Genomic DNA, 121,896 nt, shown 5'->3' with positions numbered 1-121,896 from the left:
CTGGGCCCCAGCTCCAGGGATCCACACCCCAGCACCCCAGGGTCACATCTTGCACCCCAACTCCAACACCCAGGATCCACATCCCACACTCCAGCCCCGGTGCCCGGGGTCCCTGTCCCCATTCCAGCCCCCACGCTGCCCCTGGTGCTGCTCTGGACCTGCTGGCTGTGCCAGGGCTGTGCCAGGGCCACGCCAGGCTGGGCCAGGTGGAAATGCTGTGGAATTTGCCGAGAGCTCACAAAAATACTTAGTGCTTTATTTCCACCTCAAAGCCAAGGCGCTGCGGGGGCAGCGCGTCACACGCATGCAGGGACACGGATGGAGCCCATGGATGGGGACACTGACGATGGACACGTGCAGCAGGACCCGCTGGAAGCCAGCTCGGCCCCAGCTCTGCCAGGGCCCCACAGCTCCCGTGGGAGAAGGCTCTGTCCAGCCCTGGGATGAGCACTGGGACATCCCAGGGGACTCTCGGTGGTGGCTGTGCTCAGGTGAAGAGCAGGGAGGGACCCACGCTGGTCCTTCCTGGCCAGGTGTGGGGTGGGATGAGCCCTGGCAAGTGCAGACCTCCCCAAAATCAAGACAGCTCCAGCTGTCCCTTCCAGCAGCTTGGGGACACTGTCAGCCCCCAGCTGCCATCTGGCCACGTCTCCCATGCCCTGGCAGCCAGAGCTGCTTGTTGGGAGCACTGCTGAACCCCAGCAGTTCCCAGCTCCAGCGCCAGGGCACAGGGGAATCCATGGGGACATTGGGGCAAAGACCTCCAGCACGAGCACACTCAGCCTTCTACCTCAAACTGGGTTGGAATGGGCACAGCATCCCTGGGGCAGCCTGTGCTGCTGGGGGAACTTCTGGGAAAGGCAGCAGTGAGACATGGATGCTCCCAGCACCTGCTCTGCCCTCTGTGCTCCCACCCTGCTCTGGGCAGTCCCTGCGTGGCCCAGCACCTTCCTGCTCCCCTCCTGGGAACTCAGGCACACATGGGCCCGGACCCTGCCCCAGCCCAGTGCCTGAAGCCAGCCCAAAAGGCCACCAACCCCTTTCTGAGGACGTGCCCCAAGACCTCCAGCCTGGAGGAGGAACCGTGAGACCCCCAGGCCAAAAAGGACAGGGCATGGCTGGACCCCGTGCCCTGACACGAGGAGCAGCATCCTGCTCTCCCTGGAGCATCCTCCAAAGGAACAGGCAGCAGGTTCCTCCTCTGTCCTGCCCTCCTGGAGCTGGCAGGGAGCCGGGGCAGGGGGTCCCCGGGAAGAGCCCGCAGCTCCCCTGGACGAGAGCTGCAGGTGCAGCAAGGGACAGACACTCCTGGGATCTCGGGATGATCCTCGCAGCAGCTCCACAGCAAACAGCCCGGCCCTGGCAGGAGGGCGAGAGGAGCCCCCAGCAGCAGGGCTGGCTAGAAGTGCTTGTCCTCCAGCAGCGAGCTCACCACCAGCTCCTTGTTGCCGAAGTCCCAGAAGGCAGTCATGTGGAAGGCCATGTTGGAGAGGACAACCAGGTACTCCAGGAAGGCGAAGACAGTGTACACTGGGGGAGGAAACACAGAGGTGTGGGTGCAGACCCACAGCTGCATCTGCCCTGCCAGCTGGGGGGGTCTCTGAGCCCCCTCTTTGGGCCAGCAGAGCAGGGGCTGGGGCTTGACCCCCACCAGGGAAGAAGCGTGGCTGGGCACCCAGAGCTTCCCTGGTCTGGGATTTGGAAGGCAAGGTGTCCCATTAGGAGGATTTCAAATATCAGGAATTTTTGGACATGAGAAGAAATTTTTTCATAGAAGGGGTGGTCAGACATTGGAAGAGGCTGCCCAGGAAGGTTTGGAGTCCCCATCCCTGGAGATGTCCAAGGAAGGACTGGACGTGGCACCCCGTGCTCTGGGTGGGGGACAAGGTGGGCATCAGGCACAGCTGGGACTTGCTGATCACAGGGATCTCTTCCAGCCTTAGCAATCCTGTGATTCACTGATCCCATGACCACCCAGCCCCTTCCCCACACGCCCCCCAGGCAGCCCCCTCACCTCCAGGGCCGCAGTACCAGTTGTGGTGGAAGTAAACGCACACGGCGAACGCGAACGTGATGAAAGTGAAGAAGAAGAGCAGCTGCTTCCACTTGTACGACTTGCGCTCCTGGAAGAGGCCAAGGGCTGGGTGATGCTGGAGTGGCCATCCCCATCCCATCCCCATCCCCCTCCCCCACCCCATCCCCATCCCATCCCCATCCCCATCCCCAGGAATGCCCTGGCCCCGCACAGCCCTGGGGGTCTGCACACCCTGGCTCCTCGTGCAGAGCCCCCCCAGGCCAGGCCCAGGGGTGGCTTTGGCAGGGCTGTGCCCAGGGGCACTTGGGGCTCACATCTACACAGGGATACAGGGAGTGAGGCAGCCACGGGGTCCCAGCAAGTATGGGGCCCCTGGTGCTGGAGTGCTTGAAGGACTCCTTGAGGACTGGCAAGGCTCTGCCAGAGGCAGATCCTCTGGCCCAGGTGGCTGCAGGTGGCCCCAGGGCACGGGGAATTCACGGGGTGCTGCACCCCGTCACCCACAACAGCAGCAGGGAGGAGGAAACCACATGAAGGGGCGGCAGGCGGGGCGGGTGCTGCGCTGGAGAGCTCGCCCAGCACGCCCTGGCACCGGAGGGGCCCCATCCTGCCCCCAGCACCACCTCTGACGGGCAGGAACAGAGCATGGCAATGCTGCCAGCAGCCCCACACCCCCTGCTCACGGCTTCTGTGCCCCAGAGCTCAGCCTTGTGACAACCCAGAGGCCAGGCCTGTCCCCTATATGGGCTCCCCCGACCCACTGCCAGCACCCCAAAGCTGGGGGCTGTGGGTGGAGCGACCCCCGGTCCCACTACAGCAGGAACCCCCTCCAGTTCCCTTCCTCTCTTTCTCCCATCACACTGAGGGTCATGGATAAGAATCCTACAGCCTGGGGGGCAGAGGAACCCCAAGCCATGTCTGGAAGCCCAAGGAGGGTGCAGGGGAGCCCTGGAGCATGGGGGCTGCAGGGGGGCTCAGCCCCACAGGAGCTGGGGATGCTGCAGGCTGTTACAGGTGGGAGGGGAATTTCCCCCTCGCCTGACGCTTCACGTGAGACAAAGATTCCATTCTGAGGGAGTGCTGAGAGTAAGGAAAATGTAAATTTCCCCATCACACTTTCCATTACCCCCGGAACGCGTGCCAGGGGCTCGGCCGGGGAGGAAAACCCAGAGGTTCCGGACGGAGTCAGGGCGCTCCCGCACGTGGGGACACGGCAGGGCTGCTCCTTGTGCCGGGCTGCCGGTCCCTGCCGCCCGCAGCAGCGCCTGGGAGCGGCACCGCCACCGGCAGAGCCCCGAGGCGGGCCCGGGGCTGACTTTCACACCGGAAAAGCGGCTGGGAACAGCCGTGCTGACACCGCGCTGTCACCTCGCTGTCACCGCGCTGCCACCGCGCCCCACGGCAGGCGCTGCGCTGAGCCCCGGCACGGCCCCGCCGGGACCCCCAGGCTGCAGCTCCCGGGAGCCCCGGGCACACAGCAGCTCGGCTCCTGCAGCTCCGACACCCTGCCCTGCTGCAGGAGCCACCCCCGGCTCACCACAGTGCTCCTGCCCCTCCGGGTGCCCTCCGAGCTCCCCCTCTCCCGCTCTGCGCCGAGGATTATCACACGGATAATTAATTAGGCGCTAATCCCTAATGCCAGGGCAGGGCTGGCTCAGCCCAGTGCCAGGGGATCACAGGGCCCCAGGAGGTGGCACATGGGGACATGGCAGGATGCTGAGCAGAGCTGGCCGGGAAGGTCCCTGCGGGAGCTCGGGCAGCACGGTGGGACAGCAGGAGCTGCTGGACAGAGCTGCCCATCCCCTCACTGCCCTGCTCAGGGCTCAGGCACTGCCCCTGCTTCCCACGGCCCCAGCTTTGTGCGGATCCCGCACCTGGGGACATCCCAGGGAGACAGATGGTGGCCAGAGGAGGGCACCAAGATTAGAGGGATGGAGCACCTCTGCTGTGAGGAAAGACTGGGAGAACTGGGATTGCTCAGCCTGGACAGGTCAGAGGACAGGACAGCCCCCAGGTCAGAGCCCTGGGGAGGAGCTGGCAGCTCCAAGCAGCCTGGCAAGAAGCCACCAAACTCTGGTGGCCTTCGAGGAACAAGAGGGATAAGAAAATCCCAAGGACAAGGTGCTCCAAGCTGAGCTGGCTGGAGCTGCCGGGCTGGCGGAGCTGCGGCTGCCAACTTCCTTTTGGCAAGACAGACCGGGGCACCCACGGCCCCTGCAAGCCCCCCCGGTGTCACACAGCCACCCAGCCCCCCCATGTGTGTCTGGCCCAGAAAACCACGGGGGAATTATATTTAGTGCCCAGCTGGCGGCCGGAGCTGAGGCACATTGCGGCACATGGAGGTGAGTCAGGAGCAGGGGGCCGGGCAATGGGGGAGCCGGAGCAGCAGGACACAGGGGACACGCTGCTCCCTGCCCATGGAAGGTACTGGGGGTCTCCTTCCCCCACCCAAGCCACAATCCTGTGAGCCACCAGCACGGAGCCACGGGAGCCTCCAGAGAGGAAGAAGGGCTGTGCCCACCCCTCAGCTCCTGATGGGGACAGCGATGACAGTGATCTTACAGCTTGCTCTGCAGGGACCTCCAGGCACTGGCTCTGCCCTCGAGCCATCATCCCTTCCTGGGGCACAAGTGGCACCTGTGGGCTGTGTGTCACACACCAGTCCCAGCTCCCCTCGGGGGTTTGTGGGTCCCTGCAGAGAGCCCAGAGCCAAAGGGCCCCACACAGAGCTCAGCTATTTATGGAGGGCTTGTCTGAGCCACCACCAGTGCTCCCAGGGGCTGTGAGGAGCTGAAACCACACGTGCTCACCAAGGTGCTTGTGGTCCCTGCTGCTGACACGGCCCTGCCATGGTGGGGACACAGCTGTCACCCTACTCCAGCTCCCAGGGCTCAGCTGGGCCCCGGGGACACAGGGGGCTGAGCCCCAGAGGCTCCTGTGCCTTTGTGCTGGCTGCAGCCCAGGCTGGGCTCAGCCCACGTGCCCTGTGGATGCCAGGGGAGTGGGATGTCATGGGATAGAGCCCAGGGGCCGGTGGCAGAGCAGGACCCAGCTCCACTGGCCACAGCATGACTGGAAGGGACCTCAGAGCCCACCCATCCCAGCCCTGCCATGGCAGGGCCACCTCCCACTGTCCCAGGAGCTCCCAATGTCCAGCCTGGCCTTGGGCACTGCCAGGGATCCAGGGGCAGCCCCAGCTGCTCTGGCAATTCCATCCCAGCCCCTGCCCACCCTGCCAGGAACAATTCCTGCCCAAGATCCCAAGATCCAGCCCTGCCCTCTGCCCCTGGCAGCCATTCCCTGGCTCCTGGCCCTGCAGCCCTTGGCCCCAGTCCCTCTCCAGCTCTCCTGGAGCCCCTTCAGGCCCTGCAAGGGGCTCTGAGCTCTCCCTGCAGCTTCTCCCCCACCTCTCCCAGCCTGGCTGCAGAGCTCCAGCCCTCAGAACATCTCCGTGGCTCCTGTGATGGGCCCGAGCCAGCCAGCCCGTGGCCACCACAGGCACACACTGGTGTCTGCCGAGGCCACCAGCCCCGGGCTGGGGGAAAATGTGTTTGCAAACAAGAAGTGAAACTGCTCTGCCTCACTGCCCAGCTCTGCGCCTCGGGGCTGGGGGGAAGGAGGGTTTTAGGGGTGAGCAGCCAGCTGGGAACAGCAGAGCTCAGGTGGGCACTGCCACGCCACAGCCAAGCACCAAGCACAGGGTGCAGTGATCACTCACAGCTGGAGGCTCCCAGGGTCCATTTCCCTTTTCCACAGAATCTTCCTCCTCTGCTTTGCCCCTTCCCCTCCTTTTCTCTCTCCTGCTTTCTCTTTTCTCCCCTCTTGCAGAGTTTTTTTTTTTTCCTTTCTCTCACCATCTGCCACCTCGTAACTGGAAACTGCCTGTACTTCCCCATTACAAACCAGTTCCTCCACACCTTCCTGCCCTCGCAGAAGAGCAGTTGCAACAGGAGCCCCGCCGGGGAAGAAGCTTCTGCAAGACCAATTCCTGTCCCTCCTACCCTGCCAGACCTGGGGAGCTTCACCCCCTCCAGCAGCGCTAAAAGCAGTGCCAGCCGTGGGGCTGGGAAGGCACTGCTCTCTCCTCCAGACAGACACAGCTTTCCAGCTCCCCACATGGACTTTGTCCTGGAGAGGGTCCCAGGTTTGGCCCCGAGAACCTGAATCCTGTGGGGAGCCTCTGCTGAGGAGGAGGGAAGGATGGAACACCGTGGGGCTGGAGCCATCCCTCACCTGTCCCCTCCTGCCATGTCAGCTCCAGGGCTGGGGACAGCAAAGTGAACCAAGGCCCCCACGAGGGACACAAACCGAGCCAGTCTCTGTCCCCAAGGTGCCACACGGAGGGATCAGCTGTGCCCTGGCCTAAAACAGCCCCAGGAGCGTGCCTGGGCACCTCTCTGGCACTGCCCAAGCCCTTGGATGTGGCAAGGACGTGGCCGTGGCACCTCCCGTGTCCCGCTGTCCCACCCTGCCGAGCCAAGAAAGTGTCACAGGAGCTGTGCCAAGCCTGCCAGGGGCCACCAGCCGTGAGCAGAGGGCTCGGAGCCTGAGGAACCCAGGCCGAGAGTGGGACAAGCCCCAGGAGACGCCGCTTGGCCCGCAGCACCCAGGGGAATGGTTGGCAGCTGGAGCCAAGGCGCAGCACCGGACACGGGGACCAAGGTCCCTTAGCCAAAGGTGACACCTGGTGGTGTGACAAGCACCGTGCCCTCCTCACCCCGACACAGCCGGCCTGGGAGCTGCGTCACTCCGCAGTGCCTTCCTCTTCCTCCTCCTCCTCCCGCAGCCGTCACCCTCGTGCCCTGGGCGACAGCTCCGTCCTGCGGCCCTGCACGGAGCTGGCACAGGGACACCGCACCCCCGGTGGCCTCAGGTCAGGGCTGGCCCTGGAGGGCTCCTGTCAGCTTTGGGGGGACTGCACACCCCCGAGGACAGCTCCCCTCCACCTGCAGGGCCGTTCCAGGATGGGAGGAGGAAGCGGGTGGTGGCATTGTGCCAGGTGCTGGCATGCTCAGCCAGGGTGTCACCATGTTCCCTGTCCTTCCCCCCAGGGATGTGCAGATTCCTCCAGTCCTCGGGCAGAGTCACAGAACCAATGAGGCTGGAAAATCCCTCTGAAATCACGGACTGCAACCGCTCCCCAGCAGTGCCAAGGCCACCAGGAACCCATGTCCCCAAGTGCCACATCCACGTGGCTGTGAACTCCATGTGACTCCACTCCTGCTGCCCTGGAGGGCTGCACAGCCCTGCCTGGGAAGGAATTTCCCCAATATCCACCCTGAGCCTCCCCTGGCCCAGCCTGAGGCCTGAGCTCTCCTCCTGTCCCTGTTCCCTGGCAGCAGAGCCCGACCCCCCCGGCTGTCCCCTCCTGCCAGGGACTTGTGCAGAGCCACAAGGGCCCCCTGAGCCTCCTTTGCTCCAGGCTCAGCCCCTTCAGCCCCTTCCCCAGCTCCATTCTCTTCCCTGGACGTGCTCCAGCTCCCAAAAGTCTCTCTTTGCCCTGAGGGGTCCAAAGCTGAGCCCAGGATTTGGGACACCTCAGCCCTGCCTGCTGCAAGGGACGTGAGGGACCAGCGGGTGACGTGGCAGGGGAGGAGATCTGGGGCCTTGGAGGGCTCACCCAGGGAAAAGACAAGCCAAACAATATCACAGAAATAAAGGAAGCTGTGGGAAAGCTGCCAAGGAATGGCTGCAAGCTCCTGCTATTCCCATATCACCAGAGAGAGCAGATCACTTCCCAGTGAGTGAAGAGAACCCCAGCACCTCCCCAGGTCCCTTTCCTAAGGAGTTTTAGAGCCAAACAACTGCTGGAAGCTTCTTTTCCTGGTCTCTGGAGTAAGGCAGCAGGGACAGGCTCAGTGAATTGGCGGAAGGGGAGGAGAAACAGCAGTGACAGAGCAGGAGCTGCCCTGGCACTGCAGAGCTGGGCCCCCCAGCACTCATCCTGCTGGGACACAGAGCCCAGGCACAGCACTTGCCCTGCAGCCCCGCTCACAATCCCTTGGGAGAGCTTTGTCCAGCCTCACCCGCCTCCCAGCCCTGGGACACAGGCACACACCTCCCAGGGGCTCTGCAAACCACCACCTTCCGGGGGCACAGCCCCAGCACCCCTCCCCACTGAACACCGGGAGCACGAGGGCTGCACGGGGATCAGCTGGGGAGAAGGATCCAAAGGGAAAGGACACAGAGATCCAGGGAGCCCACATCCACAGGGGAAGCCAAATGTGCAGGAGCCACATGGGCACAGAAGCACGTCCCACACAGCCCCAAACCTGGATGTCCTGTCCTGCCCATGGCTGTCAGTGCCCAGTCCAGGACACTCCTGGATGTCCTACCCTGTCCTGTCCATGGCTGTCAGTGCCCAGTCCAGGACACTCCTGGATGTCCTACCCTGTCCTGTCCATGGCTGTCAGTGCCCAGTCCAGGACACTCCTGGATGTCCTGTCCTGCCCATGGCTGTCAGTGCCCAGTCCAGGATACTCCTGCATGTCCTGTCCTGCCCATGTCTGTCAGTTCCCAGTCCAGGACACTCCTGGATGTCCTGCCCATGGCTGTCAGTGCCCAGTCCAGGACACTCCTGGATGTCCTGTCCTGCCCATGTCTGTCAGTTCCCAGTCCAGGATACTCCTGGATGTCCTGCCCATGGCTGTCAGTGCCCAGTCCAGGACACTCCTGGATGTCCTGCACACAGCCCAGGACTCACCACAAACCAGCACAGCACAGAAGCTGCATCCAGGCAATGGGGACAGGAGCCCCTGGATGGATCCTCCACCAGACCTGCTGCCCCCTGACCAGTCCCTGCACCCCCTGACCCTCCCCAGAAAAAAAGCCAGAGCCAGCCTGCTCCACAGAGTCATTCTGGAGCAAAGGGAGAACAACTCCTGCTTCCTGCTGCTCCTAGCCTGCAGGACCAGCAATTCCCAGCACAGGGAAGCCAACTTAGCTTAGAAACAGGCATGGAGAAGGGATGAGCAATCCCAATCCTCAGGGATGCCAACAGTGGTTTCCAATATGATCTCTCAATGAAAACATAACCAGATACTGGGAGGAAATCCATCCCTGGCAGGGTGGGCAGGCCCTGGCACAGGGTGCCCAGAGCAGCTGGGGCTGCCCCTGGATCCCTGGCAGTGCCCAAGGCCAGGCTGGACATTGGGAGCGCCTGGGACAGTGGGAGGTGTCCCTGCCATGGCTGGGGGGGCACTGGGTGGAATTTAAGGTCCATTCCAACCAAAATCGTTCTGTGATTTAATGATAAACCCAGAAAACAGGAAATTAAACGCTTCCTTCCCACTTTGCTTTGGTAAATAATGGATTTTGGTGACTTCTTCCATTTCACCTGCTGCTGTTGGCTCCTTTAGCACCTGTTATTTCACAAGCAAGGACAGTCAAAGCCCTTCAGTGCCAGCCCAGAGCCTCCTGCCAACTCCCAGCAGGGCCCCAGAGCCCCGTCCCAGTCCTGGCATAGCCCCCAGAGCTCCCTCCCAGCTCCCAGCAGAGAGAGAAGAAAGGAAAGTGTCTGTACCTCGGGACTTACTGTGTGTTTCTTAGTCATTCTCCAGAGAATGCAGGTGAGCAGCATGTGGCCCAGGGCCGACGTGATGAACACGATGAAGGCATTTTCATGGATTGCTGGATTGACAAACAACAGGTTTCCTGCTCAGCCCAGGACAGGAGCACAAGGGGAACGTGGGGCAGGATTTGGGAGGGCTTTGTGCTCTGCTGGGAGCCCCAACACCCCAGTGGAGCTGGAACTCCAGTGGGGTCTTTGCAGGAGACAGGCACAGCATGGCTCCACCTGCTCGTGCTGCCTCAGGGCCCCCTGGAAGGGGATGGAAGTGCCTGGAACACTTATCCCAAAGTGCCAGGAGGGTGTTTCTGCGCTCCGGGACCATCGCTTCACACAGCTGTAAACTCAGGGACCCTTGGGAGCAGCTCAGCATTGCCACTGCTGCTCTTGGGATGGGGAAACTGAGGCACGGGGAGGGGGGTGCAGGGTGAGCCAGTCCAAAATCCAGGAAAGTCATCTTCTGGCCCTCTGTATTACCTGCGTGCCCATTAGCAGTCAGCAGCTCATCTGCGGCGCTGAGGTTGCCTCATGCATACCTGGAGTAGCCCAGGTCCAGGATCAGGCTGGGAAAGCAGCTGGAGCAAGGCTAACAGAGCTGCTCCCGAGGCCCCAAACCCCACACAGCCCCTGCACCTTCAGGTGAGATTGCTCTGGAAAGCACTTCCCAGCCCCTTCCCCAGAAACTGAGCCTCAGGCTCAACTCCCAGCCACCTGAAGTGCAGGAATGACGGTCCCCATGTGCCCTCTGCCTGCCAGGGGAAGGGCAGCACGCGAGGAGAGAGGTACCAGCAGGTGGGAGAGGTCAGGCCGGGCCGTCCCGCAGGGCTGATTAACCTGAGCACGGCAGCTCAGGGCTGACACTTTCCCCACAGCCAGGGATTAGTCTGGGACGAGGATCCCAGGAAATGGGTCAGCCTCGGCTCCCGGGGCTCTCTGCCCGCTCACACCTCGGGCTCCCCTCCCAGGGCTCTGCACGGGGCCGGGCCGGGCTGGCCCAGGTAGCCAAACCTCAAAGCTGCACCTGCATTTCCAAGGGCAGGGGCTGGAGAAGTCCCCGGGGCAGGTCAGGCTGCAGACCCTGCCGTGAGGAAACACTGCCAGAGGCAGGGCAGGGACACCACACCATGGGGACAGGGAATGCTGCAGGAGACAAGGAGCTGGGCAGGGACAGGCCCCAGACCACAGACCTCCATCAGCAGGAGGTTCCTGTCCTGCCATCCCGGTCACTGGGCTCCACCACAGAACATCCTCACCCCAAAGGCTGGGGGAGACCCTGGGACTGTTCACAGCACCACAGCCCTGAATCCCAGAATGGTTTGTGTTGGGAGGGACCTTAAAAACCTTTTCATCCCAACCCCTGCATGGCAGGGACACCTCCCACTGTCCCAGCTGCTCCCAATGTCCAGCCTGGCCTTGGGCACTGCCAGGGATCCAGGGGCAGCCTCAGCTGCTCTGGCAATTCCATCCCAGCCCCTGCCCACCCTGCCAGGGAACAATTCCTGCCCCAGATCCCAAGATCCAGCCCTGCCCTCTGCCACTGGCAGCCATTCCCTGGCTCCTGGCACTCCATTCTTTGTTCAAAGTCCCTCTCCAGCCCACAGCTGGACACAATATCCATCATCACCTTCCTGCTGTGCAGGGAAAGCCAACACATTACTGTCCTGCTGGTACATTCCAGCATGGGGTTTGTTCCACTGCAACAGCACCACCTTGCTGGCTCCAGCATTTCAGTGCTCTCCAGTTAATCCCTGCTGCCTCCTCCAGATTTTAGGATGAAACAGCAGCTGGAATTCAGCACTGGCACTTTTGTTCTTTTGAGATGAGACCATGTGGGGGAAGAGAATTTCCCAGGCTGTTGTGGCCACGTTTTGGACACATGGATTTAACCTGAAACACTCCGATTCTGTGTCCAGGAATGATTAGAGGGCTGGAGCCTCTCTGCTCTGCAGCCAGGCTGGGAGAGCTGGGGGTGCTCAGCTGGAGAGGAGAAGCTGCAGGGAGAGCTCAGAGCCCCTTGCAGGGCCTGAAGGGGCTCCAGGAGAGCTGCAGAGGGACTGGGGCCAAGGGCTGCAGGGCCAGGAGCCAGGGAATGGCTGCCAGTGGCAGAGGGCAGGGCTGGATCTTGGGATCTGGGGCAGGAATTGTTCCCTGGCAGGGTGGGCAGGGGCTGGGATGGAATTGCCAGAGCAGCTGGGGCTGCCCCTGGATCCCTGGCAGTGCCCAAGGCCAGGCTGGACATTGGGGCTGGGAGCTGCACTCCACTGCAGGTGGGTTGTGAGGATTCTTCCCAGTCCAAACCTGTGTGGCATTCTGTGATTCTCTGACATTTTCCCCAGGAATTGCTGGGGAAGGTGTATGAAGGCAGCTGGAGCAGAGCCAGCTCAGAGCCCAGCCTGGCTGTGGGATGGAGGGGAAGCAGGACGACCTCAGGTAAAATCAAGCGCCACGGCCTGGTCCAGGCTCCGTCCCCAGCCTGAACCCAGGGCTTCAATCAAGTCTCAGCAACCAAGAACCGTGGGAAGAGCATGGCTATTTGCACATCATTCCTCTGTAACTACTGACTTTACTGCAATCTCTGGGGGGTTTTCACTGGCTTTTCTCTCCAGACTGCCTCATGGCAAAGCAGTGGCCCAAGGAAGGGCAGGGCAGGGCGGGGCGGGGCAGGGCGGGAGTGACACCTACCATAGTTTTCAGTGGAGGACACGTAGGTGAGGATGAGGAGGGCGAAGTTCTCGAGCAGGTTGAGCAGCAGGGTGACGTGGCACAGGCGCAGGTAGCGGGGGTGGGGGCAGTGGCAGCTCTGGTAGTGGTTCCAGTAGGCCACGGCCACGAGGACGCGCGGGGCCGAGTGCAGGCCGATGCACAGGCGCCACACGTAGCGCTGCGGCGTCTCGCCCCCGATGGCCGCGCTGATGGACGGCAGGTAGTTGGGCACCTGTGGGGACACGGGCTCGTGGGGACAGGCACCCGGCACAGCCTCGCAGCCAGCCTCTTCCAGACACTGAAACGGTCCTTCTTGAAATTCTAAAGGAGTTTATTCCTATTCCCAAAGCAAGGGAATGTATCACGGCAGTGCCCCTGGTCCATCCCACGGGGTCATGGACCCCACAGCTCTGCTGGGGCAGTCCTGGGGTGCTGGGGGCCCTGCCCAGATATCTGCTCAGGTTTCTTGCCTTTACACTCTTGATCGTCCACAGAATCCCAGAATGGTTTTGATTGGAAGGACCTTAAGGCCCAGGGACACCTCCCACTGTCCCAGGAGCTCCCAATGTCCAGCCTGGCCTTGGGCACTGCCAGGGATCCAGGGGCAGCCCCAGCTGCTCTGGCAATTCCATCCCAGCCCCTGCCCACCCTGCCAGGGAACAATTCCTGCCCCAGATCCCAAGATCCAGCCCTGCCCTCTGCCCCTGGCAGCCATTCCCCCTTTCCTGATACTCCAAGCCTTGCTGAATTCTCCTGCTGCTGTGAGATAACTCCTGCCCTCCATTCCCAGCTCCTGTCCTGAAAGCCCTGGGGAGGAGCCCAATCTCATCCCACATGGAGCTCCAGGCCCTCCCTCCCCAGACACCTGTGGCTCCTCTGAACCCCAGCAGACCTGGGGACAGCAGCTCTGGACCAACCCCTCCCCAGGACGATGCATTTCCCTTCAGCTTCCCCACCTCAATTCCTCACTGCAATAACCCCAGTGTGCCCAGTCCAGACACCAGCCTGACCAGTCTGTGCTGCCCTCAGTCCCAGCACAAAGCCAAAGCTGCTGCTGCTGCTGTCATTCCAGAAGCATCCCAAGGGCAATGAAACAATGCAGCTGGGTCTGCATTCTGTAACACTCGTGGGGGGAAAGCCCAAGAGAGGAGCCCAGAAGGACACAGGGGAGAGGAATCCAGAAGGAGGAACAGGAACCCAAGAGAAGGGAGCCCAGGAGGAGGGAGAGGAAACCCACAAGGACACAGGAGTTGTGTTACCCCCCAGGAATATGGGGTTTTCCCACAGGAGTCTCTCACCCCACAGTGGGTCGCAGTTGTCTCACGGAAGTTGAAGAGCAGAGACCAGATGACGCAGAAGAGGAACCCAAAGAGGGGGCAGAACACAGTCCCGAGGGCCAGCGTGGTGAAACGCAGCCGGAACAGGATCCCGTCCCGATCCAGCGGCAGCGGGACCTGCAGCATCCTGGAAACCTGGAAATAAACCAGCAGATGTCTGACTGGGGTGCTCTGTCCTGCTCCAGGAGGGTTACAGGGTGGGGATCAGCCACAGGCTGGGCTTGATGGCCCTTTCTGAAACTCAGTGATTCTGGGATTCTGTCCAGCCCCAAACAGCCCTGGGCAGGGACAGACACACAGCTCAGCCCCTCACATCCCCTGTGACCCCAAACACAGCTCAGCCCCTCACACCCCGTGTGACCCCAAACACAGCTCAGCCCCTCACACCCCCTGTGACCCCAAACACAGCTCAGCCCCTCACACCCCCTGTGACCCCAAACACAGACACAGCTCAGCCCCTCACACCCCCTGTGACCCCAAACACAGCTCAGCCCCTCACACCCCCTGTGACCCCAAACACAGCTCAGCCCCTCACACCCCATGTGACCCCAAACACAGCTCAGCCCCTCACACCCTGTGTGACCCCAAACACAGCTCAGCCCCTCACACCCCGTGTGACCCCAAACACAGCTCAGCCCCTCACATCCCCTGTGACCCCAAACACAGCTCAGCCCCTCACACCCTGTGTGACCCCAAACACAGCTCAGCCCCTCACACCCCGTGTGACCCCCATGGACACAGCTCAGCCCCTCACACCCCCTGTGACCCCATGGACACAGCTCAGCCCCTCACACCCCGTGTGACCCCATGGACACAGCTCAGCCCCTCACACCCTGTGTGACCCCAAACACAGCTCAGCCCCTCACACCACCTGTGACCCCAAACACAGACACAGCTCAGCCCCTCACACCCCCTGTGACCCCAAACACAGCTCAGCCCCTCACACCCCGTGTGACCCCAAACACAGACACAGCTCAGCCCCTCACACCCCGTGTGACCCCAAACACAGCTCAGCCCCTCACACCACCTGTGACCCCAAACACAGCTCAGCCCCTCACACCCCCTGTGACCCCATGGACACAGCTCAGCCCCTCACACCCCGTGTGACCCCAAACACAGCTCAGCCCCTCACACCCCGTATGACCCCAAACACAGCTCAGCCCCTCACACCCCCTGTGACCCCATGGACACAGCTCAGCCCCTCACACCACCTGTGACCCCAAACACAGCTCAGCCCCTCACACCCCCTGTGACCCCATGGACACAGCTCAGCCCCTCACACCCCCTGTGACCCCATGGACACAGCTCAGCCCCTCACACCCCGTGTGACCCCAAACACAGCTCAGCCCCTCACACCCCGTGTGACCCCATGGACACAGGATGGGCAGCAGGGACAGGCAGCCATAGGAAATGCCATTGTGGGGACACAGGAGCCTCGGGACTGACGGGCAGCAGGGAGCAGGGCCAGGGCTGGCTGTTCCCTGCAGCCCTCCAGAGGGATCTGGCAGGACGGGCACGTGAACCCTGTCCCGTGCGATCCGTCCAGACCTTTCCCTGCGCTCGGGGCAGCGCTGACACAGCCGGACCCCACTGTAGGTCCTGCCAGGAGCCGCAGCTCCTCTGGCACAGCCCGGCCCCACAACCCTGCCCCACAGCCCAGCCCCACAGCCACAGCCCTGCCCCACAGCCACAGCCCGGCCCCACAGCCACAGCCCTGTCCCACAGCCCTTCTCCACAGCCACAGCCCGGCCCCACAGCCCTGCCCCACAGCCACAGCCTTGCCCCACAGCCACAGCCCGGCCCCACAGCCCGGCCCCACAGCCACAGCCCTGCCCCACAGCCACAGCCCTGCCCCACAGCCCGACCCCACAGCCACAGCCTTGCCCCACAGCCCTTCCCCAAAGCCACAGCCCAGCCCCACAGCCACAGCCCAGCCCCACAGCCACAGCCCTGCCCCACAGCCACAGCCCTGCCCCACAGCCCGACCCCACAGCCACAGCCCTGCCCCACAGCCCTGCTCCACAGCCCGACCCCACAGCCACAGCCCGGCCCCACAGCCACAGCCCTGCCCCACAGCCTGGCCCCACAGCCACAGCCCTGCCCCACAGCCTGGCCCCACAGCCACAGCCTTGCCCCACAGCCACAGCCCGGCCCCACAGCCACAGCCCGGCCCCACAGCCACAGCCCTGCCCCACAGCCCGGCCCCACAGCCACAGCCCTGCCCCACAGCCACAGCCCAGCCCCACAGCCACAGCCCTGCCACACAGCCACAGCCCTGCCCCACAGCCCTGCCCCACAGCCACAGCCCGGCCCCACAGCCACAGCCCTGCCCCACAGCCCTTCCCCACAGCCCTGCCCCACAGCCCGGCCCCACAGCCACAGCCCTACCCCACAGCCACAGCCCAGCCCCACAGCCCTGCCCCACAGCCCTTCCCCACAGCCACAGCCCTGCCCCACATCCACAGCCCGGCCCCACAGCCCGGCCCCACAGCCACAGCCCTGCCCCACAGCCCTGCCCCACAGCCCGGCCCCACAGCCACAGCCCGGCCCCACAGCCCTGCCCCACAGCCACAGCCCTGCCCCACAGCCCTGCCCCACAGCCCTGCCCCACAGCCCGTGCTTGCCCCGCCGCACCCGGCCCTGCATGGGCAGCGCTGCCTGGAGCTGGGCCAGGGCAGGCTCAGGCTGGAGATCAGGGCAAGGCTCTTCTTTCCCCACAGGCTGCTGGCACTGCCCAGGCTTCCCAGGGAATGGGCACGGCCCCGAGGCTGCCAGAGCTCCAGGAGCATCCAGGGATGCCCAGGCTGGGCTTGTTGGGGGGTCTGGGCAGGGCAGGGGGGCACTGGGGGATCCCTGGGGTTCATTCCCTCAGGACAATCCATGACTCTGGCTGCAGGATCGGGGCAGCACAAGCCCCACACAACAGGAGAGCCGGGCTTTGCCAGGTCGGGACAGGGCCTGGCAGACACTCAGAACAGGGGTCCCGCAGCCCAGGGCTCCCTCAGCCCCAGGGGATCAGGCTGCGATGGATCCCCCCTCAGCAGCGCCCGGCTGCGGGACAAATCCGATTTATGGACAATCCCATACGATGGATTATGCCCATCTGGGCAGTGCCCCAGGGCAGCACGGCCACTCTGCCCTGCCAGCACCACACTGAGGGACCAAACCCCAGCGGAGGGACCGACCCCAATCACCGAGGGGCCACAGAAGGCCGGGCTCAGCCCCATGCAGGCTGCCGGGCACCGAGGCAGGGAATTACTTGAGGATAAAGAGGACAAGAAAGGGAAGCTCCAAAGGGCCGGGAGTGGGTGTGGAGGGGGATCCCCGGCCGGCCCAGGCTCCCCTCCCCGGGACTCGAGGAGCCCCCCAAGGGCTCCCCACGGTGTGGGATGGAGCCCCCCAAACCCTGTCCCTCCCTCGGGGGCTCGGCCACAGCCCCCTGTGCCGTGGGGACACCCCACAACAGGAGCCCCGCAGTCTCTGCCCTACCTCCCCCCAAACAGGACAAATAAAAGGAAAATATTTTGTATCAAGTGTTGAATGGCCCCGATCTGTCCTGCAGGAGAGGCTGCACCACCCCGAGACCTGCCCCGGGTACCCACACCCCCCTGAGACCCCCTCCCCGGGCACCCCTATTCCCCCTCCGCAGTGAGCGACCCCTCGGAGCTCCCCACATCCCCCAGAGACCCTCCCTGGGACCCCCTCCCCACAAACCGCCTGTTCCTCAGTGCCGCACTCCCGACAGTGCCGCACTCCGGACAGCCCCCTCACCGCTCAGCCCCCCTCGCGCTGCTCCATGGCCCGGCCCGGCAGCCCCACCACGCCTCCTCCGCCTTTTCCGCCTCCTCCTCTTCCTCCCTTTCTTCCGCCTCTTCCTCCTCCCGCCCCACAACCCCGCTGCGGCCCCTTTAAGGGGCGGGGCCCAGCTCCCGCGCGCCGGGACACACGATTGGTCCTCGCGGCAGAAGCCCCGCCCCCTCAAACGCCCCGGATGTCGGGGCGGCGCCGCGGCACTGGCCGTTCTGGACCCTTCCGCGGCGCCAAGCCCCGCCCCCTCCTCGGCCTGTCTGGCCAATGGGCGCTCCGTGCGCTGAGCCGCTAGCCCAATCAGCGTTGATCTGAGGGCGAGGGACGGGGGGCGCGGCCAATGGAAGGCGGAAGCAAGGCGAGAGGGGCGGGGCCGAGGCGGCGCGCGGGGGAGGCCGGGAGTGCGCGCGCGGGCTGTGACGCAGCTGCGGCCCCGTGAGGCGGCGGCGGCACCGCGGGCCCGACCCGGCCCGGCCGCTCCGAGCGGCGCTTCCCGGCACCTGCGGCGAGCACCGCGGCCTGCTAGGCCTGCCCTGCCCGCCACCTGCGGTAAGCACCGCGGCCTGGCCACCCTGCCCTGCTCGGCATGGCTGTGGCGCCGCCGCCGGGCCTTTTGTGCCGGGAGACCGGGTGATCCCGGGGTGGGGGGGTACGCGGGAGGCCCCGGGACGGAGGAAGGGCTGGAGGGAAGCGGAAGGCCGTGAGTGGGTGGGATTTCTCGGCAGCCCGGCTCTCTCCGGAGTATCTGCCCGTTTTGGGGAGTTTTTAGGCCTTTTTGGTTGTGCCGGTGTGGGTCCGGGTGGAGATTCCGGGTGTTTCCCACGGGGGATACGCGGCTCTGAATGCGGGTAACGGCCCGGCTGTCTCCGGGGCCGGGAGTTATTTATTGCCGTGTTAATCAGTTGGAGTTTAAAGTTATGTTGGTTACATGTGACTGAAAGTTATGTTGATGATGTAGGTTTCTTTGGGTGGTTTTAGGGGCATTTTGTGCTGTTCTTGTTAAACTTCAATTGGAGCCCTTTGGCGCGAAGGGTCCTTCCTCAGCGAGTGGGGAGAGCGATGTTTGTGTAAAACTCTCGAGTTTTGCTAATTCTGGTCCAGCTCTTGAGTTCGCACAATCCCAGGATCCAGGGGCTGGAAAAGCCCTCGCAGCCCAGGGAGTCCCAGCTGTGCCCGATGCCCACCTTGTCCCCAGCCCAGAGCCCTGAGTGCCACGTCCAGCCCTTCCTTGGGCACCTGCAGGGATGGGCACTGCAAAGCTCCCTGGGCAGCCCCTGCCAAGGCCTGAGCTCCCTTTCCATGGGCAAATTCCTGCTGCTGCCCAGCCTGAGCCTCCCCTGGCCCAGCCTGAGGCCTGAGCTCTCCTCCTGTCCCTGTTCCCTGGCAGCAGAGCCCGACCCCCCCGGCTGTCCCCTCCTGCCAGGGACTTGTGCAGAGCCACAAGGGCCCCCTGAGCCTCCTTTGCTCCAGGCTGAGCCCCTTTCCCAGCTCCCTCAGCCCCTCCTGGGGCTCCACACCCTTCCCAGCTCTCCTCCAGCCCCTCCAGGTTCCTCTTTCTCTGAGGAGTCAGAGCTGGACACAGCTCTCGAGGTTCAGGGAGGGAGGGGTGGGTGTGAAGTGCAGCAAAATGCATACTCTGGGAGGGGGCATCTTTCCATAACTTGTTTTTTCTCAGAAAATGATTTCTCAGGTTTCTTCTTAGGTAGAGTTTGATGTTTAGTGATCTCAGAGCAGTGACTTAGAAAAGAGGAACCATGGAAAATGAGGGTCTTGTGGATTTGCAGATAAAGCTGAAAGTCCCAACACTGGACAGCTGGAAAGCACAGGTGATTTTTATCTGGCCTGAAAGGGAGACTTGCACTGGGGCAAGGGGAGACTGCTGAAAATACTTTATAGGAGTGAAGAGGTGTGTTTGGGAGCAGGTCCTAGTGGAGAGGGAGCTGTGGGGGTCAGCCTGGAGAAACGGATGTGCAGGGTGCACCTTTCCACTCTTTGTAACTCCCTAACAGGAGGCTCAGGGTGGGCATCAGCAGGAATTTGCCCATGGAAAGGGAGCTCAGGCCTTGGCAGGGGCTGCCCAGGGAGCTTTGCAGTGCCCATCCCTGCAGGTGCCCAAGGAAGGGCTGGACGTGGCACTCAGGGCTCTGGGCTGGGGACAAGGTGGGCATCGGCCACAGCTGGGACTCCCTGGTCTGCGAGGGCTTTTCCAGCCCCAGGGATTCCATGGGAGATGGTGAGGAGGGCTCAGGGGGCTGTGTTACCCGGTGCCAGAGGAGCTCTCCCAGGAGTTCTCACAGTTTGGGGAACTCTGCGAGTTTGTCAGAACATTTTTTACCGGGATCATTTCACTGAAGTTCCTCTTCCTTCTTTGACTAATGAAGCCTGTAAGGATTTGCCTGTGGAAATGTGCAGACCCTTAACACTCCAGCATTGTGGTGTGTGTCTGTTGGAGTGGTTGGAGGTGACAGAAATTATCTTTTTTAGTTTTTCTGTCAGTGAAGTGTGGGATTGGGCTGATTTAGTCTCCAGCTGTTCAGGGATGATGGAAGGCTGTGGCTGCTCCCAGTCTGGATTTGGCTATTCCCAGAAAGTGCTGTTGGTGCTAGGGAAACAAACACTTGAGTTTCCAGGATGGGCAGATGGATGTGGAGATTTCCCTGCAGGAGGCTGTGCTGGGCAGTGCCCAGTCCCTCTGTGCTTGCCTTGGCTGGGAGGAGGTGAAGGGAGCTGCCAAACCTGGGCACAGGGGATGGGCAGCTTTGGCTTTAACTGGAATTGTTGGCTTTGGGAATTTTCGTGGTGTGGGCTGTTCTTGGATTGCTCATGTTCTTAGTTCTGCAGTGCTGTGTGTGGAGTACCTGGGAATGTGGGGGAATTCCTTCATTTCCTGCTGAATATGGAAGAGGTGGGGCAATACTAGCATTTTTTTTGTTACTAGGACATTGTTTTAGTAATGCATATTATTTTCTGATTAGTATTGTCATTTTCTTCTGGCTAATATGTTTTTTCTTGGATGATTACACCTGTTATTTTTGGTTAACATAGCATTTTGGGGGATAATACTGACTTTTTTAACATCAGTGTTTTTTGCCTAATATGGCTTTTTTGGGTTAATATGGCATTTTGGTTTTTTAGTTCTAGTTTGGTTGTTTTGTTTGTTTTTTTTTGTTATAGTACTGCCATTTGGGGGATAATGTAAACTTTTCTGGGGGGAGTACTGGCTTTTTTTGTTAATCTGACACGGTTTTGGCTAATCTGTAATTTTCAGTGGTGAAGCTGTAGGAAAACACCCCACAACTCCCTGATAGTGCACCTGAGGAGCTGTGGGGATTGTGCTGGGCTTGTTGACAAACTGAGAGGGTTGGAGCAGAGTTTGTACCTGTTTGTGCTTGGGGAGGAGGTTGAGCAGAGGCAGCAGGGAATGTGCTGTAATTAAACCATGGGGGTTGGAAGGGGAATTGGGCCCAGCAGAACTCCCTGGAACAGCAGCTGCTGGGAAGTGCAGAAGTGGCGAGCAGAGGAAGAGTGGATTCCTGTAATCCCTGTGCCGTGCATTCCCCTCTGTCCTGTCTGAAGCAGTTGGCAAAGAGGGTGGAACAGGAAAAGCAGTCCTGGAAACCCCCAGGATTGCTGTGGGACGCAGGCTGAGATGGGCAGGAACTCCAGCCATAATTAAGGGTGACAATTTTCGGGACAGTGATGTTTAGTGACAGCTCCTCAGCTGTGGTGTCACTGCAGTGTTGGTGCCCTTGGCCCCCCGGGGTTCTGGCAGGGTTTGGAATCACACAGTGCCATGGGGCTGGTGCATTCTGGTGGGATTGCTGCCCTCGGCAGTGAGGGACATGGAAAATCAGCTTTCAATAAAACACCAATTCTGCTTTCCAGGTCTAGGAAGGAAACCTGATATATCCCGAAAATGTTTAACAAATCCTTTGGAACTCCATTCGGAGGCAGCACCGGCTTTGGCACAACTTCAACTTTTGGGCAAAGTAAGTAAAATATCTAAGGTGGTTTTGAATGAGGTGCCTGTTCCTGGGTGCAGCTCAGGGAATCCCATGGAGATGGTTGATCCCTCATGGGATGGAATTGGGGAGCTGCTGGGTGCTCCAGCTGGCTTGGGTGAGGTTCAGGAGCCTGAGGCTTCACCCCGAACCAAGCTTAAAGTTTGGGCAGACAACCAGGATTCCATGTCTGCTGTGGAAACTTCCTCTGTAGGAATGCAATGCTTAGGGAAGGTGGTGTCTCTGGGGTTTTCTGGGGCTGGAAGAGATCAGTGCTGGGTTTGTTGGGAAGGCTTGGGAGGAAGAGCTGTGTGTTTGAGGGGTGTTTGTGGAGCTGCAGCCTGAGGGGGCTCTCTGGGCTCTGCTTGCAGATGCCGGCTTTGGTACGAGCAGCGGAGGAGCCTTCGGGACGTCGGCCTTTGGCTCCAACAACACCACGGGCAGCCTCTTTGGGAGCACGCAGACAAAGCCAGGTACTGCCCTGGGGACAGAGGGAAAACCACCAAACCAAACCAGGCAATCCCCAACAAAAAATAACCAAATGCCCTCCCAAGCCCAGAGCAAGAACCTGTCCAAGCCCCCAAGCACAGGAGGTTGTGAAGGATTAACAGCCTGTTTCTGTCTGCAGGAGGGTTGTTTGGCTCAACCACATTCAACCAGCCAGCCACCTCCTCCACCAGCACTGGCTTCGGGTTTGGAACGTCCACTGGAACGTCAAACAGCCTCTTTGGAACCACCAGCACTGGTGGAAGCCTCTTCTCATCCCAGAATAATGCCTTTGCACAGAACAAACCAGCTGGTTTTGGAAGTGAGTGGGACAGCCCCTCTGCTGTTGGGTGGGAGAGCAGTGGGAGTGTACGTGGGGGCTGGGACAGGGGTCAGGGTGGGCCCAGGGGGTTTCTCCTGAGGGATACAGTGACACCCCTGTGCCCACAGAGCCGGGGGGAGCCCACATGCTCCTGAATCTGTTGCTGTGATGCCAGCCCTAAATTTTAAATTAAATTGCCAAAGGTGGTTGGCTGGAGTTTTTTATCCTGAAATCTCTTTTAGTACTGTTTGATTTTAGGTTTTTATTCTGTGACAGAGCAGTTACAGTTGGTTTTGTCTGTGGCAGGAAGAGACAGGGAGTGCTGTTAAACTCTTCTGTAATTGCATGAGGCAAAAACAACTGTTTGCAGCACCTTCTGAAAAGAGAAAATGAGCCTCACTGATTCTCTTTATTATAAAATGATTGTATTAATTTCTTCCTGCTTGTCAGTAGTAGAAGGAAACTGACTGCTGTGGTTTGTCTGGTGTTTCTGAGTTAGGGACACTTCTGCAGCAGAGAACTGCGCTAGCAGCACCATCAGCTTCCAGCTTTGCTGTCAAATTATTTTTCCCAACTGTTTTTCCCATTTTCAAACCAGTTTCTAATTTGAATCAAGCATTAGGCTTTAAGTTTTATATTTTGGGTTTGTTTTAATACTGATGTTGCGATGTTTTTATGCTTTATTCAGACTTTGGTACGAGCACCAGCAGTGGAGGGCTCTTTGGGACCACCAACACCACTTCCAACCCCTTTGGGAGCACATCTGGCTCTCTCTTTGGCCCAACCAGCTTTACTGCTGCTCCAACTGGCACCACTATTAAATTTAATGTAAGTTCTGCTTTTTCTTCTTAATCACTGTGGGAAGTATTCAGTTTTGCATTCTTTGGTGTGATGTCTTGGTCACTGAAATGAAAACAGAAGATGAAGTGCAAGTGTTGTGAAATTATTTGGAAAGATCCCTTCTCAACACTGTAGAGTTTGAGGCTTGCTGGGTTTAGAGCTGTGCTAATGCTGAAGGAGTACAGGAGCTCCTAAAGCTGAGCCTTCCCTGGAAGTGCTGTGGAGCTCAAGGTGATCCTGGGCAAATGCTGGCATCAGTAAGGGTTGGAGACATGTAGGGATGGGTCAGAATGAGCACAGCTCTCCTGAGGCAGGCTGGCTTTGGGAATGGGACCTGGAAGGAGAGCAGTGGTGTCCTGCTTCCTCTGGACGAGTCCCCTTTAAGACAGGATTCAGTAACTGCTGTGAAGTTGTGTGGCAGTTGGACCTGGAGGGTGGCCCAGCAGAGAGGCTTTGAGGAACTGGGCTAACTGGGGCCTGCTGGAAGAGGGACTCCTTTCCCCAAAAACTTGTTCAGGCAGCTCTCATCCCTCTTCATTTCCTGACTGAGCTCTGATGTAAGACTGAGGCTTTGGGGGTAGAGCAGTGGTGCTGCCTGGGCTCTTGCAGTGCTGCTGATTTGTACTTCCATATCACTGTTAAAAAAAGTGAAATCTGTGCAGAGCTCCAGGATTTGTGCCAGAAGCTGAGGTAAACTGCTTTTAAAGTGAAACCAAAAGCAGAATTGCTGGGAGTTGTTTTGAGTGTTCCTGGGGCAAATTCCACTGTTGATCATCATTGAACACACCTGGGTGAGGCCTCAGCTGTACAGACAATGATGGAATTATAAAACCGTTAAATCACACAAGGTTTGGGTTGGAAGGGGCCTCAGAGCCCACCCAGTGCCCCCCAGCCATGGCAGGGACACCTCCCACTGTCCCAGCTGCTCCCAATGTCCAGCCTGGCCTTGGGCACTGCCAGGGATCCAGGGGCAGCCCCAGCTGCTCTGGCAATTCCATCCCAGCCCCTGCCCACCCTGCCAGGGAACAATTCCTGCCCAAGATCCCAAGATCCAGCCCTGCCCTCTGCCCCTGGCAGCCATTCCCTGGCTCCTGGCCCTGCAGCCCTTGGCAATTGTCTCTCTCCAGCTTTCCTGGGGCTCCTTCAGGCCCTGCAAGGGGCTCTGAGCTCTCCCTGCAGCTTCTCCTGTCCAGGTGAGCACCCCCAGCTCTCCCAGCCTGGCTCCAGAGGGCTCCATCCCTGGAGCAGCTCTGTGGTTCCTCTGGACGTGTTCCTAGAGCTCCACATCCTCCTGCTCTTGGGCCCCAGGGCTGGAGGCTCTGCAGGTGGGGTCTTACCGAGCAGAGCATCACCCAGAGCCTCAGCTCTGTGCTTAGGTGTAGGATTTTCCAGGATCTGCAGGGAGTTGTGGCTGTGTTCCCCCAAGTCTGTCTGGATTTTAACCTGGCCCTTCCTCCCTTCCTGGCAGCCCCCGACCGGCACCGACACCATGGTGAAATCCGGCGTCAGCACCAACATCAACACCAAGCACCAGTGCATCACTGCCATGAAGGAGTACGAGAGCAAGTCCCTGGAGGTCAGTGCAGGGGCACACAGCCGTAGCCTGGGCCTTTCTGGGCCACACTTACTGTCTGTGCTCATTAATGGAAATATATTAATGACCTCCAAGATCTGCATCACACACGAGGGGTGTTGTAAAGTAAAGCACTTGATGCAACGCCACCTTAATTGCAGTTGGGTTTAAATGTTAATGCAGGTCTGGATGAGCTGAAATTCCATCTTGTCACAAGGACATGAGATCCTGTTGGGAACAGCCCTGCTCTGCTGAGGAAACAGCAGGATCTCAGAGCTCAGTTGTTTATTATAAACTAGTGTTCCCAAGCATTTAACCTGAGGCCTTCCCATTTGGGGTGGTTTGTTTGACCCTTCAAAACAGATGGCTTATAAAAAGATCTGGAAAAGCTCTGGGAAGTCAGATTGAAGTCCCAACATAGATCTAAGTTCAGGTTTGGTATCCTTGTTTTTAAAAATGTGGATATTGCAGCTTTTCTTGAGCCTTCACCTTGGTGCAGATTGGGTGCTGTGTGAGTGTAGTAAGGACACTTGCCTGCCCTTGTCCTGTGTAAAAAGAGCTGGATTTTCCTCTAGGAACTCCGCTTGGAAGACTACCAGGCAAATAGGAAAGGGCCCACGAATCCTGTCGGAGCAGGGGCAACTGCTGGCTTGTTTGGCTCTTCCACTGCCACCTCCAGCACAGCCACAGGACTTTTTGGCTCTTCCACTACCAATACAGGCTTTTCCTATGGACAGAATAAAACTGCTTTTGGAACCAGTAAGTACTGCTGGCCCTGGCCTTCCTGTGAGTGCATGTGCAAATATTCTGTTAAACCATTTAAAATTCTGTGATGCAAAACGTTGGAACACTGCTGTGAGCTCAGAGTTGTGCTGGTTGTATTGCCAACATTCACTGGTGGAGCTCCTTGACACAGGAATCTGTTTTCTTACTTTTGCTTGGGAAAATTCAATCAACAATTGGATTTTTATTAGGTTTTAGTGCTAACTGAAACAAAAATAGATCATAAAATCCCTGAATGATTTAGGTTAGAAGCGACCTTGAAGCTCACCCAGTTTCACCCCTGCCATGGCAGGGACACCTCCCACTGTCCCAGGAGCTCCCAATGTCCAGCCTGGCCTTGGGCACTGCCAGGGATCCAGGGGCAGCCCCAGCTGCTCTGGGCACCTGTGCCAGGGCCTGCCCATCCTCATGGGGAGGGGTTTTTTCCTAATAATGGATATTTGGGTTGGGAGGGACCTCAAATCCCACCCATTCCCAGCCCTGCCATGACAGGGACACCTCCCACTGTTCCAGGAGCAAATTTGTGGAATTTGACTGTAAACAGATCCAAATCCCCCAGGCTGTAGGAATGGAAGTGGTTGTTGGATGAGCAGAGGTGGGACCCAGGGAGCATCTGGAGCTGGGCCAGGGCAGGCTCAGGCTGGAGATCAGGGCAAGGCTCTTCTTTCCCCACAGGCTGCTGGCACTGCCCAGGCTCCCCAGGGAATGGGCACGGCCCCGAGGCTGCCAGAGCTCCAGGAGCATCCAGGGATGCCCAAGCTGGGCTTGTTGGGGGGTCTGGGCAGGGCAGGGGGGCACTGGGGGATCCCTGGGGGCTCATTCCCACTGAGGACATTCTGTGTCCTTTTTTCCTGTGTGAATGTGGGATCTGCTGGCTCTGGTCTCTAACTCCCGTTGGTGTCCCAGGTACGACCGGCTTTGGCACCGGCACCACCGGGGGGCTCTTTGGGCAGCAGTCGCAGACCACGAGTCTGTTCAACAAACCCTTCGGCCAGGCCACCACCACGCAGAACACCGGCTTCTCCTTCGGGGGCACCAGCACCCTGGGCCAGCCCAACACCAACACCATGGTAAGGGGGCTGGGAACGGGGCCTGCAGGATTGGGATGTTCCTCAGACTCCACTGCAGTGTGGTAAAAGCAGGATGCTGAGCTCTGAGGGCTGCCCTGGAGTGAGGAGCCTCCTGGCAGTCAGCTTTGTTCCTGGCAAACAGCAACAGTCAGCTGTTCACAAATCGTGTTCCCACTCACCTCCTCAAGCAGCTGCTCTCTAGCAGCTCCCGTGCTTCTGATCATTCTCACACAGATAATGTCATTCCCTGATGAGCCTTCTATGGGAATTAGTGTCCTGGGCTTTCTGGTGACAAATGAGCAGCATTTGTGGGCTTTTGTGACTGTAGTTGTAACTTGTGTAACTAGAGGCTTTGGCTCCAGATATCCCAAGTTCTTTGTGAATTTGTTGACTTGTCCCAGAAAACCCTGTGAAATGTTTCTTTTCCATCTCCCTTGCTCAAAGTGATGAGGAGATTGCAATATCCTTTAAATTGTGGAGCATAAGTTTTTTTGGCTTTTTTTAATTTCTTTTTAGTAACTGATTTCTTGGAGGGGAACTAAAGCTTCTGGAATGCTCTTCAGCCCTCCTCTTCCCCCAGCACGAGGGCAAATGTAGCGTTGTTTTATTGCCTGATTTTGTGTGTTGGATCTGTTGTCAGTGCTGGACTTGGAAAAGCCTGGGAGCGTTACCTTAACCTGGTTCCTGTTTGTAGGGTCTCTTTGGGGTCACCCAGCCCTCACAGCCTGGAGGCCTTTTTGGGACAGCTGCCAATACAAATGCTGGGACTGGATTTGGAACGGGAACTGGCCTTTTTGGACAAGCCAACACAGGATTTGGGGTTGGTGGTTCGGTATGTCTGTGCCTTTGTGATAAAGAGAGAAAGCCAAGCAGAGCCCTGTTCTGGGGTGCTGAGCTTCACAGAAGTTGTGTTAGCTTAGGAATTACCATGTCTGAGAAAGGTCAGGTGGTTTGCTGTAAACTGGAGGATAAACAGGTGTAGGAGAATCATTTTTTTAACGAGTGATGTGTGGAGTGATGAAAGCAGCAGGAGATACTGAGGTTTGCAGTGCCTGGGGGTGCCTCAGCATAGGGTTGGAAATACAGGTTGTAAGTTGTGATGGACCAAAACCAACCTTGATTTTTTGATACTCAGTCATTTTGGATGTGGTGGAGCAAAAATCACAGGATCACTGAGACTGGAAAAATCCCTTAAGCCCCTTGAGTCTGACCCTAACAGCTGCTTTTGGGGGGTCTTGCAGGTGGCTTGGGATAACCCCTACTCATGGAAGGGAGGGCAGGGGGGCTCAGCTGTGCTTGGCTTTAGTTCTGTTTCCTTGTCTGCAGCCAAACACGATACAATTCCTGTGCTGTCGGCATCCCAGGTTCCCAAATTGCTGTTCTTTTCCTTTCAGACCCTGTTTGGGAACAAGCCTGCTGGATTTGGAACCACCACGACCAGCGCTCCCTCGTTCGGTACCACCACAGGCGGGGGCCTCTTTGGTAACAAACCTGCTCCGAGTTTGAACCCCTACAAACCCTTGCAGTTTGGGGACAGGGAAAGAAAGTGGGGTTTCAATCATTGAAGGTGTCCTGTGTGTACCACACACTGCAGAGAGCACGTGCTAAGTACTGTAGTGTTGGAATTGTCAGGTGAGCGACGGCCCTGCCACAGGGACATGTGCTGGGCTGTGCCTTTGCCCTTGGTGGGCTCCCTGACTCGGGAAGTAGATGGTCAAGTGCCACTCTTTTGGTGAGCCCTTAAGGGAATTTTCAGCCTGTGATGGCCAGGAGAGCCCCTGGGATCCAGGGAAGCATTGGGAAGGGCATTCCCAGCAGGGAGGGGAGGGGATCCTGCCCCTCTGCTCAGCTCCAGGGAGGCTCATCCAGAGTGTCCTGTTCAGTTCTGGGCTCCACAGTTCAAGGAACACCAGGAGCTACTGGAGAGGGTCCAGGGAAGGCCACAGGGATGATTTAGGGTCTGGAGCACCTCTGGTGAGGAGAGACCGGGAGCTGGGCCTGGCCAGTCTGGAGAAGGGAAGGCTGAGAGGGGATCCATCAATCCATGGGGAAAACCCCTGGATCCGTGCGGGAAACCCGTGCAGGGAGCTTGGCTGGGTCATCTCACAGGTCCCTTCTAACTCCAACCATTTTGTAATTCTGTGGTTGAAAACTCCTGAAATGAAAGATTCAGGGAGCAGAGGGGTTTGTTAGGAGGCTGTGAACACCCTGTGATGGTACAGCAGCACTGGGAGAATGGGGGTGATCCCTGGGCTCGGGCAGGTGTCAGGAGATCCTGCACTGCAGTGAAGGTGAAAGCAATCAGCTCCAGTTTAGCTGGTGGCTCTTGTGGTCCTTGGTGGTGTGAAGGACCAGAGTCCTGAGGAGCTGGTGGTGTGTTCTTGGCAGCCTCTGATGTGAGAGCTGATGTTGGGTGAGTGTGTGACTGAGCAGGAGCAATGTGTAGGGATGGCTGAAGGGAGTGGCTGCTGCTTTCGTGGGACTCCAGAATCTCTTCTGCCTTTTTAATTCCGTATTTCAGAGAACAAAACTGTCTCTGCGAGTGAGGAGGAGGGGGTTGGATCCTGCCACCCCTTTCCTGCAGTGCTGTTTTGGGTTGGTTATTTAGAGGCAGTGCCTTTAGCCTGCTGTGCCAGCCTGCCAGGACAGACAGGGCAGAACTCGAGGGAACTGGGTGATCTTTTGGGTCCTTCCCAAGTCAAGCTCTCAGTGCTCTGAAGCAGGGCAGCACCTTCCCAACCAGGGTTTGACTGTGGTGAGCAGTCCTGGGCAAGCCTCCCAGGGGTGTGAAAGCTGTGTTCAAGTTCTTGTTGTGCTGGTCAGGATCTCCACGGCCCCACCAGTGTGTTGGCACTGTTTGGTCACACAGCCTTTGCAGTGTGTGATTTTGGTTTGCCTGAAGCAGTTTATAGGAGGAATGGAGCTGGATCCCAAGGGGTTTGGTGCAAACCTACAGTTTTTCAGTTTAATCCTGGCTTTGTGTACTGATCAAGCATGGGATGGGGTCAGCATCTGCAGTAGAATTGAGCTCATGACAGATTTGGGGTGGCCTTGCTGCAGCTGTGCCCTTGAACTGTGCAGCTCTGAGTTCTCACCTGCTCTGTGGTGAGGGTCAGAGAAATGAGTGTGTGGTATAAACAGGATGAAATGAGGTTTGTTCCCTCCAGGCACTCAAAAAACACCACCACTTTTTACTCTATTGCCAGATATAGCAGCATCATGTCAGCTCTGCCTTTCAGGGAAACTTTGAAGTTTGTAACAAACTGAAAAGCTTAAGAAGGCAGACCAGCATTTTCTGTGCTGCTTTAATGCTGTATTTATAACTAAATGTGTTTATTACCAGTGAAGTCCCTCCTTGCTGATTGTCAGTTTAATCTGCTGCTGGAAAGAGTGAGAAGTTTGATTTTGACTGTGGCAGGGCTCTTCAACCCTGTGATGCTTATTTATTTAAATACATGGTTTTAATTTCATCTCTAATGAGCTGCTTGTTCTGTTGTTGAAGGTTTTGGTGCCAACACTGCTGGAAACAGCTTGTTTGGAAATAAGCCTGCGACTGGGACTCTGGGCACTGGACTTGGAACAGGCTTTGGAACAGGTAAGCAGTTTCCCAGCTCATTCCTGGGCAGCTTCAGCCCTCAGGCTGCAGTGCTGGTCCAGCCTGGCTATGGCCTGTAACCGAGTTAGGAAAGGCTGGGCATGTTTTAGCTTCAAGGCAGCTCCAAGGGGAGCTTCTTAGCACAGTGCCAAGTGACCTGGTGGAAACTGGGCAGCACTGGTTACACTGGTGGGACTGGTGAGGTCCTCTGTGCTCAGAGCCTCTGCTCTGATCACAAGGCTGGAGTGTCTGCAGCATCCGTGGGCACAGAGAGCATTTTCTGCAGTTTGATAAGGAATTGATTGTTTGTTGTGCTCGTAAACTTGTCACAGTCCTGTGGTAAGTGACAGTCACCTCTCGTGTCACAGCTCTGGGGGCAGGACAGACGTCCCTGTTTGGAAACACCCAGCCAAAGCTGGGGGGAACGCTGGGAACGGGAGCATTTGGAGCCCCAGGATTCAACACATCCACGGCCACCCTGGGCTTCGGGGCCCCTCAGCCTGCTGTAGGTGAGTGTCCATCACCCTGCTGCCTGAACACAGGAGCACAGCCCTCCCAAAGCGTTTGGAAGGACAGAACATCTCCTTGAGGCCACTCCTGTTCTCAGTTGCAGGGCAGACCGTGTTTATCATCCTTTTTTTGCTAGTTATGTATATATTTCTGAAGGAATTCCAAATTGCTTTCCTCATCCAATAATTGCACCTATTTTTGAGTTTTGTCTTCAAGATTAGTAGCATTTCCCATCACTGGATTTGGGGCACCAAGAATAGATGTGCACAAAAAAAGTAAGGGAAGTGCAGTGTTGGCTTTTTCAGTATTTCCGGATAGGAGAGGCTTAGAGGGCCTTTATTAACAGCAATGCTGTGCCATTGGGATAAAAATAAGACCCAGTTGTCTCCAGCTCTCCTCCTGACTTCCTGCAGACCCTGAGAGTAAGCTGTTGTTCTGAGAGTGGTTTCGTTGCTCTTCAGGAAGGCCCACATCCACCCTGGTTTTGTTGGAATTAGAATTAAGCTGCTTTTGGTGGCTTGAATGTTTCATGGGGTGAAGTCTTAGAGCATTTTAACAGGAATTAAAACGAAATGCTTTAAGACAGAGAGACAAGATTTAAAATTCATTGGAGGGGACTCTAGACCTGTATGGTCGTAGTAGCAGTAATATCAAAATTCTGCATGAAATCTTTTCCCTGCACACCCTTTCAGAAGCCAGCTGGATTAGCTGAATATTCTGGCAGGCCAGGCTCTTTCCCCTGCTCTGTAGCTCTCTGTGCCTTCAGCTTTTCATCCATGAGAGCTCAGTGAATAAGGTTGCACACTCTGAAGGAGATCCTCAGAGAGCTGCTGTGTTTCTGCCTGCCCTGGTTTTGCCCCCAAAGCTCAAAGACTAAAATGCTGCTCCTTTTGTAGCTCTGACAGACCCCAACGCCTCTGCAGCCCAGCAAGCTGTCCTCCAGCAGCACCTCAACAGCCTGGCCTACTCACCCTTTGGAGACTCCCCCCTCTTCAGAAACCCCATGTCAGACCCCAAGAAGAAGGAAGAGGTAAGTGCACTGACCTCACCTTATGGGTGGCAGTTGGAATTGCTTTGGGCACAGTGAGCAGCCAGCTAAGTTGCCCTCTGTGCTCTCCCAGTGGTGCAGTGGCTTTTTACCCTCCAGGACACAAAGGGCTTGATTTTATTCCAGTGGAAAGTTCCCTGCCCATGGCAGGGGGGTTGGAAGTGCATGTTCTTTAACTTTCTGTACTTTCCAACCCAAACTATTCCATGATTTCCTGCTTTTGCCTGCATCACAACCTTGGCTCTGGAGCTCCTGTGCTCGCTGCTGCTGATTGGGAATAAAGATGGATTGTTATTAATGATTGGGATAATTGTAGTGCTCTGCTTAGGACATCTCTGAGAGTCTCTGATAAGCCTTTCCCTGTGGCTTTGTTCAAAGGATGATAGAACAAACATTTCCCAGGTTTTTGAGGTGTTGTGGGAGGTTCTGGGTGGCTGCTGCCCCCAGGCAGATTGTGAGGGCTGGAGCTGAGTCCTTGCTGGCAGCTGGAGCCCAGGGTGCCCGTGGGTCCAGGCTGGTGGCTGGGGCTGTGCACGGAGCCCTCCAGCCTGGCTGCAATTACTGCTTCCCCTTTACTTTATCACCCCCTTGCCTTTCAGGGCCCTGGGCTGGAGCACCCAAGAGCTCTGTCCCTGACCCTGAGATTCCCATCTTTGTGTTGCAGAGGCTGAAGCCAACCAACCCAGCAGCCCAGAAGGCCTTGACAACCCCCACCCACTACAAGCTGACCCCACGCCCTGCCACCAGAGTGCGGCCCAAGGCCCTGCAGTCAGCGGGCTCGGCCAAGTCCCAGCTCTTTGATGGGCTGGATGACGACGAGCCCTCCCTGGCCAATGGAGCCTTCATGCCAAAGTGAGCTTCTCTTTTGTCTCTGTGTGAGAATCTTCTACAAACTCCTGTCTGTTACCCTAAATTTCATGATTTTGTGCCCTGGTTCAGATTGGAGGAACAATAACAAGTTGTCTGTAAGACTTCACTAGAACTGTTTGCTGTAGAAGAGGTAAAAAGGTTCAGCTTAAACTGTTTAAGAGTAAAGCTGTAAAATGAGGTCAGCCCATGATGGGAGCAAAGCTCCTATGAAGTAATTTAGGAATTCTTACAAGGAAAGTTTGCACAGGGTAATACTACCTGCTCCTGAATGTGTCATCAGGTTTGCTCATGCCCCTAGTATGGAGGCTGATTTCTGGTGGTTTTATCCCAGCTCTGGCTCTATTTCAGATCCACAGATGTTTCTGTGGGAAATATATTATGGTTCTGCCTGAGTGAAGCTTTGGGTTCAGGTTTTAGGTACATGAGCAGCAATGAAATAGAAAAAGGGTTTTGAAAGGTTTGGAGTTGAGTGAAAACAAAGAACAAAAGACTGAAGTGACCCTGCTGTAAAATGAACCTGCACCTGTGGGCCAGACCTTATGTGCTTCTGGAAAAGCTGATCTGGGAAACAGAGCACTGGGCTTTGAGCCTTTCACTGGCTTGTGCTTTTCACACCTCTGTATGAACCAGAGCCTTGAATGGAATTCCTAAACAAATGTTAGGATCTCTTATGGGAGACTTGATATGTCCTGGGTGTGGGAACAGGTCTTGGAGCCAGTTCCTGGTCCCTGGAGCACAAAATGTGCATTTATGCAGTGGACAGATCCAAACTTCCCTTCCTTGGTGTGCTGTGTTTCCAGGAAGAGCATCAAGAAGCTGGTTCTGAAGAACCTCAGCAGCAGCAACCTGTTCTCTCCCGTGAGCCGGGAGAACGAGGACCTGGCGTCGCCGTCGGAGTACCCGGAGAATGGGGACAGGTGAGCGAGTCACCCTGCAGGGCTTGGTCCTCAGAAATGCAAACTGGTTCTGCCTGTCCCTGAATTACTGCTCTACAGCAGCCTCCTCTTTCCAGGGATGTTGCTTCACTGAAAAGGAATGTTCACTGAAAGCAATTGACCTGCTGGGAGAGGCATTTCCTCCCGGACTGACCAGCCGTGTGTTCTTCCTGTGTGGGCACTGCCAGTCACCCCATCCAAAATCTGGGTCACGGAGCAGGGACTTGTGTTCTGCATGAGTCTCTCCTCCTCCCCTGTAGCAAGGAACCAGGATATTCCTTGAGGGAAGTGCTGAACTACTCTGAGGGGAGAAGAACCTCTCCAGAGCAGTCCTCAGTGATGTGGGAATTGCAAGGGAGCTCCACTGATCCTCATATCTCATATTTCTAATTTCTGTATATGTATTTTGTACAGATTACAATGCGGATCCTCTAAGGCTGCATCTTCCTCCCAAAAGCCAGAATTCCTATCTCCTCTGAAAAACCTGTGGCCACATTGCAGTTGAACTCTGATTTTTGCCTTGGTTTTCTTTTAATCAGAGTCTGGAAGAAACCTCCTGCCCAGCTCATTACTGATTTTATTGGAAGTTACTAAAATAAGAGCTGCTGTGGGAGTGGGGCCACCCTGGCCCTGTGGGCAGAGGGCTGGGAGCTGTGGGGTTACAGCCCCTTTCGAGGTTTCTCTCCAGCCTGAGCTCCCTCTTGCACTCAGCTCTGCTCAGGGCACGTGCCTTAGTCGTCCCCAGCACCATGGGGACTGTCCCAGCCTCACCACTGTCCTTGCTGTAGTGGGAGCCTCAGTGTCACAGGTGGTCAAGCAGGAGCAGAGGGAAGGGGAATCATCACTGACACTGCAGTTTGTGTGCTCCTGTTTGGTCTTTGTGTGGGAAGAACAGAATTTGAATGGTGGAATCACAGAGTCTCCTGAGCAGGGAGGGACCCACGGGGCTCATCCAAGTGCAGCTCCTGGCCCCACACAGGAATGTTGGTGTGAGTCCCTTGGAGCTAAATAATTCCCATTATCCTTCCTGTGCCCAGGTTCTTCCTGTCGGTGCCTCCCGAGGAGAACCACAGGCAGGACGGGGAGCGGGAGGAGGAGGAGGAGGCCCACGAGGTGACCAGGTTTTACACCAATCCCATCGCCAAGCCCATTCCCCAGAGCCTGGAGGGCAGCGGGCACAAGCCCCCCGCGGGCGTGGACGACACCATCGTGGCGCTCAACATGCGCGCGGCGCTGCGCAACGGGCTGGAGGGCAGCAGCGAGGACGCCTCCTTCCAGGAGGATTCCCTGCAGGATGAGCGGGACGAGGAGGCCGAGGCCGTGCACCAGCTGCATCCTGCAGGTGAGGCTGCTGAGGGCAGCGTTTCTCGCAGTGTTTTCTGCTCTTTGACACCCTCAGCTTCTGCTTTTTTCCCTCCTCCTTCCACCAGAATACAAATCTCGGTTTTCTTACCTAGTGTAAAAATTTTATCTGCTGAGTCAATGAGCATTTAAATTTTATCCCCCAGTTTTATATCAGACGTGTTGGAGTTTTTTAAACTGGAGAAGGTAAAGGGAAAAGGTTTGTTAATCCTTCCAGGTAATACTTACGTGGCATGTAATGAAACTGGCAGGTGATGTGTGCAAAAGAAACGTCTCTAGACATTTTGTAGATGCAAAATGCTTTTGGATCAGGAAGATGATTAGACAAATTAATAGAAGATGATGAATTGGAGCCTGTTAAATGTAGAAGCTGCAGCTTGATCAGCAGTGCCTGAGGCCCCAGGCTACTAAAGCTGGGAAAGTGTTTCCTTCAAGTGTTGATGCATTTGCAATTTTTCTTATCCCTGCACACCTCCTTCCCTGCCTGTTTGCACACCTGCTGCTCTCTGGGAGGTGCCTGGGCTGGCACAACCTGCAGAGCACTTGGTTTAATGTGCTCTGGAGGCTGTGGAACAAAGGTGTTCTGCTGTCTGCTGGCTTTGGGTACCCTGATTCTCAGTTCCTCTGAGGCTTCCAGCTGTTCAGGCTGGCAAAACAAACGGGATGGCAGTCTGGGAATGCTGGTACTTTGCTGCCAGCCCTGTTCTCAGGGAACGTTGTGTTGCAGGGATTGTTCTGACACGAGCTGGCTACTACACCATCCCATCCCTGGAGGAGCTGGCCCGGCTGACCAACGACAGGAACGAATGTATCGTGACAGACTTCACCATCGGCCGCAAGGGTGAGACCCCCTGGCCTTCACCCTGCACCTTACAGCTGCAGAGCCTGAGCTCCAGCCCCCCACACTACTGTAACCAGTGCCCTGGCTGTGGCAGCAGCTTACATCAGAGTTTTGTAGGATTTTAAGATAAAATAAATCCCAGTATCACACACTGGTTTGGTTTGGGAGAGGCATTATAGCTCATCTCTCTCCATGGGCAGGGACACCTCCCACCATCCCAGGGTGCTCCAAACCCTATCCAGCCTGGCACTGGATATTTCCAGGGATCCAGGGGCAGCCCCAGCTGCTCTGGGGCTTCCTCACCCTGCCAGGGAACAATTCCTGCCCAAGATCCCAAGATCCAGCCCTGCCTTCTGCCCCTGGCAGCCATTCCCTGGCTCCTGGCCCTGCAGCCCTTGGCCCCAGTCCCTCTCCAGCTCTCCTGGAGCCCCTTCAGGCCCTGCAAGGGGCTCTGGGCTCTCCAGCTGAGCACCCCCAGCTCTCCCAGCCTTTTGATACCGGTGTCAAAGCTGATAATGCTCTTCCAGAGTTTTCTCAGGGGGAAGGGTATCTCTGTGCTTGGGAGACGGGGCTGGGTGGGGGCAGGAGGAGCACAGCAGGAATGTCAGCTCTCTGGCACACAACTTTCACAGACAATTTGATTGTGATCTTTTGGGTTGTTTTGCAGGTTATGGATCAATATATTTCGAAGGAGAAGTAAATCTAACAAACTTAAACCTGGATGAGATTGTACATATCCGGAGAAAAGAAGTTATTGTTTACCCTGATGACGAAAGAAAGCCTCCCGTTGGGGAAGGGCTAAATAGGTAAGTGCTAGATCAGGATGGTTTTTCAAACCCTGACAGCCTGCTGTGTTTGCAGGCTGCAGCCAAATCCAAACAGTGCATTCAGTTTGCAGCGCTAGCGAGTTACCTGCAGGTTTCTGTGCCACAAATTGGCTTTAAAAGGTGTTTCCCTGCCCAGAGCTGCGCTCTGCTCCCCTGCCCAGTTCCTCAGCCCTTGTCTGTGAGGCTGCTGGTGCCTTTTGCAGGCGGGCAGAGGTGACGCTGGACGGGGTGTGGCCCACGGACAAGACGTCGCGCTGCCTGATCAAGAGCCCCGAGCGCCTGGCGGAGATGGGCTACGAGGGCCGGCTGGAGGCTGTGTCCCGCAAGCAGGGCGCCCGCTTCAAGGAGTACCGCCCCGAGACCGGCTCCTGGGTCTTCAAGGTGAGCCCATCGCCTGCCCCAGCCTGCAGGCTCCTGGCAGTTTGTAATTGGGGTCAGCTGCTGGCTTTGGACAGCTGTCTCAAGGACTGTCCTCACCAAAGCAGCTCCTCGTTCCTGGGAGGGTTCGAGGTCGGGTTGGATGGGGCTTGCAGCAACCTGGACTAATGGACAGTGCCCCTGCCCATGGAATGAATGAGCTTTAAGGCCCCTCCCAGTCTGCAGTTCTGTGGTGAAACCTGTGGCCCTAGAGCAGGTAGTTTTGGTCTGTAGAGAGGCTGAATTTGTCGTGGGTGTCCCAAGAGTTGTGTGTTAGGATACCTGGATAGGGCACAGTTACATCTGCCCAGGATTCAGACCTTCCAGGAATTTCACTTCCAAGCTGTGACATGTTTGTCTTTCTCCTTGACGCAGGTAGCACACTTTTCCAAGTATGGCTTGCAAGATTCAGATGAGGAAGAGGAAGATCACCCTTCAAAAGTGGACACCAAGAAGTTAAAGACCACACCTGTGCCACCCCCAGGGCAGCTGCTGCCCCAGCAGATGGCCCTGAACGGCAAACCAGCGCCCCTGGCTCAGGTAGAAGGAGAACAGTGACTGAGGAGGGTTGATGACATGGAATTTGGAGAATAGCTGGTGCCTGGGCAGTGGGTGGTTGGAGTAACGTGCAAGCTGGAGAGTGAAGCCTTACAGAAACTCTGCTGAGCTCTGGCTGAGTGGCTGCGTGTTGTTTTCCTTTGAGACACTTGACATTTCAGCCTGAGGATGGGACGGGAAGGCTTTCAACCCTTGTTTCTTGTTTGAATTCTAGTCTGAGTTTGGCAGATTTGCACCTCTTCTGGAAGAACCCTTGTTTTTGTGACTATTAAATGCACGCCCGTAATGCCAACGCCGTGTGCTGCCTGCCTGGACAGTGATGCTGTGCACTCAGTTGCCTTTACCACCATTAGTGTGCAAGACTGTCTGCTTTCTCTTTTAAGAATGTGCTCTATTTTTATTAAAATAATACTTTTTGTTAAGGCTGGCTATATGCTGGCTTTGTAAACATATTTGTGTTGGATGTGACTGCTTTAAACCTTTGCAAAACATCCTCAGTGCTGGGCCCATCTTACACAGGAATGTTTGATCCACAGGCAATGTTTGATCCAATTCACTGGGAATACCAGGAGCCCAGGTGGGCAAGAGGCCAAATGCCTCTGTGCTGAGCACCATGGACACCTCCAGGGCTGGCTCCAGTTGTGGTTCCTGCAGGAGAGCCCTGGAGGGGCTGGAGCGTGTCCAGGGCAGGGAACGGAGCTGGGAAGGGGCTGGAGCCCCAGGAGGGGCTGAGGGAGCTGGGAAAGGGGCTGAGCCTGGAGCAAAGGAGGCTCAGGGGGCCCTTGTGGCTCTGCACAAGTCCCTGTGGACTTGTGGAGGGTGGAGCAGGAAGTTGTGCCAGGGGAGGTTTAGGTTGGATATTGGAAAAGGGCTTCCTGAAAAGGCCTGTCCTGCCCTGGCACAGGTTGCCCAAGGCAGTGGTGAAGTCACTTCCCTGGAGGGGCTCCACAGCCCTGTGGATGTGGCACTTGGGCAGTAGTCAGTGGTGGCCCTGGCAGTGCTGGGGAGTGATTGGATTTGGGCTCAGAGGCTTTTCCAGCCCCAGTTGTTCTGTGTGTCTAACAGAACCTTTCCCTGGTGTCCAGGACAGTCTCTGCTGTTTGTGTGGCAGCACAGCAGAGCTCTCCAGGCAGGTGAGAGAGTCTGAGGACCCTGATCCCTGTACAGCAATCCCAGAAGCACCATCTGCTCCCTGGGGAGAGCATCCTGCTGCTGGGGCAGCCTGGGGGCTCCAGCTCTGCTGGCTTCTGCATGGAGAACCCCAGAGCAGTGGCCAGCTGCTGCTGCTCCTGCTCTCCTGGCTCCTCTGCTAATTAACACCCGCTCATCCATCCCTCTGCTGGAGCAGATCCTTAATTGCATTTTGAGCTGCCCAGCAGCATCACTTCAGCTCCCTCCCTGCTTCATGTTCAGACTGGGGGGACCAGAGCTGAGCCTGTAAACACTCAGGAACACTGGGAACATCTCTGGTGTTTGCAAACATTCTTGCACAATCCAGTGTACTTAGCAAAAACCCCTCCAGGTTCATTAACCTTCCTGACTCGCATAACATTAACTTAGGTTTTGATTTCTGAAATTAGGAAAAACATCAGTTAGTTTCCCCAAACCCTCAGAAGCATTGTGGCATCACTTAAAACTTTCCAAACTCATGGTGTAGAACACATCTGGTAATAATGTTATTTGGGCTGTAAGAAGCATTTGGTATCTAGACTTGGTTTTTGTTTTGTCTTCTCTCACTAAGTTAAATATTAATGAATTTATTAATGTTGCAAGGGAGCCTGCTGCATTAAAGCCCAATGAAGGGAGCAGTGAAACTTGTGTTTGTAACCATATTTTGACTTGTAAATCTGTTCCACATGCGGGGCCAGGCTCAGATTCTGTGTCTGCCACTCAGTTCTGTCCTCATGGAGCCCTCAGGTGATTTTACCTCAGCTGAGAACCTTGCCCCCCATCCTGGCTGGTTCTACAGAGCCAAGCACAGCCTTGTCAATGTGCTCCTTAATTGTGAGCAGGATTCCCAGACACTCCCTGCCTGGGTTTCCTCACTCCCATTTTTGCATCACTTCAGTGGTTGGTACTGGGGTCTGTCTGGGGAGCTGGAAGCGTGAGGCTTTCACAGGACACAGAGCTGAGCCATGGGATGGTTAAACTGGAACCAAACCAGTACAGGGGAGCTCAGGTCCCACAGAGTGAGCTGGGCAAAAGTGCAGCCCATGTGAGCACTTAGCCATGCAATCATTCAAGGGTTTGGCTTGGAAGATCCAACCAAATGGTTTGGGTTGGGAGGGACCTTAAAAACCTTTTCATCCCAACTCCTGCATGGCAGGGACACCTCCCACTGTCCCAGCTGCTCCCAATGTCCAGCCTGGCCTTGGGCACTGCCAGGGATCCAGGGGCAGCCCCAGCTGTGCCAGGGCCTGCCCACCCTCACAGGAACCACGTGAAATGCAGATCTTTGTGGAATGTAGAGTCTGTGATTGGGGTTGGGGCCACCTGGGATGGATCTGGGGGGAGGGAAGGGAGGCAGGACACACAGAGCTCTCCCTTGGCTGAGCACCTGAGAACTGGAAAGCTGAAGAACAGTTTCCTAAACTGCATGGCAGAGCTGGGAAAACTCCAGGAGGGCACCGCTACTCCGGGACTGCTCCTTCCCTGGCGTGGCCCAGCCTGAAGGTTCTGTGTGTCCACCCTGCCCTTAGTGTGGAAGCTTGGCAGAGCCAGGAGCTGCCGGAGCCGCGGCTGTCCTGGCCACGCCGTGCTCCCTGGGTGTGACCTGGCCTCTGTATCCGCAGCCCCCGGAGCTGGAGCAGCTGGGCAGGGTGGTGGAGCTGGACAGTGACATGGCAGACATCACCCAGGAGCCAGCCCACGAGCCCTTGGCAGAGGACGCCCTGGAGGAGCAGGAGGCGGTGCCGGCGTCCACGCACATCGCATCCACGCAGGGCATCAACCCCTATGTGCTGCAGGTCAGTGTCCTGCCCTCCTCTCCTGCAGGGGCTCGGGAGCCGACTGCAGCGCTCCTCAGGAGCTGTTGGCCTGCCCAGGGGTATTTACACACCGGCTTGTAATGATCAGTGCACCCCATGGAGCGGGACTGAGCTCACACAGCACATCTCTGTTCTGGGGAGAGCCTCACACGTGGAGAGCTCGGTGCTGACATGAAACACCTCAGAGCCAGAGCTCAGTGTTCAGAACTCTGGCACTGGGGTCAGCTGAACTGACACCAGAGCAGCTGCCTTGGGCCCCTTCTGCCTTGGTAGAGAAAAAACAAGTTTTAGGGTAACTGTTCTTGATTTGGGGCTTGGTGTTGATGCTTTTATTTCACAGAAGATTTGGGTTGGGAAGGACCTGGAAGCCCACCCATTCCCTCTCCTGCATGGCAGGGACACCTCCCACTGTCCCAGGCTGTTCCCAGCCCCAGTGTCCAGCCTGGCCAATATCCCATCCAGCCCTGCCCTCTGGCAGTGGGAAGCCATTCCCTTTGTCCTGTCCTTCCAGCCCTTGGGAATTTTTGTGGAGGGAGAACCCTGAACACATCTGGGCTTCTACCTGTAATAACAAATAGCCCAGAAGTTATTCCTTAAGCTGACAAACAGCAGACAGAGCCGAGATCTAAGAAATCAGGATTATTGTGGGATGTCACCGCCATCCCCAACAAGTCCTGTGCACTGGTTTAAGCAGTAGCTGCAAAACCTCATCCATCAGCTGTGCCTGCACTGTTCCTTGGAATGTTTGCAGCCTGGCTGTGTTGTTTGGGCATGTGCTGCATGTAGGAGTTTTTTTGGGTGGGAAGAGCTATTTTGATGAGCTTAGTGAGCTGCTGCTGTGGGAGGGATTGCTGATGTTCTGGCTTGGCTTCCCACATCCTCAGATCATGAAAGCTTCCTTGCTTGCTGATGATGACGACCTGGATTTGATCCTGGATTATCCTGGGAAGCAGCCTGTCAAGATGGACACTTCCCAAGAGATCTGCTCCCCCAGGCTTCCCATTTCAAAATCACAAGGACAGAAAAGACACACAGGTATGCTGAGAAACCACAGATTGTGTAAAGAAAGGTGAATTTTAACATGAACAGACAAAATCTTGGGGTCTGCAGCAGTTCCTTCCTCCTCTGTTTGTTCCCTGCTCCAGCACGAGTCCCGCCCTGAGGGCTGCAGGTGCTCCAGTGCCTGGAGCATCTCCTCACCTCCTCCTCTGATGCTTGCACTCTTCTGTTCACTTACAGTTTTTTTCTTTTTGGTTTTCTTTTCTGCTTGTGTGGGATTTCCCCCTTTAAGATCTTCCAGGGGCACCAACTTTGCAGCTTGGTTTGGAGGCGGCCTGTGGTGGGTGTGCTGTGGGCAGCAGCTCTGCCCTGCACAGGGCAGCCCCTACCAGATTCCCCCAGTGCCCAAACCTTGCCCCTTACACCCATGTACCCAGTACGTGGTGCTTTCCCTAGGGATACTGAGGAGCACCTCTGGGAACAGGCAGCAGGGTGCTCCCTGATTGAGGAAACCCCTGAATTCAGATGTGTTAATCGCTTCAAAGCCCAGGTGATTGACAGGGGTGTGAGGTGTGTGAGCCCTGTGTCACACCCCCCTGGTGTTCCTTTGGGAATGGCCCCGTTTGGGGTGGGGCTGTGCCCTTCCCATTGCTGGCAACACCCTTGGAGGGTCAGTGGGACTCAGCACTGCACACAGTCACACTTAGCTCCACGTTCCCATCACACCCTCCACACGTTTGCTCCGGCACTTCTGGGAATTCCTGAAATCCCTTTCCAAGGCCAGAAATGTCCACTGAAACGTTCTCCCTGCTTCTCCCCGTCAGTTGCTGGGCTGCTGCAGTCCAAGTTTGCCAGTGTCCTTTCCCAAGCACCGAGTGCTGCTGTGGCAGATGCCAAGGGCCCGAGGACTTTGGGCAGTCCCCCCTGTGCTGCCCTGTGGTCGTCCCCGCTGGCCTCGGCGTTCTCGGTGCCCGCGGCGGTGCCCGAGGTGCAGGTGAAGACGGTCGGGGCCCGCCGGCAGCGCGGGCTCGTCCCCCTGGAGAGATCCATCACCTATGGAAAAGGGAAGCTCCTGATGGACATGGGACTGTTCATGGGCCGCTCGTTCCGTGTCGGTTGGGGGCCCAACTGGACTCTGGTCAATTGTGGAGATCAGCTGAGTGGCTCGAGTGAAGCGGAGGATCCGCAGCTGGAGCCCGTGGAATATGGATTCCTGCCGACTCCCGTTGCTCCCAAATCGTGAGTAGTGCTTTCCTTCGGGATGGATGTGACGTGCTCACTCTTCCTGGCTGACAGGGTCCTGCTTGCAGGTCCCTGTTCCTTCTGACACGCAGGAGTGGTGCGAGATGGTGTTAGCCATGGAGGTGTCCTTCATGGCCTTTCTCCACAGAAATACCTCTGTCAAATCCTGGGATAGCATAGTAAGAGAATTTTGTTGCTTTTTTTAACCAAACAAATAGCACTGTCACCCAGCACAAGGTTAAAGAGAAAGTTCAGAGCTGCTGTCCAGAAAGCTTCCAGTTTCTTGGTTCTCCCTGAGGAAGTTCTTGTTCAGCTTCTCAATTCCCAGACACCTTCATACTGCCTGTGCTTCCAGCAGCACATGGGCCTTTAGGGTGATGTCCATACCCGAACTTGACTGGACTACAGCAACTCCCACCATTGGAGTGCTCCAGAAAGCTTGTCTGGGTGTTCTCCAGCATGTGGGAAGTGCTGAGGAATGAGCTGGGCTGCAGGTGTGCTTGCTGCCTCTGGAGAGCTCAGTGGGTCACGGCTGATTCAACAAACCACAGAAGATTTGGGGACTTAAAGGCCACCTTGTTCCAACCCACTGCTGTGGCCAGGGACACCTTCCACTACCCCAGGTTGTTCAGCATCCCAAAGCTGGTTCCAAATCCCAGACTCTGACCAGGATCTTCGTGCCTTGGGTCGTGTTTTACTGACATGTTAATTCTGACAAGCTGCAGGGTGATCTGCTCCACTTGCATGGAGAACATGCAGAACATTTGCTACCTATTCTGTTTCCTCTTTTCCTCCAGACTCACAGAATCCCCTTTCAAAGTTCATGTGGAAAAGTTGAGCTTGGAACAGTGGAAGATGGACAGAGACAAGGAGCTGTATCTCACTCCTCTGGAGATCAAGCTGAAGCACAGCACTGTCCATATGGATGAGCCCTGTCCTCTCCTGGCCCCCAACCCCGGAGTCTCAGCTATCCATGACTATGCTGACTGGGCCAGGAAAGCATCTGAGGATCCCGCTGTGGCAGAGAGTGAGTGTAGAATGATCCTTTAAACAGAATGCTTGGGATTGGAAAAGCCCTCCCAGCTCATGGAGTCCAACCTGTGACTGATCTCCACCTTGTCCCCAGCCCAGAGCCCTGAGTGCCACGTCCAGCCCTTCCTTGGGCACCTGCAGGGATGGGCACTGCAAAGCTCCCTGGGCAGCCCCTGCCAAGCACAGTGGGGATAGAGGACCCTCCAGGGTGGGATAGAGGACCCTCCAGGGTGGGATAGAGGACCCTCCAGGGTGGGGATGGTGGGCCCTGGAGAGTTATCCTGACACAAGCCCCTCTGAGTTGTGTGTTTCCACTCCCGATGCTGGGTGTGTGTCCCCACAGCTGTTGTGAAGCACTGGTGCTTGGCCTGGACATTGTGTGAGGCCATTTGGGGCAACCTGAAGGAGCTGGAGGCCAGCCTGGAGGAGCCCAGTGAGTACGTGCTGGCGCTGGAGCGCCGCAGGGCGTTCTCACGGTGGCTGTCGGAGACGGCGGCCGGGCGCATCGAGGAGGAGGTGTCCCTGTCCCGGCACGGCAGCCACGTCGAGGCCGTGTTCAGCTGCCTCACGGGGAAGAGGATCGGCGAGGCCTGCAGGCTGGCACAGCAGGCAGGTGAGCACCCCAGGCTGCTGGCACTGCCCAGGCTCCCCAGGGAATGGGCACAGCCCCGAGGCTGCCAGAGCTCCAGGAGCATCCAGGGATGCCCAGGCTGGGCTTGTTGGGGGGTCTGGGCAGGGCAGGGGGGCACTGGGGGATCCCTGGGGGTCCCTCCAGCTCAGGACATTCTGGGATTCTGTAAGGTTCCTAAATCACAGCTTTTGTGTAGAGGAGAAAGGACATGCACAAAGAGTTTAAACTTAGGAGAGCTCACAGTCACTGGCTGCTGTGCATGTAGAACGTTCCCTTGCCAGTAACCACAAAATCATGGAATGGGCTGGGTTCGAAGGGACTTTGATGCCCGTCCAGTCCCAACCTGTGACATGGGCAGGGGCTCCTTCCACTATCCCACGTTTCTTCATGCCCTGTCCAGCCTGGCCTTGAAGATTGGAGGGGGCTGCTGCTGGCTTCCCCGGTCCCCTTCACTGCCCCTGTCAGCTACACCTGGTCAGGAAGTGCTGCTGGAGTGCATTTGGAACCGGGAGTTCTTATAGTCACTCCCTGGAATTTTTAATGAAGGATCTTTTTAACTGAGTTTCTGTTCAGGCGCTTCATATTTGGGTTAAAACGTGTGTTTTCAGAGCCTTATGGCAGGTTTTATCCCTGTCTGTTATGCCAGGTGTTTATGGAGTGCTTTATTTCATAAGAAATATTGGAGTTGTGGCCTCCCCATTCCTGGAAGTGTTCCATGCCCCAGAGGATGGGGCTTGGAGTAACTGATGGAGTGGAAGGTGTTGCTGCTCATGGTAGGGCTGGAATGGGATGAGCTTTAGGATCCCTCCGAGCCCAGAGCCTCGCAGGCTGTACGCTGCACAGCCCCATGGCAGCTCCCAGCGTGTCCCCACAGGTGACCACCGTCTGGCACTGCTGCTGGCACAGCTGGCCGGGAGCCAGCCCGTGCGGGACCTGCTGACCCTGCAGCTGGTGGACTGGCACCGCCTGCACAGCGACCGCTTCATCCAGGAGGAGCGGCTGCGCCTGTTCGCGCTGCTGGCGGGGAAGCCGGTAAGGACGGGCTGGGGGCTGCACCCTGACCCTGCCTGCAGCACAGCCAGCACCTGTGCTGAGCTCGGGCTGTGCTCCAGCTGTGCCTGCACACCCAGCACCTGTGCTGAGCTCGGGCTGTGCTCCAGCTGTGCCTGCACACCCAGCACCTGTGCTGAGCTCGGGCTGTGCTCCAGCTGTGCCTGCACACCCAGCACCTGTGCTGAGCTCAGCCTGTGCTCCAGGTGTGGCAGCACACCCAGCACCTGTGCTGAGCTCGGGCTGTGCTCCAGGTGTGGCAGCACACCCAGCACCTGTGCTGAGTTCAGGCTGTGCTCCAGCTGTGCCTGCACACCCAGCACCTGTGCTGAGCTCAGCCTGTGCTCCAGCTGTGCCTGCACACCCAGCACCTGTGCTGAGCTCGGGCTGTGCTCCAGGTGTGCCTGCACACCCAGCACCTGTGCTGAGCTCGGGCTGTGCTCCAGCTGTGCCTGCACACCCAGCACCTGTGCTGAGCTCAGCCTGTGCTCCAGCTGTGCCTGCACACCCAGCACCTGTGCTGAGCTCAGCCTGTGCTCCAGCTGTGCCTGCACACCCAGCACCTGTGCTGAGCTCGGGCTGTGCTCCAGCTGTGCCTGCACACCCAGCACCTGTGCTGAGCTCAGCCTGTGCTCCAGCTGTGCCTGCACACCCAGCACCTGTGCTGAGCTCGGGCTGTGCTCCAGCTGTGCCTGCACACCCAGCACCTGTGCTGAGCTCGGGCTGTGCTCCAGCTGTGCCTGCACACCCAGCACCTGTGCTGAGCTCGGGCTGTGCTCCAGCTGTGCCTGCACACCCAGCACCTGTGCTGAGTTCAGCCTGTGCTCCAGGTGTGGCAGCTCTCCGAGAGGATCACCGTCAATGTGTGCTCGCTGCTGGACTGGAAGCGCTGCGTGGCCGTGCACCTGTGGTACCTGCTGCCCCCCACGGCCTCCATCTCCAGGGCTCTGGCCATGTACGAGTCGGCCTTTCAGGTGGGTCCCTGCCTCCTGCCAGTCTGAGCCTGCACCGAGGCTCCTGGGAGCAACTGGGAATCCCTGAATGTGGGGTTGAGTATAGGATGAGGGGGAATGGCTTCCCAGTGCCAGAGGGCAGGGTTGGGTGGGATACTGGGAGGGAATTCCTCCCTATGAGGATGGGCAGCCCTGGCACAGGGTGCCCAGAGCAGCTGGGGCTGCCCCTGGATCCCTGGAAGCGTCCCAAACCAGGATAGACATGGAGGCAGTGGGAGGTGTCCCTGCCATGGCAGGGCTGGCACTGGATGATCTTTAGGGTCCTTTCCAACCTAAATCATTCTGGGATTGATTCTATAGAATCATAAATTCTGTGGAGAAAATAGAGAATCTCCATTTATGGAGGGTTTCCAGGTTTTGTCCAGACAGCTGGACAAAACTAGGAAGAGGGACAGGGCCCAGCAGCAGGAAAGCCCTTCTGAGCCAGGCAGCCTGTTTTCCAACTGGGGTCATTAATCCTCAGCAGCCCATGGTGCCCTACACCCCATGTGTGCCCCCCAGGTACTGTCCCACACCCCCTGTGTGTGCCCCCAGGCACTGTCCCACACCCCCTGTGTGTGCCCCCCCAGGCACTGTCCCACACCCCCTGTGCCCCCCAGGCACTGTCCCACACCCTGTGTGTGCCCCCCAGGCACTGTCCCACACCCCCTGTGCCCCCCAGGCACTGTCCCACACCCTGTGTGTGCCCCCCAGGCACTGTCCCACACCCTGTGTGTGCCCCCCAGGCACTGTCCCACACCCTGTGTGTGCCCCCCAGGCACTGTCCCACCCCCCTGTGTGTGCCCCCCAGGCACTGTCCCACACCCCATGTGTGCCCCCAGCCACTGTCCCACCCCCCTGTGCCCCCCAGGCACTGTCCCACCCCCTGTGGTTCCATGCATTATGCAGAGCCGTGTGTGTTGCTGCAGAGCTCTCAGCTCTGTGTGCAGCAGGACAAAGGGTTCTGCTGAAAAACGTGTTTAATCATTTAACTAAAGGCAGCTCAGCCCTCCATCCTCAAGGCAGCCTGAGCACAGCAGCAGGCCTGGGAACCCGTCAGTGATGTTTGCTCTGGTGCTCAGTGTGCAGTGCTGAGCACTGCAATAGCCAGCTGCAGTGGGAGTTCTCAGTTAATTGTTCTGGCTGACTCTGTGCTCGGTGCTGCTTTAAGAGCTCAGTGTGAGACATGAACCTGCCCAGGCATTTTGGTTTTTCATGTTGGTCCACAGTTCTGGGGAGGTTCCAACTGCAGGCTGCACCTTCTTTGGAGCAGAAAGATTCTCCTGAGCCTGCTGAGCTGTGGAATTCAGTTTTATTCAGAATATTATGTTTAAACTCACTGTTAAAACTCTCCCTAGAACACCTCAGAATATGAAAAATACGCCTGCTGTCCTCTGCCTCCTTACCTGGAAGATTCGGGGTGTGTCATTGAAGAAGATGACAATGGAGGAAGGCCCCTGAGAGATGTCTGCTTCCATTTGTTAAAGCTCTACAGTGACAGGTAGGTGGGCAGAGAGTTCAGTGAGTATTTGGGAAAGTCATGATCAATCAGTGACTCCCTGAGTTCACCAAGCAGGGCTGTGAAATCAGCCTGAACCGCTTAGAGCAGCCTGCAGCCAGCCCCACGTGGAGCCCTGAGAGAAGCTGGGGTCACACCTGGGATGCTAGAGATGGGGAGCCTCAAGCTTTGGAGCACATTCATGGAATGTAGAACTAGTGGGGTTTAGGTGTTTTCTGTGTGTGAGGAGTGCAGGAGGGCTCCTGTGTAGCTGCTTGTTTTGAAGGCGGTGAGAAATCTGCAGGGAAGAAAAGGAGTGACAGTCTGGGTGCAGACTCATAAGAATTTTAGCAGTAAATACTGCTATTGCTAAAAAAGGAAACCAACCCCCCACACCAATGTAAATCACACAGAGGCTGAAGGGAGGGGATGGGGTTTGATTCTGTGGGCACAATCAGCTCTTCCAGTACCAGTTGTCCTCTGCAGGTCCTATGAGCTTGACCAGCTTCTGGATCCCAGGAGTGTCACCTCTGACCCGCTGGATTTCCGCCTCAGCTGGCACCTGTGGGAGGTGCTGCGGGCACTGAACTACTGCCACCTGTCCCAGCAGAGCTGGGGGGTGCTGAACAGCAGCTATGCTGCCCAGCTGGAGAGCGAGGGGCTGTGGGAATGGGCCGTGTTCGTCATGCTGCACGAGCCTGACACGCCGTGAGTCACCCTGTGCGACTGTTCTGGGCTGTCAGTGACCCTGTGGGACTGTTCTGGGTCTGGAGAGACCCTGTGGGACTGTTCTGGGTCTGGAGTCACCCTGTGGGACTGTTCTGGGTCTGGAGTCACCCTGAGGGACTGTTCTGGGCCTGGAGTCACCCTGTGGGACTGTTCTGGGCTGTCAGTGACCCTGTGGGACTGTTCTGGGCCTGGAGTCACCCTGTGGGGCTGTTCCCTGTGGGGCTGTTCCCTGTGGGGCTGTTCCCTGTGGGGCTGTTCCCTGTGGGGCTGTTCCCTGTGGGGCTGTTCCCTGTGGGGCTGTTCCCTGTGGGGCTGTTCCCTGTGGGGCTGTTCTCTGTGGGGCTGTTCTGGGCCGTGGAGTAGCGTGGGGTTCAGGGTCAGTTCTGAAGCGCTGTGGTTGTGGTGTGCCCCAGAGGGCTGTTTTGGGAGGAGATGGCGGGCAGGTTGTGCTGGGAGGGTTTGAGGCTGTGTGTTTGCAGTGGTGCTCCCTGTGGGGAGGAGCAGAGCCCGTGGGGTGACAGGCTGTCCCCTGTCCCCAGCACGCGGGAGAAGGCCGTGCGGGAGCTGCTGAGCCGGCACTGCGCCCTCGCCGACACCCCCGAGTCCTGGGCCAAGGAATCCTTCCTGACACAGCGGCTCTGCGTGCCCCCGCGCTGGATTCACGAGGCCAAGGCGGTCCGGGCCAGGATGGAGGGTGACAGGCACAAAGAGGCCCTTTTCCTGTTCAAGGCTGGGCACTGGAACCAGTGCCACAAGCTGGTTGTCAGGCACTTGGCCTCAGGTGGGTCTCAGCACACAAAGGCAGGAGCAGGAGCAGGAGCGGGATCCCAGGGCTGGAGCCCTCTGGAGCCAGGCTGGGAGAGCTGGGGGTGCTCAGCTGGGGAGGAGAAGCTGCAGGGAGAGCTCAGAGCCCCTTGCAGGGCCTGAAGGGGCTCCAGGAGAGCTGGAGAGGGATTGGGGACAAGTGGAAGGGGGTGGGACTGGATGATATTTAAGGTCCCAACCCAATCCCGTGAGTGACTCCGTGGTTCCATGCCGTGGGGTGGCCCCTGAAGGGGTCAGGCTGGGTTTGGAGCAGCAGAGGTGGCACAGAGGGCCTGGCAGGTCCAAACCAGCTCCCTTGGATAGCTTTTCCTGGGCAGACAGGGAAGCAGGGCGGTGCTTCCACCTTCCTGGAGCACAGGGGCCTCTGGGAACAAGGGCAGCAGTGGCCTTCCTGTTCCCTGCTGTGTGGGAGACGGGATGGCCTCTCGCTGAGGGCTCTTCTCTGCAGATGCAATTATCAACGAGAACTACAAGTACCTGAAGGGATTCCTGGAAGACCTGGCGCCCCCGGAGCGCAGCGCGCTCATCCAGGACTGGGAGCTGGCAGGGCTGGTGTACCTGGACTACATCCGTGTGAACGAGATGCTGGACAGGATTCAGCAGGTTCGGGCAGCCGCCGTCCCTGGGGCTCACACGGAGCCTGCACTGAAGCTGTTAGTGACTGCTGAGGGGCAGCTGCTGCTTCTGACACAGCATGGGCCGTCTCTAGAGCCAGACTTTGCTGTCTGTGTCACAGCGAGGGGCGGGCTGTGCCCTGCAGATGTGCTCTGAGGGTGACAGTGACAAGTGGAAGGGGCGGGACAAGCCCAGCAGTCTCCGTGTCTGTTCCCCCACGTTCCTGTCCGGGCTTCCCCCTTCCCTGCTCTGGGGTTAATTCAGGCAGGTTTTGGTGTGGTGTCACCTGCTGGGTGAGTTTGGCTCTGGCTGTGCTGCCATGGAGCTGACTCCTGTTTGCTTCCAGCTGGATGTGTCCACCTACGAGCTGGAGCGGTTACACACCAAAGTGACGTCCCTGTGCAACAGGATAGAGCAGCTGCAGTGCCACAACGCCAGGGACCGCCTGGCTCAGTCAGGTACGTGCCACCCCTGCCCCAGTGCCACACCTGGCTGACAGCTGGGCTGCAGCTCTGCCCCAAACTCACAGAATCACTTAGGATGGACAAGATTGAGTCCAACCATTCCCCAGCACTGCCAAGGCCACCACTAACCCGTGTCCCCAAGTGTCACATCCACACACAGCTGTGAAATCCCTCCAGGGACGGGCACTCCACCACCTCCCTGGGCAGCTCTGCCAGGGCTGCACAGCCCAGTCTGGGAAGGAATTTCCCCAATGTCCACCCTGAGCCTCCCCTGGCCCAGCCTGAGGCCTGAGCTCTCCTCCTGTCCCTGTTCCCTGGCAGCAGAGCCCGACCCCCCCGGCTGTCCCCTCCTGCCAGGGACTTGTGCAGAGCCACAAGGGCCCCCTGAGCCTCCTTTGCTCCAGGCTCAGCCCCTTCCCCAGCTCCCTCAGCCCCTCCTGGGGCTCCACACCCTTCCCAGCTCTGTTCCCTGCCGTGGACACGCTCCAGTAGATTCACTCTGGATATGCAGAGCACGTTCAGCAGTCTGACTCCCCAGCTGGGAGCTGAGGAGAGTGAGAAGGTCCTCCCTGGGCCTCCTTCTCTCCAGGCTGAGCCTCCTCAAGCCTTTGGGGCAAGAAATTTTCCCCAATATCCAACCTAAGTCTCCCCTGGCCCAGCCTGAGGCTGTTTCCTCTCCCGCTGTGGCCGCTCTGCGTGTGCTGAGGGAGGGAGGGGGAGGACGGTGCGGTCGGGGTTGGCTCCCCAGCGGTGCGAGCGGCGCTTTGCTCTGGCCGCTCCGGCAGCAGCGGGCTCAGAGCTGTCCCCGCTCTTGCAGACATGGCGAAGCGCGTGGCCAACGTGCTGCGGGCGGTGCTGAGCCTGCAGCAGGGCCCCGAGCCGGGCCCCGAGCCGGCCGAGCCGCGCGTGCCCCTGCGCCTGCTGGCCCCGCACATCGGCCGCCTGCCCATGCCCGAGGACTACGCGCTGGAGGAGCTGCGCGGCCTCACCCAGGCCTACCTGCGCGAGCTGGCCCTGGCCGCGCACTGAGCGCCTGCCTGCATGAGGAGTAGCGAAAGGTTTTTATCAAAAATATAAATAAATGCTCTAGATTATTTTCCTGTCTTTTTGAAAACAATAAATAAAATGTTTATAGTACTCGCGCGGGTTCCTTTGCTTTTTGAGGTGGGGTTTGGGTTTGGAGGTGCCCTTTGCTGCGCCACCCCGGGGCGGTTGGGCTGGCTGGGGGAAAGGACAGCCCAGGAATGTGTGATACAATCCCCCCTTGGCCTCAGTGGCGAGCAGGGCAGGCTCCTTCAGAAGCTGGGGAGCAAAAGTCACTGGGGAACCCAGATAAACCACACTGTGGCCTTTTGGTACCGAAAGGGGGTCGTGTAAAAGCTGGACAGGGACTCTGCACAAGGGCCTGGAGGGACAGGACAAAGGGAAACATTTTCCCCCTGCCAGAGAGCAGGGCTGGATGGGATCTGGGGCAGGAATTGTTCCCTGGCAGGGTGGGCAGGGGCTGGGATGGAATTGCCAGAGCAGCTGGGGCTGCCCCTGGATCCCTGGCAGTGCCCAAGGCCAGGCTGGACATTGGGAGGTCTCTGCTGCGGTGGGAGCTGTCGCTGTCGCTGGCCGCGGTGGCACGTTCAGGTGACACTGGCGGTGTGCAGGGCCCGGGTCACTGCGGCTTCGCCTCCTTCCATTACTGTAATTGGGCCTGAGCGGCCCCGGCCCGCGCGGGACGGGCTGGGATGAATAATTCACCAGCTGGAAACAAAACCTCCGGCCTCAAAACCGCTCGGCATCTGCCGCCGGGGCTCGGCGTGGGAAGGGTGCCAGGAGCGCCGGGGGAGAGGAGCCGGCGGGTTCCCCGAGCTGGAGCTGCGGGATGCTCCGGGAGCCGCTGCCCCTCGCTGCCCCTCGCTGCCCCTCGCTGCCCCGTGTCCCTCAGCCTCCCGGGATGTTCTTCTCACCCCACGGGCACCACCTGCCCCCTCCCTTGCCTTGCTCCTTCCTAAGAGCGGAGAGCAGGATGTCCCTCGCTGTGCACGGGGGTCTCCTGCACCAGCCGCCCCCGGCCCCTGCACCGCTGTCCCTGGGACATGAGTGATGTCCCTGTGCCGTGTGTGCTGTCCCCATGCCGAGGGTGATGTCCCTGTGCCGTGTGTGCTGTCCCCATGCCGAGGGTGATGTCCCCATGCCGTGGGTGCTGTCCCCATGCCGTGTGTGCTGTCCCCATGCCGTGTGTGATGTCCCCATGCCGAGGGTGCTGTCCCCATGCCGAGGGTGATGTCCCCATGCCGTGTGTGCTGTCCCCATGCCGAGGGTGGTGTCCCCATGCCGTGTGCGGTGTCCCCATGCCGTGGGTGATGTCCCCATGTCGTGTGCGGTGTCCCCATGCCGTGGGTGATGTCCCCATGTCGTGTGCGGTGTCCCCATGCCGTGTGTGCTGTCCCCATGCCGAGGGTGATGTCCCCATGCCGTGTGTGCTGTCCCCATGCCGTGGGTGATGTCCCCATGCCGTGGGTGATGTCCCCATGCCGTGGGTGATGTCCCCATGCCGTGGGTGATGTCCCCATGCCGTGTGCGGTGTCCCCATGCCGTGTGCGGTGTCCCCATGCCGTGGGTGATGTCCCCATGCCGTGTGCGGTGTCCCCATGCCGAGGGTGATGTCCCCATGCCGTGTGTGATGTCCCCATGCCGTGGGTGATGTCCCCATGCCGTGTGCGGTGTCCCCATGCCGTTTGTGATGTCCCCATGCCGTGTGCGGTGTCCCCATGCCGAGGGTGATGTCCCCATGCCGAGGGTGATGTCCCCATGCCGTGGGTGATGTCCCCATGCCGTGTGCGGTGTCCCCATGCCGAGGGTGGTGTCCCCATGCCGTGTGCAGTGTCCCCATGCCGTGGGTGATGTCCCCATGCCGTGTGCGGTGTCCCCGGGCTGCGACAGGTGCTGGGCAGTCCCCGGCACCGCGTGGCTGCCGCCGGTGCCTCCCAAAAACCCCATCCCGAAAGGGGCTCGGCCGCACCCGGAGCCCACCCCGGCCCCTGGCACCTCCCAGCCTCGGGGGTCGCCCCCGCGCCCCCTCCCCGCGGGCCTGGGGACCGAGCCCCCCCGCCCTGTCCCCGCCTGACGTCACCGGCCCCGCCGCGTCCCGGAGCTGCTGCGGGATGGAGCCCGGAGCTCGGCTGTGCCTCTCGCTCTGCCTCGCCGCCGTCCTCCCGGCCCCGGGTGAGCAGCGGGGCTCCCCGGAGCGCCTTTCCCCCGGGAACGCCGAGCCGGGGGGCTCGGGATGCCGCAGGGGTCCCGCCGTGCTCTCCTGTCCCTCCAGCTGCCGGAGGGTCCCGGGGATCCCCCGGGAGGGTCCGGCCGCACCCCGGCCCCTCCAAGCCCCCGCTCCGGGTGTCCCCAGGCTGCCGGGGAGCGCAGGGCAGGCTCGCCTACAAACTGCTCCACGACCTCTTCGCCAACTACTCCAGCGCCCTGCGCCCCGTGGAGGACACGGAGCGGGCGCTGAACGTCACCCTCCAGGTCACCTTGTCGCAGATCATCGACATGGTGAGAGCCCGGCCCCGCTCGGGCCCGAAACCTGCCCGGATCACCCCCAGAGCGGCGCTGCTGCCCTCGAGTCAGCTCTGAGCACTTTCAGACAGCCCGGGCCCCCCTCCCAGAACCAGCAGGACCCCCTGGAATCCGGCTGAGCTCGGAGAGGCCTCCGGGCTGGGGGCCGGGGGGCCTGGGGGTGGCAGCGGGGTCCGTGCCCCCACGGCCACCCTCTCCCCGCGGCAGGACGAGAGGAACCAGGTCCTCACCTCCTACCTGTGGGTCCGCCAGACCTGGCTGGACGCCCACCTCACCTGGGACAAGGACGGGTACGGCGGCATCGACAGCATCCGCATCCCCAGCAGCTACGTCTGGCGGCCTGACATCATCCTGTACAACAAGTGGGTCGTGCTCGGCCCCGGGCCCGGCTGGGGCTGGGGGCTGCAGGGGCGCCGCGGCCTCGGGGTGGGGGCAGGGGGGTCCCGGAGCGGGAGATGCGGGGAGACGGGGCCGGGGGGTGCTGGCAGCAGCGGCCGTGCCCGGGACTGACCCCCAGCACCGAGGGGACAGCCAGGGCCCGAGCGGCGCGGGGAGGGGATGCGGCCCCACGGCCACCGCTCCCTGCCCAGCGCCGATGAGCACTTCGGTGGCTCCATGGAGACCAACGTGGTGCTGCGCTCCGACGGCCGCATCGTGTGGGACTCGCCCGCCATCACCAAGAGCTCCTGCAAGGTGGACGTGTCCTACTTCCCCTTCGACGGGCAGCGGTGCCGCCTCACCTTCGGCTCCTGGACCCACAACGGGAACCAGATCGACCTCCGCAACCAGCTGGACACCGGGGACCTGAGGGACTTCGTGGAGAACGTGGAGTGGGAGGTGCTGGGCATGCCGGCCACGAGGAACGTCATCACCTACGGCTGCTGCTCCGAGCCCTACCCCGATGTCACCTACACCCTGCTCCTGCGCCGCCGCGCCTCCTTCTACATCTTCAACCTGCTCCTGCCCTGCATCCTGGTCTCCTTCCTGGCGCCCCTGGGCTTCTACCTGCCGGCCGACTCGGGGGAGAAGGTGTCGCTGGGGGTGACGGTGCTGCTGGCCCTCACCGTGTTCCAGCTGCTGGTGGCCGAGAGCATGCCCCCCTCGGAGAGCGTCCCGCTCATCGGTGAGCCCGCCGGTGCCGGGGCCAGGGCTGGGGCAGGGGGGCGAGCGGGACCCCCGCGGGCTGCGGGACCCCCGCGGCCCCTGCCAGTGCCCGCTGCCCCCGCAGGGAAGTACTACATCGCCACCATGACCATGATCACGGCCTCCACCGCGCTCACCATCTTCATCATGAACGTGCACCACTGCGGGCCGGGGGCCCGGGCCGTGCCCCCCTGGGCGCGCCGCCTCATCCTGCACCACATGGCCCGGCTCTGCTGCGTCTACGAGGTGGGCGAGAGCTGCAAGGGCCCCCAGCGGGCACCGGGCGGGCGGGCGAGTGTGGGGGACGCCGGGGGACCGGGGGAAAGCCCCGGGGAACCGGGGGAGGGGCAGGCGGGCACGGAGGTGCGGGGCTGCCCCTGGGACCACTGCCTGTGCCACCACGACGCCCTGCTGAGGAACGTCGGCTACATCGCCGGCTGCTTTCGGCGCCAGCGCGCCAACCAGCGCCGCAGCGGAGAGTGGAAGAAGGTGGCCAAGGTGATGGACCGCTTCTTCATGTGGGTCTTCTTCCTCATGGTCTTCCTCATGAGCGTGCTGGTCCTGGGCAACGCTGCCTGACGGCTCTGCGGAGCCAGCAGTGCGGCCCCCAGGGTCAGGGGTGGCTGCGGGCGCCTCGCGGGGGTGACACGAATGGCCCCGGTCCCCCCAAAGCTGCAGCGCTGAGCGGTCCCAGCCCCCGTCCCACGTCCCCCTGTGGCATCCCGCTCCTGAGAAATGCATCAAATGAAATAAAGCCTGGAACGTGTGTCCTGCCCCTGCTGCCTGGGACAAGGGTGCTGGCCGGGGTGAGGGCGGCCTGGAGGGATGGAGGGATCAGGTCCTGAGCTGAGCTCCTGACAGATGGGAGATCCCCGAGGGGAGCGGTGGAGGCTTCCCACGGGAAGGAGTGCAGGGCCCGGCAGGAGCTCTGGAGCTGCTGCCCACCCTGGCCAGGGCAGGTTGGTGCCATGGTCCTTCCATCAGTGCCCAGCCTGTGGCAGCCACTGTCCGGTGGCCTGGCCCTGCGGGGAACCCTGCCCTGCCCCACCCTGCCCCGCCCGGCCCTGCCCCACCCTGCCCCATCCTGCCCCGCCCGGGAGGGGAGGGAGGGATGATGATGATAAACTCTCCAGGACTGGTGGCTGTTCTGATGGGGGGAGGCTGTGCTGGGCACAGCGACCATCTGAGCAGGAGCTCTGGATTCTCAGGGAAGCAAGGAGGGAGGCAGCAGAAATGGAGAGGGTCTGCCTTTGGAAGAAGGGGCAGCAAAGCAGGAGGTGACAAGGATGTCCCGGGGTCCTGCAGGGGGAAAACGAGAAGGGCCAAAGCCCCACTGGAACTTAATGTGGCTGCTGCTGTGAAGGACAGTAACACTTATTTCACAAATAAAACCTTAGCTTTGCTTTGCTTGGGCTTTTCTTTTTTTTCTCTTTTTCTTTTTTTTTTGTTTTTTTTTTTTTTGTTTTTTTCATTGCTGAGAGGAAACATTGAGACAGAGGATGAGCAAAAGTCTGAGCTACGAAGGGATGAGGCCTGGCGAGCGTGGCTCTGGGAGAGTCAGGTCCTGCCTGAGGTGCCGCTGCCTTCCAGGCCAGGGCTGCAGCCGGGCCGGGCCAGCCCCGGCGCTCAGCACCCAAAGGTTTCTCTGTGGCGGCTCCTGCAGCACCAGCACCAGCGGCAGCTCAGCGCCGGCGGCTGCACCAGGCTGCCAGGAATCCCCCGAGCCGGGCACGGAGCTTGCCCAGGGCCCTGCCCGGCTCCCGGCCCCGCGCCCGGCCCACGGGCAGCGGCTGCGGCCGCCGGGCCGGGGGCAGCACCGGGCCCCACCACGGCTCAGCGCTCGGCATGCTGAGCACCAGCCCCAGAGAGCTGCTGCTGCTGCTGCTGCCGCTGCCCTCCGGGCCCGCGGCCACCAGCACGTCCCTGGGGATGAACCAGGCCATGGCCGGGCAGCTGCTGCCCTGCTCCGGCTCCGGGGAGCTGCCGAGGCCCGACGAGGCCTCCGGGCCTTTGTCCTCTTGGGCCGCGCTCTCGGCCGAGCTCGCCCTGGGCCGCCCCTCTCCAGCCCGAGGGGACTCTCTGCCCCCCAGCAGCCCCGGCTCCATGGGCACGGAGCTCTGGGCCGCCCCGCAGCCCCTCGGCATCCTCGGCCGCTGGGCTAGCTGTGCCTCCAGCTCCTCGCGCTGCTCCTCAAAGAGCGCCCGGGAGTCCCGGCAGCTCCGGATGAACCTTGGGAAACGGCTCCTGGAGCTGATGGAACTGCCTGGGGAGCTGCCATGGGGCTGCAGCTCCATGTCTGCTGATCTCCGTGCCCTGTCCACATCGCTCTGCCCCTCCAGCCGGCCTCTCGCTGCACTTGGGTGCTTTGAGTTCTGACGGATCCTCTGCAAGAAGCACGGATGGTTGAGACAAGAGCAGCTCCCCAGAACGCTCTGCTTTGTCCTGTCACGCATGCCACACCAACACACCCCAAAGCCACCCTTGCCCAGCCCAGCCCACACAGCAGATCAAAGGCCACCTACCCACAGACGCTTGTCCCGTAGCGTGACAGTGACCAGGATGAGCTGCAGCACCACCATCGTCATTGCCAGCAGCTCTCCCACGGTGAAGATGCTGAGGATGCCCATGGCACTGTCTGTAGCACTCCAGGTCACCAGCACAGGCCGGGGAAGAGGCTCCCCAGAGACATGTGGGGCCCCAGTGAGAGGCCCCAACCCTGCTGGGGTGGCAGAGGCTCTGGTGACACCAGCCTGTGGTGTCACGGCAGAGACCCCTTTGTGACGCTGTGGGGCAGCGAGAGCCCCCCGTGTGACATCACAGGACCTGCAGAGCCCCCCCGTGTGACATCACAGGACCTGCAGAGCCCCCTGTGTGACATCACAGGACCTGCAGAGCCCCCCGTGTGACATCACAGGACATGCAGAGCCCCCCGTGTGACATCACAGGACCTGCAGAGCCCCCTGTGTGACATCTCAGGACCTGCAGAGCCCCCCATGTGACATCTCAGGACCTGCAGAGCCCCCCGTGTGACATCACAGGACCTGCAGAGCCCCCCCATGTGACATCACAGGACCTGCAGAGCCCCCCGTGTGACATCACAGGACCTGCAGAGCCCCCCCATGTGACATCACAGGACCTGCAGAGCCCCCCGTGCGACATCCGAGAGTCACTTGACAGAGGGGACATGCCTTTGGACGTGCCCATGTGCCAGGCTGTGAAAATGGGGCCGTGGGGCCCCCAGGAGCACCCAGGCGGGCGCTGGGCAGCTGCAGCCCCATGGCAGCTCCCCAGGCAGTTCCATCAGCTCCAGGAGCCGTTTCCCAAGGTTCATCCGGAGCTGCCGGGACTCCCGGGCGCTCTTTGAGGAGCAGCGCGAGGAGCTGGAGGCACAGCTAGCCCAGCGGCCGAGGATGCCGAGGGGCTGCGGGGCGGCCCAGAGCTCCGTGCCCGTGGAGCCGGGGCTGCTGGGGGGCAGAGAGTCCCCTCGGGCTGGAGAGGGGCGGCCCAGGGCGAGCTCGGGCCCAAGAGGACAAAGGGGCAGCGGCACCTCAGGCAGGACCTGACTCTCCCAGAGCCACGCTCGCCAGGCCTCATCCCTTCGTAGCTCAGACTTTTGCTCATCCTTTGTCTCAATGTTTCCTCTCAGCAATGAAAAAAACAAAAAAAAAACAAAAAAAAAGAAAAAGAGAAAAAAAGAAAAGCCAAAGCAAAGCAAAGCTAAGGTTTTATTTGTGAAATAAGTGTTACTGTCCTTCACAGCAGCAGCCACATTAAGTTCCAGTGGGGCTTTGGCCCTTCTCGTTTTCCCCCTGCAGGACCCCAGGACATCCTTGTCACCTCCTGCTTTGCTGCCCCTTCTTCCAAAGGCAGACCCTCTCCATTTCTGCTGCCTCCCTCCTTGCTTCCCTGAGAATCCAGAGCTCCTGCTCAGATGGTCGCTGTGCCCAGCACAGCCTCCCCCATCACATCGCTTCTACCTTTTTCTTGTTTGGATTTCTTTTTTTATTGTACTTTTATTGTAATTTTTTTCTATTATCTCACAAGTTTGTTTCCCAGAGTCCTGCTCCCAGGGCAGCGAGGGCTCTCCCTTGGGCTCCTGGGTGTCACAAAGGGATTTCTGAGTGCCCCGTGCTGTCACAAAGAGGGTTCTGGCTGCCCCGTGATGTCACCCAGGGGACTCTGCCAGACTGCCAGGCTGTAAAAGGGGTGCCCCAGGAGCAGACAGTGCCGGGCACAGCAATCTGGCAGTGTCTCTTGGCAGACAGCAGCCTCAGCCTCCCACCAGGGTGGGGCTGGATTTCCATCACTGGGGCCCTGCAGGTCTCTGGGGAGCCTCTTCTCCGGCCTGTGCTGGTGACCTGGAGCTCCAGGGATGGTTCCATGGGGTGCCCCAAGAGCTTCACCCAAGGTTCACGGGAACGTGCCCGGGCCTCCCCCCGGAGCGGCGCCAGGAGCGGCGCAGGATGCCGAGGGGCTGCAGGGCGGCCCAGCCTGAGGTGCCCGTGGAGCTGGGGCTGCTGGGGGGCAGAGAGTCCCTGCGGGCCCCTGCAGAGGGGTGGCCTCGGGCGGCCCTGGGCAGCGCGGCCCAAGGGGACAAAGCCAAGGCCAAGAGACGAGGCAGCCGCTGCTCGCTGGAGCTGGAGCGGGGCAGCAGCGGCGCGGCCGTGGGCTGGTTCATGCCCCCAGCAGAAGCGCAGAGCTCTGGCCCCGTGGCACCGAGGAGCAGCAGCTGCTCGCTGGAGCTGGAGCTGGAGCTGGAGCTGGAGCTGGGCAGGACCGTCACCCCTGGCCGGGCCAGGCCATCCCTGTCGCTGCCCAGGCCCCAGCAGCCGCTGCCCCAGGCCGGGGAGAGCGGCAGGGAGGCAGGATGTGGCTTCCTGGAGCTCTGCTCCTCCCTGAGGGACATGGTGGTGGGCTGGTGGACACGACACGTCCAGCGCCGCCGCAGCCGCCACGTCCGCTTCGCCAGCCCTCTGGTGACGGTGAGGTACATTGACTAGAGGGGCTGCGGATGCTCCCCTCCCACAGCCTTGATAGCCATTCCTGGTTAATAAATTATCAAAACACTTTGTGAGGTTCTTACTTGTATCCTTTCAATTCTGCCCCGCCCATCGCGACAGGGACGTGGGAAGTTGTTCCTACCCAGGCAGGGGGATCGGAATGAGGCGAGCTTTGGGGTCCCTGCCAACCCCGAGCACTCTGTGATCACACAGCGATGCCACGCTGCTTGTGCTGGGACCTGTGTCACACCTTTCCCGGGGGGTGGGAGTTGGTCACACCTGACCCTCCCCAGGGGAACTGTGCCACCATCCATGGCTGCAGCTCTTGGTGTGGAGAGGGTCCTGTGCCGGTTTCTGCACGGCACACCCAGCACCTCAGCGCTGTGCCAGCCCCGTGTCTCTGCTGGCCGTGGCTCTCTGGATGTCACTGCAGCTGAGCAGGGACACGTTCCCAGCAAAGCCCAGCTCTCCTCACCTCCCACTGAATGCAAGAGCTTCAAGGTGATGAAGAAGAGCAGGCTGGTGATGTCCTGTGCTGTGCCAGGCAGGAGAACCCAAGGTTCTGTGCGTGCCAGGCCAGCAGGGCAGTTTCTCAGTGTTCTCTGACAGCAAGAAACTGCCAGCTGCCAGCTGGAGCTGCTGATCCCCGGGCAGGAGAGGGACTGGGGCCCAGACTGGCCACAGAACCACAGAACTGTCTGACTTGGGAAGGACCTTTTAAATCCCACCCATTCCCAGCCCAGCCATGGCAGGGACACCTCCCACTGTCCCAGGAGCTCCCAATGTCCAGCCTGGCCTTGGGCACTGCCAGGGATCCAGGGGCAGCCCCAGCTGCTCTGGCAATTCCATCCCAGCCCCTGCCCGGGAACAATTCCTGCCCAAGATCCCAAGATCCAGCCCTGCTCTCTGGCATTCCCCCTTGTCCCATCTCTCCATCCCTTACCCAAAGTCTGCATCTCTCTTGCAGACCCCTTCAAAATGCCACCTGTAGCAGGTCCATGAAGCTGAGCCAGTGCACAGGTGAGGTAGAGGCTGAATTTCCCACCTCATCAACTTTTCCTCTTTATTCTTTTTCTAGCACACCGAGCACCCCCTCAGGCAGCCTCTGAGTCAAGTCCTCAATAAACACAGCTGATAACCAGCCACATCCTCCAATCAACAACCTGTTTGGCTTCTGGGGAAGCCGACTGCCACCTTATCTTGTCAACCCAGAAGCCCTGGAAGGGCAGGAGCAGCTCAGGTGTTGCATTTCCTCTTAAAGCCAGGAGCGTCAGTTACCAGGAGCACGGGCACAGGCAGCTGCCAAACCGTGGGAAGGAAACGTAAACCTCTTCTGGGCCTCATAGTGCTGTGAATTCTGTGAGCTGAAATGTTAGGAATTTGGAGGATTAGCAGTAATAATCAGCAGGCCCCTCAAACTTTGTCACAGCTGGCTTAAAATGCAGGGGGTGGTGTGGAATTCTCCGAGCGTGTCCGGCAGGAGAGCCGGCCCTGTGGTGCTGAGGGGGAAGGACAGGGACCACAGGGACTGTGCAGCCACCCCGGGCTCTGTGCGGTGTCCCGGGACTGTGCATCCACCCCGGGCTCCGTGCGGTGTCCCGGGACTGTGCAGCCACCCCGGGCTCCGTGCGGTGTCCCGGGACAGGGGGAGCACCCCGGGCTCTGTGCGGTGTCCCGGGACAGGGGAGCACCCCGGGCTCCGTGCGGTGTCCCGGGACAGGGGAGCACCCCGGGCTCTGTGCGGTGTCCCGGGACAGGGGAGCACCCCGGGCTCTGTGCGGTGTCCCGGGACAGGGGAGCACCCCGGGCTTTGGGAAGCCGCAGAAACGGGAAGCGCTGCGGACACGGCAGGGAAGGGCGGAGAGCAGCGAGGAACCGGCCCCGGCAGAGTTCCCGGTGCTATGGGCAGAACCGGCCCCGGCAGAGTTCCCGGTGCTGCGGGCAGAACCGGCCCCGGCAGAGTTCCCGGTGCTGCGGGAGGGACCGGCCCCGGCAGAGTTCCCGGTGCTGCGGGCAGAACCGGCCCCGGCAGAGTTCCCGGTGCTATGGGCGGAACCGGCCCCGGCAGAGTTCCCGGTGCTATGGGAGGAACCGGCCCCGGCAGAGTTCCCGGTGCTGCGGGAGGGATTTGTCTTTATCTAAACGGAGCAGATGCGGCAGCGGAGCTGGGCCCGCTGGGCCCGCCACAGGTTGTGCTTTGCCAAAAACTCCCTCCTGCACACCCCGGTACCGGGAGCAGCGACAGACGAACGTCCCCGATGCCGGTTCTGTCCCGTCTATCTGTCCCGGTTCTGTCCCGGTTCTGTCCCGGTTCTATCCCGGTTTTGTCCCGGTTCAGTCCCGGTTCTATCACGGTTCTGTCCCTGTCCCGGTTCTGTCCTGGTCCCGGTTCTGTCCCGGTTCTGTCCCGGTTCTGTCCCGCTCCCGACTCCCCTGCAGTTCCGCTCGGCACCGCCGGGGGGCGCTGGTGGCGCGGCCGCAGCGGGGCCGGGGCCGTTGGGACCGCGCCCCCCCCCCGTGTCCCGGAGTGTGTCCCCAACGTCCCCAGATGTCCCCAAACGACCCCAAACGACCCCAAACGTCCCCAAACGTCCCCAAACGTCCCCAAAGCTCCCTTGACCTCCCCGAAGCTCCCGGCCCCGGAGCAGCGCTCGCTGTGTGCATCGGGCACATCGGGGTTTCACAGCGCCACGTCCAGCCCTTCCTTGGGCACCTGCAGGGATGGGCACTGCAAAGCTCCCTGGGCAGCCCCTGCCAAGGCCTGAGCTCCCTTTCCATGGGCAAATTCCTGCTGCTGCCCACCCTGAGCCTCCCCTGGCCCAGCCTGAGGCCTGAGCTCTCCTCCTGTCCCTGTTCCCTGGCAGCAGAGCCTGACCCCCCCGGCTGTCCCCTCCTGCCAGGGACTTGTGCAGAGCCACAAGGGCCCCCTGAGCCTCCTTTGCTCCAGGCTCAGCCCCTTTCCCAGCTCCCTCAGCCCCTCCTGGGGCTCCAGCCCCTTCCCAGCTCCGTTCCCTGCCCTGGACATGCTCCAGCCCCTCAATGTTCTTGTCGTGAGGGCCCAGAACTGGATATTGTGGAAGGTGGGAGTTACTCCGTCTCCAGCTGTGTGGGATGTGTCACATCTGGCTGAGTGGTATCTGCAGGACCTGCCAGCTCCAGGGCAGCTCCTGTCAGTGTCCCACTGCCCATCCTCCCTGGCAGCACCCCAATGTAGCACAGCCCTGCCCAGGTTTTCCTCTCCAAGGCGTTTGGGCAGCTCTGTGTCCTGGTGCTGCTCCCAGGACTGGATCTCTCCTGTGTGCTAGCTTCACCTCATTCCCGGGGAAACCATCCCAGAGCTGAGAGCTGCCCAGTGCAGGCACTGCCTGCTGCTCAGGATGTCCCTGCAGCGTCCCTGCCACTGAACCCCACAGCGCTGATCCTCTGCTGCAGGTCTGGGCATGGTGGGGAATCCAGGGAAGGGAATCCTGGCTGTCAGGGGATGGGACCCTGTCCCTGCAGTCCCAGGGACACCTGGCACGGGCAGGAGCCTCTGGCTGAGCCCCAGCTCAGCGTGGCCTTGGGAATGTGTGCCTGGGGCCAGATCCAGGTGCTGTTCCAAGAGCTGCCCACAGAAGCTGCTCCTCATTCCCTCTGGGGAGGGATGCTCCGTGGCACTCCTCCCTTTGGAATCTGTGCTTTTCCCACGAAGTCTGGGACTTCCCCTGCTTTTGCCTGGGTGTCACACGGTGGATTTTGGGCTCTGCCCCATTGTCAAGGTCACCTGAATTCCCTCCTGCTCCAGGCTGAGAGCAGCCCTTGGCTGGCTCCTGGGCCCAGGTTTGTCCCCTCACTGAAGCTGTGCGCTCTGGCCAGGGATTCTCCTGGAGCCCTGACTTGGAGCTGGAAGATCTCTGACTTTTTCCCTTGCCTTTTGTCTCTGTGTGTTTGATGCTTCTTAATTTATGGCAGCAAAGCCTAACGGAGATCCTTAACTCTGCAGCCGCAATGCAGCAGGAAAACAAGGAGCTCTCCCCCACTCCCAGGCCCTTTCCCATCTATTTTCCTATTTTAAAAATTGCAGTTTTTTATGCATCACTCCATGGTCCTCCCAACTTTCTGTAGACACTTAGAAATATCAGCTGGCAAATACAGGAAGGTGCTCCCAGACCTCCCTGTCTGCACAGAACTCATTTGTGTTCCATAAAAAATGAGGCTGTTATGCTGGGGGAAGATAGGAAGATCCTGGAGATAGACTCCCTGGAGTCCTTGCATTGCCCAGGATTTTTTTTTCCCCATAAGCATTGAAGTCAAACTCAGTAAAAGCAGAAAATAGTGCTGAGCAGCTCTTTGGGTTTAGCATTCACTGGGCAGCTCCCTCTGCCCTGCAGACCTCGTCCCCACGCACAGCAGCACCTGGAGGTTGGAGATGTGGAGCTGCTCGTTCATTTCAGCCCAGGCTCAGACACCTGGCAGGAATTAAGTGCTGGAAGGTTTGGAATGGCTTTGAGGAGGCTGAGGGAGAGCTGGGGGCAGGGGGCTGCTCCTGGGCTCGGGGGGATATCCCTGCAAACCTGGCTGCCAGGAAAGGTGTGAATCGCTTCAGAGATGGCCAAGGGCTCCCCCAGGGCCCCCCAGAGTTGGGGTGCAGTGGTCTGAGGAGGTGGAGGAGAGCCCCTTGCTGGGTCCCTGCTCACCCAAAGCTGTGCTGCAGCGAGGGGATGGGGGAATTGCCGGGTTTGAATCCAGGGCCTGCAGAAAACAGGACAGGATGGAACCTGGAGACACCAACCCAAGCCTTGTGTGACTCTGATTTACTGGGTGAGTCACAGGGGAGCACGACCTGGGGGAAAACCAGCCCTGATCTGGCAGGGGGTTGGTAAGCACAGACACATAACACACAGAGGGTGCTCAGGGTTAGTCAGGCTGAGAGCTAATTATAACATTAATATCATTAGGAAAAAAGAGCCAAAGTCCCTAGGGAAAATTGCTGGCTGCAGGGGGAGGGCTCAAGTAAAATAACCCAACCAAAGGTACTGTGGAAATAATGAAATACTTAAAAATTGACATAGACCAAAGCAAATACTCTGATTAAGGGCTGGAAGAGGTGGAACTACTGCAGAGGAAGGGGGGTCTGGGTCTGGGTGAGTGTTGTGGTTGAGAGGTTGGGCATCCCAGCATCAGCAGCATGGGCAGAAGCAGCTTTAGACCCTTTGGGGACAGCGTGACAGCGGCTGTGGCCTTTGGCTTTGGAGCAGCTCCCATCTCTCTTGGTGCTCAAACTGGAGGAGAAGGAGCTGGCACCAGGTCTGGGAACTGGGAAGTGCCAGTGCTGCACCAGCGCTGGGTAACGGGGGGTCCCTCACCGTGGTGACAGTGCCAGGGCCATCGGTGCCCACCGGCGTGGCCACACAGCCAGGCTGTGGTGCCAAACAAACCCCAAAGTCGGGGCATTTGGGAAAAGTGCCGGTCTAGAGGTGCTTGGGTTTGCCCCTGGCAGCACAGGGAGGCTCTCAAGCCCCGATCAGAACCCCCAGTTTAGGGAGTTTGTCCCTTGGCTTTGTGCTCCAGCTCCAAGTGCTGCAGCCTCAGCCCCTGAAACATCAAAATGGAAAAGAAGCAGAGGTTGTGCCCTCTGGCTGGATCCTCCTGGAGAGCTCTGCCACCACCAGGGATGTTCATGTGAAGAGGTTTTCCCTGGCCCAGAGGTCTCTTGTCCTCTGCTGTCTGGTTCATGCTGGGTTTGACAGCGTCTCCCAGTTTGGGTGCCAGGCTCAGGTGCTTTTCCCACTCTGTCACCTCCACCAAATTGTGGTTTTCCCCTACAATCCTCGTGGTTTCCCCCAGGGTGTCGGTTTCTGCTCCCACCACAGCTCTGAGCAGGCTGGGCAGCCCTGCGTTCCCATTCCCAGCATGTGGCACCTGCAGGGAATGGCTCCTGACTGCCACTCGAATCTGAATTCCTGCCAGCTCGCTCTGGGTTTCCATGGAAGCTGAGGCTGCTCCCGCAGCTGGGTGTGGAGCACACGGGATCCCCGAGAGCCTCAGCAGCCGGGCAGCTGGGAAAGCACAGCATGGAGCATTGATCCAGGTGTGCCTCCCGCCGTGGGGTCCCTGTGATCATCACCAGAGGGTGGGAGACTCCAAAGGCTCCGTCACACAGGCAGGGCCCCTGGGGCTCATCCTGGCCAGAGCTGTGAACAGCCGGGAGCAAAGCGAGTCAAACAGCGCCAGAAAGCTCCTGGACACCGGTCCCGACTGTTTCCACACAGGGAGTGTCCCTGAGCCAGTCCCAGCTGGGCACAGGGACCTGCACAGGTGAGCCACAGCCCCAACCCCACCTGACTGAAGGCCAAGAGAGCTCAGTGGGTCCCCTGAGGCTGGGAGAGGTGGGGGTGCTCAGCTGGAGAGGAGAAGCTGCAGGGAGAGCTCAGAGCCCCTTGCAGGGCCTGAAGGGGCTCCAGGAGAGCTGGAGAGGGACTGGGGCCAAGGGCTGCAGGGCCAGGAGCCAGGGAATGGCTGCCAGGGGCAGAGGGCAGGGCTGGATCTTGGGATCTGGGGCAGGAATTGTTCCCTGGCAGGGTGGGCAGGGGCTGGGATGGAATTGCCAGAGCAGCTGGGGCTGCCCCTGGATCCCTGGCAGTGCCCAAGGCCAGGCTGGACATTGGGAGCTCCTGGGACAGTGGGAGGTGTCCCTGCCGTGGCTGGGGTGTGGGATGGGATGAGATTTAGGGTCTGTCCAACCCAAACCCTGCTGTGATTCCATGATTCTGGCTCGGGTCAGAGCAGGTCAGTCCCACGCTCAGGGCTGTTCCCAGGGCAGTGTCAGAGCTGTCCTCGGGCAGGTCCTGCTTGTGAAGCCCAGCCTGAAGCCCCTGTGCCAGTGCCCGTCGGGCGCTGAAGGCGCTGCCCATGCCCCGGGAGCGGGGACACGGTGGCAGTCCGGGGTGGTGACAGGGGTGGCAGGGGAGTGGCACAGGGAGACAGGGGATGGCAGTACGGGGAGGTGACGGGGAGGTGACAGGGAGGTGGTGGCACTGCAGCGAGGTGGCAGTGCTGCCTGCTGGCCGGGAGGGGCCCCCTGAGAGCCACACTTGGTGCCATCCCCGCTGTCACCGCCGCGCTCCCAGGACAGCCTGGCCCGGCCGCTGCTCGCCCTCGGCACAGGGAAGAGGTTGGGAGAGGCAGCGATTTATCGTGTTCCTTCACAGAGAGCCTGGCAGCGCGAGCGTCTTCATCATCATCTTCATCATCATTGTCATCATCATTATCATTGTCATCACCATCATCATCATCATCGTCATCATTGTCATCGTCATCATCATCATCATCACCATCATCATATCATTATCATCATCATCATCATTGTCATCGTCATCATCTTCATCATCATTGTCATCATCATCATTGTCATCATCTTCATCATCATTGTCATCATCATCATCATTGTCATCATCATTATCATTGTCATCACCATCATCATCATCGTCATTGTCATCATCATCGTGATCATTATCATCATCGTGATCATTATCATCATTGTCATCATTATCACCATCATCATCACCATCATCACCATCACCATCGTCATCATTGTGATCATTGTCATCATCGTCATCATCATATCATCATCATCACCATCATCATCGTCATTGTCATCATCATCATCATCACCATCATTGTCATCGTCATCATCATCATCATCACCATCAGCAGCAGCAGCAGCGGGGCAGGGTGACCTCCTGGTTCTGTGGTCTCCCATCAGCAGAGTGACACCACGGAGCTCATCCGGACCAAACCGAGCTCAGCAGGACCGAACCGAGCTCAGCAGGGCCGAACCGAGCTCAGCCGAACCGAACCGAGCTCAGCAGGACCAAACCGAGCTCAGCAGGACCGAACCGAGCTCAGCAGGACCGAACCGAGCTCAGCCGAACCGAGCTCAGCAGGGCCGAACCGAGCTCAGCAGGACCGAACCGAGCTCAGCAGGACCGAACCGAGCTTAGCCAGACAGAACCGAGCTCAGCAGGACCGAACCGAGCTCAGCAGGACCGAACCGAGCTCAGCAGGACCGAACCGAGCTCGGCCGGACCGAACCGAGCTCAGCAGGGCCGAACCGAGCTCAGCCGAACCGAACCGAGCTCAGCAGGACCAAACCGAGCTCAGCAGGACCAAACCGAGCTCAGCAGGACCGAACCGAGCTCAGCAGGACCGAACCGAGCTCAGCCGAACCGAACCGAGCTCAGCCTAACCGAACCAAGCTCAGCAGGACCGAACCGAGCTCAGCAGGACCGAACCGAGCTCAGCCGGACCGAACCGAGCTCAGCCGAACCGAACGGAGCCCAGCCGAACCGAACCGAGCTCAGCCTAACCGAACCGAGCCCAGCCGAACCGAACCGAGCTCAGCAGGACCGAACCGAGCCCAGCCGAACCGAACCGAGCTCAGCAGGGCCGAACCGAGCTCAGCCCGCCCCAGGGTCCCGCTGTCCCGGATCCTCCCTGGCCCCCCGGGATCCGCGGTGTCCCCCCGGTCCCTGTGACTCACCTCCCGCCCCGGGCTGTCCAACAGCTCCAACTCCAAAGCGATTGAAGTTTGTTTATTGTGGTTTTTCCATCAGGATCCCTCCAGGGAGAGTCCAATTAGCGCTAACGAGCGGGCTGGTAATTACAGCTCCGGCCCCGGGAGCGCTGAGTGCTGCTCGCTGCGGCCCCCCCGCCGCTGCCCAGGGGCCAATTAACGCGGCCAATTAGCGCCTTTGTCACCGGCGATGCTCCCTGGGGACTTTCCATCAGCGCCTGTGCCGGTGGCGCTGGGGGGACGCTCCCCGAGCCCGCGGATCACGGCAGGGAGCCGCTCCCCGAGCCCAAACCTCGCCGGTAATGAGCTCCTCCCCACCCCCACGGGGCTCGGGGACACCTCTGTCCCCTGTCCCCTCTCCAGAGGAGCCGGCTTGGGGTGTTTGTGCCTCGCTGTCCCTCGGTGCCCATGCCGGGCTGGCCCTGGGCACCCCAGCCCCTCCTGCTGCCCGAGGTTGCTCCATCCCTGAGCATCCCTGCGGGTCCCTGCGGATCCCTGAGCATCCCTGCGGGTCCCTGCGGATCCCTGAGCATCCCTGCGGATCCCTGAGCATCCCCGAGCATCCCTGAGCATCCCTGAGCATTCCCGAGCATCCCCGAGCATCCCTGAGCATCCCTGCGGATCCCTGAGCATCCCTGCGGATCCCTGAGCATCCCTGCGGATCCCTGAGCATCCCTGAGCATCCCTGAGCATCCCTGAGCATCCCTGCGGATCCCTGAGCATCCCTGAGCATCCCTGAGCATCCCTGCGGATCCCTGCGGATCCCTGAGCATCCCTGCGGATCCCTGAGCATCCCTGAGCATCCCTGCGGATCCCTGCGGATCCCTGAGCATCCCTGAGCATCCCTGAGCATCCCTGCGGATCCCTGCGGATCCCTGAGCATCCCTGCGGATCCCTGAGCATCCCTGAGCATCCCTGAGCATCCCTGCGGATCCCTGAGCATCCCTGCAGATCCCTGAGCATCCCTGAGCATCCCTGAGCATCCCTGAGCATCCCTGCGCATCCCTGCGGATCCCTGAGCATCCCTGCGGATCCCTGAGCATCCCCAGGCCCGCGGGGCTGCTCCTGCTGCCGAGAGCTGGAGCCAAGCAGAAGCTCTCCTGTAAAAGTCAAAGTCACCCTCCCCGAGCCCAGCCCAGGGCTGAGGCAGTTTCAGGGGCTGAAAATGCCGGGGTGAAATGGAGAAGCTGTGCCAGCGGCAGCTGCAGACCCCAGCAGCAGAGCTGGAGTTTGGGTGGTACCAAACAGGACCTTTGTGCTGCAGGTCCCAGAAGGTCCAGGCAGGAGGACGGGGGGAGCCGGGCTCTGTGCCCAGCCTGGGCCCCAGGCAGCCAGAGCTGGACTTGCTGAAGCCCTGGAATTTGTCCCTGCTCACCCAGCTCCTCCCTCCATCCACAGCTGGCTCTGTGTGGTCACTGTGCTCGAGGGGTTTGTCCCAGCGCTGCCCGGGGAGCTGCAGCCAAACCAGAGTCCCCAGCCAAGGAGCTGCGAGCAGCTGGGACAGTGGGAGGTGTCCCTGCCCATGGCAGGGTGGCTCTGGATGAGCTTTAAGGTCCCTTCCAGCCCAAACCTTCTGTGACTCCATGATCTTGAGGTGCCGTGGTGGTTCAGGGATGCTGACACTGCAAAGGCTCGGCAACTCTGCCCCCAGCTGTGGAGGGAGCAGAGACCCTTCCGTGCATGGCTGGGACTGGGGTCACTTTTGGGGACACCACTGTCCCCACCCCACCCCTGCAGGGACCCCGTGTCCCCCCACCCATCCCAACAGCCAGCGGGCACCCACCCTGCCCCAGCACCCACCCTGCCCCAGCACCTGCAGGGGTGAGCTCTGCTTTGAACACTTCACCCAAAGGAGATTCAAAACGAGCAAGTGAGCCCTGGCTCAGAGAATTGTCCTGAGACACAGCTGGAACTGTCCTGGGGCACAGCTGGAATCATCCCGAGGCACAGCTGGAATTGTCCTGGGACACAGCTGGAACTGTCCTGAGACACAGCTGGAACTATCCTGGGGCACAGCTGGAACTGTCCTGGGGCACAGCTAGAACTGTCCTGGGGCACAGCTGGAACTGTCCTGGGGCACAGCTGGAACTGTCCTGAGGCACAGCTGGAATCATCCTGAGGCACAGCTGGAACTGTCCTGGGGCACAGCTGGAACTATCCTGAGACACAGCTGGAACTGTCCTGAGGCACAGCTGGAACTGTCCTGAGGCACAGCTGGAATCATCCCGAGGCACAGCTGGAATTCCATGATTTCCAGGTGGTATCTTGGAAGGGAGCAGTGCACTGGCCAAAGGAGCAGTTGCCCAGACCCACCCGTGCTGGCCCGTTGGTTCCCTGTGATTCGGCTGTTGCCGTGTCAGGTCCAGGTTCCCTTTCTGGAGAGAGAGCTGGGGGACAGCTCACTGCGCTCAGCTTCACACCTGTTCTGGGATGGGAGAAATCTTCCGTCTCTCTGAATCTGAGCCACCTTCAGCAGCTTGTGAGCTCCTGGCTCCTGCCCCAGCAGTTTGCAGATTCCTTCCTGGCTCTGCTTCACCTTTATGCCATAAACGAGGGGGTTGAGCATGGGAGGGACCCTCAGACGGGAATTGTCCCCCAGCACTCGACGTGAGGTGCCAGGCTGGGTGTGAACACCTGCAGGTACACGGAGAGGAGCCCGCCTCGGTAAAGACCAGGATGACGAGAACGTGGGAGCGGCAGGTGCCGAGGGCCGTGAGCGCTGTGGGCCGGCAGCCTCAGCACAGCGCAGAGGATCCCGCCGTGGGAGGAGGTGATGAGGGCACAGTCGCTCCCCTCGAGCGGCGCGGCCCTGCTGGGGCTGTAGTGGTGGCTGTAGCGTCGGTGCAGGCCAGCCCCAGCACGGCCGTGTGCTCCCAGCAGCAGTGAGGGATCAGCAGAGAGGGATCAGCAGAGAGGGATCAGCAGAGAGGGAGAGGGATCAGCAGAGAGGGATCAGCAGAGAGGGATCAGCAGAGAGGGAGAGGGATCAGCAGAGAGGGATCAGCAGAGAGGGATCACCCTGCTGAGGGGGCACACCAGGGGGATCGTGATGCCAGCTCCCCTGGCCAGGGACACCAATCCTGCCCCCACGGCCCTCGGGCAGCTCAGGATGGAGCCGGACCACAGCGGGTGGCAGGTGGCCACGTAGTGGCCCAAGGACGTGGCCAGGAGCAGCCCTGAGTCCACTGAGGTGAATGTGTGGGTGAAGAACATCCAGATGAAGCAGGCCTCGAGGCCAATCTCCCTCAAATCCAACCAGAACAGGCCCAGCATCTTGGGAGCGACGGCAGTGGAGAGGATGAGGTCAATGATGGCCAGCATGGCAATGAAACAGAACATGGGCTCGTGCAGGCTTCTGGCCAGCAGCACGGCCAGGAGCACCAGGAGGTTTCCCAGCATGGCCATGATGTAGCTGATGCAGAATGGGATGGAAATCCACCTGTGGAAAGCTTCCAGGTGGGGGATGCCCGTCAGGAGGAAAGACGGAGTGTTGGTGTTGGGTGGGCTGGGGGCTGACATGGCACAGATGTCCTTGTCCCCTGCTGCAGCTCCCTGTAACAGTGGCAGGAAGGTTGGGATTTGGGCTACCATCGGTGTGACCACAGTGCCCATGGCATCAGGGAACTTTGTTCTGTTTCTTTGGGGAGAAGTTTTCAGAACCTCTTACTTGCAGTCAGGCTCTGAACTGGTACTGTCATCAGCACATCCCAGAGGACTCAGAATCATGGAATATCCTGAGTGGGAATGAACCCCCAGGGATCCCCCAGTGCCCCCCTGCCCTGCCCAGACCCCCCAACAAGCCCAGCCTGGGCATCCCTGGATGCTCCTGGAGCTCTGGCAGCCTCGGGGCCGTGCCCATTCCCTGGGGAGCCTGGGCAGTGCCAGCAGCCTGTGGGGAAAGAGGAGCCTTGCCCTAAAAGCCAACCTAAATCCCTGCTGGGCCAGCTGCAGCCGCTCCCTGCTGCTGTCCCTGTGGCAGGAGCAGAGCCCGGAGCTGTCCCTGCGCTGCCCCTCGGGAGGATGTTGAGGACTCCCGTGAGGTTTCCCCTCAGACTCCTCTCCTCCAGCCTTTGCCCTGTCCATGCCCATCTACAGGCTGGCACCACCGTGTCCTGCCCTGCTGTGGCTTCCTGCCACTGTTGCCACTCTCAGTGGGCAGAAATGTGGCATAATCCCAGAATCCCAGAATTCTTTTGGTTGGTAAACACCTTTAAGACATCAGGTCCAACCTTAACCCAGAAGTGCTGAGGCCACCGAGGACCTCTGGCTCTTTGGCCCCTGCCCAACCTTCAGAAACATTTCTGTGGTGTGTCTCCTGCTCAGAGGGAGGGCTGGGCACGTCCAGGTCACACAGGCTCATCCTGATCTTCCTTTGGGCCGTGCAGAAGCTGCGCTGAAACCAGGCTGAGACCAAGTGCAGGCAGAGCTCCCTTCTGTGGCCCGACCCCGAGGGACACGGGCACCCCTGGCAGGGCTGCCTGGGAGTCCCAGTCATGGGGAGCCCAGTTAAAGTGGTTCTGCTCCTGCTGCACACTCACCCACCTGTGGGACTGAAGGGCAAACTGTGCCGAGCAGGTCCTGTCAAACCTCCCACAGTTACACCAAATTTACAGGATTTACTGAATGATGCTTGCCTGGAAGAAATTGGGCTGTCCAGGTTTGTGGGTCTGGAAGAAATGGCACTGTCCAGGCTGGGGGGCACACAGAGCTGGAGGAGAATGTCCATCCACTGACCAGCACACAACTCTGATCCCCCTCAGGGTTATAACCTCTGCTTGTCCTCCTCTTGAACACCATCTGTCTGCTCCTCCTGGCCTCCTCCTGCCTTCTCTTGGCCAGAGAACCCTTCTGGCAGAGCCCTTGAGAAACTAAAAGATAGAAAATGAACACAAACTAAAGGCCCAGAGCACTGCAGTTTCTCATCTCCACTCACCAGTTCCAGTGTCTCCCTTACTGAGGCTTTTCTGCACATTGCCAAGATTCTGTGACCCGTAAGAGCTGGGAGCTGTTGAAAAGTCAGATAAAAGCAGACAAAGGCTTCTGTCCTCTGCATGGAGGAGGAAGGTCCCGGCCTCCGTGAGAGAAAGAAAATCAGAGAACTTTATTTCTTAATGTCATTTATTTGACTGGCAGCCTTGAACCATGTCAAACACCCTCTGCTAAAATATGAAACAAACACAGCAGCTGGCTTGGATCATTTACAGACAGGAGAAACATCTCCAGGGGTCTTTGGTGGGCTCTGCCCAACTTGCAGGAGCCCCAGCAGGGTGGGCACTGCCTGGGATGTTCCCTGGGGAGAAGGGACACTGATGTGATCAGCTGCACTTGCCACCCTGAGCCAGAGCCCAGCACAAAGCCCAGGAACTCAACAGGTGATTTGCTCAGTAAGGAATGAAAGGATTGAAATCAAATTGAATTCCAGCAGGCAATGCTGGCTGCAGGAAACAGCTGCTGCCAAAGAAACCCGGTTCCGTTTTGTGCCGAGGGAAAGGTTTTGTCAGCGGGGTGCGAGCCACAGAGGCACCTGAGAGAGAGCTGCCTCTGCCCCGCTGCTCTCAGGGAGGAGCTGCCGCAGGGACACTCCTGGCAAGTACCAGATGATTCACAGACCTCGAAATGAAGCTGTCAGAACCATCATAAAATCACAGAACCTACCGGTTTGTGTTGGGAGGGACCCCAGAGCCCACCCATTCCCAGCCCTGCCATGGCAGGGACACCTCCCACTGTCCCAGGAGCTCCCAATGTCCAGCCTGGCCTTGGGCACTGCCAGGGATCCAGGGGCAGCCCCAGCTGCTCTGGGCACTCTGTTCTTCCCAACAGCCAGCCAGGATTCCAGGGCCCTGCCTGCCTCCTTCCCCTCTCCCCAGTCCCCCCTGGAGCCCCCCGTGACATGACCCAGCCCATTTCAGCAAACCCTGGTGCTGGGAGCCCCCAGCTCCACACCTCCCCATCCCAACACCCGCTCTGCTGTCAAGGCAGTAAGAACATTTCCCATGGCTGAAAATACAGTTTGTGTGAAAATCCAGAAATGCATATTCAGCTAATTATGGATTAATTGTACAATCAGGAACAAGTCAACTCCTTTGCAGCAGTTTCTGGGTTTAGTTAAAAGGTTTGATGTTTCTTGTTTACTTTTTTAAACCCCAGTCCAATTTTTACCTAAAAAAACACTTAGAGAGTCAGAACTCCACGGTGTTTGAATGGCAGTTTGGTTTGATAAGAAAGTATGAAAAACTACTTTTAGAAGAGATTTCCAGCTGCTGCTTTTTTTCCTGGCTCTGTCCCACTGTGCAGGCTCCAGGCTGGATGCTGAAATCCCCCCAGCCCTGGCCTGGGGCTGTGCCCGAGCTGCCACCAGCACCCACCTGGCTCCCTCCATGCTCAGCTCCACCCTGGGGACGGCCACACCAGAAAGAAACGACTCCTGTGCTCCAGGGCTGAGCATAAATCACCCTGGGAAACGCCAGTGGGAGTATCTGAGATGGGGATTCCCAAAGGCACGAGTCCTCTCCAGGCTCCTCCGTAACAACCTCAGCAGGGCCAGAGGGGAGCAGCCTGAATCCCTCATCATCTCATCATCTCATCTCATATCTCATCATCTCATCTCATATCTCATCATCTCATCTCATATCTCATCATCTCATATCTCATCATCTCATCTCATCTCACCTCTTCTCATCTCATCTATGAGTGGCATGTGCTAGGAGATCATGGAATGACCGGGCTGGTTTGAAAGGACCTTAACGCCCATCTCATTCCACCCTTGCCATGGGCAGGGACATCTCCTCAGCCCAGGCTGCTCCAAGCCCTGTCCAGCCTGGCCTTGATGGCCCAGCCAGACAGGAATGTGCCACACAAGTTGCCTCCAGCAGAACTAAAAGCCCTCTCTTGTGTTTGCCTGGAGAATGCCGGAGCAGTTTCATTCACAGTTCTCTGCTGGCTCTCAGCACCAAGACCGTGCCATGGAATGGGATATCCGTGCCCCCACCAGGGTCTCTCTCCCACGCCCCAGGCAGTGTAAACCCAAAATGTGCAAATTCAGCGTAGAAAAATGTGCAAATTTAGTGCAGCAGAAACATTCTGCCAAGTGGTTTCTGAGATGTCAGGGAAGGTGCTGCAGAAAGGCACAAACACCACAAAGACAGGAAAAATATGTGTGAGGTGAAGAATGACAGATTCAAAGCAGTTTTGAAACAGGAAGCAATCCACTGAGTTTTAACTTTAATGTAGAAGTGAAGACTTAGGGAAGGAGTTTTGGGTGGGGTTTGTGGCAGCTGTGGTGGTGTTTGTGGTGTTGGGCTGTGTCAGGAACCCTCAGATCACCCTCATGGCTGTGGCACAAACAGTGATTTTAGGGCGGAATTCATAGGATGGTTTGGGCTGGAGAGACCCCAAATCCCACCCATTCCCAGCCCTGCCATGGCAGGGACACTTCCCACTGTCCCAGGAGCTTCCAGTGTCCAGCCTGGCCTTGGGCACTGCCCTGGATCCAGGGGCAGCCCCAGCTGGGCAGGGTTGTTGCATCGTGGAAGCTCTTGGACATCACCAGGCTGCTCCAAGCCACCCAGAAGAGGTCAGAGGGATGAACTGTGATGCACCCAGCTCTTGCACTTCCATGATTTTGGGGGTGACCTGTGGAGCTCTGCCCCAGATGTGTCTGGACACCCCATGTCTGATGATTTCCTTCGGGATCCTCGCATTAATCACGGTCATTAGGTTTGGAAAAACCCTCCCAGGCCATCAGACCCAGCCATTCCCCCAGCACTGCCATCCCACCACTAACACATGTCCCCACACGCCACATCCACACACTGCTTGGACCTCCAGGAATGGTAATTCCAGCACTTCCCTGGGCAGCCTGTGCCAGTGCCGGAGCACCCGGTGGATGCAGCCTCAGCCCTCCACTCCTCTTCCCCCCTCACAGCCAGCTGGGTGTCTTCCACCCGTGGTGATTCTGTGACTCTGCAGGGACAGAGGGCTTTGGAGGGCTCAGTTTTGAGTGTGCTCAGTTTCCACCAACACCCAGAAACCTGGAAAAGCTGGTTGGGGCTCAGCCACAATCCATGATCTTCTCAGTCCTTTAGGCAAGAGTGGCCCAGAGAGGAGAACCACTGGGATAGCCCAGGGGGGCTAAAGAAGACAAGACAGAAGAAATCTCTCCATCTGGATCAGGATCATTGGCACAGGTGTGCCTGGAGCCCTGAAATTATCACAGGGCTGTTCCTGGCACTGGGAACATCTCCAAACTCAAAGGTGGCTTCTTGCTGCTCCTACACCTGGAGAGGAGGAAGCGGAAGAAGGCCTGAAGTGTGCTCTTGCTCCCAGTCCCAAATACCCTGGTTATGGAGCAGGGGTTCATTAAAGCTCATTAAAGTTCATTAAAGTCCTCCCGGCCCCTGCTCACCTCCCGCACTCCCTGGGCTGCCGTGGCAGAGACGAACGCGCCTGGAGAGCCACGGGCCCCTGCAGCAGGCACAAACCCTGCTGGGGAGGAGCACTTGGAGCAGGGCCCGGCCGAGCTGCCGGCCCCTGGCGCTGTGCACCGGGGGCTTGAGCACGGCGGGCAGGGCCAGGTACGGGTCCAGGTCGGCCAGCAGGACCCGCGTGCCCGCGGCCACGGCGCCGGGGAACCGCTGGCAGTAGATGGACACGATCCCGGGGACGTAGAACAGCAGCACCACGCAGAGGTGGCACCCACAGGCGCTCAGGGCCTTCCAGCCGGGCTCCTTCCCCAGGACAGCTCTCAGGGTCACCCCGTAGGACACGGCAATGAAAGCCAGGTCCGTCCCCGCTATCAGGGAGGACCAGGCCACGCTGCAGGGGCCGCTGGGCCCGGGCCCGGTGCAGGCCAGGCTGGCCACGGCCGGGTGCTCGCAGTACGAGTGGGGCACCAGGCGGGAGCCGCAGCAGGGCAGGGACGTCACCAGCGCCATCAGGGGCACCGTGCACAGGAGAGCCCTCAGAACGATGGCCAGGCCCAGCCGGGCAATGGCTCGGCCGGTCGGGATGCAGCGGTACCGGAGAGGGTGGCAGACGGCAAGGTAGCGGTCAAAGGCCATGGCCAGGAGCACTCCCGACTCCTCGGCTGTGGTGGAGTGCACCAGGAACATCTGCACAAAGCAGGCCACGGAGCCCATCTCGGCAGAGCCCAGCCAGAGGACGCTCAGCATCCTGGGGATGACAGACGTGACCATGGCCACGTCGATGACGGCCAGCATGCCCAGGAAGCAATGGCTGGGGCCTGCAGGGCCTTGTCCAGCCCCAGGACCAGCAAAACCGCCCCGTTTCCTACCATGGCGAGGACGTAGGCGGAGCAGAAAAGGATGCCCAGGCAGGTGGAGAAAGCTTCCAGGCCAGGGACACCCAGCAGGATGAAGGAGGAGGAGCTCCTGTTGAAGGGATCAGAAGCCATTCAGGAGAATCTGCATTTGTGTTTAAATATATACACCAGGTTTTGAGTCCTGAGGTACCAGGGGGATAAGATGGGGACTCTGCACCAGTGCAAGAGCCAGATCAGGAATCCACATTATTATTAGGATTATTATTAGCATATCACCCCTTCTTCGTGGAAAGGGAGCTCAGGCCTTGGCAGGGGCTGCCCAGGGAGCTTTGCAGTGCCCATCCCTGCAGGTGCCCAAGGAAGGGCTGGACGTGGCACTCAGGGCTCTGGGCTGGGGACAAGGTGGGCATCGGGCACAGCTGGGACTCCCTGGGCTGCCAGGGCTTTTCCAGCCCCTGGATCCTGGGGTTCTGTGAGCACCAGCTAGGGGGAATGGATCAGAAATGCAGAATAAATGGGGTTGTTGTGGCTGGGAAGTTCCTATGAGGGGAAGAAGCTGATGTTTCAGGTTGTGCCACCAGGAATAACCAAGGGACTTTCAGTCTGTTGCTTGTGAAGGGTTTATTCCTTTGTTGGTTGCTTGCCAGGGCTCAGCTGACATCCTGAAATGAGCTGCAAGAGGAGAGAACAAGGACAGCAAGGTCAGCTTCCAGCCCTGGCTTCCCCCAATGGGCCCAACACAGGAAATTCCTCCAAATTTGTAGAGCAAAACAGTGCTCTGGGACATTAAATGTGATTGTGAAATTCCCTTTTGCTGCTCTGTCTTCCTTCTGTCATCCACCCATGATAGAAGCCCACAGAGGCAGGCAGGAAGAGGAAAATACCAATTTCTGTGGGTTTATTCAGATGGGAGAAGCTTGAAGGTAACACAGAGACTCCAGAGAACTGTCCTGGAGGGACAAGAGTCGTCTGAGTGTGGTGGGCAGGATCTACACCTTGATTTGTGCTGAAAATGTTTCTGCTGCTTCTCCCCAGAGAGCAGCAATGGCCAGGCAGTGCTGACACACCAGGCAGTGCTGACACACCAGGCAGTGCTGACACACCAGGCAGTGCTGACACACCAGGTCCTGCTGACACACCAGGCAGTGCTGACACACCAGGCAATGCTGACACACCAGGCAGTGCTGACACACCAGGCAGTGCTGACACACCAGGCAGGGCTGACACACCAGGCAGGGCTGACACACCAGGATGTGCTGACACACCAGGCAGGGCTGACACACCAGGCATTGCTGACACACCAGGCTGTGCTGACACACCAGGCAGTGCTGACACACCAGGTCCTGCTGACACACCAGGTCCTGCTGACACACCAGGCAGTGCTGACACACCAGGCTGTGCTGACACACCAGGCATTGCTGACACACCAGGTCCTGCTGACACACCAGGCAGTGCTGACACACCAGGCTGTGCTGACACACCAGGTCCTGCTGACACACCAGGCAGTGCTGACACACCAGGTCCTGCTGACACACCAGGCAGTGCTGACACACCAGGTCCTGCTGACACACCAGGCAGGGCTGACACACCAGGGTCACCTGGGGGATCACCCACCAGGAGCTTTCCAGTACAGAGCAAGCTGTCCCTGACTCACACAGCCTTAGCCCAAACACCTGGCAGTTCTCTTCTCTCCCCTCCCATCCCGGGCTGGCTCCTGGCTGCTGCTTCCATCCCTCCCCTCCACAGTCACAAACCCAAGGTTGAGCACATTTATTTTTCATCAGTATAAAAACCTGAGGTGGGAGAAGGAGACCCAGAGCACCTGGAGGATGAGCTCAGCAGGACTCTGCTCTCCCACACTTCGGTGCAGCTGGGAACCACGCTGTGTTCTGGGCTCTGTCTGAGCCCCAGCTTGGGACATCAGCTGTGCCTTTGCACATCAGCACCTGCTGCCCAGAGGATTCCTGCTGTGAGAGCTGATGCTCCTGCTCACGCTCTGAGGCTTTCCCCGGCCTGGAGCCCTGAATGAAACAGCGCAGTGGGGCTGTTCCTGCTGGATCCCAAACCCAAATCACCTTGCTGGAGCCCCTCTCTGGGTGGGCACCCCACCCACGGGGTCCCTGTCCCTGTGTTAGGAAGGAAAACCAGACTGTGTCCCCTCCAGCCCCCGGGAAAGGCAGGAAGAGCTGAGACTTGTCCTGTTCCACAGGGAAGGCAGGTACAGAAGGGTTAAAGCAGGCTGCTGGCACTTTGGGAATGGGATGCAGTTTTCTCAGGCACTTGGATCCTCTGCTTTAGCCAAAATACCAAAGGGCCAGAGCTCACTGCCCCGGCTTTCCAGGCATTTGGCTTCCTTGACCCCAGAACAGTTTCATCTCTCCTCTGAGTCACTTTGAGTCCTGCCCACGACACAAACCAGGAGGTTTTTCAGCCTGGCTCCAGGCAGGAACACAAACCAGGAGGTTTTTCAGCCTGGCTCCAGGCAGGGACACAAACCAGGAGGTTTTTCAGCCTGGCTCAGTCACCATTGTTGGCCACATGGGGCTGAACACTGCAAAGCCAATATTGTGCCAGCGCTGCCCAGATGATGGTGTTGATGATGGTTTATTGCTCAGAGGATTCTGTTTCCAGCCTGGCAGCTGTGACCCCGCAGCTGGCACGAGCCACTCCAGCAGGAAACATGTCTCGTGCGGGAATTGTTTGTTTGGAAAGGGCAAACATGTCTGAGATCCTGTAATCCTGAGCCTGGGGAAAAACAGCTCCTCCCTCTCTGAGGTACTTGATCCTCTGGCCAGCAATTTCTTCATCCTGGGTAATAAAGTCCTCCAGGTTATTAAATAATGCTGCTCAGCCAGGCTCAGCTTTACTGAGCCCTTCTGGTTCACAATGCTGCTTCAGCCTTATTTCCTTATTGCAGAATTCCAGATTGGTTTGGGTTGGGAAGGGCCTCAGAGCCCACCCATTCCCCCCCAGCCATGGCAGGGACACCTCCCACTGTCCCAGCTGCTCCCAATGTCCAGCCTGGCCTTGGGCACTGCCAGGGATCCAGGGGCAGCCCCAGCTGCTCTGGCAATTCCATCCCAGCCCCTGCCCACCCTGCCAGGGAACAATTCCTGCCCCAGATCCCATCTAAACTGACTCTGCCTCAGGGAGGGTCACACACACACAGAGGTGTCCAGGATCAGGTCCCAGCCCACGAGAAGCATCCCACCTGGAGCTGCTGTCCCTTCAGGCTCAGGGGCACCTTCTGGCTGTCCACAGCTCCCTGGCAGGAGGGTGCAGCCAGGTGGCTTCGGGCTCTCCCACTGCTGTAACTCCAAACTTACCCCAGGTCACCGTCCCAGCGATTTTATCTTGCTACAAGCCTGCATCTCACCAGAGCTCAGCACTTTCCCAACTGCCCATTCTCTTCCAGGCACCTTTGCCATCCCCAGGCGTGCACGAGGGATGGACAGGAGCAGGGAACTGCAGGTCAGCCCAGGAGACAGGAGTGGCAGATGTCACCCTGCGTGTCTGCAGCTTGTCTGAGCTGTGTTTAACCAAGGAAGAGCCAGGTAATTGGCACTGCTGTAATTAACTAAATGAGACAGCCAATGGTGGCTGCAGGTGTGTGACTGTGACCACAAAGCTCACTAAATCTGGGGTGTCTGGAGGTGATGAAGCAGCTCAGTAACTCCATCAGAGCCAAAGCCCACGTGGATGTATTGGCACTGCTGCCTGGCAGCTTTTCTGGGAGGATCCTTTCACATTCCACCTTGGCTTGGCTAAACCTTGAACTCAGCTCAGAGCACCCACTGCACTTATAAACCCTGCCCCAACACCAGCTTAAAGTAGAAAATACATACCCAGGTTGGTGTGACCTGATCCTGTCTGCACCTACAGCACCTGCAGGTCCTGCTCCTCTGCCACGAGCAACGCCTCAGCCTGCAAAAAGACCTGCATGGAAATGTTCAGGTGCCTTAAGGAAGCTCTCCCTAATCACTGCTGGGACTCCAGGGACTGAATCATCACGGGGGAGATGGGAATGCTGCTGGGAATAGCCGGGAACTGAAATGATAAACAAATGCACTAATTCCACTGAGTGGGTGATGTCTGTCCCAGCACCAGGATGCCAAACAGATCCTGGGTCCATGCAGGGGGAACATTTTAAACCTGGGAGGACTTGGAGCTACTGGAGAGAGCCCAGAGGAGCCACGGAGCTGCTCCAGGAGAGCTGCAGAGGGACTGGGGCCAAGGGCTGCAGGGCCAGGAGCCAGGGAATGGCTGCCAGGGGCAGAGGGCAGGGCTGGATCTTGGGATCTTGGGCAGGAATTGTTCCCTGGCAGGGTGGGCAGGGGCTGGGATGGAATTGCCAGAGCAGCTGGGGCTGCCCCTGGATCCCTGGCAGTGCCCAAGGCCAGGCTGGACATTGGGAGCTCCTGGGACAGTGGGAGGTGTCCCTGCCATGGCAGGGCTGGGAATGGGTGGGATTTGAGGTTCCAAACTATTTTGTGATTCCATGATAAAACCAGGACAAAAGCAAACGGCCTCAGGCTGGGCCAGGGCAGGCTCAGGGTGGGCAGCAGCAGGAATTTGCCCATGGAAAGGGAGCTCAGGCCTTGGCAGGGGCTGCCCAGGGAGCTTTGCAGTGCCCATCCCTGCAGGTGCCCAAGGAAGGGCTGGACGTGGCACTCAGGGCTCTGGGCTGGGGACAAGGTGGGCATCGGGCACAGCTGGGACTCCCTGGGCTGCGAGGGCTTTTCCAGCCCCTGGGATCCTGGGATTCTGAGGGAGACCAGCTCCCAGCTCACAGGGAAGAACACAAACACGAGAACACTGATTTTTTAATCTGTTTTTTCAGTTGTTTGTCCTCCTGTGACTTAGACATAATTTCTGTTGCCTGAATTAGTTATTGATGTGTGGGGCTGCTGCAGAGCTGATTCACAGATCAAACACAAATCAGCAGCACTGAGACATGCTGAAGATAATGAAATCCATAATATTTCCACTGATTTAATGTTCCTATTCCTTTATTTCCCCAGGTCTTAGAACAAGAAACTGCAGAACTGGAATATTTATAAATCTGTGCTTCTCCAGAAGGTGATTCCTCATAGGGCACAGGAGCAATCCTGGCCTGTTTCACTGCTGAATCCCTGATCCAGCTCTTGCCATCCCAGGCCAGCAGGTAGGAAATGCCCACAGCAGGTGGCCCCTGCTGCCCTGAGGGTCACAGGGTTTGTAGGGTCTGTCTTTGCCTCCCCCAAGGTGTCCTCAGCAGCTCCTTCTCCAGCACAGGGCCCACGGCCAAGGAGAAGGCAAAAAATAAAAATACCATATTTAAATATATATATAATATATAAATAAATGATATAAACAGACATTTTCACACCTGTGGGAGGTTCCTGATTTAGCTGTGCAGGAACTGAGCTTTGCACATACAGGAAAGGATGGAACTGGGTTGTTTTGAAGCTTTTTATGGACCTCACTATACCCAGAATACTGGATATGGGGATCATGGGAGAACTTGGAGATGAAATGGACAATCAAATTCAGTGTGGATTCATTCCTTTGGGGTGCACCTGCTCAGGTGGGGGCTCTTCAGGGCTGCAGACCCTTCAGGGGTGGAGGTGTCCCTGCCATGGCAGGGGGGGCTCTGGGTGGGCTCTGAGGCCCCTTCCCAACCCAAACCATTCCAGGATTTTGTGATGGGTCTGTCACTGATCCTTGTGGAACCTCCTGTGCCTGGCCCAGGACAGCCCAGAGCTCCCTCCTGCACCCCTCCACTGCCAAAACCCACCCCAAAACACCTCCCCACAAACGTCTCCAGCTGCTGGCTGCAAATACGATTTTGCTGCGTGGATAATGAGTTAATTTGTTCCTAATTCAGGAAATGAAGTTCTTAATTGGATTGGTGCTAGAACTTTCTGCTTCCACAAAGTGCTATTGATTTACTTCTTCCAAAAATAAATTTCTAAATGATAGGCAGCGATTAAAGGCAAGGAAAAGATGACAGAATGGTTAATTGAAGATGAATGTTTTGTGCTGTCTGTGTCACTCAGGGACAGATGTGCTGCAAGGGAAGGAACACATCCCAGCTCAGTGCTGGCTCCTGACAGGCTCTGAGTGCCCCAAAAAGCCTCAGTGCTGGCACAGAGCATGGCTTTAGCCAGGATGAGCAGCCAGAAATCACAGCTCTGTGCCACAAATCACAGCTCTGTGTGTGCCACAAATCACAGCTCTGTGTGTGCCACAAATCACAGCTCTGTGTGTGCCACAAATCACAGCTCTGTGTGTGCCACAAATCACAGCTCTGTGTGTGCCACAAATCACAGCTCTGTGTGTGCCACAAATCACAGCTCTGTGTGTGCCACAAATCACAGCTCTGTGTGTGCCACAAATCACAGCTCTGTGCCACAAATCACAGCTCTGTGTGTGCCACAAATCACAGCTCTGTGTGTGCCACAAATCACAGCTCTGTGCCACAAATCACAGCTCTGTGTGCCACAAATCACAGCTCTGTGTGTGCCACAAATCACAGCTCTGTGTGTGCCACAAATCACAGCTCTGTGTGTGCCACAAATCACAGCTCTGTGCCACAAATCACAGCTCTGTGCCACAAATCACAGCTCTGTGTGTGCCACAAATCACAGCTCTGTGTGCCACAAATCACAGCTCTGTGCCACAAATCACAGCTCTGTGTGCCACAAATCACAGCTCTGTGTGTGCCACAAATCACAGCTCTGTGTGTGCCACAAATCACAGCTCTGTGCCACAAATCACAGCTCTGTGCCACAAATCACAGCTCTGTGTGTGCCACAAATCACAGCTCTGTGTGTGCCACAAATCACAGCTCTGTGTGTGCCACAAATCACAGCTCTGTGTGTGCCACAAATCACAGCTCTGTGTGTGCCACAAATCACAGCTCTGTGCCACAAATCACAGCTCTGTGTGTGCCACAAATCACAGCTCTGTGTGTGCCACAAATCACAGCTCTGTGTGCCACAAATCACAGCTCTGTGTGTGCCACAAATCACAGCTCTGTGTGTGCCACAAATCACAGCTCTGTGTGTGCCACAAATCACAGCTCTGTGTGTGCCACAAATCACAGCTCTGTGTGCCACAAATCACAGCTCTGTGTGTGCCACAAATCACAGCTCTGTGTGTGCCACAAATCACAGCTCTGTGTGTGCCACAAATCACAGCTCTGTGTGTGCCACAAATCACAGCTCTGTGTGTGCCACAAATCACAGCTCTGTGTGTGCCACAAATCACAGCTCTGTGCCACAAATCACAGCTCTGTGCCACAAATCACAGCTCTGTGTGTGCCACAAATCACAGCTCTGTGTGTGCCACAAATCACAGCTCTGTGTGTGCCACAAATCACAGCTCTGTGCCACAAATCACAGCTCTGTGTGTGCCACAAATCACAGCTCTGTGCCACAAATCACAGCTCTGTGTGTGCCACAAATCACAGCTCTGTGTGCCACAAATCACAGCTCTGTGTGTGCCACAAATCACAGCTCTGTGTGTGCCACAAATCACAGCTCTGTGCCACAAATCACAGCTCTGTGTGTGCCACAAATCACAGCTCTGTGTGTGTCACAAATCACAGCTCTGTGTGTGCCACAAATCACAGCTCTGTGCCACAAATCACAGCTCTGTGTGTGCCACAAATCACAGCTCTGTGCCACAAATCACAGCTCTGTGTGTGCCACAAATCACAGCTCTGTGCCACAAATCACAGCTCTGTGCCACAAATCACAGCTCTGTGTGTGCCACAAATCACAGCTCTGTGTGTGCCACAAATCACAGCTCTGTGCCACAAATCACAGCTCTGTGCCACAAATCACAGCTCTGTGTGTGCCACAAATCACAGCTCTGTGTGTGCCACAAATCACAGCTCTGTGTGTGCCACAAATCACAGCTCTGTGTGTGCCACAAATCACAGCTCTGTGTGTGCCACAAATCACAGCTCTGTGTGTGCCACAAATCACAGCTCTGTGTGTGCCACAAATCACAGCTCTGTGTGTGCCACAAATCACAGCTCTGTGTGTGCCACAAATCACAGCTCTGTGTGTGCCACAAATCACAGCTCTGTGCCACAAATCACAGCTCTGTGTGTGCCACAAATCACAGCTCTGTGTGTGCCACAAATCACAGCTCTGTGTGTGCCACAAATCACAGCTCTGTGCCACAAATCACAGCTCTGTGTGTGCCACAAATCACAGCTCTGTGTGCCACAAATCACAGCTCTGTGCCACAAATCACAGCTCTGTGTGTGCCACAAATCACAGCTCTGTGCCACAAATCACAGCTCTGTGTGTGCCACAAATCACAGCTCTGTGTGTGCCACAAATCACAGCTCTGTGTGTGCCACAAATCACAGCTCTGTGCCACAAATCACAGCTCTGTGCCACAAATCACAGCTCTGTGTGTTCCACAAATCACAGCTCTGTGTGTGCCACAAATCACAGCTCTGTGTGCCACAAATCACAGCTCTGTGCCACAAATCACAGCTCTGTGCCACAAATCACAGCTCTGTGTGTGCCACAAATCACAGCTCTGTGTGTGCCACAAATCACAGCTCTGTGTGCCACAAATCACAGCTCTGTGCCACAAATCACAGCTCTGTGTGTGCCACAAATCACAGCTCTGTGTGTGTCACAAATCACAGCTCTGTGTGTGCCACAAATCACAGCTCTGTGTGTGCCACAAATCACAGCTCTGTGCCACAAATCACAGCTCTGTGTGTGCCACAAATCACAGCTCTGTGTGTGCCACAAATCACAGCTCTGTGCCACAAATCACAGCTCTGTGTGTGCCACAAATCACAGCTCTGTGTGTGCCACAAATCACAGCTCTGTGTGTGCCACAAATCACAGCTCTGTGCCACAAATCACAGCTCTGTGTGTGCCACAAATCACAGCTCTGTGTGCCACAAATCACAGCTCTGTGCCACAAATCACAGCTCTGTGCCACAAATCACAGCTCTGTGCCACAAATCACAGCTCTGTGTGTGCCACAAATCACAGCTCTGTGTGTGCCACAAATCACAGCTCTGTGTGTGCCACAAATCACAGCTCTGTGTGTGCCACAAATCACAGCTCTGTGCCACAAATCACAGCTCTGTGTGTGCCACAAATCACAGCTCTGTGTGTGCCACAAATCACAGCTCTGTGTGTGCCACAAATCACAGCTCTGTGCCACAAATCACAGCTCTGTGCCACAAATCACAGCTCTGTGTGTTCCACAAATCACAGCTCTGTGTGTGCCACAAATCACAGCTCTGTGTGCCACAAATCACAGCTCTGTGCCACAAATCACAGCTCTGTGCCACAAATCACAGCTCTGTGTGTGCCACAAATCACAGCTCTGTGTGTGCCACAAATCACAGCTCTGTGTGCCACAAATCACAGCTCTGTGCCACAAATCACAGCTCTGTGTGTGCCACAAATCACAGCTCTGTGTGTGCCACAAATCACAGCTCTGTGTGTGCCACAAATCACAGCTCTGTGCCACAAATCACAGCTCTGTGTGTGCCACAAATCACAGCTCTGTGTGTGCCACAAATCACAGCTCTGTGTGTGCCACAAATCACAGCTCTGTGTGTGCCACAAATCACAGCTCTGTGCCACAAATCACAGCTCTGTGCCACAAATCACAGCTCTGTGCCACAAATCACAGCTCTGTGCCACAAATCACAGCTCTGTGTGTGCCACAAATCACAGCTCTGTGTGTGCCACAAATCACAGCTCTGTGTGTGCCACAAATCACAGCTCTGTGTGTGCCACAAATCACAGCTCTGTGTGTGCCACAAATCACAGCTCTGTGTGTGCCACAAATCACAGCTCTGTGTGCCACAAATCACAGCTCTGTGTGTGCCACAAATCACAGCTCTGTGTGTGCCACAAATCACAGCTCTGTGTGCCACAAATCACAGCTCTGTGTGTGCCACAAATCACAGCTCTGTGTGTGCCACAAATCACAGCTCTGTGTGCCACAAATCACAGCTCTGTGTGTGCCACAAATCACAGCTCTGTGTGTGCCACAAATCACAGCTCTGTGTGCCACAAATCACAGCTCTGTGTGTGCCACAAATCACAGCTCTGTGTGTGCCACAAATCACAGCTCTGTGCCACAAATCACAGCTCTGTGTGTGCCACAAATCACAGCTCTGTGTGTGCCACAAATCACAGCTCTGTGTGTGCCACAAATCACAGCTCTGTGCCACAAATCACAGCTCTGTGTGCCACAAATCACAGCTCTGTGCCACAAATCACAGCTCTGTGTGCCACAAATCACAGCTCTGTGTGTGCCACAAATCACAGCTCTGTGCCACAAATCACAGCTCTGTGTGTGCCACAAATCACAGCTCTGTGTGTGCCACAAATCACAGCTCTGTGTGTGCCACAAATCACAGCTCTGTGCCACAAATCACAGCTCTGTGTGTGCCACAAATCACAGCTCTGTGTGTGCCACAAATCACAGCTCTGTGCCACAAATCACAGCTCTGTGTGTGCCACAAATCACAGCTCTGTGCCACAAATCACAGCTCTGTGTGTGCCACAAATCACAGCTCTGTGTGTGCCACAAATCACAGCTCTGTGCCACAAATCACAGCTCTGTGTGTGCCACAAATCACAGCTCTGTGCCACAAATCACAGCTCTGTGCCACAAATCACAGCTCTGTGCCACAAATCACAGCTCTGTGCCACAAATCACAGCTCTGTGTGTGCCACAAATCACAGCTCTGTGCCACAAATCACAGCTCTGTGTGTGCCACAAATCACAGCTCTGTGCCACAAATCACAGCTCTGTGTGTGCCACAAATCACAGCTCTGTGCCACAAATCACAGCTCTGTGTGTGCCACAAATCACAGCTCTGTGTGTGCCACAAATCACAGCTCTGTGCCACAAATCACAGCTCTGTGTGTGCCACAAATCACAGCTCTGTGTGCCACAAATCACAGCTCTGTGCCACAAATCACAGCTCTGTGTGTGCCACAAATCACAGCTCTGTGCCACAAATCACAGCTCTGTGCCACAAATCACAGCTCTGTGTGTGCCACAAATCACAGCTCTGTGTGTGCCACAAATCACAGCTCTGTGTGTGCCACAAATCACAGCTCTGTGTGTGCCACAAATCACAGCTCTGTGTGTGCCACAAATCACAGCTCTGTGTGTGCCACAAATCACAGCTCTGTGTGTGCCACAAATCACAGCTCTGTGTGTGCCACAAATCACAGCTCTGTGTGTGCCACAAATCACAGCTCTGTGCCACAAATCACAGCTCTGTGTGTGCCACAAATCACAGCTCTGTGTGTGCCACAAATCACAGCTCTGTGTGCCACAAATCACAGCTCTGTGTGTGCCACAAATCACAGCTCTGTGTGTGCCACAAATCACAGCTCTGTGCCACAAATCACAGCTCTGTGTGTGCCACAAATCACAGCTCTGTGCCACAAATCACAGCTCTGTGCCACAAATCACAGCTCTGTGCCACAAATCACAGCTCTGTGTGTGCCACAAATCACAGCTCTGTGTGTGCCACAAATCACAGCTCTGTGTGTGCCACAAATCACAGCTCTGTGCCACAAATCACAGCTCTGTGTGTGCCACAAATCACAGCTCTGTGTGTGCCACAAATCACAGCTCTGTGTGTGCCACAAATCACAGCTCTGTGTGTGCCACAAATCACAGCTCTGTGTGTGCCACAAATCACAGCTCTGTGCCACAAATCACAGCTCTGTGCCACAAATCACAGCTCTGTGTGTGCCACAAATCACAGCTCTGTGTGTGCCACAAATCACAGCTCTGTGTGTGCCACAAATCACAGCTCTGTGCCACAAATCACAGCTCTGTGTGTGCCACAAATCACAGCTCTGTGTGTGCCACAAATCACAGCTCTGTGTGTGCCACAAATCACAGCTCTGTGTGTGCCACAAATCACAGCTCTGTGTGTGCCACAAATCACAGCTCTGTGCCACAAATCACAGCTCTGTGTGTGCCACAAATCACAGCTCTGTGTGTGCCACAAATCACAGCTCTGTGTGTGCCACAAATCACAGCTCTGTGTGTGCCACAAATCACAGCTCTGTGTGCCACAAATCACAGCTCTGTGTGCCACAAATCACAGCTCTGTGTGTGCCACAAATCACAGCTCTGTGCCACAAATCACAGCTCTGTGCCACAAATCACAGCTCTGTGTGTGCCACAAATCACAGCTCTGTGCCACAAATCACAGCTCTGTGCCACAAATCACAGCTCTGTGTGTGCCACAAATCACAGCTCTGTGCCACAAATCACAGCTCTGTGCCACAAATCACAGCTCTGTGTGCCACAAATCACAGCTCTGTGTGTGCCACAAATCACAGCTCTGTGCCACAAATCACAGCTCTGTGCCACAAATCACAGCTCTGTGTGTGCCACAAATCACAGCTCTGTGCCACAAATCACAGCTCTGTGTGTGCCACAAATCACAGCTCTGTGTGCCACAAATCACAGCTCTGTGTGTGCCACAAATCACAGCTCTGTGCCACAAATCACAGCTCTGTGTGTGCCACAAATCACAGCTCTGTGCCACAAATCACAGCTCTGTGTGCCACAAATCACAGCTCTGTGCCACAAATCACAGCTCTGTGTGTGCCACAAATCACAGCTCTGTGTGTGCCACAAATCACAGCTCTGTGTGTGCCACAAATCACAGCTCTGTGTGTGCCACAAATCACAGCTCTGTGCCACAAATCACAGCTCTGTGTGCCACAAATCACAGCTCTGTGCCACAAATCACAGCTCTGTGTGTGCCACAAATCACAGCTCTGTGTGTGCCACAAATCACAGCTCTGTGTGTGCCACAAATCACAGCTCTGTGTGTGCCACAAATCACAGCTCTGTGTGTGCCACAAATCACAGCTCTGTGTGTGCCACAAATCACAGCTCTGTGTGTGCCACAAATCACAGCTCTGTGTGTGCCACAAATCACAGCTCTGTGTGTGCCACAAATCACAGCTCTGTGCCACAAATCACAGCTCTGTGTGCCACAAATCACAGCTCTGTGCCACAAATCACAGCTCTGTGTGTGCCACAAATCACAGCTCTGTGTGTGCCACAAATCACAGCTCTGTGCCACAAATCACAGCTCTGTGTGTGCCACAAATCACAGCTCTGTGTGTGCCACAAATCACAGCTCTGTGCCACAAATCACAGCTCTGTGTGTGCCACAAATCACAGCTCTGTGCCACAAATCACAGCTCTGTGTGTGCCACAAATCACAGCTCTGTGTGTGCCACAAATCACAGCTCTGTGTGTGCCACAAATCACAGCTCTGTGTGTGCCACAAATCACAGCTCTGTGCCACAAATCACAGCTCTGTGTGTGCCACAAATCACAGCTCTGTGTGTGCCACAAATCACAGCTCTGTGTGCCACAAATCACAGCTCTGTGTGTGCCACAAATCACAGCTCTGTGCCACAAATCACAGCTCTGTGTGTGCCACAAATCACAGCTCTGTGTGTGCCACAAATCACAGCTCTGTGTGTGCCACAAATCACAGCTCTGTGTGCCACAAATCACAGCTCTGTGCCACAAATCACAGCTCTGTGTGTGCCACAAATCACAGCTCTGTGCCACAAATCACAGCTCTGTGCCACAAATCACAGCTCTGTGTGTGCCACAAATCACAGCTCTGTGCCACAAATCACAGCTCTGTGTGTGCCACAAATCACAGCTCTGTGTGTGCCACAAATCACAGCTCTGTGTGTGCCACAAATCACAGCTCTGTGTGTGCCACAAATCACAGCTCTGTGCCACAAATCACAGCTCTGTGTGTGCCACAAATCACAGCTCTGTGTGCCACAAATCACAGCTCTGTGTGTGCCACAAATCACAGCTCTGTGCCACAAATCACAGCTCTGTGTGTGCCACAAATCACAGCTCTGTGCCACAAATCACAGCTCTGTGTGTGCCACAAATCACAGCTCTGTGTGTGCCACAAATCACAGCTCTGTGCCACAAATCACAGCTCTGTGTGCCACAAATCACAGCTCTGTGTGTGCCACAAATCACAGCTCTGTGTGTGCCACAAATCACAGCTCTGTGCCACAAATCACAGCTCTGTGTGCCACAAATCACAGCTCTGTGCCACAAATCACAGCTCTGTGCCACAAATCACAGCTTGTGTGTGCCACAAATCACAGCTCTGTGTGTGCCACAAATCACAGCTCTGTGCCACAAATCACAGCTCTGTGTGTGCCACAAATCACAGCTCTGTGTGTGCCACAAATCACAGCTCTGTGTGTGCCACAAATCACAGCTCTGTGTGTGCCACAAATCACAGCTCTGTGCCACAAATCACAGCTCTGTGTGTGCCACAAATCACAGCTCTGTGTGTGCCACAAATCACAGCTCTGTGTGTGCCACAAATCACAGCTCTGTGTGTGCCACAAATCACAGCTCTGTGCCACAAATCACAGCTCTGTGTGTGCCACAAATCACAGCTCTGTGCCACAAATCACAGCTCTGTGTGTGCCACAAATCACAGCTCTGTGTGTGCCACAAATCACAGCTCTGTGTGTGCCACAAATCACAGCTCTGTGTGTGCCACAAATCACAGCTCTGTGCCACAAATCACAGCTCTGTGTGTGCCACAAATCACAGCTCTGTGTGTGCCACAAATCACAGCTCTGTGTGCCACAAATCACAGCTCTGTGCCACAAATCACAGCTCTGTGGCCACAAATCACAGCTCTGTGTGTGCCACAAATCACAGCTCTGTGTGTGCCACAAATCACAGCTCTGTGCCACAAATCACAGCTCTGTGTGTGCCACAAATCACAGCTCTGTGTGTGCCACAAATCACAGCTCTGTGTGTGCCACAAATCACAGCTCTGTGTGTGCCACAAATCACAGCTCTGTGTGTGCCACAAATCACAGCTCTGTGTGCCACAAATCACAGCTCTGTGTGTGCCACAAATCACAGCTCTGTGCCACAAATCACAGCTCTGTGTGTGCCACAAATCACAGCTCTGTGTGTGCCACAAATCACAGCTCTGTGTGTGCCACAAATCACAGCTCTGTGCCACAAATCACAGCTCTGTGCCACAAATCACAGCTCTGTGTGTGCCACAAATCACAGCTCTGTGTGCCACAAATCACAGCTCTGTGTGTGCCACAAATCACAGCTCTGTGTGTGCCACAAATCACAGCTCTGTGTGTGCCACAAATCACAGCTCTGTGTGCCACAAATCACAGCTCTGTGTGTGCCACAAATCACAGCTCTGTGTGTGCCACAAATCACAGCTCTGTGTGTGCCACAAATCACAGCTCTGTGTGTGCCACAAATCACAGCTCTGTGCCACAAATCACAGCTCTGTGTGCCACAAATCACAGCTCTGTGTGTGCCACAAATCACAGCTCTGTGTGTGCCACAAATCACAGCTCTGTGTGTGCCACAAATCACAGCTCTGTGTGTGCCACAAATCACAGCTCTGTGTGTGCCACAAATCACAGCTCTGTGCCACAAATCACAGCTCTGTGTGTGCCACAAATCACAGCTCTGTGTGTGCCACAAATCACAGCTCTGTGTGTGCCACAAATCACAGCTCTGTGTGTGCCACAAATCACAGCTCTGTGCCACAAATCACAGCTCTGTGTGCCACAAATCACAGCTCTGTGCCACAAATCACAGCTCTGTGCCACAAATCACAGCTCTGTGTGTGCCACAAATCACAGCTCTGTGCCACAAATCACAGCTCTGTGTGCCACAAATCACAGCTCTGTGCCACAAATCACAGCTCTGTGTGTGCCACAAATCACAGCTCTGTGTGTGCCACAAATCACAGCTCTGTGCCACAAATCACAGCTCTGTGCCACAAATCACAGCTCTGTGCCACAAATCACAGCTCTGTGTGCCACAAATCACAGCTCTGTGTGTGCCACAAATCACAGCTCTGTGCCACAAATCACAGCTCTGTGTGTGCCACAAATCACAGCTCTGTGTGTGCCACAAATCACAGCTCTGTGTGTGCCACAAATCACAGCTCTGTGTGTGCCACAAATCACAGCTCTGTGTGTGCCACAAATCACAGCTCTGTGCCACAAATCACAGCTCTGTGCCACAAATCACAGCTCTGTGCCACAAATCACAGCTCTGTGTGTGCCACAAATCACAGCTCTGTGCCACAAATCACAGCTCTGTGTGTGCCACAAATCACAGCTCTGTGTGTGCCACAAATCACAGCTCTGTGTGTGCCACAAATCACAGCTCTGTGTGTGCCACAAATCACAGCTCTGTGTGTGCCACAAATCACAGCTCTGTGTGTGCCACAAATCACAGCTCTGTGTGTGCCACAAATCACAGCTCTGTGCCACAAATCACAGCTCTGTGTGTGCCACAAATCACAGCTCTGTGCCACAAATCACAGCTCTGTGCCACAAATCACAGCTCTGTGTGTGCCACAAATCACAGCTCTGTGCCACAAATCACAGCTCTGTGCCACAAATCACAGCTCTGTGTGTGCCACAAATCACAGCTCTGTGTGTGCCACAAATCACAGCTCTGTGTGTGCCACAAATCACAGCTCTGTGTGTGCCACAAATCACAGCTCTGTGTGTGCCACAAATCACAGCTCTGTGTGTGCCACAAATCACAGCTCTGTGTGTGCCACAAATCACAGCTCTGTGCCACAAATCACAGCTCTGTGTGTGCCACAAATCACAGCTCTGTGTGTGCCACAAATCACAGCTCTGTGTGTGCCACAAATCACAGCTCTGTGTGTGCCACAAATCACAGCTCTGTGCCACAAATCACAGCTCTGTGTGTGCCACAAATCACAGCTCTGTGTGTGCCACAAATCACAGCTCTGTGTGCCACAAATCACAGCTCTGTGTGTGCCACAAATCACAGCTCTGTGCCACAAATCACAGCTCTGTGTGTGCCACAAATCACAGCTCTGTGCCACAAATCACAGCTCTGTGCCACAAATCACAGCTCTGTGTGTGCCACAAATCACAGCTCTGTGTGTGCCACAAATCACAGCTCTGTGTGTGCCACAAATCACAGCTCTGTGTGTGCCACAAATCACAGCTCTGTGTGTGCCACAAATCACAGCTCTGTGTGTGCCACAAATCACAGCTCTGTGTGTGCCACAAATCACAGCTCTGTGCCACAAATCACAGCTCTGTGCCACAAATCACAGCTCTGTGCCACAAATCACAGCTCTGTGTGTGCCACAAATCACAGCTCTGTGCCACAAATCACAGCTCTGTGTGTGCCACAAATCACAGCTCTGTGTGTGCCACAAATCACAGCTCTGTGTGTGCCACAAATCACAGCTCTGTGTGTGCCACAAATCACAGCTCTGTGTGTGCCACAAATCACAGCTCTGTGTGTGCCACAAATCACAGCTCTGTGCCACAAATCACAGCTCTGTGTGTGCCACAAATCACAGCTCTGTGCCACAAATCACAGCTCTGTGTGCCACAAATCACAGCTCTGTGTGTGCCACAAATCACAGCTCTGTGCCACAAATCACAGCTCTGTGTGTGCCACAAATCACAGCTCTGTGTGTGCCACAAATCACAGCTCTGTGTGTGCCACAAATCACAGCTCTGTGTGTGCCACAAATCACAGCTCTGTGCCACAAATCACAGCTCTGTGTGCCACAAATCACAGCTCTGTGCCACAAATCACAGCTCTGTGCCACAAATCACAGCTCTGTGTGTGCCACAAATCACAGCTCTGTGTGTGCCACAAATCACAGCTCTGTGCCACAAATCACAGCTCTGTGTGTGCCACAAATCACAGCTCTGTGTGTGCCACAAATCACAGCTCTGTGTGTGCCACAAATCACAGCTCTGTGTGTGCCACAAATCACAGCTCTGTGTGTGCCACAAATCACAGCTCTGTGTGTGCCACAAATCACAGCTCTGTGTGTGCCACAAATCACAGCTCTGTGTGTGCCACAAATCACAGCTCTGTGCCACAAATCACAGCTCTGTGTGTGCCACAAATCACAGCTCTGTGTGTGCCACAAATCACAGCTCTGTGTGTGCCACAAATCACAGCTCTGTGTGTGCCACAAATCACAGCTCTGTGTGTGCCACAAATCACAGCTCTGTGCCACAAATCACAGCTCTGTGCCACAAATCACAGCTCTGTGTGTGCCACAAATCACAGCTCTGTGTGTGCCACAAATCACAGCTCTGTGCCACAAATCACAGCTCTGTGTGTGCCACAAATCACAGCTCTGTGTGCCACAAATCACAGCTCTGTGTGTGCCACAAATCACAGCTCTGTGTGTGCAGCCCAGGGACAGCTGAGACCCTTCCCCTCCCCAAACCTTCCCAAAGGGGACGAGGGCTGGGCATGGCCCAACGGGAAGTTCTGCCTTGAAAATTGGAATTGAAATGAGGATCCTGCTTTGGATCTGCCTGGCCCCCGCCCCACAGAGGATGGGGTGGGCTCAGAGGGCACCAGGATGAAGATGCTGCCCACGGTGATGTGGACAAGAGGAGCCAGGACCTTCCCAAACCTGTGCAGAATGCCAGGTTCTGGAATGATTGAGGCTGGAAAAGCCCTCCCAGCCCAGGGAGTCCCAGCTGTGCCCGATGCCCACCTTGTCCCCAGCCCAGAGCCCTGAGTGCCACGTCCAGCCCTTCCTTGGGCACCTGCAGGGATGGGCACTGCAAAGCTCCCTGGGCAGCCCCTGCCAAGGCCTGAGCTCCCTTTCCATGGGCAAATTCCTGCTGCTGCCCACCCTGAGCCTCCCCTGGCCCAGCCTGAGGCCGTTTGCTCTTGTCCTGGTTTTATCATGGAATCACAAAATGGTTTGGAACAGCCCCTCCAGTCCCCCCCTGCCATGGCAGGGACACCTCCCACTGTCCCAGCTGCTCCCAATGTCCAGCCTGGCCTTGGGCACTGCCAGGGATCCAGGGGCAGCCCCAGCTGCTCTGGCAATTCCATCCCAGCCCCTGCCCACCCTGCCAGGGAACAATTCCTGCCCAAGATCCCAAGATCCAGCCCTGCCCTCTGCCCCTGGCAGCCATTCCCTGGCTCCTGGCCCTGCAGCCCTTGGCCCCAGTCCCTCTGCAGCTCTCCTGGAGCTCTCTTGGGCACTGAACACTCACAGCCCTGGACAGGGGGAGCACCACACCACCCTCCAGCTCTGTACCCCATTGCTCACCATCTGTGTGTGAAATTCATCACATTATCAAAAAAAACCCCAAACCCCCCATTTCTGATTATGAATCAGAAAGTGTGAAGCGTGGTGGGTGGGGTGGAAGGAAATGAGCTGTGAGGTCTCTTCCAACCCAAAGCATTCTGTGATTCTGTGATGGTTCTGTTATGAATCCTCTCTCTGGTTTCTTGGTCTGTGCTCTTTTTAAAGAACCCTTTTGGGGATTTTGCTCTTATCCTTGTCTCCTGGTATTTAGTCCCCCTCTATCTGTGTGTGTCTCTGAACGTGGTGCAGACACACATGCAAATATCCAGATGTAAAATCCACCTTGGTGCAAAGCAGGGAGCTGCACGGGAGCAGCCAGGGGAGGGAGGCACCAGGGCTGGACTGCCTCACTTTCCCAAATGCAGAATTTTCACAGAGCAGGGTGAAAACCTGACAATTTTCTGCATATTTCATTTTTCCTATTTTTTTCCTGCACCCACTGCCCCAAATCTCTCCTTGCTCCCATTTTTGCTCGGCGCTGTTTGTTCAGAGAAGGGAAGGAGAAGCTCTCAGGCATTGCTGTGGTGCTCACACGCCCTGGGGCACAGGGAGGTGAGCAGTGAGACTCGGGGGAGCCCCAGCCATGGTTTGTGGCTGTTTAAATTCATCTTCCCAGCCCTGTGAGCAGCCAGGGCTGGCCCTGCTCCCCTCCCCACGTCCTCTGCTGTCACCTGGGTGAGCACAGCTGGGCCTGCAGGAAACCAGGATGCTGCTCCTCTGAAAGGGTGATTTCTCTGAGGGCTTGATTCAAACCAGGATTTACACAAGTCTCTGGCAGAAACAACAAAGAGCGTGTAAGGAAAGCGCTGGCAGCAAATGGCTCTGTTAAATATTCCTTTTGATTTCATACCTACAGGTGGGCGTGGGGCAGGGGTGGAACTGGGTGATCTTCATGGTCCCTTCAAACCTTTCTTTGCTGATTTTGTGCTGATGGAAAGGCACCCTAAAATCCACCTTGGTCAGGGATTACAAACTCCACTCATGGTCTCATGATTGGTGTTGGCTGCCCCTGGATCCCTGGAAATTTCCATGGCCAGGGTGGACACTGGGGCTTGGAGCAGCCTGGGACAGGGGGAGGTGTGGGCTTTAAGGTCCCTCCATCCCAAACCAGTCTGGGATTCTGTGAGGAGTCTGAGACAAATTTGAATCATCAAATTTTAATCCATGCTCCTCAGTTATGCGAAAACTTAGAGCTCCCAGCAATGAGAGACCCACACCTTTTCCCTGGGCAGCCGTGGGAGGCTGAGCCGAGCTGCTGCCACCATCAGCTGCCCAGCTGGGGTTTGTACCAGGCACTAAATGTGAGAGAGCCTGCTCAGAACATTGCTCTGGGATCCCCCTGCTGTCCCCACCTCCTCTCGCTGAGCATCCAACTCCTGCATCCATCTCCTGAATCCAATTCCTGCATCCAGCATCCATCTCCTGCCTCCAGCTCCTGCCTCCAGCTCCTGCCTCCCACTCAGGGCTGTGAGGCTGCCCAGGACAGCAGGAGGCTGCCAGCATCCTCAGAGAGAGACTGGGATCTGCTGGTGAGCCTTCTAACAGCCCCAGGGCAGGTGGAACTTCATCTTCAGTGTCCCTCAGGGCTGGAGCCCCAGGAGGGGCTGAGGGAGCTGGGAAAGGGGCTGAGCCTGGAGCAAAGGAGGCTCAGGGGGCCCTTGTGGCTCTGCACAAGTCCCTGGCAGGAGGGGACAGCCGGGGGGGTCGGGCTGTGCTGCCAGGGAACAGGGACAGGAGGAGAGCTCAGGCCTCAGGCTGGGCCAGGGGAGGCTCAGGGTGGACAGCAGCAGGAATTTGCCCATGGAAAGGGAGCTCAGGCCTTGGCAGGGGCTGCCCAGGGAGCTTTGCAGTGCCCATCCCTGCAGGTGCCCAAGGAAGGGCTGGACGTGGCACTCAGGGCTCTGGGCTGGGGACAAGGTGGGCATCGGGCACAGCTGGGACTCCATGGGCTGCGAGGGCTTTTCCAGCCCCTGGATCCTGGGGTTCTGGGATTCAGGTTTTCTCCTACTTGAGCCTCCAAATTTCTTATTTTCCATTTAATCTTGTTGGAGCTGAGAAGTACAAATGGCATTTTCCTTCACTTGGGGCTGGTTTGGATGGTTGACCCTCAGGTCTTGCTGATAAAGCTCCCTAAAACACCAAACCCTCTGCCACACCAAAGGCAAGGAACACACACAGACTCACTGGGGCTGCATCTGCTCTCTGAGGGAGAGGCTGGCTCTCGTGGTCCCTCCACACTCAGTTCAGCACAAACATGGACTTTTCCTTGCCTTCATCTCCCACCCCCTCCATCCTCCCCTCTCTGCCCTCTCTCATCCCTGCAGGAACCGGCAGGACCACGGCTGCCCCGTTCCCAGGCTGTCTCCAGGGCTCCATCCCACCTCTCCTCCCAGCCCAGGCAGGAACACCCAGCCTGCTGTCTGTCTGTGCTGCTGGGAAGCTCTGGGACACCTCCCAAAGGGCTGAGCTCCAGTGTCTGAAAATTTGGAAGTTTAAAGGGGACTGCAACAGGGAAGACACTGAAATGTCCCACTGCTGTCCCTTGTCCACTGCTGCTGTGCACAGCCCTGGGGAGGGTGATCCTGAGGCTGGTCCTTCATTGATCACAGTCAGGGAATCCCAGTTTGGGCTGGGAGTGACCTCAGAGCCCACCCATTCCCAGCCCTGCCATGGCAGGGACACCTCCCACTGTCCCAGCTGCTCCCAGTGTCCAGCCTGGCCTTGGGCACTGCCAGGGATCCAGGGGCAGCCCCAGCTGCTCTGGCAATTCCATCCCAGCCCCTGCCCACCCTGCCAGGGAACAATTCCTGCCCAAGATCCCAAGATCCAGCCCTGCCCTCTGCCCCTGGCAGCCATTCCCTGGCTCCTGGCCCTGCAGCCCTTGGCAATTGTCTCTCTCCAGCTTTCCTGGGGCTCCTTCAGGCCCTGCAAGGGGCTCTGAGCTCTCCCTGCAGCTTCTCCTCTCCAGCTGAGCACCCCCAGCTCTCCCAGCCTGGCTCCGGAGCAGAAGCTTCACGTCCCTGTGAGCATCCTGGAGCTCCTGACCTGCCCACGTGTGCTGCTGCTGCTGTCAGGGGGATGTTGACAGCTCAGACTGTTTGCTGGCAAAATGGAATTTTGGGATGGCAAATACGGTGTGCAGCTCCAGGGCTGAGGAAATGCAGGTGGGGAAAGGCAGTGACAGCTGGAAAGCACCTGCAGAAAAATTGTTCTGTCCATTATTGCTTTGGGCGCCGCTGTGGAAAGTCAAACAGAGCAAAGCAAACAGCGAATGCTGGGAAGACTCGTGGTGCTGTCAATGATTAAATGGAGGCAGAGAATGGCTGTGAGTCAGGAACAGCTGGAGAACATCAGCTTTGGGGGGAGCTCTCAGGATGGGAGTGAGGGAGAGCCCCAAGGGACCACAGGGCATGACCCATGTCCTGGCTCATCCCACAGCGAGGGCAGCAGGGCAAGGAGGGGATCCTGCCCCTCTCCTCTGCTCTCATGAGACCCCACCTGGAGTGTGTCCAGCTCTGGGGCCCCAAAACAGGGACATGGAGCTGCTGGGGAGAGCCCAGAGGAGCCACGGAGCTGCTCCAGGAGAGCTGGAGAGGGACTGGGGCCAAGGGCTGCAGGGCCAGGAGCCAGGGAATGGCTGCCAGGGGCAGAGGGCAGGGCTGGATCTTGGGATCTGGGGCAGGAATTGTTCCCTGGCAGGGTGGGCAGGGGCTGGGATGGAATTGCCAGAGCAGCTGGGGCTGCCCCTGGATCCCTGGCAGTGCCCAAGGCCAGGCTGGACATTGGGAGCTCCTGGGACAGTGGGAGGTGTCCCTGACATGGCAGGGGTGGTGGCACTGGGTGGGCTCTGAGGTCATTATTCATTTTTATGATAATGAATAAATGACACTGCCTCACTCTGATTAACATTTGTGTTTTGTACCAATCTCACACTTTAGTCCCATGTCTGACATTCCTTTGGTGCCAGCTGACCCCACACAGCCCCACCAGAGGTTCAGCTGGGCTGCTGTTGCTGGATTTTAAGGAGTTTTTCTTCCCAGGAAGGGAGAAGTGTCTCTGCAGCAACACAACTTTCCTAAACTTCATCTGCTCTGCAGGACGAAAAAACGGGTCCTGAGGAGTTAAAGGAGTTTAGGAGGGCGACTGGAACAGAGTCTGATCTGGGACACTCTGATGCATTCCACTGAGATGTTTGTCCTCTTTATTGTTTTGGGATCAGACACTGAAATCTGTTTCTGTGCCTTGGGATTTCACTGTCCTGTGACAGTCCAGGGATGAATGTCGCGGTCCTGAGGGCGGTCACACGTCCACTGGGAACGTTTGCTGTGTCTTGGGAATGGGACATGGAGCAGTGTCCTGACCCAGGCTGAGGACACCAAATCCTCTGGTATTTGTGCAGCAGCAGAGAGGGCAGCCCCTGGAAGATGCCACACGTTAATGCCAGCCCTGAGAACGCAGCCGGTCCTCAGTGAGGCCAGCACGAGCTGCATGGGACACTGTGAAGGGATGTAGAGCTTCTCAGACGATGAGGAAACCTCCCAAAATGCAGCTTCTGACCTTCCCCAGATCTGCTCCGAGATGTGGGGCTGCCTGTGAAGAACAGGGTCCCAGGGCAGGAGGCGCCACGGCCTGATGTGACCCCTGAAGCTGTGCAGCTCATCTGCTCTAAGGTGAGCTGAGATGTTCTGTCAGCCCAAACAAGGAAACTTCAAAGCAGATCCTAACCCCAGATCCCAGATCCCAGACCCCAGATCCCAGACCCCAGATCCCAGACCCCAGATCCCAGACCCCAGACCCCAGATCCCAGATCCCAGACCCCAGATCCCAGACCCCAGACCCCAGATCCCAGACCCCAGATCCCAGATCCCAGATCCCAGACCCCAGATCCCAGACCCCAGACCCCAGATCCCAGATCCCAGATCCCAGATCCCAGACCCCAGGCCCCAGATCCCAGACCCCAGATCCCAAACTCTTGGGCTCAGGTTTCCCCTGGCGGGTGGGACCAGGGGAGGTGTTTATGGCTTTTTAGGTCCTGCAGAAACAAACCCTCAGCTTTTACCCCGGGCAGCTGTTCCAGGGCTGGGCAATCTTTCCCAGGAAGGAAACATCCACCCCGAGCCTCCCCTGTTCCCTCTCCTCCTGTCCCTGTTCCCTGGGGCAGCTGTCCCCTCCTGCCAGGGACCTGTGCAGAGCCACAAGGGCCCCCAAGAGACACAGCTGGTCTGATAAAAACACAAACCCTTCTGTCCAAGGGCAGCTCAGGTTCTGAGATCACTCAGCATCACAGCTGCCCATAAATTCCCCTGCATCTTTCTCCCATCCCTTCTGGAACCAGAATCCTCTGATAATGTTTTGCCAGATTGAATTTTGACCAGTTTGATGACATCCCAGTGATTTATTTTGAAGAAACCATTACAGAATTGCAGCATAATGTTGTTACTGCCTCTCCTCACAGCTCTGCCCTCATTTCCTTGCGCTGTTAGTGAGATGCCTGGTGCAATATTTTCCAAAAATCCCATTATAACACAGTGATAAAAGAGGATGGACACATTTGGCCTTATGAGAATGAAGCTACTTCTAACTGCAGAGCATAAAATCTGTTGAGGAGATCAAAACACAGACTCTTTTAAACCTTTTCAGAATTATATCCCTGCAAGTGTTCCAGGCCAGGTTGGAAAGGCCTTGGAGCAACCTGGTCTAGTGAAAGGTGCCCCTGCCCATGGCAGGGGGTGGAACAGGGTGAGCTTTAGGGTCCCTCCCAACCCAAACTGGTCTGGGATTCTGTGATTCCATATTCTGGAGTTTTGGTGTCTTTAAACTTTGTGAAACAGAGTGAAGAAAAATGTGAAAATCCTGCACCATTCCTCACCCCTGCCTCTTTGATCCAGACATGGCCAGGCAAGCTGGAAAGCATTAGATTAATTCTTTCTAGGAAGGAAATGCTCCTGCAGAGCAGAGTGTAGCTGTCCCTGTCCCTGGCAAGCCCCCGGATCCATTTTGGGCACCCAGGAACGCAGCAGAAATCAAAGTGAGCTTTCCAGTGACACTCTGGGCAGAGCAGGGGTCTCCCCACGGGTCCCTGTGCCCTGCAGCCCCTGGTGGAGCTGTGCTGAGGATGGGGAGCCTGAGGAGGAGCCACGGCTGTGGGGAAGCTCCTCAGGAGGGACATTTGTCCAGGAGTCCCCAGCGTGGTGCTGCTGGCCTTGGGAGCAGCAGCAGCAGGAGTTTCACAGCTTCCCCTGGCAGTCCTTCCCTGTCAGGGTAAATTTATTGCATCCCAGTTGTTATTTAGAATTCCAGAATGTCCTGAGCTGGAGTGAACCCCAGGGATCCCCCAGTGCCCCCCTGCCCTGCCCAGACCCCCCAACAAGCCCAGCCTGGGCATCCCTGGATGCTCCTGGAGCTCTGGCAGCCTCGGGGCCGTGCCCATTCCCTGGGGAGCCTGGGCAGTGCCAGCAGCCTGTGGGGAAAGAAGAGCCTTGCCCTAAAAGCCAACCTAAATCCCTGCTGGGCCAGCTGCAGCCGCTCCCTGCTGCTGTCCCTGTGGCAGGAGCAGAGCCCGGAGCTGTCCCTGCGCTGCCCCTCGGGAGGAGCTGCAGCCCCGGGGAGCTCTGACCTCAGGCTCCTCCAGGCTGAACTGACCCTCCCTAGGGCTGAACCCCCTCTGGACACTGTCTAGGAGCTTCAGATCTCTCCCATGTGCAGCTCTCAGCCAGCACTGTCCCGCCAGGCAGAGGTTTGGGGTTCCAGCTGTGTCCCCGGCTGTGCCCCTGGACCTCTCTGCCCTCTGGTTCAACACAGCAAGCACAAGCCTCTGTTTGCAGATGTCTCTGGGACTGTTTGATTTTCCATCCCGTGCACTAAAGGTGGAGGCTGCTGCCTGTACAGCCTCACTCCCTGTGCCTCTGCACTCTCTGAGCCCCCATGGGTTATTTCCCTGATGGACCAAGCCAGGCATGAGCTGTGTCAATGTTTGCCCCTGGAGAGCTCATCCACTTGGCAGGATGGGCTGTGGGGGCCACAGGGCTCCCATGTGGCTCTCAGGACAGCACAGGAAATTGGCTGATTCCACCTGGCTTTAGCTGGGCTTTTGTGCTGATTTCAATTAAAGTCAGCATTTCCCTCCTGGAACTGCCCCAGTGCCGTCACCTGTGCAGGTGTGAGAAACAGCCTGGCCTGGGCTGGGAGCATCTCCCTCTGCTGTTTCTTCCATGGTCAGTGTTAAAGTCACCCTGCTGTTCATAAGATGATGAATCCCAGGATTCCAGGGGCTGGAAAAGCCCTCGCAGCCCATGGAGTCCCAGCTGTGCCCGATGCCCACCTTGTCCCCAGCCCAGAGCCCTGAGTGCCACGTCCAGCCCTTCCTTGGGCACCTGCAGGGATGGGCACTGCAAAGCTCCCTGGGCAGCCCCTGCCAAGGCCTGAGCTCCCTTTCCATGGGCAAATTCCTGCTGCTGCCCACCCTGAGCCTCCCCTGGCCCAGCCTGAGGCCTGAGCTCTCCTCCTGTCCCTGTTCCCTGGCAGCAGAGCCCGACCCCCCCGGCTGTCCCCTCCTGCCAGGGACTTGTGCAGAGTGAGAAAATGGAAAAGCAAGAGAAGGGGAAGGGGAAAGGGGAAAGGGGAAAGGGGAAAGGGGAAAGGGGAAAGGGGAAAGGGGAAAGGGGAAAGGGGAAAGGGGAAAGGGGAAAGGGGAAAGGGGAAAGGGGAAAGGGGAAAGGGGAAAGGGGAAAGGGGAAAGGGGAAAGGGGAAAGGGGAAGGGGAAGATTTGGTTGGAATGAACCCACAACAATTCAGTCTATTAGCCTGACCGCTCTAAGGAAGCTCCTGTAGAAATCGAGATTGTCAGAAAAGGAGTTTTCAGCCCTGAGCAGAGACAGTAAAGCAACACAGGAAAGGTCTGTAAGATAAAAAAAGGCAAGGAGATGATCCATATGGAATCCTTATTCAGCTTCTCTCACACTACATGAAGCAGGAAGGGCAGAGCACACCCTGAAAATGTCAGTATATTAAAGATATATTGAAGAATATTTATAAACAGGTATTTGAGCTCACTGCTAGCACAAACCTTTCTATGATTTTGATCAAGTAAAAAATACTTTTTAAAATAAGCTTATAGTAGAATTGTGGAACTCATCACTGCTGGGTATGGTGGGATCCCAAAGGATATGTGAAATGATCAGACAAGTCCACAGGTGAGAGATTTTTTTGTTTCCTATGAAACATGATGGCTGAGGTGCTGCCTCCTGCTTGGAAAACCTCTGAATTGATTGCCAGGTGCTGGGACATGTGCCAAGGGAATGATAAACTGAAAATGACCTTCCTAAATGGCCATTAATAGCCACTCCTGGTGGCAGGATAGCAGGATGGAGGATTCTTTAGTTTACTCAATAGAACAGAACCCCAGAGCAGTTTGGTTGCAGATGAACCTTAAAGCCCATCCTGTTCTTCCCCTGCCATGGGCAGGAACCTTTCACCAGAGCAGGCTGCTCCAGCCTGGCCTTGAACCCTCCCAGGGATGGGGCAGCCACAACTTGCTTGAATCACCTGCACACCTATTGCACAGTGTGAGATGGTTTCACCTTCCCCGTGTGCTCCAAACCTCACAATTCCTCTGATTTGTGCCTCAAGAGCTGTCCCCACCAGGCTTCCCACAGGGATGTCTCCCTGCTGTGCTCCCACCAAGCCACTCTGGCTGCTTTTCTGCTGAATTCCCTTTCCCAGACACGTGGGAATTGCTGTGTGGGGAGGGCTGTGAGCAGCTTTCATCTGTTTTCCCATCTTGAAGGAAATAGCAAGAGCGTTCCCAGGAGCCCGGCCGGGGTGGGCACGGGCGCCCTCGGCTCCGGCAGCCTGCGCTGGCAGCGCTCGTGGGCTGAGCCTGAGCCAGTCCTCACAAACTGCAGGGCAGGGTGCAGGGCTCAGTGCTGAGAGGAGTGTGGGAAGTTGGCCATGGAATCCCAGAACCCCAGGATCCCAGGGGCTGGAAAAGCCCTCGCAGCCCAGGGAGTCCCAGCTGTGCCCGATGCCCACCTTGTCCCCAGCCCAGAGCCCTGAGTGCCACGTCCAGCCCTTCCTTGGGCACCTGCAGGGATGGGCACTGCAAAGCTCCCTGGGCAGCCCCTGCCAAGGCCTGAGCTCCCTTTCCATGGGCAAATTCCTGCTGCTGTCCACCCTGAGCCTCCCCTGGCCCAGCCTGAGGCCGTTCCCTTGTCCTGTCCTCCCAACCTTTGCAGTGTCCATCCCTGGGGGTGACCAGGGAAGGGCTGGACGTGGCATTTGGTGCCCTGGGGACAAGGTGGGGTTCGGGCACAGGTTGGGCTGGGTGCTCCTGGACAGCTTCCCCAGTGTCACCCACCCCAGGACTCTGTGAATCCCCTGGTGTCCCTGGCGGGCAGTGCCCCAGCACAGATGGGTTTACAGCTGCAGAAGTCTCTTCTAGAGCCAGAGGCTGCATTTTCTACAGACACCCCTCGTGAGACAAACCCATTTGCTCTCCTTGGCCTGGTTCAGGCACAGAAATTATGGTGAAATTCAGTTTCCACCCCACAGCTGAGGGGCAAAGATAAACTTACTGCCACAAGACATCTTGAGACAGGCGGCTCCTGGGCCGCCCGAGGGGACACCTGGGGCTGTGTTTGCCTTTGTGACATCCCATTCGTTTTTATTGTGCAATATAATATGATTTTAATTAAACATTTGATGTCTCACCGCTCAAAGGGGAGACAACCAGAACTTCCCCTCTGTCATTCCCTCGGAGCGACGCTCTCCTCTCGCAAAATTTATTATTTCCACTACAGATTTATGCTCCCAATAAAAATGAGGTGTATTGCCAGCGCAGTGGCTGCAGCTCTGCCAGCCATAAATCACCGGGAGCCATAAACATGTCACCAATAAACTATCAGGAGAAAAGGCTGCCTGCTGGGAGAGCAGCATAAATGGAAATGCTCATTTACTGCACACACTCCTCCCGCTGCTTGCGCACGGGAGCCGCGGCTCCGGGTGATTGGGCAGGGGCAGCGTTATAAGGGCAGCCCTGGGGCTGGGACACGGGCAGGGACAGGGACACGGACACTGGCACGGGCAGGGACACGGACACGGACACTGGCACGGACATGGCATCGGCCTCTGATCCTCGACAGGGCTGAGCCTGCGCTGGCACCAGAGCCCCCGGCACCCTCGGTAAGTGCAGGCAGCTCCCCCCCTGCACCCTGGGGTGGCACAGTGACATGGGTGGCACAGTGACACGGGTGGCACAGTGACACGGGTGGCACAGAGACACAGGTGGGACAGTGACACGGGTGGGACAGTGACACGGGTGGGACAGTGACACTGTTGTAGTGACACGGTGACACAGGTGGGACAGTGGCATTGCTGTGGTGGGACAGTGGCACAGGTGGGACAGTGGCACTGCTGTGGTGGGACAGTGGCACAGGTGGGACAGTGGCACTGCTGTGGTGGCACAGTGACACAGGTGGGACAGTGGCAGCACTTGGTGGCACAGTGACACAGGTAGGCCAGTGGCAGCCCTTGGTAGCACAGTGACACAGGTGGGACAGTGACACTGCTGTAGTGACACGGTGACACAGGTGGGACAGTGACAGCCCTTGGTGGCACAGTGACACAGGTGGGACAGTGGCACTGCTGTGGTGGCACAGTGACACAGGTGGGACAGTGACACTGCTGTGGTGGCACAGTGACACGGGTGGGACAGTGACACTGCTGTGGTGGCACACTGACACAGGTGGGACAGTGGCATTGCTGTGGTGGCACAGTGACACAGGTGGGACAGTGGCAGCCCTTAGTGGCACAGTGACACAGGTGGGACAGTGGCACTGCTGTGGTGGCACAGTGACACAGGTGGGACAGTGACAGCCCTTGGTGGCACAGTGACACAGGTGGGACAGTGGCATTGCTGTGGTGGCACAGTGACACAGGTGGGACAGTGGCACTGCTGTGGTGGCACAGTGACACAGGTGGGACAGTGACAGCCCTTGGTGGCACAGTGACACAGGTGGGACAGTGGCATTGCTGTGGTGGCACAGTGACACAGGTGGGACAGTGGCAGCCCTTGGTGGCACAGTGACACGGGTGGGACAGTGGCATTGCTGTGGTGGGACAGTGACACAGGTGGGACAGTGGCAGCCCTTGGTGGCACAGTGACACAGGTGGGACAGTGGCAGCCCTTGGTGGCACAGTGACACGGGTGGGACAGTGGCATTGCTGTGGTGGCAGTGACACAAGTGGGACAGTGGCACTGCTGTGGTGGGGCAGTGACTCAGGTGGGACAGTGACACTGCTGTGGTGGCACAGTGACACAGGTGGGACAGTGACACTGCTGTGGTGGCACAGTGACACAGGTGGGACAGTGGCATTGCTGTGGTGACACAGTGACACAGGTGGGACAGTGACACTGCTGTGGTGGCACAGTGACACAGGTGGGACAGTGACACTGCTGTGGTGGCAGTGACACAAGTGGGACAGTGGCACTGCTGTGGTGGGGCAGTGACTCAGGTGGGACAGTGACACTGCTGTGGTGGCACAGTGACACAGGTGGGACAGTGACACTGCTGTGGTGGCACAGTGACACAGGTGGGACAGTGGCATTGCTGTGGTGACACAGTGACACAGGTGGGACAGTGACACTGCTGTGGTGGCACAGTGACACAGGTGGGACAGTGACACTGCTGTGGTGGCTCAGTGACACAGGTGGGACAGTGGCACTGCTGTGGTGGCACAGTGACACAGGTGGGACAGTGACACTGCTGTGGTGGCACAGTGACACAGGTGGGACAGTGGCAGCCCTTGGTAGCACAGTGACACAGGTGGGACAGTGACACTGCTGTGGTGGCACAGTGACACAGGTGGGACAGTGACACTGCTGTGGTGGCACAGTGACACAGGTGGGACAGTGACACTGCTGTGGTGGCAGTGACACAGGTGGGACAGTGACACTGCTGTGGTGGCACAGTGACACAGGTGGGACAGTGGCAGCCCTTGGTGGCACAGTGACACAGGTGGGACAGTGGCAGCCCTTGGTGGCACAGTGACACAGGTGGGACAGTGGCAGCCCTTGGTGACACAGTGACACAGGTGGGACAGTGACACAGGTGGGACAGTGGCACTGCTGTGGTGGCACAGTGACACAGGTGGGATAGTGGCAGCCCTTGGTGGCACAGTGACACAGGTGGGACAGTGACACTGCTGTGGTGGCACAGTGACACAGGTGGGACAGTGGCACTGCTGTGGTGGGGCAGTGACTCAGGTGGGACAGTGACACTGCTGTGGTGGCACAGTGACACGGGTGGGACAGTGGCACTGCTGTGGTGACACAGTGACACAGGTGAGGAGGGATGGGTTCATGGCACCTCAGGTGGATGTGCTGTGGGATGCTGCTGCTGTCCCACTCGTGGGGCCGTCCCAGCTGTGGGAACATCCCGTGCCTGTCCTGGTCCCCATGTCCCCATGTCCCCATGTCCCCAGGGCTCTCCAGGGGCTGCATCCCCAGGGTCCCTGTGCTGATCCCGCTCCCCTTGCTGAGCCCTCACTCGGTTGCTTGGGTGGGCAGCGATGCCCATGTGAAAAGAGCAGCGTCTCCTCTTTGGGAAGGAGCCGATTCCTGAGCCTCCACCAGCCCCAGCTCCCAAGGCCCTGCTCCTGCCCTCGCTGACAGGAACCCTTGGAACACCAGCATTTCAAATTGTTGGCAGTTTGAAATTGAGGGACAGGCACAAGACCAGGAGGTGGCTTTAAGGCACGAGAAGGGACACACGGTGCCCTCCATGCGCCCTGGTGCCCGGGCTGTCCCAGCAGAGGCTGCTCCTGGGGGCAGGAGCAGCTGGGGCACAGAGCAGGACACCCTGTCCATGCTGGATGGCTCAGCAGCCACCCCCAAGGGCTGACACAGGTCTTTAACTTGGTGTCCTCCAGGAATGGGAGGTTTGCTCCCTCCTCAGGGCTTGGCCGTGCAGGAAGGGTGCAGTTGCCATCCCATGGCAGTCAGCCAGGAGATCTTTTCTGGTTCTGTGGTTCTGGGATTCTGTGGCAGACACACGTGTGCTGTAAGCTGAGCTGTGTGTTACCTGCACACATCCAAGTGCCCATGAACAAGCAGGCCTGGCTGTTTGTGCATCTCGTCCATTTTTTGTGTGTATATTTACACAGATCCCTTACAGACACACACATGAAACCTGGAGGGCTAAAACCCTCTGGGGCTGGAATCTGTGTCTGTAACGGCTTGGGACACAAACCAGAGCAGCTCAGAGGGGATAAATCCTGTGTCTGAGTAACTTCTACAACTCTGTGTGGTGTAACCTTCCCTCTGATGGGAGCTGCTGGTGTTGGACAAAGTCAGGTTTGAGGGAAGGTTTTCTTGTAAGCAAAGCATCTCCTACAGACCCAGGAGTTCTCACCAGCCCCTTCTTTCCTTGGTGCTCTAACAGTCTCTTTACCCACCTCCCTATTCCTGGAAAACTGTTGAATCTCAGTGTCTGAGAGCTCTGGGTGTCTGCCAGGAGCTGTGCTCTGGGACACAGGTCTGCACACACTCAGATTTTTTAGGTTTTTACCCAGGCCCCAGATGTGATTGAGTTGCAGGAGTCAGCAGACTGATTTCACTGCTCAGATCACAGAATCATGGAATGCTCTGGGTAGAAAGGGACCCCAAATCCCACCCTGTACCCCCCTGCCATGGCAGGGACACCTCCCACTGTCCCAGCTGCTCCCAATGTCCAGCCTGGCCTTGGGCACTGCCAGGGATCCAGGGGCAGCCCCAGCTGCTCTGGCAATTCCATCCCAGCCCCTGCCCACCCTCCAGATGCTGCTGCCTTGGCAGAGAGGGGCAGCTCTCACCTTTGGGAGCTGTGAGCCAGCAGTGAGGACCAGAGGTACCTGTGGGCAGTTTCCTGGGGTCCCATCAGGCTCTGTGGAAGCAGCAGGGATGCACCAGCTGCCCACCCATGCCTGAGCCCCCCAGGCTGGCCAGGCTCTCCTGGGGAGGGCTGAGATTGTCCCTTCAGCACCTGACACGGCAGGGTGCAGCTCAGGGTGGTTCTGATACCAACCATTGGCTCTGCCCTGCCTGGAGAAAACCAAATGATTTGGGGTTTTCCCCAGGCCCCATCACTTATGTCTTGCTTTTGCCCTGGAGCAGGAAGATGTTTGTCCTTGCTAAGCTTCAGGATTTATTGTCACTTAGACCCTCAAGCTGAGAATCTAATGAAGAAAATCGTATTAGGAACCTAATAAATACGTCATGGAAGGATTGTCTGTTATCCAAAGATGAGCTGTGTCACAGCAAACCCTCTGGCTCATGATCCAGGCACACCGAGGCCTGAGCTCTGCATCCTGCGGAAGGTGCAGGGGGACTGAAGGCACAAACATTTTTTTGCTTTAATTATCTCATCTGGCACATTTGCTGCTGTCCCCCAGCCAGCCAGCGGGTCACTCTGTCACTGAGGGGCTCAGGGACCCTGTCAGTGTCAGCATTGTCACAGGAAATGCAGGAAACTGGATTGTGCCAAGGCTCGGAGGTTCATTGGATAATTCATGCTGGAAGATCTCTGGTCCAACATCTGCCTCATGCAGGGCCAGCTGGGAGGTCTCATGGCCTTGTCCACTTGGGTCTTGCAAACTTCTGTGGATGGAGATGTGCAACCTCTGGGAAACCTGCCCCGATGCTCGATGGGGACACATTTCTCATTTTATTCAGTCTAAACCTCCCTCATTTCAACTTCCCCCGTTGCCTCCCATCCTTCTTCCATGCTCTGCCCTGAAGATCCCGCTCCAGCCTCCCTGATGTCTCCTTGGAGGTAGGGCAAGGCTGCTGCTGGAGCCCTGCAAACCTTCTCTGGGCTGAACAAGCCTCGCTCCTGGATCTCCTGTTGCAGGATGTCCCACTGACATCCCGCTGCACTCACCGGAGCAGACACTGCCGGATTTCTGCCAAGGCCTCCCTCTCCTCCCCTGGATCCACCACATCCTGTGTGCCCCTCCTCTCCAGCTCATCCCAGGGACCTTCCCAGGATCCTCCCCAGGGCTCTGAACCTGGAACACCTTGTGCTTTGCCTGTTATCAACACACGTCCCAGGCACCACACACGCTGTGTCCATCCCGGGTTTGCTCGTTTATTCCCCTCCACCTGCCAGCAAGACTGTGAAGTGAGCAGGGCTTGGTGTGAGGAGCACTGCAAACCCACCTTGCCCTGGGAGCCACCTTCTCACCTGGGAGCAGGGGGCTCTGAGAGCCTGATTCTCTCTTCTTTGGAATCCCAGACTGGTTGGGATTGGGAGGGCCCTTAAAGACCATCCTGTTCCAACAACTGCCGTGGGCAGGGACAGCTTCCACTGCACCAGGCTGCTCCAATCTGGCATTAAACACCTGCAGGGATGGGGCAGCCACAGCTTCTCTGGGCAGCCTGTGCCAGCACCAACGAATTTTGCATTTGCAGTGTTGATTTCCTAAATAAGAAGGATTGTCAGGGTTAAACTTCATCAATTTTCACGCCTTTTGATCTCCAGTTGGCACAAAAAAGCAGCCTTGGCTTAGCAGCCTGGTCAAGATTGGGATGAGCATGGAAAAGGCGTTTGCTCACTCCATAGAGCATCTCAAACTCTGGAATTTGGGGACAACTGTGAAATAGTGGAATATTTTCCTTTTTATTCAAAGCTATTTCTTTCTTTTTCTTTCTACTTTTTCAACAAAAAATGTCCATCCTTTTCCTTCAGCTTAGGATTTAATGGATACACAAGAGTGTGGCCACATGTGACAGCCCCCAAACGGCACAGGGAGCCCTGCAGAGGCTGGTGGGGAGGTGGAGGGATGTGCAGCTCCTCTGCCCAGCGGAGAGTCCAGCCACGTGGAGTTTGTGTTGTTGGTTTGTTTTAGGTCTAGGCCATGTGAGAGCGGAGCTGGGATGGAGCGGGACTCGCCCACCCCGTGGGAATTCAATGGCTCCTTCCACCAGCCTGCAGCTTTCCTCATGATGGGCATCCCGGGCCTGGAAGCCCTTCACCCCTGGGTCTCCATCCCTTTCTGTGCCCTCTACCTCACCGCTCTCCTGGGCAACTGCGTGATCCTGTTCATCATCAGGAGGACCCCGAGTCTCCACGAGCCCATGTACTATTTCCTGTCCATGCTGGCCGTCACTGACCTGGGCTTGGCCCTCTGCACCCTGCCCACCACCCTGGGCCTCTTCTGGTTCAACGTGCGCAGGATTGGCTTCGACGCCTGCCTCACCCAGATGTATTTCATCCACATCCTGTCCTTCATCGAGTCCTCCGTGCTGCTGGCCATGGCCTTTGACCGCTTCATCGCCATCTCCCACCCCCTGAGACACGCGGCCATCCTGACCAAGAGCACCGTGCTGAAGATCGGCCTGGCCATTGTGCTGAGGGGGACGGTGTCGCTGCTGCCCGTCCCCTTCCTGCTCAGGAGGCTGACCTACTGCGGCAGGACGGAGCTGTCCCACTCCTTCTGCTTCCACCCCGACATCATGAACCTGGCGTGCGCAGACATAAAGGTCAACGTCTTCTACGGGATGATCATTCTCTTATCCACGGTGGGGATGGACTTCATCTTCATCGTGCTGTCCTACATCCTCATCATCAGAACCGTCGTCAGCCTCACCACCAAGGAGGAGTGTCTGAAGGCTCTGAACACCTGTGTCTCCCACATCTGCGCCGTGCTCGTGTTCTTCATCCCCATGATCGGCCTGTCCATGATCCATCGCTTTGGAAAGGACGTTCCTCCCCTCGTTAACACCGCGGTGGCCTACACCTACCTCACCATTCCCCCCGCTCTCAACCCCGTCATCTACAGCGTGAAATCCACCCACATCCGCGAGGCCTTGCTCAGGGCCCTGCGCAGGACGCGCGGGGCCGACTGCTAGATTCCTGCTCCGGTTCTGCCAGGAGGGCTGAGGGGCTGGGCTGTGTGTCTGTCCTGAGGGCTGTGTGTCTGTCCTGTGGGCTGTGTGTCTGTCCTGTGGGCTGTGTGTCTGTCCTGTGGGCTGTGTGTCTGTCCTGTGTCTGTCCTGTGGGCTGTGTGTCTGTCCTGTGGGCTGTGTGTCTGTCCTGAGGGGCTGGGCTGTGTGTCTGTCCTGAGGGGCTGGGCTGTGTGTCTGTCCTGTGGGCTGTGTGTCTGTCCTGAGGGCTGTGTGTCTGTCCTGTGGGCTGTGTGTCTGTCCTGTGTCTGTCCTGTGGGCTGTGTGTCTGTCCTGAGGGCTGTGTGTCTGTCCTGTGGGCTGTGTGTCTGTCCTGTGTCTGTCCTGTGGGCTGTGTGTCTGTCCTGTGTCTGTCCTGTGGGCTGTGTGTCTGTCCTGTGGGCTGTGTGTCTGTCCTGTGTCTGTCCTGTGGGCTGTGTGTCTGTCCTGTGGGCTGTGTGTCTGTCCTGTGTCTGTCCTGTGGGCTGTGTGTCTGTCCTGTGGGCTGTGTGTCTGTCCTGAGGGCTGTGTGTCCGTCCTGTGGGCTGTGTGTCTATCCTGAGGGGCTGGGCTGTGTGTCTGTCCTGAGGGCTGTGTGTCTGTCCTGTGTCTGTCCTGTGGGCTGTGTGTCTGTCCTGTGGGCTGTGTGTCTGTCCTGAGGGCTGTGTGTCTGTCCTGTGTCTGTCCTGTGGGCTGTGTGTCTGTCCTGTGGGCTGTGTGTCTGTCCTGAGGGGCTGGGCTGTGTGTCTGTCCTGTGGGCTGTGTGTCTGTCCTGCGGGCTGTGTGTCTGTCCTGTGGGCTGTGTGTCTGTCCTGTGTCTGTCCTGTGGGCTGTGTGTCTGTCCTGTGGGCTGTGTGTCTGTCCTGAGGGGCTGGGCTGTGTGTCTGTCCTGTGGGCTGTGTGTCTGTCCTGAGGGCTGTGTGTCTGTCCTGTGTCTGTCCTGAGGGCTGTGTGTCTGTCCTGTGGGCTGTGTGTCTGTCCTGTGTCTGTCCTGTGGGCTGTGTGTCTGTCCTGTGGGCTGTGTGTCTGTCCTGAGGGGCTGGGCTGTGTGTCTGTCCTGTGGGCTGTGTGTCTGTCCTGAGGGCTGTGTGTCTGTCCTGTGGGCTGTGTGTCTGTCCTGTGTCTGTCCTGTGGGCTGTGTGTCTGTCCTGTGGGCTGTGTGTCTGTCCTGAGGGGCTGGGCTGTGTGTCTGTCCTGTGGGCTGTGTGTCTGTCCTGTGGGCTGTGTGTCTGTCCTGTGTCTGTCCTGTGGGCTGTGTGTCTGTACTGAGGGACTGGGCTGTGTGTCTGTCCTGAGGGCTGTGTGTCTGTCCTGTGTCTGTCCTGAGGGCTGTGTGTCTGTCCTGAGGGCTGTGTGTCTGTCCTGTGTCCGTCCTGTGGGCTGTGTGTCTGTCCTGAGGGACTGGGCTGTGTGTCTGTCCTGAGGGCTGTGTGTCTGTCCTGTGTCCGTCCTGTGGGCTGTGTGTCTGTCCCGTGGGACTGGGCTGTGTGTCTGTCCTGAGGGCTGTGTGTCTGTCCTGAGGGCTGTGTGTCTGTCCTGAGGGACTGGGCTGTGTGTCTGTCCTGAGGGACTGGGCTGTGTGTCTGTCCTGTGGACTGGGCTCTGTGTCAGAGCTCTGGGACTGGGCTCTGTGTCAGTTCTGTGGAACTGGGCTCTGTGTCAGAGCTCTGGGTCCTTGGTCAGAGCTCTGGGACTGTTTCCTGGTCAGAGCTGGTGCACTGGTCTCTTGGTGCTCCATCCATGCTGCAGAGGCACTGGGATGCTGTCCCCCAGCCCAGAGCTGGGAACTTTGGGTTGTGTCCTAGCACGGTGCTTTCCTCCCTTCCTGCAGACACCCCGGGTTAACGACACATCCAAGCAGAGAACATTTCTCATTAGGCCCTGTTGAGGAGCCCAGAGCAGTCTCAGCCCTTCTGAGAAACCTGTTCAGCCATCATCCCTGTGTCCAGAGCGCTGTGTCCATCCCCAGTGAGAAAACAGCTGCTTGTGCATCTCTTCTGGATGTCTTTGAGTCTTTCCAGCTTGCCAAGCCTAGTTAGTGTCCCCATCATTGTTCTGCATTGAATGTCATGTATGTGCAGCATACAATAAAATCCATCTATTTGTTGTGAAAGGTCATAAGATTTGAGGAAGCCTTTTTTTCTGTCTATATGATGCAGAAAGATTAGGTTGGAGCTGCCTAAAATCCTCAGGATGTGCTGCAGGTGGGCAGGACTGTGTGAGCCAGGTGTGTGTCTGGATGGGCTTGGGGCTCTGCTGGGGCTGGAAGCTCTCTTGCAAACAAAATGGGGAGATCAAAAACATTTTAGGAATGGTTAAACTTCCTGTCACTCAGGCCCCCGTGCTGCTGCCTTCCCTCTGAGGCCTGCTGGTGCTGGCTGTGCCCCTCAGCAGGGTGGGAACCTCCAGGGACACCCACAGGTGGGAGATGCCAGCATGTCCCAGCATCTCCTTGCCCTGCTGGAGGCTGAAAGGTTTCATGGTTCTCCTGGCTCACATCGTCCCCCAGACAGGTTGAAACGTCCCAGAACCATAGAACAGAGTCACAGAACCACTGGGTTGGAAAAACGCTGCCAGACAGGTGAGTGACCCCCAGCTTGTCACCCAGACAGGAGCACAGAGTGCCACATCCAGCTGTGAATGTTTCACTCCTCCAAACTGCAGAGCTGTCCTTCTCTTCATCTCAAGCCACATTTTCACCAGTCCTGAGCACTGTGGAGAATGAGAAGCAACAGTCGGTGTTTACTTTGGAAGGACGAAGCAGCAAAGGCACCAGGACAGGATCCCACCCCTAACCTGTCCTGGTTTTGCCTGACACTGAGCACTTCACCAGCCCAGATCAGTGACTTTCTGTTCTGCTCCACATGGAGCTGGAGAGAAAAAAATAGAGGAAGAAATAATGCGGAAACATCTCCATAAAAAACCAGAAAGAGGGCAGGGAAGAGTCCTGAGGGGAGGATTCCCAGGCCACTGCTCGCTCTCTGCTCTGCTCATTATCTTGCTGTGTCCCAGGGCCCCTTGCCCAACAGCAGCAGCCCCCAGGAGCTCAGCCTGGGGAGCAGCTCCCACTGGCACTGGGGAAGGAAAGGGCTCTGCTCAAATCCCTCTGACCTAAACTGGAGCTTGCAGGGAAAATAACAGAAGGGAGCGAGATCCAGGGGAAAAGGGCTTTGCTGTAGAGACGCCTGGCTGGCAGCAACCTCACACGGGATTCTGAAACTGATGGTTGAGAATTCTGAGAAGGTTCTGAGTCTGCTCCCATTCTGAAATCTTCCAGAGTTCATCCCTGGAGGTCTGTGTGTCCTGGCTGCAGCTGTTCTCCAAAACGGCCCCGAAACAAAAAGCCCGAGGAGCCTCTGCTACAGTAAGAAAATGTTTGTGGGGGAGTTGGGGGGCAAAGTGTGGGGGATTTATCAGCACAGCTGGAGAGCAGGGTGGAGGGGGAATGAAAGAGGGAGAGATAAAGGTTGGAGGGGAGAGGAAGGGGAAGGGAAAGAGGGAGGAGGCAGAGAAGGAGAAAGGAAAAGAAAGATGGGAGAGCTGGGGGTGCTCAGCTGGAGAGGAGAAGCTGCAGGGAGAGCTCAGAGCCCCTTGCAGGGCCTGAAGGGGCTCCAGGAGAGCTGGAGAGGGACTGGGGCCAAGGGCTGCAGGGCCAGGAGCCAGGGAATGGCTGCCAGGGGCAGAGAGCAGGGCTGGATCTTGGGATCTTGGGCAGGAATTGTTCCCTGGCAGGGTGGGCAGGGGCTGGGATGGAATTGCCAGAGCAGCTGGGGCTGCCCCTGGATCCCTGGCAGTGCCCAAGGCCAGGCTGGACATTGGGAGCTCCTGGGACAGTGGGAGGTGTCCCTGCTGTGGCTGGGCTGGGAATGGGATGAACTTTAATGTTCCTCCCAACCCAAACCATTCCATGGTTCTTTGATGAGGTGGGGATTGGTCCAAGGTTGGATCCTGGGTTTCCAACCCCAGCGATTCTGTGATTTACTGCTGGGGCTGGTGCTTGGATCCCCCTAGGAAAATAAATCTGCATTTACTGGTGTTTCAGAGACATGGACCCAGTTTCCATCTCTACAGAAACCCAGGCCCTCACAGCACTTGCTCTGCCCACCAGCAATCCCAAGTCCTGAGCCACTTATGAAAACCTGCATACATTTATCAGTGGCAGAGAATTAGAGATGAACTGAAGCACCAGGGGTGGTTTCAGTGCCTGTCTCACAACCCCATTCCCCCAGGGAAATGATCAGGAGGGCAGAAGCTTTCCAGTGAGACTCAGGTAATTCCATCAGGGCTGGCAGCTGAGGTGCCTCAGTACCTGCTGGTGATTGCTGAGCCTCCGTGTTCATTCCGTTTGTGTTTAATGTGAGTGCTTGGCTGCCAACGTCATCCCCGGAATAGATTTTGGGCACGGTGACAGCAGCAGTCCTCCCACACTGTGTGTAAATCGGGGATAAAAAGCTACAGGGTGAGTCCTGCTTGTTATACATCCGAGATGGAAAAGCCCCACATCAGGAGAATAAAGCCTGATGCTATTTTAGGCCTTCACCACAGATGTGCGATAAAAACCCCCACGTTTCACAACCCAACATCACTTATAAAATAACTCCTTTAATAACCTGCAGAGCTTGCCATAAAGCCACTTTGCATCATTTATTTGCACAGGCTGGGCATGAAAAGAATAACCAGAAAGCTCAGGTTGTGCTTGACCTTGTGCTGTCCACGCAGGGCAGGAGGGATGGTGGGTTTACTCCAGCACAGGTACTGGCTTGGTACCTGAAAATGGAAAAGTGCCTGAAGCAAAGCCTTTTATGTATCTTCAGGCCATTACCCGGGGATCACAGCACTCCTGGAAAATCTGCAGGTACAGAATAAGGTGAATAATCTGATTATTTTTTTTTTTCTACAGATATTCTGTTTTTTCCATGCATGTTTTTCATAGGGTGAATATCCAATTTGCACAAGCAAAAAAAATTGGAAAGACCCATGTCTGCCTGTGCCTGTGAGCTGTTCTGGGGAGGGCTGGGTCGTGGGAGGCAGCACTGCCAGCTTCAGCCTCGCTGAGCACATTTCTGACAGGGCACCACATCACATATGGAAAAAATCAAGCAGCACTGAAGCTTTCCAGAAAGCACTAAAAATCTGCTGGGTTTTTTTGTTATTATTTTTAATTTTGTCCTCTGAAAAGAAAAGCAAACAAGTTCAGCTGATGGGTTTATTATTCAAAAGGTTGATTTTACGGTGTTCTGCCTTTTAGAGAATTCAGGCAATTCCCGTTCAAACTCAAATGTCAGCGTTTTGTCACCGCGTATGTTGCTGCATAGAGCCATAACGGGGTAAAAATCTGGGAGAGGAGCTCTCTGCATCAGTGTGGCAGCTCTGAGAATCCCAGGAATGGCCCTGTGGGATCCTAAGCCATGGGAAAGGGCTTATAAAAGGCCCCGTTTGTGTTTCCCTCGCAGCAGGAAGTGCCCTGGCATAGCATGAGCGCCCCTGGTGCTGCGGGCCATGCCCTTCTCCAACAGCTCTGACCTCAGCCCGTCCTTCATCCTGGCCAGCATCCCGGGCCTGGAGGCGGCGCAGTCCTGGATGGCCATCCCGCTGTGCTCGGCCTACATCCTGGCGCTGGCGGGGAACTGCGCGGTGCTGCTGGTGGTGCGCGCCGAGCCCAGCCTGCACGCGCCCATGTACTTCTTCCTCTGCATGCTGGCCGCCATCGACCTGGCCCTGGCCACGGCCACCGTGCCGCGCGTCCTCTCCTTCTACTGGTTCGACAGCAGGGAGATCAGCTTCGCCGCCTGCCTGCTCCAGATGTTCCTCATCCACACGCTCTCGGCCGTCGAGTCCACCGTGCTGCTGGCCATGGCCGTGGATCGCTACGTGGCCATCTGCCACCCGCTGCGCCACGCCGCCGTCCTCACCAACGGCGCCACGGCCAAGATCGGGCTGCTGGCCCTGGCCAGAGGGGTGCTCTTCTTCCTGCCGCTGCCTCTGCTCCTGCTGCCCCTCCCCTTCTGCGGCCCCCGCGTGCTGTCCCACTCCTTCTGCCTGCACCAGGACGTGATGAACCTGGCCTGCGCCAACACCACCCCCAGCGTGGTGTACGGGCTCACCGCCATCCTGCTGGTCATGGGGCTGGACGCCGTCCTCATCTGCCTCTCCTACGTCCTCATCCTCAAGGCCGTCCTGCGCCTCGCGGCCTGGAGGGAGCGGCTCAAGGTGTTCAGCACCTGCATCGCCCACGTCTGCGCCGTGCTGGCCTTCTACGTGCCCCTGATCGGGCTCTCTGTGGTGCACAGGTTTGGGAAGGACCTGGCCCCACTGGTCCACATCATCATGGGCAACATCTACATCCTGGTACCCGCTGTGCTCAACCCCATCATCTACGGGGTGAGGACCAAGCAGATCCAGAGGAGGATCCTGAGTTTGATTCACGTCACCGGCAGAGCTCCGCGGTGACCTGAGCTCGGCCCCGTGACCTCCCTCTGGCTCATCCTGTCTTACACCAGAGGCTTTGGTGCCGGACTGTCCTCCGTGTGCTCCGAGGTGCTGCCACCAGGCTAAAGCTGACTGTAAACTCCTTCCAAGACTGTTTGCCCTCACCAGACTCAGAGAAATTACTGCAATGATGGAAATCCAAGCCCGACCTGGCAGGTTCCACAAGAAGGGAAAAGTGACTCTGCAAACTTATCCAGATGTCCCAACATTGCAGCTCTCAGTTCCTGTCTCACCTCTAGCAGTGGCAGAGCAGAGCAGATGCTGGATGGCTTGGGATGATTTAGTTAATTCCTTGTTTTCACATGGGTTTTCACATGGGGCACAGTCACGTTCCAAGTTTTGACAGAAAATTTGTGCACAGCATCATTCTCTAAGCAAAATAATTACAGGACACCTGTACAAAGTGACATTACAGAAATGCATTTCAGGAGAGGAACATCCACCTATGGGGTCTTCTTCTGACTTGCTGTGTGCTCTGTCAAGATCCCTCAACCTCCTCATGGCAGGTGCTGTGGAAAAACTTCAGACTCAGAGCTACTGGTAGCAATTGTAAAAATGATTTAAATTAATAACTGTATTCAATAAAATGAAAACTTCTCAAGGATAAAAATAAGCACACCATAAAAGTCAGTGATGACTCCAAGCTGAAGGAAGTCTCATTTCCAAGCCAAAGGTGTTCCACAATGGGAATTCCTAAAAAAGCCCTGTCAGTGGCAGCACTGAACAGAGTCTGGCCCCATCCTCTGGCACACCTTGGAGAGATTTGTATGGATCAGTGGGAACCCCTCGCAGTGCTCTCGTTGTCATGAATTGTGGTTTCACAGACGAGGTGAAATCAGGGATGTGCTGGCAGTTCCCTCAGGGGGGTGCTGGGGCTGAGAGCTCCCGTTTGACCTCAGTGGGTTTTGGGCCCTGCCTGGACCTTTCCCAGGGAGCTGCAGCAGCACGGCTCGGTCTGCACCCTTCAGGAGCCCCAGCTGCTCTCAGACCCCGGTGTCTCCATTAATATCACACAATCCCAGGATCCCAGGGGCTGGAAAAGCCCTCGCAGCCCAGGGAGTCCCAGCTGTGCCCGATGCCCACCTTGGCCCCAGCCCAGAGCCCTGAGTGCCACGTCCAGCCCTTCCTTGGGCACCTGCAGGGATGGGCACTGCAAAGCTCCCTGGGCAGCCCCTGCCAAGGCCTGAGCTCCCTT

At 57.4% G+C, this 121,896-nt stretch overlaps 8 protein-coding genes across 23 annotated transcripts in view; 4 read left to right on the top strand and 4 right to left on the bottom strand.

Annotated features, from left to right (window-relative positions):
* Positions 1-235: 235 nt before the first annotated feature.
* On the bottom strand, positions 236-17,867 carry PGAP2 (post-GPI attachment to proteins 2). Of its 4 annotated transcripts, none has more exons than XM_086883833.1 (6): positions 17,414-17,867; positions 13,604-13,777; positions 12,285-12,537; positions 9,558-9,664; positions 2,015-2,123; positions 236-1,530 (listed from the first exon to the last, which is right to left on the bottom strand). In XM_086883833.1, exons 2-6 carry the CDS (start codon positions 13,766-13,768, stop codon positions 1,400-1,402), a joined length of 765 nt encoding a protein of 254 aa, XP_086739959.1. In that variant the 5' UTR covers positions 13,769-13,777; positions 17,414-17,867; the 3' UTR covers positions 236-1,399. The 4 variants fall into 4 exon arrangements, with proteins under 4 accessions (XP_086739959.1, XP_086739960.1, XP_086739961.1 ...); XM_086883834.1 differs by having other exon boundaries at positions 9,570-9,664; positions 17,414-17,695; XM_086883835.1 differs by lacking the exons at positions 236-1,530; positions 2,015-2,123 and adding an exon at positions 9,228-9,396 and having other exon boundaries at positions 17,414-17,638.
* NUP98 (nucleoporin 98 and 96 precursor) lies at positions 17,815-51,688 on the top strand. 8 transcript variants are annotated; one of them, XM_086883826.1, is made up of 34 exons: positions 17,833-17,998; positions 19,152-19,275; positions 21,335-21,438; positions 21,822-21,923; positions 22,079-22,258; positions 22,947-23,086; positions 24,567-24,674; positions 25,247-25,430; positions 26,361-26,524; positions 27,219-27,356; positions 27,919-28,006; positions 30,027-30,119; positions 30,488-30,628; positions 31,526-31,659; positions 32,342-32,529; positions 33,348-33,464; positions 34,520-34,824; positions 35,572-35,685; positions 36,353-36,491; positions 36,716-36,893; positions 37,305-37,469; positions 40,280-40,453; positions 41,359-41,509; positions 42,298-42,712; positions 43,513-43,742; positions 44,091-44,360; positions 45,253-45,410; positions 46,259-46,402; positions 47,779-47,921; positions 48,405-48,626; positions 49,187-49,428; positions 49,921-50,075; positions 50,434-50,545; positions 51,369-51,688. In XM_086883826.1, exons 3-34 carry the CDS (start codon positions 21,366-21,368, stop codon positions 51,578-51,580), a joined length of 5,379 nt encoding a protein of 1,792 aa, XP_086739952.1. In that variant the 5' UTR covers positions 17,833-17,998; positions 19,152-19,275; positions 21,335-21,365; the 3' UTR covers positions 51,581-51,688. The 8 variants fall into 8 exon arrangements, with proteins under 8 accessions (XP_086739955.1, XP_086739951.1, XP_086739956.1 ...); XM_086883827.1 differs by having other exon boundaries at positions 17,837-17,998; positions 19,156-19,275; XM_086883828.1 differs by having other exon boundaries at positions 17,837-17,998; positions 19,140-19,275.
* A 1,999-nt stretch (positions 51,689-53,687) lies between these two features.
* On the top strand, positions 53,688-56,027 carry CHRNA10 (cholinergic receptor nicotinic alpha 10 subunit). Its single transcript, XM_086883998.1, has 5 exons — positions 53,688-53,767; positions 53,949-54,094; positions 54,326-54,480; positions 54,709-55,241; positions 55,347-56,027. Exons 1-5 carry the CDS (start codon positions 53,707-53,709, stop codon positions 55,838-55,840), a joined length of 1,389 nt encoding a protein of 462 aa, XP_086740124.1. The 5' UTR covers positions 53,688-53,706; the 3' UTR covers positions 55,841-56,027.
* Positions 56,028-56,377: 350 nt separating this feature from the next.
* On the bottom strand, positions 56,378-59,775 carry LOC111942910 (uncharacterized). Its single transcript, XM_023945972.2, has 2 exons — positions 57,784-59,775; positions 56,378-57,645 (listed from the first exon to the last, which is right to left on the bottom strand). The coding sequence occupies exons 1-2, from the start codon at positions 57,886-57,888 to the stop codon at positions 56,944-56,946; spliced, it is 807 nt and encodes a 268-aa protein (XP_023801740.2). The 5' UTR covers positions 57,889-59,775; the 3' UTR covers positions 56,378-56,943.
* Positions 59,776-70,891: 11,116 nt separating this feature from the next.
* On the bottom strand, positions 70,892-72,609 carry LOC111943770 (olfactory receptor 51F2-like). Its single transcript, XM_086879450.1, has 2 exons — positions 71,852-72,609; positions 70,892-71,699 (listed from the first exon to the last, which is right to left on the bottom strand). The coding sequence occupies exons 1-2, from the start codon at positions 72,425-72,427 to the stop codon at positions 71,172-71,174; spliced, it is 1,104 nt and encodes a 367-aa protein (XP_086735576.1). The 5' UTR covers positions 72,428-72,609; the 3' UTR covers positions 70,892-71,171.
* A 1,318-nt stretch (positions 72,610-73,927) lies between these two features.
* LOC111942888 (olfactory receptor 52I1-like) lies at positions 73,928-78,892 on the bottom strand. The gene is given in 2 exon segments (XM_086879507.1): positions 73,928-78,056; positions 78,059-78,892. Coding segments are annotated over 2 exon segments (1,032 nt in total). The 5' UTR covers positions 78,228-78,892; the 3' UTR covers positions 73,928-77,193.
* A 28,456-nt stretch (positions 78,893-107,348) lies between these two features.
* LOC111944190 (olfactory receptor 51G2-like) lies at positions 107,349-116,328 on the top strand. Of its 2 annotated transcripts, XM_086883820.1 has the most exons (4): positions 107,349-107,473; positions 113,177-114,261; positions 114,512-115,311; positions 115,483-116,328. In XM_086883820.1, exon 2 carries the CDS (start codon positions 113,205-113,207, stop codon positions 114,177-114,179), a length of 975 nt encoding a protein of 324 aa, XP_086739946.1. In that variant the 5' UTR covers positions 107,349-107,473; positions 113,177-113,204; the 3' UTR covers positions 114,180-114,261; positions 114,512-115,311; positions 115,483-116,328. The 2 variants fall into 2 exon arrangements, with proteins under 2 accessions (XP_086739946.1, XP_086739945.1); XM_086883819.1 differs by lacking the exon at positions 107,349-107,473 and having other exon boundaries at positions 113,050-114,741; positions 115,714-116,328.
* LOC111942879 (olfactory receptor 51E2-like) overlaps positions 107,425-121,896 on the top strand; it is a 15,262-nt gene continuing 790 nt past the window's right edge. The window contains exons 1-4 of one of the 5 annotated variants that reach the window (XM_086883823.1): positions 107,425-107,473; positions 117,490-117,576; positions 119,027-119,079; positions 119,669-121,896. The exon at positions 119,669-121,896 is cut by the window's right edge and continues 790 nt beyond it. In XM_086883823.1, the coding sequence (XP_086739949.1) occupies positions 119,712-120,662 (951 nt within the window). In that variant the 5' untranslated portion in view covers positions 107,425-107,473; positions 117,490-117,576; positions 119,027-119,079; positions 119,669-119,711 and the 3' untranslated portion in view covers positions 120,663-121,896. Of the gene's footprint in view, positions 107,474-117,153; positions 117,577-119,026; positions 119,080-119,665 lie in introns of those variants that run through there. The other 4 variants (XM_086883824.1, XM_086883822.1, XM_086883821.1 and 1 more) reach the window with 4 other exon arrangements.

The sequence above is a fragment of the Cyanistes caeruleus genome, chromosome 3 (genome assembly GCF_971803275.1).
Source record: "Cyanistes caeruleus chromosome 3, bCyaCae1.hap1.1, whole genome shotgun sequence".
NCBI lineage: Eukaryota > Metazoa > Chordata > Aves > Passeriformes > Paridae > Cyanistes > Cyanistes caeruleus.
Note: the sequence above shows the minus strand (reverse complement) of the source record. Positions and strands in the feature narration are given on the sequence as shown.

Coding starts and splice junctions, on each gene's coding strand:
- PGAP2 (XM_086883833.1), bottom strand. CDS start 13,768: ATGCTGCAGGTCCCGCTGCCGCTGGATCGGGACGGGATCCTGTTCCGG. Junction 9,665..12,284: donor GTCCTCCACTGAAAACTATG/GTAGGTGTCACT, acceptor TTGTCAATCCAG/CAATCCATGAAAATGCCTTC. Junction 2,124..9,557: donor AACACACAGTAAGTCCCGAG/GTACAGACACTT, acceptor GGCCTCTTCCAG/GAGCGCAAGTCGTACAAGTG.
- NUP98 (XM_086883825.1), top strand. CDS start 21,366: ATGTTTAACAAATCCTTTGGAACTCCATTCGGAGGCAGCACCGGCTTT. Junction 36,894..37,304: donor CCGGCTCCTGGGTCTTCAAG/GTGAGCCCATCG, acceptor TCCTTGACGCAG/GTAGCACACTTTTCCAAGTA. Junction 42,713..43,512: donor ACTCCCGTTGCTCCCAAATC/GTGAGTAGTGCT, acceptor CTTTTCCTCCAG/ACTCACAGAATCCCCTTTCA.
- CHRNA10 (XM_086883998.1), top strand. CDS start 53,707: ATGGAGCCCGGAGCTCGGCTGTGCCTCTCGCTCTGCCTCGCCGCCGTC. Junction 54,095..54,325: donor TGTCGCAGATCATCGACATG/GTGAGAGCCCGG, acceptor TCCCCGCGGCAG/GACGAGAGGAACCAGGTCCT. Junction 54,481..54,708: donor GACATCATCCTGTACAACAA/GTGGGTCGTGCT, acceptor CTCCCTGCCCAG/CGCCGATGAGCACTTCGGTG.
- LOC111942910 (XM_023945972.2), bottom strand. CDS start 57,888: ATGGGCATCCTCAGCATCTTCACCGTGGGAGAGCTGCTGGCAATGACG. Junction 57,646..57,783: donor TACGGGACAAGCGTCTGTGG/GTAGGTGGCCTT, acceptor TGCTTCTTGCAG/AGGATCCGTCAGAACTCAAA.
- LOC111943770 (XM_086879450.1), bottom strand. CDS start 72,427: ATGGGCACTGTGGTCACACCGATGGTAGCCCAAATCCCAACCTTCCTG. Junction 71,700..71,851: donor CTGGCATCACGATCCCCCTG/GTGTGCCCCCTC, acceptor TGCTGATCCCTC/ACTGCTGCTGGGAGCACACG.
- LOC111944190 (XM_086883820.1), top strand. CDS start 113,205: ATGGAGCGGGACTCGCCCACCCCGTGGGAATTCAATGGCTCCTTCCAC.